The following is a 144,179-nucleotide window of genomic DNA, read 5'->3' as shown; positions in this document are numbered from 1 at the left end:
GACTTCTGCTCATCCTTAAGAGAAAAAACTCCTGACTGCAGATGGGAAAGTCACAGTTAGTTTAGTAGAAGGAAGATGTAGGTTTATAGAAGGCTTTTCTCAGACAGGGAGAGAGATGCATGAAGGACTGGCTAAAGCCCTGGATTTCTGGGGTCAAGGCTGAGCTGTGACACTCTGATGCAGGTGAGAAGATGAAGATGTATCCACTGAAAGAGCCTGGCCAGGCATTTGGAGGAACTGGGATCACTGGCTCAGCTGACAGACCAGGCAGTTTGTAATAAAAGGACCACACTGAGGGTTTGCTATACATCTCACTGAGAGTCATTTTGGAGCACTGCTGCTGGAGACAGCGGTGCTGCTGGGAGTGATAAGAGTTTTGCAAGGGGCTGCTTTCCGGGTGGAGACTGAGGTGCAGATGCTCAAACGAGCTCTGCTTGGATGTGGCTGGAGCAGGATTTTTATGTGCCAGTTACAGAACTGACATGACGAGATGCTGCTGTTGTTTACTTTTTAAGAAGAAAGAATGTTATAAGAAAAGACACCTGTAGAAAGTAAGCTTCTCTTGGATGCTTGTGGAGCAATCACCACTGGCTTCATTATAATTAAACAGAAAGGTAGGTAAAACAGGCTGGTAAGTGAGGGCTTCATCCTGAAGAGGAGAAACCACATGAAGGGATCTCCAGCCTCTTCCACATGAGTACTTTTGTCCCCTTTGGCTTATTCCCCACTTCCCCAAGGAGATGCCAGGATGCAGCACCCAGGGCACCAGAGCTATGGGCTCTACAACCCCAGAAGCCTTAGCCCACAGACCTGCTATTACCTGCCATGTCCCCTTCCCCTCACCCCACTGTCCTGGGGCTGGGGGCTCCCTGCAGGACACTGTGCCCTTGTCTCCCAGCTCCGCTGGAACACATAAGCACCGCTTCATCTCATACACGTGGCTTTCTAAAAACATACGTGGTGTTCCCTCCCAAGTGTCAGTATCGACCTTCACAGCTGCCATGGTGATGAGCACCACAGAGAAGCCTATAAATAACATCAGTGTGCCACACACTGGCCCTTTTATGAGCCCCACTCTTCTTGATTTACTTATATGCAAGATATTTTACAGGACAGCCCAATTAAGCATGACAGATGGCTGACGACGAATTCCCAGTGATGACTTGCAAACACTTTGTTTTAAACCAAATAAAAGGATGCAGGAGACCAGTAGAAGCTACTGGTGTGATTTTGTATTACCCTACAACCTCCCACTGGAGAATACCCCAGTGGAGGAAGGGGGCAGAGCTCACCAGGCTGCACCAGGCTGAAAGTTTAGGAGGGTTCTTTAACTCCCCTGCGGCGTGTGTAGGGCAAGCACTCAGGACAAGGGTCCCAGGGAGTTTCTAGGATGCTACAAGAACCCTGCCACCTGATCACACACATTTTGTCTACAACTCGATCTGAGCTGTCGATGGAATGCAAAAGTGTGGTCGGTCACCCTGTGCTGTACAGTGGCCATGAATTTTGTGGGGGGCCACTGTGGAACTGAAAGTCCTTGCTCAGGGGCGCTGTGGTGGCATCAGCACTCACTGTGCATCCAAACTCGGTCATTTTGCCTGCAGCCAGGCTGCTCATCCAGGCTTCCACCACTTCTTCCAAGGTACGCACTCCTCACCCAGCATCCACTGAAAGTAATGCTTTGCTTGGCAGCTTTCACCTGACACTCTGCCATCCCAGGCAGTAATTTCTATATTCCAGATAAGCAACCCAGATCTAAAACAGAAGGCCCAGGGCTTACATGGCACGTCTCTCTCAGCCTCTGACGAGTCATAGCTATCCTGGGAAAGCCTCTTTCGCTCTCTGGACCTGCTTCCATTTTCTCTCCCGAACAAATGAACAGCCATGATAGACGACCCTCATCCCACAGCTACTTGAGCCAGACAATTTTCCCAGCTTGATGGCATCTTTCTTATGCTCTCCCTGTGCACTCCTGTACCTCCAGGTCAGGGGAGAGCATTCCCAGCAGATACAGGTGAAAAAAAAAGGTTATTCACTGTAGAAATTGTTGAAGTTGCTTTCTATGTTGCCCTCTGGGCAAGGCATCCTGCCTGGATCCTGCCTGAGTTCTCTGTGAGGCAGGGGCAAGAAAGGCCCCATGGCACATGGGGAAAAATACAGGTTACTCACTTACAAATAAACACAACAGCATTTTTTCAGCTCTTTATGGCTGGAGCCCAGAACTTGATTCAGGCCCAAATATCCATTTTCTGATTTTTGATATTGAATGATTCAACAATATTGAGGAAAGCACAGATCTCATAAAATCACATTCAGTCACCTGAAAATGCAATTTCCCCACAATTTTTCAAGCAGAGGAAGTTTTGATCGGCTGTGGTTTGATGTTGAGTTGACACCTGAACCCAGGTGGCTGGAAGGTTAATGAAGAGCAATGAGTCCCAATAGTCGCCTATACTACCCAGGCTCTGTGATTACTTGGCTTCAGGTTTATAAATTCCCCCCAAGTCCACATTAAGGCTGTCAGTTCTCCAGTCCCATTCAGCATTTTATCCTTTTATGTCTGCAGCATTTTTCTCCACTCTTTACTCCCTTTTCCCTGCATGGTTTTATTTTTCTTGGCATTTTCCTTTGCCAAGGAAATGGAGCATAATGCAACTTCACAAAGTTCTTTTGCAACTATAAATTTCCTATACTCCCCCTGCTAGACTTGGTGTGAAGGAGTTCAAAGCAATGCTACTCTCGTGAAGTTCCCGTGAATTTGAGGCAAGATCCATGTAGGACTGCAAGGATTCATTGCCAAAGCCTGCTTATAAGGAGGACAGAATTAATTATGAGGTTATTAGCCCCACCACGACCTCCACTCTGAGCGAGAGAGGCACAAGCAATGCCCAGGGTCTAAGGGCACATGATGCTACCTGAGGTGAAAAACTGCTGGTCATTAGTTTGGATGAGTTGTGTAGCTGCAGAAAATGTGGGAAGATCAGAAAAGCCAAGAAATCAAAGGAGGAACCAAAGAAAACACGAGATTGATTTCTGTCACGGAAATAAGAACTGAACAAACCAGTGATTATATTGCTGTAACTAGCAGAGGGATGGGGAGGAGTGGAAGGAAGACATTCCCATTACCAGGGAGCCCAAGGTGGTTTGCTGCTGCACTGCACACTAAAAATCAGCAGTCATGCTCCCCAAAATTTAAGACATGTCAAGAGAACTCAAACGAGTAAATGAGAAGCTGGATATTTCACAAAGCAATTAAAAGAAAGCTTCAAAACAGGAGCCAGTAGCTCCACAGGTAAATTAATTATGTGGAAGCTACCCAGGAAAAGGATGTGTAGCAGCAGCATAAACTTTGGTAGCATCTCTGGTGAGCGGTACCAGCAGACTGAGGAGCCAAAGTGCACAGGGCAAGGGGAGGTGCTGCTCAGCAGAGCCACGACGCAAGCAGGTTCTCCTGGAAATGCAGAAAACCAAGGAAGCTGTTGCCAGCCAGGATCTTGCTTGCAAAGGCAAACTTCAGCAGGAGCTTAAAATCCAACTCCAGAAGAGAATCACGAGGTTACAGTCCACAGCAGGGAGCACTCACTTGGACATAGAACTTGACCAGCCTTAGCATGAGGTGCTGCTGGCACATCTACAGGAATTTCCTTTGCTTTTTAAATGCAGGCATGCAAGTCCACAAGGGCCAACCCAGGCTGTCCTACCTTTAATAACTCAAGAACTCAGGACCTTTAATAATAAAGTTGATTTCAGACTACAATTTAACCTTGCTGGGTAAATGATAGGCAAGGGCAAGGCGTGGCTATAAAAAAAGCAAACCTGCATCTCCTGGCTCTGCTGCTGTTGCAGAAATGAAATGTTCCACAGGGAACAGAAAAGTCATCCCAGGGCAGCAGCAGTGGCAGCTGGAGCTATTTGCTAATTGCTAAGGACAACCATAGACCTGCCATTTGCTTGCTGCCTTGCTGTGTCTGGTGTGTGGGAAGGGTGAGGGCACGCTCGCACTCCGCCTGGTTTGCAAACAGCACAGGGGGAAAAGTTCAGCTGGAATGCTTCAGCTGGAAAAAAGCAGCTACATATGAGGATTAGTAACACAGCTTTCTTCTTAACTGGAGCTACTAGCAAGACTCCAGAGATGTGCTTGCCTAAGCAAGTAATGCTATGAGCCATTTAATGGTGCTGGCCCAAAAGCACCTGGAGCCTGTAACATGCTGGGGAGTGAGCAAGGCCAGACTGCCCCCAGCACACACAGCCCCTGCTCCCAGCTATTCCAGCAGGGTATAAATACCAGGAATATGGCATGGTCTGAAAACACGCATGTCCCCATCTACTTGTGCAACAGCCAGTGCAGTGCTGGGACATGGAGAGGCTTCTTTCATTGGGGGGGCCATAGTGTTCCTCTGAACCTTCCAGCCCTGAGACCATAAGAAGTCTGCATGTTTCCAAGTTGCTCATCTGTTTGTTCACTCCAGCCTCACAACCTGAGCAACCCACTTTGTCCCAGGGAAGCTGAGGATTTGCTCCCTCCCGGGGTACAAGGACCTGGATCCGCATCCACATGCTTCCTATGGGAGAACGAAAAGGTGTGATGGGCTCATGCGAAGCAACAAAGATTTCCTTGTGTATCCCAAACATCAAATCCATGTTCAAAGCAGGTTCTCTGTGGATGCTCTGCGCAGCTGGACTCTCACATGGGTTTGTCTGCAGAGCTGTCACAGTCTGAGCCTCTGCTTTGCAGCCAGATTTTTGTATTCTGTGCTGATTTCCCAAGGGTCTTCATTTGGGCTTATCATCCCCACAGGGATCAATAGGACTGCAGCTGCTGTCCTAGCATCTGCAGCCAGCTTTGCTGAGAAGCAGTGTGGTCTGCTGGATAAAGCAGGGGCTGTGAGCCAGGAGCACTGAAAGCCAGCCCAGCTCTGCCAGGAGCCCCCACCGAGGGCTCAGTCAAGCCAGTCGGTATCCTCAGAGACATCCAAGGCATGTCCCAGCCGGGCATTGACACGGGTGACCTCGTGTCTGCCTGATCAGCAGGGAGAGCACTGAGGAGCCCCATGGGCCCAGCAGGCAGAGGAGAGCAGGCAGTGGTCCACTCCCTCCACATCCCACCCCAACTCTTCCCTTGGCTCTGACTTGTTGTGAATCTGAGTGCTGAAAGTCTGCAGTATCCGTGGCCAGGATCAAGTGAGAGGAATGTAATTAAAACAGCCAGTGTAGGCCTGCATTGTGGCAATGGGCAGGTGGCTGGAGATACCTCCTCTGCCCCAACTCCACAGCCAGTGACACGCTTGGGAAGGAGTCCTTCTGCAGAGAAGCCTGGTGGCTGCAGAGCCAAGTGCTGCTCGCTAACAGAGCCTTTCCAATCTCCCTGAGTGCCTCTGGCCTTTGCCAACCTCTTCCTCGAATTCCATGGAATTACAGGTCCAACAGCAGGCTGGAACAGCCATACCAGAGACCAGTAGCCATCTAAGATGATGCGGACCCATAACTCTGGGTTAAAATCTTGATTAGCATCAGCTGCATTCCTTTTTGTGGTGATCCTGTGATCCACAACTGGTGCACACTTCATGTTTTGAACACCACCTTCTAAATATCTGTGTTAATGCCTGCTTGTCCTCCTTCACACTCTGCTTTGTGGTCACTGTGCTCAGACATGCAATACAGGCATTGCCCAGCACAGGGATTCAAGCTTGATTAGCAGCAACAAAAGCTCTGTTAATACAACCAGATAATGATGCCATCCTAACCCCTTCGATCTGGAGGAGCCAGACCCACAGGAAAGTACCCTCGTCCTCCTGATCACTGCACAGAGCCACAAGCTCAACAACATCACCTGTGGTGCCACTGGAGCCAGACTGACCGGCACATTTCCCTGCTACCATGCTCCTTCAGCTGTAATAACACTCCAGTGGAAAAATTATGGATGCACTTTGCCAGGTGCCTGTGTTTGCAGCGATGGATTCTGCATCTGGTTATTAACCTCTTGCAAAAGCTCAGTGTTATCTTGCATGGAAGTAATATGAAGTTAAACAGCTGTTGATAACTTATCTCCCATTATCCACAACTTCATTCAAGGCCAATATTTACTCACATCCCAGAAGCATTGCTGTATTCCCAATGACACTGTTTGTGGAGTCAAATGAGAGCAATTTTTAATAGGTCTTAGGTATTTAGAGGGCCATGTTACCCAAGTGCCTCCTAATCCTGAATGTGAGACACAAGAAAACTCTGCAGGAGTACAAAGCCTGAACACAGTGCACAATCTGCAGAGGAAACCTAATCTGGAGGAAGAAACCTGACTGGGGGAGGAAACCCAGCTTGGGGAGCATCTCCTGCAGGTACATAGGTGCTGGCCCAAATTTCCCATCTCCTGCATTCTGCACCAACCACTTGCCATGCTGCTGTTTCTCATCCTTCCTCCCTCAGAAGGCAGATCAGCCATAGGCTAGCAGGTCCTAAAAGGTCCCAGCCATCAGTGTGACCCTTTCCCTTCCCTTTTTCATTCTCTAATTCAATCAAGGGATCAGAAGAGACATCCCCTGCCACTTCACTCCATCATTCAGACTACTGTAGGTAGGCTACTCTTAGCTGAAAAAAGTAATTCTCTGGGCTTTCACTGTGGACACTGCCAGGAGTGTGTCAGTGGTTTGCTTCGTGGTATTTTTCCAGGGAGTCCATTCTCTTCTTTATTACTTTTACTGATGCTATAACAGTATGGCAAAGCCTTAGGCAGACTGAGACCCTGCTGTGCTGGACATGGCAGAAGCAATGATCAGAGAGCAGAATTTGCATCTGAAAAAATAAGATCTCTGCAGTATAACTTTTCCCACCTCTATCAAAAGGACTGGAGTGGAGACTGTACATTCTGGGAGGAGTTCCCAAGCACTTCCCATCTGCACAGGAACTCCCATGCACACAGCTCCTGCTGTCCCGGCCTCAAGTTATCAGGTGTGAAGGCAGTTTCCCCATGAGTTACACAGCCTGGGCTCCATTCACGACCTCTCCTCTCCTCCACGCCACCACTGGTCCACACTGTAATGAGTAATTAGACCTTGGCGACCACCGGGCAGTTTTACGATGCCACTGGAGTTGGTGGAGTCAGCAGAGCTGAACCCCTGATCTGTAAACAAGTGGCAGCCCTTGGAATGGCCAAGGACTGGCAAGAGACCACAGTTAATGCTAAGTCTAAGCTGCAAGTGGCAGGTACATTTTAAGTGTGTCCCCTGACTCAGTACCCAGCTGTGGTGAGTTTATAGCCTTTGATATTGTTACATTAATCATAAGGAATCTCCCAGTTCCTTGGAAACACAGCGACAAGCTCTCCAGGGCTGGTTTCAGTGGTTTTATTCCTAGGTAATAGCCCTCTCCCTCATTTATAGCTATGTCTAGACACATAGTGAGGAAGGTGCTATAAACACTTGATGGAAAAACCCTGTCTACCTCCTAATTCCTGCATTTCACATCCCGACCGTGCACTGAGTACATGGTTGTAAAGTCTGTGCTCACACACCTTCCCATGCCACCAGCCCTGTGCGACAGCAGCTTGCTGTCCCTGCACGGGAACACACAGCTGGCCCAGCCCAGAGGGTTCCCAGGGGCAGGAGGCTGTTTGCTCAAGTCCTACAGTCTGCCTCAAGAAAACGGCCAGGTGGGAAGGCAAGAAGGAAGAGGTGCTGCAAATCCCCTTGGGAAGCTGCAGCAGGAGCAGCACTGCTCCTCGTGGCATTTCTCAGCACTGCCCTTCCAAGCATTCTCTGACCAGGCAGGACAGTGTGAAGAGGGAGAAATCAAACTCACACACAAACAAGAGGAAAGAGAGGACGTGTCTATTCCTTTGGGGAGGAACACTAATTCATTATCAATCAAAACCAAGAAAATTAACATAATGGGATGAAATCCTATCATGTTCAAGGCCTCTATGAAAGTAAAAAAAGCACTTACTAAGTTTAAAGACTGTGTTTAATGCACCCATAATTCCAGTGGTACCGTTCCAGTTATACTGGAACTCTGGGGACTCTGACTACCTATTTTACATCTCCCCGGGGCACTTGAAATAACTGAGGCCTCTGAGGAGGGTGAGACTGGCCAGGGTGAGTATATGCTGAAGCCTGGGGTTGACCCATTGTCACCTGGGACACATCACAGGGAAGGAGAATTCAATCACAGCCCCGTGGCTGTGATGTTGACCAGGACCAAGCACACAGGGAAAGGGGCTTGGGAAGGGACTGATAAGCAACATCACACCTCAGCCATGGAATCATAGAAGCATAGAATCATTTAGACTGGAAAAAGCTGCTAAGATTGTAGAGTCCAACCACTAACCTGACACTGCCAAATTCAGCACTATGAAGTCCCTAAGAGCCACATCTACACATCTTTTAAATCCCTCCAGGATGGTGACTCAACTACTTCCCTGGGCAGCTGTTCCTGTGTTTGACAATCCTTTCCATGAAGAAGTTCTCCCTAATATCCAACCCAAACCTCCCCTAGCAAACCTTGAGGCCATTTGCTCTTGCCCTGTCACTTATTACCTGGAAGAACTGGGCAACTCCCACCTTTTCACAGCCTCTTTTCAGGTGGTTGTAGAGAGCCATAAGGTCCCCCCTGAGCCTCCCTTTCTCCAGGCTGAGCCCCGAAACTCCCTCAGCTGGTCCTCATCAGACTTGTGCTCCAGACCCTTCATCAGCTTTGCTGCTCTTCTCTGGACTTGCTCCAGCACCTCAATGTCCTTCTTCAAGTCAGTGGCCCAAAAATGAATCCAGACAAAGCAGAGAGGCAGTGAGGGACCGATGGTGAGTGAGCCAGTGACCTGCCTGGGGTGACTCTTCTGCCGGCAAAGGTGGTGATGCCAGTTGTTGTTGATTATTTTTCAGCTCTTGTGTGCATGCACTGCAGAGCACTTGGAGCCTTCAAGATAAAAGGTACTTTCACCAGCACTTCAGTGGCTTGTTTCCTATTATAGGTCTGGTTTTGACACTCCCCCACCCTCTTATCTAACTTTCTCTACAAAGCTTTTCTCACTTTTTCATGTCTCTTCTGTGGTCCCTAGCCAGGGAAAAAGCATAACAACAAAAACAATACCAAAACCGTATTTATTTCCTTTTTGGAAAGCTTGAGTTTAGTCAGACAGTGATCTGGAGACAGGAGACTTTCATAAAGGTGATGCTATAACAAAGAAATATGCATACTTTGCTGTAAACTTCTCTCTTCAAAATGGCTTGGTACTTAAGGAAAAAAGGCCTTTGTTTTGTCTTTTTTTATTTTTAACGAGCAGAGTGAATGTTTTAATTAAGTTGGATAGAAATTTTCACAGTTTCTTGATGTGAAAATGTGAGCCTGTAAGAGTCGCCTTTGATGCTTGAGTTACGTTTTAAACACTTGATGAGTCCTGCAGAGCTGTTAATCCTTTTAGCATAGCTAATAGCTGTTGCTGGAGTGCTCCTGAAATCCTGTTTTGTTTGTGTCTTCTGGGCTGGAGGCTCCCTCCGGAATGGCAGCAGTCCACCCTGGAGCTGTTTGCAGGAGCTCCCCACACCACTGAGGACACTTGAGAACCCCAGGGCTCGTGGATCTTTGAGGGGAGCCACGGGAGTCTTCCCACATATGTAACAGGGTGATGCTGGACAGCTCCAGCATCCACTTGCAGGAATGCATAAAACCCAGTGTCATTCCGGAGTTGTGCCAGGGGGAGGTCAGAGGAATTTATGAGCCTCCCTTCTCCCCATCACCCTTCTGGATGGGTCACCTGCATGAAATGGTGCAGCAGGAGCTCAGGAATGGCGCCCCGACCCTGCACTCAATAGTGGAGCACAGACCGCAGTCTGTGTGTGCCATCCCCTGCTGTGTTCAGCGTTGCTACCTTAAAATAAGGCTTTTCATTATCAAATATTTTGAGTTCAGTTCTCTCCAGATTTGGCAAGCCACCCCACACCTTGTAAACAGGCTTTCCTCTGCTCTCTAGCTCTGGATTTGCTTGAAGGATAGGTAGCAAACAGACTTTGGGGAAATGCAAATGCCTTCCACAAAGGATGCTGCAGGGAGAGATGAAAGCCAACTCCATTTGCATTAGTTCTGTAACTGGATGTTTTCCCTCTCCCGTTTAGACTGTAGTTCACACACACACATTTTTGCCACTAAGCTATTTGTTGTCAGCTGCTCCTCCCAGGAGTTTTGAAGAAATCCCCATTTACACACAAAGTTACTTGTCAGGGCACCAGCAGTGAGCTGCACAGGTAAAAGGAGCACCCTGGGAGCTGGGATTCAGCAGAGCCCTGCCATGGCCTTTTGGGCCAGTGCCACCTTGCTCTGTACCCCTGTGCACAAAGGAGGACACCCCGAGCCTGCAGCAGGACCTGCAGGACCCTCCTGCCACCACCCCCAGGCAGCATTACTGTCAGGATAGCTACAACAAAACCAGCAGGTTGATGAGCTCCAACCCCATGCACAGGACGTACTTTTAGGTGTCCCACAGCAAAATAGCAATCCATTCGTTAAAACACAAAAGCAGACACGGGAAAGCACTCTCTCTCTGGGTCCATGTGCTAAAGAACAGAGTAAGCAGGGCTGTCTCCCAGGTGGGTGTGTGTACACAGCACTCCTGGGGATGGGTATTCATCCCACTGTTGCTGCTGCGCCTCCCCAGCAAGGGCCCAGAATCTCCACCGGGTTTCCTCTGAAGAGCTCCTTGGAGACCCTGCAGTGCACAGCAAGGCACCCAGAGCCGGATGAGGACACAGGGAAGCAGCACTGGGGACTCAGCGCCAGACTAGAGCTCCAGCTGAGACGCTGTGCCAAGCCATGCTCACTTCCTCAGCACATCACTCTGAGACCCTCCTCCACCATTTGCACGGATTTTTGTATATATATCCCTTATTATCCTTTAAAGGGAGCAGGGGAAACCTCTCTGGCAGCAACCAGAGGAGTTTAAGAGCAGTTATGCTCAGGCAGCCTTTGAAGCCACTGAGGTAAATGGGATGGGGCTGGAGATCCTAATACTGCTAGTGTCCTAACCAGAGGCATTTCTGGCTTAAACGGGCAGCCAAACATCTGTTTTCATTCTGACAGCAAGAGTCTTGCATTGGGAAACAGATAAAAACCCAGGGAAACCGATAAAAATCTGGTTTATATTCAGCCCCGTCTACTGTTGGTTGCGGCAAAACCCATAGAGAGCCCTAAAACTGCAGAACCTGTGCTTGTTTCACCTTATGTCAGTGATGCTTGGGAGAAGGGGATTTCTGGAGGAGGATTTTTGCACACAGCAATCAGACTCTTGTACTCACATCCATTGTTGCAGATAAACCCAGGGCACCCTTTGCCACACAACAGGCACCTGGGGGAAGCCCAGTGCCACCTGTGATCTGTAACCACAGGGTGGGCACCCCGCAGCCAGGATGCAGCCCGACTCAGCATCAGTGCTGGCACAGCAAGGAGCTGCGCAGGACCCGTGGGGCACAGCAAGCCTGGGAGATGTGGAGAAGATTGTACTGGGACTGTGGGCATTACTGCGGGCCTCTGTGAAGGGGGCTCACAACTAGAGGCATCCAAATTCCTGGCATAAATCACCACGGGACACCTAAAACCTCGTGCCAGCTGCCCGGCTGCCCAACGAGAAGTGTGACAACGGCATGGCCAGAGCGAGGACTCCAGATCTGACATCTCTCCAGAGCAGGAGCACAGGACCGGGCTCCCCAGGAGATGCGCTGGGCTGAGCACACCTTCCCTTTCGCAAGGCAGAGCCACAGATCGATGCCCCCACGCCCATGGGAAGTCACAGCTCAGCCGCACAGCCCGTCTGCGCGACCGATGGTGACAGTCTGCCACCGTGCAGGGAAAAGAGGGAAGAGGCTGCAAACAGGGATCTTCCACGCACAGGGAAGTACCCCGGTAAAATCCGCCCCCGACAGCAGCGGCAAGGCAGGACGCCCAGCAGTACCCACGTCCCCTGGTCCACATCAGGGCTGCAGGTGGGCAGCGCCCCTGCCACCGGGCTAGGAGAGGGAAAGTCTCGCTCAGAACATGTTCGGCACTCTCAGGGAAACCTGCCCCCTCCTCACGGCCCCGGCTGTGCCACCTCGCCCATGGGCTATGTCCCCTCTCCCACACTCACATTCTGAGGTCGACTGCAAAGGGGACGTGTTTCCAAGGTGGAAACGGGAGCATCCAGAGCCTCCCCAACACTTAGCCCTGCCAGGAGGCTGGAAGGACTCCCCGTTCCCTGCGGAGAACCGAGCTCCAGCACGATGCTCATCCTCCAGCCAAGGCCTAGCGGGGAGCATCCCCGGGAGCGGGACGGACCCCGTGGGGCGAGACACCCGCACCCTGAGCAGCGGCAGGCTCTGGGCATGCCCTTCGGGGCTCCCCCGTCCCACGGGTCCCTCTCGGAGCTCCCACCCCGAGGCCAGGTTCCCCGAAGCCAAGTTTGGTCCAAGAGCAACAGAAGCTTCTCCCGCACCAGCCCGAGCAGCCGGCTCCGCTCTCCCCCTACCACTGGCTGCGTACCCGGCTCCTCGCCACTGCGGCCGGTCCCGAGCGGGATCCCGGCCCTCGCCGTTGTCCCGCCGGAGGGCTCGGCGGGTGCGGGCGCAGCGGGGAGCAGAGGGGAGGACGAGCGGCCGGCGGAGGGGCGCAGCCCGGGGCAGCCCCATCCCTGCAGCATCCGCTGGCGGAGTGGCGAGGGGGCGAAAGCGGGAAGCCGGTGCCCGGTGGGACCGCAACGGGGGAAACTTGCGCCGCGTCCAGAGCCCCGCGAGGCGATACCGCGGCGGAGGAGGGGGGATGCTCGGCGCCGCGCTGCGGGGGCGGCGAGGCCCCCGGGTGCCGCCGGCGTGCCTTACCTGCCGGGCCGCTCCGGAGGCTGCAGTCCGCGCCGTAAATCCGTGCGCCGGGTGCGGAGCCGGGTGCGGCGCCGGGCGGGCGGGCGGGTGCCCCCACCGGGGCCGAGGAGCCCCGGCCGCCCGGCGCTCAGCCCCGCGGCGCCCGCCGCCCCCGCCGCGCTGCCCGCCGCCCCGCCTCGCCGCCCGCCGCCCCGCCTCGCCGCATCGCCGCCGCTGCCGTCGGGGGCTGCGGCCGCCCCGCCGCCGCTCGCCGCCCCGCGCCGGCCCCGCGGCCCCGCGCCGCGCTCCGCCGTCCGCGGGAGGCGCGCTGGGGGCGGGCGGGGGGCGGCGCGGCGAGGGGGCCGTGCCCACCGCCCCTCCGCCCCTCGTCGCCGCCGCTGCGGGCACCGGGAGCCGCCGGGAGGGGCCGGCGCCACCCCCGAGCCCGCCGCTCCGGCCGCAGCACCCGGGCGCAGCCCCGTCCCCCGGGACCCCCTATGCCGGGAACCGGGGGTTCCTCCACCGCCATCCTGCAGCCGGGGTCCCCCATCCCCGCTCTTGGCACCCGGGAGAAACCCGTCCTCCGGGATCCCGTCCTTTTGTCGCTGGGTCAGGGACTTGTCCAAGACCTCGGGACAGCCGAACCCATCGCTGGGACCGAAGAGCAGCATCAGAATCCAGAACCCTTGCCTTCTTCCTCCTGCCTCCATCCCTGGACGCTGCGGTCGGTCCCTGAACCCCGGAGTCCTCAGCGCCGACCTCTGGAGCTGATGCCGCTCCCAGAGCCCAGGACTCCCTGTCACTGCCCTGGGGAGCTGTCAGCCCCAGAGCCCTGGACGCTGGGTGTCTCCTGGCTGTGCCCCAGGTATGGCTCAGCAGCTCTAAGAGGAAATGGAAAGGGGGCTGCCCAGACTTTTCCCACACCACATAGCCTGCCCCAGATCCCCCATGGCAGAGTTCCCACAGCATCCCACGGGTAGCCCAAGTCAGGCTCAGGTATCCATTTTGGAGTGCCCCTCCTGCCACAGCTCTGAACTTCCTACCTCTCCCAGCCCTGCCCAGGCGCAGGTACGATGCTTCACCAGCAGCATTGCTGCAGCAGCTCCAACCTCAGAGGCACTGAAACCACCCTGTCATAGGTGGGCTTTGCGTGTGGGTGACGGGGATGGGAACTGATGCTGCAGGAAATCTCTTAACTCCACAGATTTGGGCTTTTGACAGCACTGGTTGAAGAGTGGAGAGCCCTGTCCTAAACATCCAGCTTCAGTTTGAGTGTTTCCCTGGGGTGCAAAACCAGTGATCCAGGAGAATTGACTCCTTGGTTAGCTGTCCTCATCACCAGGATGTGCAGCACTGGAAAGTGAGCAGAGGGACACCAGCCTGAGCCCTGCTCGCACCCTCTCTCCTGCAGGCTCACAGCGCTTCACTGAGAGGGAACCACTTCACCTTCACACCTTACAGAGGGAAGAACTGTCCCTTCATGGCAGCAGTGGGGGACCCTTCTGGAATGCAGAATTGTCTGGCCCAGAGGCTCCCACTCCTCCCAAGATGCAGCTGCCCCTGTCATAGCTGACTGCCCCAGCTCCCTGATGTGGCTGCAGTTCTGAGATGCCAACTACTGGGATGCACTGGGATGCTAACTATGGGAGAATTAGCAAACCCAGAGAAACCAAGCACTTCTGGAGGTAAGGCCGGGAGGCTGCTCTGCACCAGGTCACCACACAGAAGGAGAGTGTCTTCACAGCCTCTTTCCTGTAGCTGAAGCAGCTCCAAATGAACAAACCCTGTGGAGTTATGGATGGGACTTTGTGAGAAGGGAGCCCTCCCAGGCAGAGGGATGAAAGCAGATTAAGGCTGCAAGTGTACTTGGATGAATATGAGCTTAATCCACTAACCAGATCAATCAAAGCTGCAAGTGATGCTTTTCCCCTGGAGTGTCTTGCTGTTCCTGTGCCTGATCACTGCAGGAAAAGAAGCTCTGCCTGGCATGTACAGCAGCTGCCCTCATACATCTGGACTCTCTTTATCTGTGCAAGCCAGCCACAACCCGAATTTCCAACCATATTAACAAGCACTGCTGTAGATTGCCATGAGGGACCTGTGTCCATGCCAAATATGGCAGGCAGGCCTCACTTCTGAGTTGGAGCACCAGCATGGTTGGAATGGGAAGTGTTGCAAAGCAGGGCAATTTGGAGATATCTCTGCGGTTCTGGTCACTTATCACACTTATGCTGAATTATGCTTCACTTACATGAACTCTAATGATGTTACTCCAGCGAGGCAAAGCCAGCTCTTATGCTAATTTGACTATTTGTTAGTCTAATAACTCTTACTTACATTTACTGTGCAGCTTAATATTGTCAACACTTCTTAATTTTGGTGTGAGAGTGCTTTTATGGTGAATTATAACAGTAGAGGTTAAATTGCATAAATGCAACTTCCCAACAGGTCCATAACTGTGGAGTTTATAGCTGAAGAGATTTGTACATCATCACACCTCACCTTATGTACATCACTGGTTACTTCTGCATCAGGCCTTGTGTTTGACTTGGCCATGTCTACTAATTTATTCATCAAGGAGCATGTCTGTGTTTCCAGATCACTTGTGAGCCCTGCTGAACCCCCTGAGACTGTGTCTCTCCACGCCCTTTGCCCACAGGTCTACTCTGCCTCACCTCCCAAGTGCGCTGAGTGACAGGAGACTTTACAGAGCAGGCAGCACACAGGGCATGAGCTCAGAGAGTTTAACTGTGAGTCACAGCTCTGGGTCATTTGAGCCAGTCCAGAACAAGGTTTATGGATCTTAAGGGTCCCTGTTTGGAAACACACATTATTTGGTTGTCTGTGTCATAAATCTCCCCATTTATCCCGCTCGAGCTGGATGAATAATTGGAGAGAGGTTTGTGGCTAATTGATTTGCTGATCAGTGGAAAGGAGTCATGAATAATTTATTTGATGAATATTCCTCAGCCATCCGTAAAGCTGGTCAGTTACTGAAAATAATTAGTTGCAAACACTCAATTTTTCTGCCAATGACTTCGTTCATTTGCAAGAGCACCTCACAGTTCTTGTCCTCCAGAGTGGGTCCCCACGGATTTCTCCTGGGCTCTGTGCAGAGGCTGTTCTTCAAAACTATTTGAGGACTTCATCATGGCTGTTCTGTCCATCTACTACTTTGTAGCTCACATAACAAAGTTCCCTTTTCCTCCCCGTGTCCTTGCAGGTACCGGTCCTCCAGAGTGCACAGAACTTTCAAAGTGGGATTCTGCTAACACCCTCCACTTGGGATCAGGACATTGAGCAGTTTTGCCATGGAAGGGGAAGATGCAGATGCATGTGTCTGTGACACCACCAGATCCTGGCTCTTTCTGCATGGCACTTTCGCTGTGTTGGATTAGTCCCATACAAATCACCTGTGAAGCCAACCTTTGGAGCAGAGATGCTGCCTCTCACCCACACGGCTGGGCCAGCTAAGGGATGGAGCAAAGGGCTGGGACAAGCACAACAGAGGAGGAATATCCTACACCAGCCAAGCCCTAATTCCGTTCTTTAAGCGTAAACCCTTAAGCAGACCACCTGCTTACCCTTAAGTGTGTCATTTTTCCCGTATCTGCACGAGTCCTGGTCCTCCGTTTGCAGGCATCCTTGCAGCACCTGGCACAGTAATCAGTCAAGACCTGCACGGCTGCTTCTTCTGGGTTCTAAAAAACAAAGGAGGAAAAAAAGAGACTCTTTGGTTTCTCTAAAATCACTGTTTATTTTCCAGTTCTTGCATGTTAAGATTTCTGAGAAAACAAACAATCTCCAGGGGCTTCTTGATGTTATTTGCCTTCTAGCAGAAATCCTATCAGCTTCTCCTGTGGTTCTCAGATCTGGCAGGGGCAGCTCCCCTCCCTCCTCTTTTTTCACCCCTAAACAACACGCAGACACCCTCCCCATTGAATTAACATCATCTTTCCCCTGCAATATCATGTTGGAGTGACTTCCTTGGCTCACAGTTGCAAATTTGGTCTCTCCCGTGCTGGGGATTCCGAGCAGCAGGAGTCAGGAGCTGCCTGGAGTGTATGCAATCCTGTGCCAGGCTGCACTTGTTCGGGAACGAGAATCTCCTCTTCCCGTTGAACGGGGTTGATTCAGAAACCCCTACAGAAGTCCTGCTGTGTTTAAGTTTAATGGGAATAGGGCACTTGAGAGCACATGAGCTGTCCCTGATCGGGCGAGGAGAGCTCCCTCCCTGTCGGAAACCCATGAGTTTGTGCCAGCATCCGCAAGCCTTGTGTGGTTTTGGGGGGCGGTGATTTTTGTGGGAACTCAGCAGCTGCCCAGCCTCGAGCGGGGCTGGTGAATGTCCCGGAAGCCGAGCTGGCACTGCTGCGGGAGCCTCGGAGGGCTGCTGCTGCTGCTGCGGGCTGTGCCCGCCTGCTCGGCAGGAAGTCCACCGCCTGGGACCGAGGGGCTAATTTCATTATGCAATCTTTGTAGCCAGAGTCAGGACTTTAATTATGTCTTTCCTCTCCTTGCTGGCTCTCGGCAAAGTCACGTCGGCTCTGCTCTGTGCGATGCTCAGCCATGCCTGTGAGAAAGTGGGATTGTTACACAGCGGGGAGGTGGGGACGGAGGCTGCACATCCAAGGGCTTGAAGCTTGAGTCCCCGCTTCGGGTGCTTACCCCGGTCACTGGTCACTGACGCCGGGCTTGGAATTTGCATGTGCTCCTTATGACCCAGAGAGAGGGGATGTGCGCAGCCCTGTGCCTCTGGGACCGCAGCTCCCTCTCGGAGCATCCCCCGCGTTAGGCTGCAGCAGCTCTGTTGCTGTGTGCAGCACACAAGGGTCGGGATGCAGCCCGGGACGCATCCCCACTCACAGCAGGTGCCAGGGGACCAGCCAACACCCCTTCTCCTTCCTTCTCTCGGGGCTGTCCTCCCCCGGGACTCTTGTTGCTTCCAGGGATGGCCAAACCCTGGCTGCTGGGGAGGGGGGCTGCCGGGGCTGCTCCACCACCTGGATTTACCGGGCTTTAATGTATTCCTCCCTTCCCCTTGCAGCAGATGCTCCGTGTAAATCAGCGCCGCAGATGAGCCGCGTCGTTCTGCACCAGCTGGGACTTTCGGCCCTGGAAGACTTTGCTGTGGCCTCCAATAAATACACCAAGACATCAGTCCGGGCTGAGCAGGGAGGGCAGTAGCTTCCTGCCGGCACACCCCACACACCCAGAGAGGATCCTGCAGCCTGTGCCAGGGTTGGGCGAGCCAGGGTGGTTCCCAGAGCAACGGAGAGGAGCTGTCTCGTGTGTGTGCATCCTTCCTGGGGGGAAAAGGGCTCTGAGAGAGACGTCCTGGATGCCCACCCTGCCTTGTCGCGTTTATCTTTGCAGCACTTTGGACAGAGCTTGCCTGGAAGCAAAGCACTGATGCGTGGGTATTTTTCACCTTCAGATTTGCTGTTGAGCTTGTTTAGGTGGAGGATGGGCTTAATGGTCCAGGCTTAGCAGAAAGAAAGGGGAAAGTTTGCTCAAGACAACCTAATTGATCTTAATGAGACAGGAAGGGCTTTGTGCTGCAAACACCAGTGTTTGTTTTGTGAGTTTAATGCATTTTCTGTCTGGGTTTGATTACCCTGGGGAAGTCCTCTGGCCTAATAAACGGAGCCATAGGGAATTAGAACTGATAATTTCAGTTGCTGCTCTCAGCCCAAAACAGCGCAGCCTTCCAGGGGGGAAACAGAACTGGGGAAAAGGTAATTGGTATGGATTCAATTAGCTCCCAATTACCAGCCAGCTTTGGCTCTGGTGGGTGAGCAGCAGCCAGGGCTGGGTGCCCAGGGGCAGGGCACATCGAGTGGTGTCCTCCAGTGGGGTGACACCGAGCCCATTTGGGCACCCAATAGCGGAGCTGGTGCTCTCAAAGAGCCAGGAAACTTTGGATTTGCTGCTAATGATGAAAATAGTTGTTGTCAGAGAGAAAATTCTATTTCAAACCCTGGGCATTTGGATCGTGACTTTCCTAGAAAATGGTGTGATTTCTGCTTTCCTCTACACTGAAAAATGGAGCCACAATGTGGTTTTGTGCTTTTTATTGGTATCTCCTTAAATGGAAGGGGGAAAAATGACTTTGAATCTCACAGCTGCTGCTGAAAAGGTGGGTCTCTAGAGAGCAATGTTTCCACGGAGAGATTTCTTCATGCCTGTTAACATCTGCCTATCCTCATGGGTTTCCTGGGGGAAAACCATATCCAAATCTGTCCCAAGCAAGAACTGGGACAAGGAGGTGCTGAACTCATGCTAGTGATGCACCTTGCTGCTGCAGCCACAGCTGAGAAATGCCCCTGGAGATACCAAGACCTGGCATGTTCTTGGCAAGAACAGGGCCATGCCATTCCTGGTACCAGTCACTTCACTCTGGCTGAAGAACTCCACGCTCGTCCTGCTGGGCATGGCTGGCATGGGTCAGCAAGGACAGACCCTGCAAGTGAGGGACAGGCAAGGCAAGGGAGGGATTGGCAAGGCAAGACAGGGGAGCGGTAGGGGAGTCAAAGCACAGCAAGGAGAGGTAGGCAAGGCAAAGCAAGGCAAGGCAAGGTAGTGGAGGGGCAGGCAAGGAATGGTGCCAGAGGAAGGCAGACACAGCTCCCACAGCATCCCTCCAGCTACTGGAGTCAAGTGAGGCCTTCTTATGGCAAGGGAAGGAGTTGGTGGAAACACAGCAGCTTCTTAGTGCTTCCCTTCTACACAAGCAAAACATCACTGCAAGCTCTGCTCGCTTCCATCAGTAGGAGGGAAAAGAAAATGCTCATTTGTCTTCTTTTCTTCCCTTTCTTCCTTTCTTCTGTTTTTTACCTTTGCAAACAAAGCTCACTTTAAAGGGCCTCCCTCCCTGAAGCTCCTTCCCCTTGCTCCAAATCCATCCCTGTGGGATGCAGCATGCAGCCAATCCACAGCTCTGCACAGCTGTAGGGACAAGGCAAAGCCACCTCCCCATTGTCCCCAGCCTGTCCTCGCTGCTCAGCCACCTGGCAGAGACATGCCAGCACCCCAGGGATAGGGAGAGTCCCGGGGACAGGGGCTGAGCAGTGCCAAGGGGCTGAGTCACAGGGACGCCATGCCTCTGCATCCCAGGGAACGTCATGGCAAGAGCAGAGAGGGAGAGGAAGATTATTTATAGCCGCAAGAGCAATTATACGGAGCTGGTGTAGAGGAGCTGGCAGGCTGCTGGCTGTGCAGGCACAGTCAGAGCAGTGGGATGGGGGGCTGGGAGCTCATGGTGGGATGGAGGGAAGGGCTGTTCCTGACAGGTCATACTTGACCAACTGGCTGGCTGCACTCTGTAGAAAAACCAGGCATAGTCCCTGTCCATCTCTGCCTTTTTCACCTGAGCACAGCTCTGGGTTCCAGTCCCCAGCACCCCATCGCTCAACTTCCTTCAGAGCTTGGAAAATCCCCTTTGCTGCTTTCTTGCCCCCTTGGACCAGAGATTTGTTCTGCTCATCGCTTCTGCTTCCCAGATCAATTTGCCGCTTTTCGCATTGGTTGCTGTTTATTTTCCCCCTCTGCCTGTTGGTGGATTTGGGGTTTTTATTGCTAATTACTCTTCCTTCTCCTCTGATGGGGGAAATACTTCCCAGTCCATTTTTAACTGATGTTAAGGGCATTAAACAATATTTATTACAGATAAACATTTTTAAATCAGTCCATCTGGACAGGCTGCTTTAGTTTGCAGCCCTTGTCAGAGGCTAGTGATGCCCTGAAATACTCTCTTGTACCCAAACCTGTCAAGGCTGAGACAAGGCACAGTCTCACTGTGCAATTTATGGTTGGAGACCAAATGGCTGTATAGGGAATGCACGGCTGGAGACCGTGTGGGCGAGACAAAAGCTCCCTGCAGAAGCCCAGGCAGCTGCAAAGTTGGGCTATATTTAATTTCAAACGCCTGGAGGGTTCCCGTTTGATTTCTGGGAGGATTTCAGACTGAGAGCTAATAGGGATATAGTTGAGGTACATCTAAGGCTCCTTGCAAACAGCGTACAGGCACCCGCTGAGCTTTTCAGGAGAAGCTGGGATGGTGCTGACTTCTCTGCTCAGCAAGGAGAAGTCCCAGGCAGGAGGAATGCCAGGGGAAGGGAGGTTGCAGAGGCCATGGTGACTCCAGCACCACGTGATCCCCAGGCAGGGCAATGGGCACTTCAGCTCTGGCCGGACAACATGCCCAGAACAGCTTTGGAGGCAACTGGTGGCCTTTTGATGCACTTTACAAAAAGACAGATGATTCAGGCCCAGAGCTGTTTGGATGACAAGAACTCCTCTTTGGGGAGGGAGATCCATCAGCTGAGGTTTATTAATCCAAATTCCTGGCTGAAGCTGTGAGGTCAGCCGAGCCCTGGAGCTGCTGGCCTTGCTCCTTGGTCAGCTTGGCAAGGCACAGGCCCAGGAAGGCTCTGCACATCATCACTCCTGTCCCTTGGGCGTTTTACAGTCATTGGAAAACTTTAAAAAAAGAGGTTGGGAAATATCACCAAACTGTGTTAGAAGGTTGCAAGCCCAAGCATCAGAAATTAGGCAGGGCTAGTTTTATGCTAGTTGGTTTGACCTCTGTTCTGCCCCCATCTACATTACCATGAAGTGTTTAGTTAAATGATCACTTACTCCTTCCTCCTGGGGCTTTTCACTCGTTCCAGTGCACATGGGGCAAAATTAAAGTTGTGCAGCAACCACAAATCTGGCCTTTCCCAACATTTGAGTACTTCTCTCGCTGTCTGAGCAATGTTTTTTTAACAGAGCTTATTTGTCTGTAGGATCTTAAATAATTTGGTGTCAGTTCCATTCCCACTGAATTCACCGGATAATTAGCTCCTGGTTGTAAGTGAGGAGCACATGGCATCGTTACCTTGTCTCCCCAAATGCGAGGCATTGCGTGTCATGGGGTTTTTCTATTAAAGCAGCCTGGATGGTAAATGCCCCAAGAAGCTCTTGGTTCACATGCTGCAGACCAGGCTTCTACATTAAAAACCCATTTCAAGTTCCCCAGCAAAATGTGAGAGTCAGAAAAGTTAAATTGTGTTAATTCTGTCTCGAATGTCCCAAGGATAAGCAAGGCCAGGATGCTGCTCTCGGGTTCCATCCCCTGCTCTGTGCTAATGTGCACTAATTTTCCTGGGGAGCTGGAGATATCGCTGTCGAGCAGGGCTATTACAAATAGGTTACTGGAGCCTTGTGCAGGGGAAAATGGGTTTATTTTCTGCAGAGAGAATGGTGAATTTGCATCTCAATGAATGCTTTTTCCTTAAAGGAATTTTCCATTATAGGAGAAATAAATTCTTCTTGTGGGTAAACTGCTCCAACCACCTCACCTGTGGGATGTGTTTTCCCAGACCTTGCAGCCTCATCAAGGAGGTGCTGGCAGGGAAGCCCTGACCTGTCCAGAAGGTGCTGTGAAGAAGGAGGGAGTGAAGCCAGCCCTCCGTGCTCTGTGATCTGGCTGCACTGCACAAGTGGCTGGGCTGGAGATGACTTCTCTGATGGGCAAAGCTACCTGATGTCTACCTGAGGCTGAAAATATCACAGCAGCTGGAGCCATGGGGGGCCAGAGGGAAGGGGGGTGGGAATTTTAGCTATGGCTCTGGAAAGGAGCAGATAATTGTGGTGGTGATGAACTGCATGAATCATTTAGAAGGATGTAATCTCGCACCATATGTTATGTGTGAGTACGTGGAGAACGTGTCACATCCATTAGGACAATGATTGCACAGTTCATCTTTTCTGGAAAAAAAAATTTCAAAAATCATTCCTAGACTCAGCAGCACTTGCAGGGCAGAGCTAGTGTTCCTGCAGTGGAGAGACTGGGTACCGAGGGCAGGCACCTGAGGAAGCATTAGGCTGTGTCAAAGAAGAAGAGAAAGAAACATCTGGGTGGGAAGGAGGGAGAGGTGAGGAAATACTGCTTCAGTAGGCCAAGAGGGCTAAATAAAACATGAACCTTTCCCTGGGCATCTTCAAGGAGGTCAGGATGGATGCCGAGCCCTGGGTGTAGGAAAGCCAAAGGCTTTGGAAAACTCACATCTTCCCCATTTCCAGCCAGCAATGCTCCAGACTCTGAATTTTGTTAAGGCTTTTCTGTGAGATAAAAGCACCCCTGCTTCTAGAGATGCCCCCCTTGCTAGGTAGGGCTCTGCAGCCATGAGGTGTCCCTGCCCTTCTGCAGCTCCCTGGAGTGCTGTGCTGGAGAGCCCTGGGGAGCAGGATGGGTGACACAGGCACGGCTCTGTGCCCAGAGGACCTCACGTGCTGTGGGGCAGTGTGTGGCTGGCAGCTCCTGTGGGCAGCGTGTCCAGCAGGGATGGCCACGCTTGTGGCCGAATTGCCTTCCCAAGGCGTGCTGGGTGCCAAGGCTCCGGCCAGGAATTAGTTTTCATTAGCAGTTTTCCAGGCTTTTAGGCAGCCAAGCAGCCATGCCTGAAAGACTCTGGGGTGAGCTGTCATTACTGCACAAAGGTAGCTAAGCTCCCAAATCCTATTAGTGCAAAGGAAAGAGACACTGAGAATGACCTGAGGCAAGGCAGAATTCAGCTTCGATGCCCGGGAAGGGCAGCATCTCCTTCCCTCACATCTCTCACCCCACACCAGCAAGGCTGATGGTTCTTTCTGCCTCAGGCAGCTGACCTGGTGCAGCCTGCATCCTTCCAAAACTACCTGACCTCTGTGGTACCCACCATCCACACTGGGACTGCCCTTACCACCCACCTCCTGACACCATTCCCCAGGCTCCTCTGTCTGCTCCTCCCTCCACAAGTGCCTTTATACACAGAGGAGCTAAAATCCAGCCCCAGGCTCCCCCATCAAGCAAAGTCGTGGCTCTCCTGCTGACTAACATTGGCTTGGCATGTGAAGGTTACTGTGCAAATTACCTATTTTTAGCCCCCCAAGTTTTTGCAAGACACTTGATTCAAGCATTGCATGACATTTCTATTTTTAAAAAATAATGCTGCCTTATATCAATGAAGCTTAAGTCAAGAGGCAGAAAAATTGGCCAGGCTGGAAATTGCCATGAGCAGGGAGTTGTCACCTGTGGCTGCTGCCACCGAACCAGGGAGGCCTCTGGGATGTCCCAAACCATGGGCAGGGGGCAATGCCAGGTGATGAGCAGTGTCCAGGATGATCCTGTGGGCATGCACAGGCCCTCACACACACACACACACACACACACACAGAGATGCTCGATGGGTCATGGCCATATTTTCACTCTCCAGGAGGCAGAAGGAGGGCTCTGGTGCACAGCCTCTCCTGTCCTGTGCTGCCCATCCCACTGCAGCAGCTTCCTGCCCCTTGTGCAAGTCCTGCCAACAGCACTCACTGAGATACTTCAGATTTCACGGGTCTAATTCATACCCCCTGCTCCTCCTCCTGTCCAACAGCATAAGCCCATAAGGCTTTTTAAAGTGCTGCAGCATCAAGACACCTTCAAAGCAACACATTCCCTGCAGCGAGCAGGCACCAGCTCCTCTTCCCAAAAATCACAGCAGTGAGAGATGCTGAATCCCTCCCAAAATCCCTCCCTGTGGGACAGGGCTCTGCTGAGCTCCCACACTGTCACCTTCCACTCTCCAGCACTGACTTTTAGGTCCAAAGGGCTGAAAATAGCCACGAAAAGGAATGGTGGGCTGACTTTTGTCTTCAAGCAACTTTCATACTTCTCAGATTTCCTGCAGTGTCCCTTGGACCTTTAAGTGATAAACTGCCAAAAAAAAAAAAAAATGCTAGTGGGGTTTGCATTTTTGTTTCCCTCTTCATGGCAGAGCATTGCAAAGGGTTTAACAAGGCAGCCCACATGGCACAGTGGAGCAGTGTCTGCCCTGCATCTCAGCTCCTAAACTGGGGAGACTGGGAAACTTTTCATCCACCAGAAATTCCAGCAGAATTTTGAAGAAGAAAATGCCGTTACCCAGGAGGGACCGTGGCTGTGACTGGAGATGTAGAGCAAGGAAGGACCAGCTGGGAAGTTGCCATGGAATTGCTTGCTTGTCAGAGACATGCAGGGCTTCCTTTTGGGTCCAACACCAGACCAAGATTTTGGGGAGCAGATGCCGATGTCACACCACCCAGAGCCCTTTAACTTTGCATTTCCCACCTGACAGTGCAGTTGGGGCTGGAGAGGGGATGAAAAAAGCACAGCCACGTCAAGTGAGCTTTCTGACACTTTCTGCATGTTATACTCTCTGTCAAGTGATTTTCACCCCCAGCAAGCTCGAGGCAGTGTGGTGTGCAGTGAAGAATACAATAAAATTGAATTATTCTGGCGCAAGAAATTTTCCTCCTCCCATTTGTCAAGCTTTCTGCATCTCATTGCAGAGCAAAGAAAAATCACCCAGCGATCCATCAGGAAGGGGAAAAAACATAAAACCTCCCCAGTTGGATGGCACTGCATCTGAGCAGTCCCTGGGGTGCTCAGGCTCCCTGCCAGGTTCCTGGATTTCCCCCAGCCCATCTCCCTGGAGTTGTGCCCCTCTGTCCCCAGTGCCAGGTGATTTCTGACAAAGTACTCTTCAGCAGAACAGCAGCTGAGTGATGCAGGACAGTCCCAGGTGAGGCTATTTCTAGGGGCGGGTTTCCATTGCCCCCAGGGGGACTGGAAGTAGGGTGGTTTTGTAGAGGTTGTGCTCTCTGAGCTCCCCCTCTGCATGCAGCGTGCCAGGGAACTCAGCTGCAAAGATGAATTTCATATTGATTTCTATAGCTCTGCCAAAATTCTTTATTAGGGAGCTGAGCAGCACACAGTGATGGAAAACTGCAAGAATGGCTTGAACTGCTGAAGGATTTTCTGAAAATCCAGGAGAAACTGGAAAAGACACTGAGGAGGAGGAAAGTACTGTGCTCTAAAAGGGACAAATGGGGAGATAAAGAGTTTTGCAGGCTACGTGTTTCTTCTTTCTTCTGAAGGGAAATTATACCCAAGTTCACATCTCCAGAAGCTTTTGATGAAATAGCAATTTTTGATTGAATGACTGCATTAAAAGGTGTCCCGCCAACTCTATTCTGCTTTAGCACATCTGTTTTATCTCTGAACACAGACCAAGGACTTTCTTTCCACTCCCTTTTTATTTTTTGAGGACTAGAAAAGGTCAAACTCTTAGTCTGTTTGAACTTCATAGAAGAAGCTGTATTGAACTTAGCAGATGTCATCGGGGCGAAGGAAGCAGCAAGACGTGGCTCAGGGGCTGGATGGGTGAAGAGCTGGGGAACAGGATAATTCAGCCCTCAAGGCAGGGCCAGGAGTTGGACTTGATGATCCTTGTGGGTCCCTTCCAACTCAGGATATTCCACAATTCTGTGATTCTTTAAGTAGAATATCAGTGATGCCAGAAAACTTCATCCTTTCCTTGCAAAGGGCCAACTTTGCCTCCTAAGAGTTTTTTCCCTGCCCACCCTTCCAGCTCCCAGTGCCTCCTGCAGTGCAGTTCATCTCTCTTTGAGCCGAGGCTGCCTGCACTCTGCCAGCTGGCAGGAATTCCCTTTGACAGCCCAAATCTGTCAGCAGCCAAATACCTTGAACTCTGGAAGGTATCGATATAGACATTAAAGAAAAATAAAGGGGATGTCCTTCCAAAGAATTTATTTCCTTAAAAAAAAAAAAAAAAGTCACAAGCCTTTTTTCTGTTAAAAAAAAAAAAAAAAGAATTTAAAAGTCAGTGGTTTTTGGTTTGGTCTGTGTAATGCTGTTCTTAAAAATTGCCTTTCAGAGAGGTGCTTTGCCCTCACCCAGTGATGGTACCCAGGTCTCTGCCTCAGCACCTCTTTGGTTTCTCTGGGTGCAGAGCTGGACAAGTCAACAAATTTCTGCTCTTTTTCTCCTCTGATAATTTTGAAGAGTAGGAATGACCTGTCATGGTTATTTTGTGTCATCGTCAACAAAACAGAACACTCCTTCTGCGGCTTGCAAATAGCAAATAACTTAATAATGTCATACCATTATGCAGCAAACTATTTCCTTGACTCTTAAATGAAAGAGGCTTTCCAATATGACCAGTTTGTCACTATCCTGTATGGTTTTCTTTGAATGAATTCTACTGCTTCCAGTTAAAAAAGAAAAACAAAAGATTATTGGGGGCAGGCGGAGGGAGGGTGTCACTGAATGCTTCACCATTTTTTTCTCTTTTTTTGAGAAGCAGGAGGCAAATCCAACTTTCCAAATTGTCCTCCAAGACATTTGGCCAAAGCTTTCCCCTGCTCCCGGGCAGCATTGCTCAGGAACCCCTGGCTGGGAAAGCAATACCAGGAGCTTTGCTGCTGCCTTCCATCCCCTCCATCCTCTCCCTCCTCTCTCCCAGACAGCTGTGGAGAACTGCTGCTGCTTCTTGGCAGTCACAGGCATGCACAGCACAGGAACCTCTGTGCCCACCAAACCCGTTCTCAGATAAGCAAGAACTACACATTAATCTAATTATAAGTGTCCTGCAGGAGCAAATATTTAGCTAATGAAATCAAGGTAAGGAAAAAAAGAGCTTGTTCAAAATAGAGCTGACCAGGCTTTATAGAAATGACATCCTTCCCAAAAGCAATGTCATTGTCTGAGCTCATGGAGATGTCGTGTCCCCAGCCTGGCCCCTCTGGCTGGCCAGGTACCTCAGCCAGCTGGACACTGAGCATGAGGGACCTCAACACCCTTGTGCTCACAGAGCAGGACCACTTAGGCCCACATGACAGAGGTGACATCTGGGAAGCACAAACCTTTCCAAGGCTGCCACAGCCAGAGTGCCCCAGCCCCAAGACGCCATGACCAGAGTCAGAAGGGGGTCTGCCCTGGTGCTCAGCCCCCAAGCATCACCCAGAGGTGCCAGCACCTCCCCAGGGGTTATCCCTATTGGGCTGTGATTTCTCTGGGTATTTCATGTTTCTCTGCAGCCCCAAATCACACCTCAGTGAGGATTAAAGAACCATTTCTCTGCCACACTCCCTGCAGGTCCAGTTCTCTGCATTCCTCACAGACCTCAGGCAACAAATGAGAGGGACTGTCCATAGGGACAGCAAGAGCAAAGCCTTTCTTACAGAACTGGCCTTAACTGCACACTAAATTTGGGTTAATTATGAACACATGCTCCAAGATAAAACTTGAAGGAAGAGCTGAGCATCAAATACACAATGAATCTAATTAACGTGAACACAGCTAATTAGATTTGAATCTGTTCTCAATATTGCATGTGTGCTCGAAACTGCTGGCTTTATTGGAGTAATTAAAAAAGTTAAATAGGGTTGGATTCGCAAATTCAGCAGCCCCAACGATTTCTTTTTAGGCATGTGGTCTTTCCGTATATTGTTTTGTTTTATTTTATTTCTTGAAGAAACTATTATTTGTGGATCATTTGTTCCCCCAGAACTTGACAGATTTGAATTCCCGGAGCTGCTACTGCTGCTGCTCTTGCACAGAGAGACAGGGATCTGCAGGAAGAGCCATTTGGCACATCCATTTAGGTGAAAAAAATGTCTCCTGCCTGGGAAATTGCCTGCAGAGAAGCAAGGGAAGGAGCCCAGCAGCTGTTTGGCCAGACAGCTTGGGATGGTCAGATCCAAACTTGGCTCCCAGGGGCTTCCCAAGGTTAGGAATGATGGAGCTCAAGGCCAGACTATCCTCCCTGCCATGAGCCTGCCACACTCTGGAGGTTGGGCCATGTCTGCTGAGCACATATGGGCAGCACTGGGAGGCAGTGGAAGCATCCCAGGGCCAGCCCAAATTATGGGAATTGGCATGGGGCAGCATTGCTGGGGGATAAAAGGCAGCTCCAGGCTCACGGGGATATTTTAGTGATGGGAGTTGGGTTGGGAATGTAGCACAGGCTCTCAGGAAGAATCAGCAGCTGCTGTAAGGTCCTCACACCAGCTCTGGGAGGCTGGAGGGGGAGAAGCTGGTGAATTTATGGCTGAAAACATGATGCTCTGCTACTTCCAGTGATACCTGAAATGGTGAGCACCTGTGGGTTAAGCAGCCTGCTGGGATAGCCCCTCTCCCCGGGAGGGAGCAACCAAGGGATGAAGCCTCTTGGAGCCCCTCTAGGCTGAGCCCACAGATGAGGGTGCTCCTGAAGAAGGGCTGTGTGGGATAGTCAGCAAATTCTACTCGTCCAGCCCAAAGCCCAGTACAGCTCCTGAGGTCCCTTGTAGTCTGCTGCTAGTGACAGAGAGGGGCTCTGTACGCAGTGGAAGCACATATGTTAAATACGATGTATCACATATCTTAGAAAGGCTCAGCCCCCTGATGAAATTGGACTGAGTCCTTAAAGCTGTTTCTTTGACAATTTTTCTGTTTTTTCACATCAATTCTAAAGGTGAGACATTTTTAAAGGAATTGTGCTTTTGGTCTCTGTTTCATGCTTCTTACTCCTGCTGCTGTTTTTCACTGTCACATAAAGACTGGTCTGGTTAAGGCTCCTGACAGTCTCTTTATAGCTGGAAATCCACTGCAGTGGATGCTGTTGGTTAAAGGTCGCCCTTGTGATCTCATCCTCTGATCAGTGGATCCAGCCTGGACCAAAGCCCTGCACAGTGTGCACAGTCCCTGATCTGCAGTTCATGCCCCATTCCTGCTGCCTCAGGAGCCTCCTGTCTGCTTCTGAGATCTGGTTTTGTTGTGTTGTACCTGGAGGAAAAATCATATTTTTGTTCAAGCACAGTGTTTACAAAGCAGCGGAAATGAACAGGGTGGGGGAGATGCAATGGAAACTTGCCTGGGAATTTTGGACACTAGCACACCCAGCAGAGGCAGTTGGCTTTACTTAATTAAAATGATCATTGTGCTGAAATACCAAATTAGATTCAGGCACCTGTAGCCAGACAACCACAGTATTATGCATTGGCTCTCGTGGCAGCGATGTCGCTGCTGCACTCAGCGCTCCCGCCTGGCACCGTGTCAGACGGATGCTGTGGTTCACTGGGCTTCTGCACGTGGTGGGCCCTTCTCAGGGGCAGCCCTGCGGAGCAATTTTCCAGCGTGGAAAAAAGGAGCTTGGACCTTTTGCGTGTGCCTTTCAGCCAAAGCACTCGAGGGTTTAGCTGATCAAGAAAGATCTTCAGTCACCACCCTGGCAGCAAACGCTCAATGGCTGCTGAGACAGGCCCTAGCAGCAGCCATGGGTTTCAGGGAAGCTGGGGTTTTAAAACTCCCAGCCCCAAGGTCAGAGGCTGAAAAGGTTGGATTCACAGGATATGTGTCTTGTTGGGAATGCTCAGCTCATACAAACATCTCCAGGATGCAAGGAGCTGGGGCAGTGTGCTGGGCTAGTCACACATGGTCCTGGGGATGGAGAGTGGTCTGAAGCGGCCATGGCATGTGGCGACATGCAGACCCTTGGGTTTGTGTCGCTGCCTGCCACCACAGTGCAGAGCTTCCTTCTGCCTCTGGCAGCAGATCCCAGGGCCTGCAAGCTGCAGCAGTGGCAGCCTGTGCAACCCTGTCATTGCACACAGACCTTCACAGCACCCTGTGTTGCACCCTGCAGACCCTCCAGACCTCTCCCAAGCTGGGAGAGGGGTCTCCAGGGCCTGGTTTGAGTGGCTGAGCTCAGCCAGCTCTGTCAGGCCATGTGTATGGGAGCTGGCTGGACTCAAGACCAGGAGATTGCCAAGTGCTGACATGCAGCTTTATCTTACAATTGATCTGGAGGCAGAGGGAGCTGGGAGTTAATGAAGCTGGCTGTGGATTTAGAGGGGTGAGGATTGCTTGTGTTCCCTTAATGGGCATGAATCACCAGTGATGGCTTCCCATTCCTTACTGTTGGAATGCAAAGGGCTCCCCTGCAGCCCCCTGAAGCCCCTCATGAAGTGCCATAAGGTCATGATGCAGCTTTTGGGCCTGGCATGCTGCTGCAAGGAGGACATCCCCATCTCTGGGGATGCTGCAGCAACCAGGGCACAATTTTGTGTGACAGGAAGGAGAGTGACACCCCTGAGCTGCTGGAACAATTTCATGAGTCACCACGTCCTGAATTTCACTCCAGCCCACCCATCTGTCATGACTTGGCTGCAAGACAGAGCGGTGAATGAGTGATCTTCCCACACGGAGAAGAGCAGAAACAGACGGGAATCCGCCCTGTATTTTCAAAGTGGAGGTTTTGATTACCACGGAGCACAATAACTGACAAGCGCACTGTGGAGTAATTATTGTTGTGAAAGTAAAACCACCACCACTTGCCTTCGCACGTGCTGCGAGCACTGCTTCGGCAGCATGAGGAGCAGCCCCAAAGCGGGGATGTCTGCACACAGAGGGGCAATGAATGCCTTTGGGGAGGAGGAACGTGGGGGCTAACGGGGAGAGGGAAACGTGGCCATGGAGCATCGAAGCCTTTGTCTCCACAGGGCATGTGAGCTCCTCCGGGAACGCAGCCAGGATGTGGCAGGGCTCCAGCAAGAGATCCTGTAGATCATTGTAACGTGGCTGTGTCTTACAACCGCGCAGTGTGCGCAAGAAAGGGGTGTCCAGATCAGCTGAGCTTTGTCCTTTCCGAGGCTGGGAGTTGATTTATCTCCCTGCTGGAAGCCTTCTGACAGCGTGGTGATGCTCACAAGCCCTGATGCTGGCAGCAGTGCACGAGGAAGCTGTGGTTTGCCCCTCGTGCCCAGCCCTCTCCCTCCTGTCAGCTGTGCAAATTGGAGTTATTGCCACAGTATTTTCCAGTCTTCTTGGAGCCAAAAGCACATCAGTACTTATTTTGTTTAATTTACGCTTAGTTTCCTGCATGGAGTTTCTTGCAGTTCTATCCCCAAAAATACGTTCGGAGGAAAAGGTCAGCTCTTCAGGGCCCAGCACTCTATAAAGCCCATAGTAAGGGAACATAATATAGCAGATAGAGCAAAATTGGTTTCTCTGTTACTGAAAACCTCTCAGGTCACTGGCTTGTTTGCTAGGCTCTGAGTAAATAATTTCTCTCCATTTCAACTGTTTCCAAAGTACTTCCCACAGGGTGCCCAGCACCTCCACTGCCCAGCTCAGAGCTGCAGCGTGCAAAAGCCTTGCTCCCAAGTCTGGCAATAGGATATAACTGGGTTTGGAAATTGTATTTGACCCTCCTTGCTCACAAAGGCCTTGCTAGAGGCAAAGTGATATTTCTCTTCATTTCTTGGTGAACAGCTCACTCAGTCATTGTTACTGCTCGGGTAGTACCAGGCAATTTTGGAACCAGTCCTTGTCCAAAGTCCATTCCATTTCAGAGAAAATCAAACCCTGGCTGTTTTCTACCAATTGTGTTTCTGGCTTGTGAGGAGGCATTTCCAAACAGAGATCTTTCCCTTGAATGCTGATGAATACTGGGTTTTACAGAGCCATCAGAGACCTTCCCAGAAGGTTCAACGTACTGGGCTTTTTTAAAGGGGGTGGGGGAGAGATAATTTTTTTCCTCTCCTAGCTTAGGCATCCTTTTCAAACTAGCAGTGGGTAGGATGGCTCCCAACTCCCTTATGTTTCTGCACATCATGCTGAGACACCCAAGGGCACCTTGCCTTTCCCATGAAAAAGAAGCTGGTCCATCTTCCAGTGACTGCCAAGCTGGGGAGAGGTGTACAGGGAGGTTGACATGGACCTGTGTGGCTGGGGGAAAAACTGGTTGTCAGGCTGTCCTGTCTCCTGAGAGGCTGGGTAAAACCTTGAACTCATATTCAAGAAGCGTCCAAACACGAATATGTTATCAGCCAGCTTCCCTCCCTAAACTCATTTGCAGAAATTAATTTCAAGAAGCATTCTGGAAAAAAAGAAATTCTTACTGTTTCAGTGACCAGAGATGTAGTTAAAAAAAAAAAATTCTTATTTCACATTGAATGGAGCACTTGATTCAACTCATAAGCAAACACATTGGTAAGTACTGCAGAACAAACCCATTCTCATTTAAATTTAGCTTGATTTCTAAATGAAACATTTCTAACAGATCGCTGGAGTCTCTCAGGATTGTTTCTATTTAACATTATGACTTAGCAACGACCACATTTGGTGAAAGGAAAAACACTTTGCCAAATGTACAGTCATTTAGGCGAGCCTGAACTGGTGAACAGCCTCTAAACAGATGGCCGTGTTTTCTGAGCCTTGTTTGGGGCCCACTGACACTGAGGTTGAGCTGTTGTCCTGGATGTTTCTTCCAAGCATGGAGAGGTCCCCTGTCTTTCTCTCCATCCATGTGAGGTTGGGTGATGTTTGGGCAAGACATGGAGGCAGGGGACTAGTCATGATGGGGAGGGCTTTAAACCTCTTCCCCATTTCTCCCCCTGCCTCCCACACCATAAATTATTCACTTCATTGCAGAGATCTCATGAATTATTGATCTCAAATTTGGTGTCTCCTAGCAACATGTTTACTTATTCCACTGCCATCCTTGTCCAGTCTCTTGGACACAGGGGATGTCTCTGGCCCCTCTCCCACTGGCTCCCCTCGCTCCCCCTGCCCAGAGCCAGGTGTCACAGCCAGGCTGAGCCCTTCTCTCTGGCTCTGTGGGGGACATGGGAAGAGTTTGCCTGAAGCTCTGAAGTCAAACTCTCTTCTAAGGGTAAAACCTGTGGGCTCTGTGCCATTCCAGGAAGAGTCAGTGCTACACTCCACAGGGGATGCTCCTGTCTGTCTTGATCTGGATCAGCTGCTCCAAGGCTGCTCCCAGAGCCCAGATCACTCTGTTTGAATCTGGAAGTTGCCTCTAGGAGTTTCCTGCCTGTTGAAAAATAGGGAAAGAAGGATCAAGGAAAACAAACCAGCAGGGATGAACCTTTTCAAAGAGTGTAGCCGGAAGGGAAAAAAGACCCCAAAATCACCTCTGCCTTGTAGCAAACTCTTCTGTTTGGTCATTTCCCTGGGAAAGCAGATGAGAAGGAGCTTTGCAGCATCTCCCAGCCATATCTCCATCTCTGCAGCCTGCATGGCAATTGCTGAAAACCTTCCTGCAGCTGGGGGATGTGCAGGTGGGCAGCAGCTGGACCATCTCTGACAGCCCTGGGGAGCTGACCTCTCCATCCAGCTGTGTGGGGGTTCCAGAGGAGGCAGGGTGAGTGCTGGAGGATGGAGCCAGGCTTCCCTGCTCACTGCTGCTTCAAGCCATGCCTAGTTAGGCAGCTCCTTGGCACAGTTCTCTGCCTGGATGCGCCATGCTCAGATGAGTGGGATCCAAGATTTTTGGGACTATCCCTGTGCTGCATGGGGCTGGTGGCCACTGAGCAAGGGCAACCTTGCATCCCCATCCACTGATCCTTTATAGCTCCCCTCTGATCTTCCCTGTGCTTTAAGTTTGGGGCTGGTGTGGGTCTGGAGAGTGTACTTGCAGCAAGGCTTTCTTTTCAGCTCCTGCTGGAGCAGTCCCACACTCTGCAGTACCTGACTGAATCCCCAGTGCCCATGATAAGAAGGGGCTGATGCAGCCCCATGCTACAATCTCCTCTAAAATGCCACCTTCTCTCCCTATGTTTCATGCATAATTCAGAGGTTCCTCTAAAAATAAAGTTCCTCAGGTAGCCTCTGAAGACTGAGTAATTTGCCTCCCTGATCACGGGTGAGGTGAAGAGCTCTGCTCTCCCTTGGGGCCACTTGTTTGAGGTCTGGCTGAGGTCCCAGCCCTGCACTCGCTGCTGGAGCAGCTCAGGGAGCAGAAACCCACCCGGCATAGCGCAGGATCACAGCCACTGCTGTGTGAGGGCATTACTGGGCTCTGCCTTTCTGCAGGGACAGAAGCCCATGAAAAACATCCACTGATCTTTTTTATTTTTTCCCTCGTTGTGTTGCCTTACTGGTGACCTGCAGTGACAGTAGTGCCATGGGGGTTTCGGAGGACCATGTCATGCAGAGCAAGAACAGCAGAGGTTGTTTGTTAACAAGACAGTGGCAAAGAGATGACTGCATCAGGCTGTTACATGGCGACTTACATGTGTATACACAAATGCCTGCTACCAAATCGAGGGCTGTGCAAGGTAGAATGCAGGACATCTGCCATGGGAATGTGTTTTGAGTGTGCTACATCACCCCCAACACAGGGTTTAATAGCCCTAGATCCGTTAAAATAAAAAAGGGAAAATCTCGGCCTTCCTCCAAAGCCTCCAGCTCCTCTCAGATATTTTGATAGTGTTCTGCTTTACTGAATCCAGGTATGCACCTAGGTCCTAATATGCAGTTAGTGCTTCATCTTATTCATATTTAGTGGATCTCAGTAAAACATTTAAAAGACAGGAAACTCTGCTCCCTCTTGTTTGGTTTTTTTAAAGCAAGCTGGAAACCCACAGGTTACTGCTAGAAATTCTTTTCTGATCAATGGACTGATAACGACCTTCCTTATGCTGTCAGTTATGCCAATTATGTTTCCCTCTGCCTTAGAAAAGATCCCTGCCAGTTTGCCTGCAAATCTGCAGCAATGGCAGACATTCCCATGGGTGGGAGTGACAGGTGGGCAGCAGAGTGGATGCCTGTTCTTCCTTTGGTTAATGGCCTTGGTGGCAAATCCCAGGAAAAGCAGAGCATGACCAAAGCAGCCCAGCAGCTCTGCTCTCTGGCCCTGGCTGTTTCCAGGGCTCTCTAAGGCTCACTCGTGCTCAAAAGCACCCTGAGCAGCCAAGAATGGGTGGATTGCTCAGGAATAAGAAAATGATGGGCAGCAGACAAGTGCCCCTTTGCATTTTCTGCTGGTCTGTTAGTCACTTCCTGATTTCCCAAAATAGCAAGCAAAAGAAATAGTTCTTTAGCACTGATATGACAATAACAAATAGGTCTGGAGTGACTCTGTGCTCTGCTTGGGCAGGGTCGCAATCCTGAGATCCTCTGAATAAAACATTCTACTGCATGTGCCAGTATTCTACTCCATGTGCCAGGAGTCTGTGCTGCTGAGGGACGGAAGCCCAGGACAAATCCCTGAATTTTGGACCTTCTTACTCTTTTCCCCATGGCAGGCACTGAAGCAGTGGGCCTCAGCACCACAGAGTGCAGTGAGTGCTAAGCATCTGCATGGCTTTGAAAAGTTCCTAGGCAAGTAACTGAAAAGAACCCTGTCCCAGACACACACCGGCTATGGATTCCTCCATAGGAACATGGAAGTGCTCTGTGACAGGCAGGTGTGTGGTGATGTTTCCACTGCAGACTGACAGATCAGGGGACTGTAGATGTAGATGAGAAAGAAGCTGGGGACTGTGTGGACAATGACTCTTAATTTGAAGTATTGTTTTTGGACTGTGTCTGTTGGTGTGGGACTTCTCCTTCTGACACTTTTGAAGTTGACCTCATCTCATTTTTCCTGTTTTACTCTGACCTAACTCCCTGGGAGACACTGGGGTGAGCCAGGGTCTTGCTGGAGGTCAGGGGTCTCCTTGCTCAGCCTAAGTATGGGGCCACAGCCCCACAGTGTGGCTTCAGGGAGGCTGGGAAGTGGCTGAGATGTATCTCATTGGACAGGAAATCAATATCTAGTTTTAAGATACTTTTCTATTGCTGTTGATTGCTTTATATTATATTAAGAGCCCTTCAGGGCTCTGTCTTGGAAACAGTGCTCTTTAATATCTTTATCAATGACAGAGACAGTGAGATCGAGTGCACCTCAGTGAGTTTGCAGATGACACAAAGCCAAGCAGTACATGACTCAAGAAAAGGAAGGAATGCCATCCAGGGGGACATGGATGATCCTCTGGCCTCAAGTTGTGCCAGAGAAGGCTTAGACTGGATACTATGAAAAATTTCTTCACTGGTTGTCAAGCCTTGGAAACAGGCTGCCTAGAAAAGCAGGAATTCTTCCTCATCCCCTAACCTTCTCTGTTAGCCAAAATAATGCTTCTTGCTTTGCAGCTATTGGTATCAGCATGGAAAACATGTGTAATTGAATTGGAGGCAGCTGCTGGGATTTGCAGAGAGCCTGAAAGAGTTACTGCAAGATACCCACAGCTGCGTGCACTTGACTGTGCTGCTAATCACAGTGCAGGCAGCACCTTCATTACTTTCACTGGCATACTCACAGAAGAAAATATCAGATAGGAGAGCTGTAACACAGGAAAACGAAGGAGGTAGAAGGCGGAGATGTGCAAATCTGGTAGATGAAGATATTGAAGAAGTCTCCTTGGGTCCTTGGATGGTGCCAGGGTGGCCAGCGCTCCAAGTTTCTCCTTCCCTGCTGTCAGCACAAACCTTGTTGGGCTCTGGCATGGATTGAAGGGGCTGAAAACCAGAGAAGTTCCCAGTCTTTTGTATGCCAAATAAGAAGGCAAACCCCTTGGCTCTAGAGTAAAGAGCCAAAAGCTGCTGTCCTTGGAGTGCTGGGATATGAGGCGGCTGTTTTTTCCTTTTTAATCCAAGCAAAGCAGGCACCTGAAGGGGATGGCAGAGCACAAGTGCCTTGCTCAGATACCAGGGGGCTGTGCAAGCAGGAAGACTGTGGGACCCTTGAGGATTCTTTTATCTCAGAAACAGCAGGATTTGCCTATTGCTGTATCTTTCCATGTAATTACTGAGCACTGCTGTCTGAAGCACTCACCGTGGCACTGTCAGGATCCCTCTCACAGGCAGCAGGGAGGGCAGCAAGGGCTAAATGTGAGAGCACAGCTGAGCTGACGTGAGGGAGGAAACAGCCTGTGCAGGTTCAGATCTCCACAGGCTGTCAGCCCCCCACAGCCAGGAGGGGAAGGCAAATTGTGGCTCACGCAGGCTCTGGGTTGCATCTCTGTTCTCCTCCAGCAAGACACACCATGGGCCAGGACAGCACCTGACCCTGGTTCACATGTTTTACTTCCTGTGAAAGTGGCCAGCTCAGAATAATGCTGTGGAATAGGTGGAGAACGGGAAATTTTGGGGACACAGACAGCCCCTCCCCATGTCTGTGCTGGGTGGGAAGAAGGTAATTTGTGCAAGCCCAGCTCCCTGCAGAACGTTTCTGGCAGGTTTGGTAAGAAGCTCTCCCTTTTGCTCAGAGACTCCTTTGGGCCTTTTCCGAGATGCAGACAAAGCCATCCCCTGTCTCGAGAGCATCTCTCTGCTACAGTGGGAACGTGCAGCGCATCAGAAGAGCCTGCCCCCGCCACCACACCTCTGCTGTGCTGTCCCTGCAGGAGGAGCCCCAAAGCCAGCATGTTCTCCTCATCCCTGTGCCCCCTCAGCCGTGGACATGCTCACTGACCCAGTGCTGGGTGGATGGCACCTGCACTGCTGGAGGGGCTGTGTCAGACCCCAGCTGGCTGGCAACTAAACAGGCTTATCTGGCCACTGTTGAGAGCCTCTGGGAACATGACCTTCCTTGCCAGTGCACTTGTTGCCTTGCACAGGAATTTGTGCTGGCACTGGCACCTGATGCTGTGGCTGCCAGGGACAAAGAGGCTCCAGATGCTGCAGCATTCCCATATCTGTCCCTTTGCAGTACTTCATAAATGTAGGTTGGGGATATTTGTTTTAACAGCATGACCCATTTAGCACATTCGGATGTCTCCTGCTGAAGTGACAGGTTTAACATTTCCCTTTAACCAGTACAGATTGTGCCACCCCTGGGTAATGCGTGAACAAATCACATTGTTAGCGCTGTGCAATAAACTACTTTTATCTCACATTGGGAGAAGCCACCGAGGCCTCACTGACACCACACTGGCTTTGAAAGCTGGGGGGCAGACTTGAAACCAGCTGATATTGGCTGCCCAGCCCTGTACACACAGGCTGAGCCCCCCTGGAGGGAGGTGGTGCTGCCTGAAATGGGAGAGAGGGTGTCACAGCTCCCATGGGTGCTGTACAGTGCTACAGAAATGATCTTGGCATCACCTGAGAGTGGAACAACTGGCACAGGCCTAACTCCCCTTCTGCCTGGCAGCAGCAGTGAACACCAAATTTTTTGGTGGTGGAATTCCTGCCACCCCCGTGCTTCATCCCCACATGCTGAGTACATCCTAATCTGCAGTTCTCAGTCAGAGTAAAAGTCACCATTTGATGTTCCTTTCAAGTTCTGGTGGTGAGAAAATGGGACAAGGTACTCAGTATCTCACCAGAGAGTCTCTTGCAGGTCTTTGGGACAGAGGATCCCAAATGAAGCTTGGCATGATATATTTATTATTCCCATAAAAGTGAATCTTTCAGGGTTTTTTGCCAGATGTCTCCTTTGATACAGACCTGTTTATTCACTGAGGTGGTCAGATCTATGTAACACCATACACTGGGAAAAAGAATAAGCACTACAGCAGCACTTATGCCATACATATCAGTTTGCACTGACCCTAAAAGCCACAGGGTAAATCTGCTGTTTAAGAAGAGGTTTTTAAGGTACTTTGCATGCTTTAGCATCATTAACAGCTTAATGAACTAGGCTAATAATGACTTTTGAGTTGCATATAGGCTTCCATGCAGATGTTTAGCATCCTCCAAGGGACTGAAAAGATGATTTCACTTTCCTTTGAGGAAAGAAGGGAGGAAGAGGGGATGGGAAGAAGAGGAGATTCTGGGAAGGAGATGCACAGCTGCTGAAAGGAGCTGGAGATGTGATGCTGTGTCAGCAGCACTGGTGAGTACCTGGCTGTCTGACCAGGAGAGCTCTGCAGGTCATGGACCCAAGAAAAGTGGGCTGAGGCTGATCCAGGGAAACACAAAGGGAGGGTGTTACCTGCCTTTTGGGAGGGAGAGGGAGAAACAAATGAGTGTGGGGGTCCAGCAAGAGAATAAATGCAGGAGACAGTGCCTGGGACAGGGTGGCTGGGAAGAGGAGCTGTGGTGGCTTCAGTTCCTGCTGGAAAACCACTTGGATAAAGCTGCATGCTCTGCACCAAGGCTGTTTCTGGAGCATTTAACCATTAATATCCTTGCACAGCTGGCCACAGTCTGGTGACCCAGCAGCCACAGGTTGTGACCCAGATCCAGGCAGGTTGTTGAGCCAGCAGCCTGTCCTGTCCTGTCCCTACCAGCGTCCTCTGAGGGGACTTTGAACCCTGTCCCTGCAGAGCCTGGAGCTCCTTGGTTTGGCTCTGTGCCCGGGGATGCTCAGGGCTGTTCTCATCCTGGGAAGGACTTAGCTGGTGTTTCTGCCTAAAAGTACAGGACACTGCTTCCAGGTCTGCTGCCTGCATGATCTTTTCCTCATTAAGTAAAAGAGAGGAGGAACTGGTGCAGTGTAATGATTTTCCTCTCCTTACATTTGGCTGCTCATTGATACTGGCTCAAACACAAGGAAGCACATCAATGAGAAGTAGCAGTCACAGGCAGACTCTTAGGACAGCCTTTCATCTCCAAACTGGGCCTGGCTGCACGGCTGCAAGGCTCAGAGAGAAGCAATTCTGCCCTGGAAACACAAGGAGAAGGAGCAGAACGAGAAGGCTGTGGATATACTGGAGTCCAGCGGAGGCCAGCAAGACTTTGAGGTAGACTGAGCACAGGTGAGGAGAGGTTAAGACCACCAGAAGGTTTGGGGGATGTTACTGCTGGCTGCAACTACAAAATAGGAGGGTTATTGATGGAACAGAGGAACACAACACGAAGGAATTCAGAGTAAAACTTCCCAAGGAATAGACCCAAAGGAAATGCAGTGCTTTCCATCATCCCCACAGCTCTGTGCTCCCTGCCCCTCCTGTGCTGGCAGAGTATCTCAAAGGGGGTTTTTCTCCATTTCTTTTCTCCTGGTGCAATCTCCTCCTCTCTAAATAGCACTCCCAGCAGCCACCAGGTGGGAAGCTGAGTTATGTCTGGCTCGCGAAGCTGCCAGCTGGAGTTACGATGAACTTTACTTACTCCATAAATCGTGTGCCCGACCCCTCTCTCAACCATGGCTTGGCTACAACTTCTCTATTGCAAAAAGAACTCGAAGGGTTGAGACAGCACTTTGTCCTGGTCAGGAAAAAGAAGCTCACAGCTTCCAGCTGGTACTTGGGTGAGCATAGGTTAGCCCTGACCCCCTCTTAGAGGCTTATCCCTCTAAAAATAACCCGCTCATGATTCAGCGGGGCATTGATCCTGCAGGCTTTTATTAATGATCGAGGACTGTGCTGATCAGCCAGGTAGCAAGTACGGTGTAATTCTTCTAAAGTGCTGTGCAGTTGTGGATGAAGACACTGTCAGGACACAGAGGAATTATGAGTGCTCATGAGGAGTTTAATGCTGTGCACAAATGGACTGGTGAGATCCTTGGATGAATAAAAAGGAAAAAGCTAAGGAGAGATATTGCTGGTATTGGCATTTACTGATTTGCCTACACATCTAAAAGCACATGGAGGAAAACCTGGAGAGCTCAAAGAAGGGTCATCTCTAAAAGCCACTTCACAGAGAGAAACGTAATGGTTTCAACCCATTTAGTTCATCCTGAAGATTGAGATGGTTTGAACAGAGTTTTGTAAAAATCTGTGTGAGGCGATTAAACTTCCAAGTCTATTTATTTAAAGGCTTGTTTATATACAGGGCTTTTAAAGCAGGCAAAGCCATAAAAAAGATTAAGGACAGGAAGCCCTAATGTTTTTTATGCAGGGAGTGTAATTGACCCTCAGATGTTCCACCACAACTCCAATCAAGCTGTTTCATCATGTGGCATTTCAAAGACAGATTTTGATTACTCTTCAAAGAGCCAGGGTGTAGCTGGAACAAACTGTCTGGAACAAGTAAATGATGCCCTGGGATGGTCTGAGCAGTGTCCTGTGCTGGGTCTCTTGGAGCAGGTGCCTTTCCATGGAACAAGATGGATGGCTGGGGACTGTCCCCACACCCTGCCAAGGAGTGGGCTCACTGCACAACAGGAATGCTGGGGAGGAGGACAGGTGGTGGCTGATGGCCCAGGAGAGGCACCAGTTCAGGACAGCCACCCTTGCACCTGCACGCTGAGCCCACCAAGGACACTGGGGAGAACACAGGCTCTGCTCCTCTCCCCCCTCACCTCCTGTTCCCTTTATTCTTCCCTGCCTTGTCGCTGGGTAACTCTGTTTGCCCAGCATGGAAGGACTCTGTTTTCATAAGAATTTCAAAGCCAAAGCCTTTCTCCTTCAAACGTAAGAAATTATTAATCAGAAAGTTTGTTCAGTTTTTAGGTTTAGATTTTTTGTTCAACTACAGGCAGCAGGGAAAAAAAAAACCCAAAAAACCAAAAAACAAAACCAAAGAAGGAATAAGCTTAAAAACTTCTGAGTACAAACATGAACACATCTGTTTGCTCCTCTTGGCTAACCTCATCTTAAAATTAAATCCAACTTTGAGGCTTCAAGGCTATCATAGGTGTGGTAGCACTTGAGACAAGCAAAGAGTGAGCACTTGATGGGGCATACAAGGGGAGAGTCCTTGCCCTGACCAAGCAGGGGGCCTTGCCCTATTTTCAGACCACGGGCTGGTTTTTCCCTCAAGCACAACCCTCTTCTGCTGCTCCTCCTGCATCATTTGCAATCTCCCAGAGGTTTCTCTATGTTAAGCATCAAGTCCTCCACAAAGCTTCAATTTCTCTCTTCTTTCATGGCCTGCTCATGGGTCTTAGTGCAGACTTAAAATCATCTTCAAAACTGTCCATCAAGTCAGAACTCCCAGTGCTTTCTGAGAGAACAGGTCACCTCTCTGCAGGGATGGCTGTGGGAGCCAGCAGCGCCTGTGCCTCGCACACTGCCTTCAGGGACCTGGGCTTCCCCTGGCAGATCTTTCTTTCCCCAGTGCAGATCAGAATAAACTGTTATCTCCATCTGAAATGCAACGGATTTCTCTTCTGCCTGCCACAGCCCACATCAGAAGCAGATATTATATCACAACACAGCCTGTGAAACGCTAATCAGACACCTAACGGGAAATGTTTAGAATAATGAGCTGAAAAGAGCTGTGAAACTCATTCCCTGTGGCAGAAGGGAAGCTGGAGGGAAGACAGTTTGCTGTGGTCCAGGAAAGTGCCGTATTTCTCAAAAAGAGAGATGTGAAGCAGCCTTAAGCCTATCTTCTGAATATTACTTAGCATGCACTAAATGAAGTAAAATGAGCATGACAGGATTTTCATAGGGCAGTGGGTCCCTGCCCAGCTTTCATGGGGGTGTATAAATAAGAGTGTGGAGGGAAGAGTCCATAAATAACAGTGAAGAATGCAGAAGTTGCTGGGATAACTTGCCTTAACCCAGAGAAGCATCAAAATGTCCAGGTGACCTCCCTGAGCTTTGGGGTGCACCCTCCTCCTCATCTTCTGCCTCCTCTCCTTCTGCCTTGGAGCTGCTCCCTGTCCAACCCGCGCTCCCACCACCAGGCACGGCCATGCTGCCCAGGATTCAGCGCAGTGCTCATCAAAGAGCCACAAGTCAAGGGATGCAGCCTCCTTGATCTCATGCAAACTGGTGAGAAATACATAATGCATGGGTTTAGACATAGCTGCTTCTTCCCCAGGACATTTTAAAGCCTCTCTTTGGCTGTCTGGGACCTTGGGTCGGTTCAGGCCTGGCTGGATTTGCTGGCTCACACCAGCTGCGGGTAAGTGTTTTCCTTGATGTTCATAGGAGTCCTTGCTTTTTCCCACCCACATGCTGCTTGGGCTTCGTCTTCTGCCTCCAAGGCCAAGTAGAACAGGATTGCACTCAGAAAATGTGTGTGATTTATCGCACCTCCCTGCTGGGAGGGAAGCACCAAAGGGAAGCGTGATTGGCATCAGTGTACATAACTCACAAAATTGTTTCATCTTAGTGCTGATATTAGCAGCTCTCTGGTCCCAAATTCCTCTCAGAGGCTCTCCATGGGAAGACTTCTCCTATGTATGGCATGCCTGGACTGCAACCAGCTCCACCAAATAAATGGCTAACACCTGAGTAAAATGAGAGGCAACATTTTTCTCAATATCTAATGCTTCAAAGTGCTGGGTTTGATCCCCACCAGCGGGGGAAGGACAGGGGCCAGGTGAGCCAGCGTTCCCCCTCCATCCTCCCTGCTCTCCTGGCCAGACAGGGATTTAAATCCCTCCTTCCCTTGGGATTTGCTCCTTTGAGCAGCTGTCCTGGCTTTTTGCTGCTGCACAATCACGCTTGATTAGTTCCTGGAAATACAGAGCATTATTTCCATTGCAATTTATTACAGTCACTGAGACATAAACTCAGGAGGAAGGGAACAAGAGGATACTGCAGGTAAAGGTTTTCAGAAGGCAGGGGAAAAAAGGCAAGAAAATCAAACCCTTGCCATCTAATAGCTCAGAAAAGCTTATTGTAAGGCAGTGCTGTTGAGGAGCCATGCCAGCCTGAAGAGCCGTTTGCAAAGACACTGCTGGGAGGCAATCCTGAAGGAAAGAAATTGCATGGCAGAGCAGAAGAGGGGGGCAGGACAAGCAGGGCACAGCAGTGGGTGTCGTGAAAGGGCTGACAGGAGGAGAAGAGCTAATTGCACCTGGAGTGGGTTTAGCCACTGCCTTTGCTCTTGTGGGATGCACTGCCCTCTGCACCCCCTTGGAGAGAGGGAGAGAGGAAACACATTGCTGGCTATAGAAAATCGATGCTTCTGCTGGTATTTAGAGAATTACTGCCAGGCACCATGTGCCAGCACTGTGTGACAAACTGGAGTAAAATAAAGCAAGAGTTGAAGCTTGCTGTGGCAGCCCCAAAGTGCTCATCTGGGACCACGTGCCCATCCCAGAAGCAGCATCCCATCCTGGCACCATCGTTTTCATCATTGCATGGATGTCTGCTAGAGCAGTCCTTCAGTGGGAGGAGGAGGCACTTCACTGGCACTTGGTTAAATTCAAACTGAAACCAGCCTGTGGGTGGTTGCTTGAATCCTTGCCAGTGGGAAAGAAGGTGGAAAAAATAAAATTATTGCTTCACAAATGACCTTTTTCTCTTGGGTTTATGTAGATTCTCAATGCTATTCTTGGTCAGCCAAAAAAAGACAAAATGAAAGGAAAATTCATTTAATTAAAACATGTCCAAAAAAGAAAATGTAATGATAGTGCAAATGTCCAACACAATTAATTTTGCAAAGCCAGGAGGTGAATGTTCCCTCTGCTGTCCCTGTAAAAACTCCAGAAATGGAGAGACACCTGAATGAGGGAATCCCAGGAACAGACTGAGCCTATTTTGGCGTGCTTTGCGAGTGAGTCATGTCTGTGTGAGAGAGAAAGGCTGCTTGGGACATCATGGGAACCTTGTAGCTGTGCATTTCCAGCAGACATCGGCTGTGCCATGCTGGCCATCCCACTGGGGGCCAGGAGAGCATTTCCACGCTCCAAATTCATCTTCTCCACAGAGTTCAGCCAGGCAGGACAAGGGCTGAAGCGTGTTGATTGCTTTGTGCCAACAGATTTATGCAGCGAAAAACCATGGGGGTTTTGCTCAATAATGAGCACAGAGGGGAAAAAAAAAAAAAAAAAAAGCTATGAATTTAAAATTATTTGTGATTGAAGCACTGAGCTCCTTCTGTCAGGCTGGGTCTTCCGGCAGGTACAGCTGTGACAGGCAAGCTCCCTTGCTACTTCAGCAGCAGCAGCAGCAGAGGCCAGGGATGAGGAGTGTCCTGCAGGACGGGTGTGTTTGTCAGCAGCTCCCAACACCAGGGCAGAGTCAGCCCTCAGTACCTCGGGTTTAAGTACAGGGCTGTGTGCTGAAGACTCAGTCAGAGAATGCATGAAAGGGCAGAGGAATGCGAGGGTGAAAACAGCTCCAGCCACCAAGAACATCTCTGCAGAGCTGTGACCAGGTCCTGGAAGGGCTGGGTTATAGAATGGGGCTGGAGATGCTGAGGTTTTCATGGGCTGACTGAGAATGGGCCACGTGGCAACCAAGCAGCTTAAGGGAAATGCAAGTTGCACAAGGTCCTGGCACAACATCCTTCCCTTGCCACAGAGAGCCATGGGGAGAAATGACCATGGAAACAGAGCCAGGGAGGAGGGAGAGGGAAGGAGCCAGCAAGTGTTACCAATATTCCCCAAAAACTCCAGCTAGGCTCAGTAGGAAGGTGTGAGTCTCTAACCAGAAGTAAAGTAAGAAATGTGATGAGGATGGAGATGCCAATGGAGTAAGCTCCATGCTCAGGTGGCCACCAACACGTGTCAGTGGCGTATCCTCAGTGTCTCTGTGGCTTGAACCTCCCCTGAGTGCCAGGAGCCTGGTTGTGAGGCTCAGCCTGCACAGAAAGGCTGTGAGCTCAGTGCAAGTGGACAAATCAGGTGGGGCAAGGGCCGTGTGTCCGTACTGCTGGGCACAGTGCCCTCTGGCAAGGGAAGTCAGAGTCAGGGGTGTGAGGGAGGAATCGCCAGCGGCCTGCAGCACCCTGGGCCTCAGGGTTCTTGATGGAGGCAGAAATCTTTCGAGCCATCTCTCTGAAGGGTGAGGGGAGTGGATATGGGTAGCCAGAGCCTGCCATGGCAACAGGGCTGGTGTTGCAGAGTCGGCAAAGGGTGATGGATTTAACGCTGTGCTCCAGCCCCACGGGAGAAGCTGCTCTGCCTCACAGAAGATGAGCCTTGACACGGGGCTCTAACCAGGCCGGGCAAAACACCACAGCGAGAAATGCAATCAGAGATGGTCCTGCTCGTGTCAGCACCTCACCCAGGAGGCTGTGCCAAAGGCAACGGGGCTGAGAGGCTTGGAAAGCCCGCGGGACTGTGGTGCCCGGGCTCACAGGGCTGCAGGGGAAGGTGGGCAAGCCCAGGCTGTGGGCAGGGTGATGGCTGGCATCAGCAGGCAGCGCCCACAAGTCCCTAGGACGATGCTTCTCCGGGGATTGTGCTTGGCAGGACAGTTGGCTCTGCGGCTACATGCAAAACTCATTTATTCTGAAAGCTGAGCTCAGACCCTCTGTGGATAACCCAGCCTGCAGATAACATCTCGAGCCCTGTGAAGGGCCAAGGCTGATTTACATGCTTCCTTACAAATTTAGTAACTCAGAGTTAACAAGAGCAACGGGCTCTAACCATAAACATGGGCATGCGGATGACAGATCTCTCCTCCCTCCACAGAAGCAGAAGCCTCTTGTGGCTGAAATATTGCCTGAAATGAGATTTTCTGTGGTTGATGGGATATGCATTTGGGGCTGCACTTGGGGAACCAGCTCAGAGCTCCTCAGTGCTTCCCCTTTGGCCCTTGGGGAGCTGGCAGGGAGGGAGTTCCAACGTGAGCAGCAGCCAGAGGATGCCCCATGAGGGCCCAGAGGTGTTCTCTGCCAAATAAAAGGGCCCCAGAGTTAAGAACACACCAAATAATTCATAGGAAGAAATGAATTATTAAATAACTTCTCATTATTGCCATCCTAATTACAGACCATTAATTTCATACCTAAAAGGTGCTACAGTATTCTTGCTGAATCATATCTTGCTAGTCTCAGATTTGAGGATTTCAACATGTCTGCAGTGTTGGAAGGTAAAAGCAAAGCTGGGGGAGTCAGGGCAGGAACCTCAGGGGCAATTTCACCATTCACTCTGCAATAAAAGAAATAATTTAGAAAATGCCTTTTCCCCAAACCCCGGGCAATTTCCAACACCTCAAATCATCTTGCTGTATGCAACTACCTTATATTGTAACAGAAGGAGCAGTATGGAAGCCAGAGGGTTGGTCTGCAGGACAGGGATCTGTTTGTGGGAAGCCAAACTTTGTCCAAATGATCTTGTGGTACCAGGGTACCTGTGGGAGCAGCCAGGCTGCCTGTGATGCTTCCTCAGCCCTGGGGAGCTGCATGTGCCGGGTGAGCAGACACTCTGGGACCTTTCCCGTGGTGGGCTGTGTGCTTTGGCAGTTTCCCCAGCATCAGCCAGCATCTCCTAGGAATGCTGCTAATGGTCTCCACGTGGGTCAGAAAGAAGAAAGGATCATTCCGGGGAAATGGCAGTTTTGCCTGATTTGTGTGAGTTTCCTTGTGCTTTTATGGCAGCCCATAAAATGGATCATCTGTCTTAAAAGAGATGGGCAGGTAATCAGCAGCTCAGCTGAGCTCTGCCTTGCGTCCTGGTGCAGGCTGGGGAGCCTGGGAACGCCCGGGGGGGGCTCCACGCTTTCAGCTCCATCTGGGCCGTGTCACGGCTGCATTTTTCACCAGCAGGCTGAGCTGTCTGGGGACTTTTCGGGAAAAGCACCTGGGTGGGGGGAAATGCTCCTTTCTCCTTAGGAGAGCAGGAGACAGCCACAACTCTATTTTCAGCTGAGGTTTCCAAGGCACTTGTTTACCAGCACTGCCAACGGAAGCTGTTATCACATTGGCACTGCTGACAGCTCTGTCTGCAGCTGACTTTCCAGGGGAAGCACCTCAAAAGTGCTGGAGGCAGCGTCGAAGGGAGACAGCAGCTGCATGCACTTGAAACCCATTAATCAGTACCTGAGTCAAGGGACACTGCTCTCCTTAGCCTTGCTGGGACAAAACCTGCCCCTGCTGACCAGTGCTAAGGGGTCAGGGGGCCCCGCTGGGGTGCTGCCTGCTCTGGGAGGAGTGCCTGGCAGCTGGATCCTCACCAGCCATCAGCAGGGTTAGGTGTCAGGGGGTGGCAGTGCCATGACGATCCCTACTGAGCATCACACTCTGAGCCTGTCACACCAGCTAGATCCAAACGTGATCTTCTTGCCAAGCCTGTGATGTGCAAAGTCTCTGGAGCAGCCCTCCTGGAGACCTTGCTGTTCTCCCTGCTGTGTTTCTCTCAGCTAGTCATTAGGTAATTACCTGGGAAGTCAATTGGGCTTGCCTGGATCGATTTATTTACTGCACAGCCATGCTGCTGATTTCTCCCAGGCCCACAAGCTGAGAAGAGCTGCTTCCAGGCACTGATGCAAGTGGCCGGCATCCTCAGGATCTGCGTCAGGAGACACTGAGCCGTTCTGGTGGAGCAGAAAGCAGCACCCACCCTCCCTGTGCCCTTTTACAGGGTAGCATCTGTGCAGGGGACTTGTCCTGCTCCAGCTGCTGCTGTTTCTGCCAGGACCCCCATCCTGTGCATGCTGAGTGCCTGCTGCCACACCAAGGCACACTTGGGAGATGGCATGGGGCATCCAGCCATGGTCTGGCCAGGGTCTCCATCCCTGCAGAGTGGCCACACCCAGGGGAGCAAGGGGACACTTCTCCTGTAGACAGGGACATGCACTGCGGGGATGCAAGAGATCCCAATGCATATCTGGGGTGTGAAGTCCAATTCAGCCCCATTTCAACAGCCCTTGCAGCGTGGTGGGGGAAGCAGCCCGGGGAGCATCCAGTGAAGATTCCAGCCTTACGTCAATCTCCCATCAATTTCCTGGAGTAATGAAGAGGTAATTAAATTTTGCAGTGGAAGGGAAGCTTCTCCAATGGCAAGAGCATATTGTAGCTGCCGAGCTCATCAGGGGAAATGCTAGGCTCCAAATTAAATGCATTTGCTGTTTCATGTACCCTCACTTACGAACGTTGTAATGAATCTGGGAATTAATTGTTTGCCCATTTAAAACAAGTCCCCTCTTGCACTGTGCCGTGCTCCCCTCCTCCCAGCTCTCCATAATTTGATATTTCAGTTAGAAAACAAATTGACATTCATTGGAAAATCAATCTTTTCATTGTTTAACTCTCGTTTCTCTGGGGAATGTGTGGGAATGGAATTACATCCTCTGATATGAACCCTTCCTGAATGCCTAATTGAGGCTGGGGAGCAGGGTGGCTGCCTGTCCCCCAGGAGCCACCAGGACCCCGCACTGGCAGCATCCATGGTGCTGCCTAAGGAGGAGCAGTCCACACCAGAGAATAGGAGCCAGTTGCCTCGGTAATGAGCCCAATAATAGAGTCTGTCATTTATTAGCTGGGTTAAAATGGAAAGTGCTTGTCGTGGCGGGGAAGGCAGCAACAAAGAGTGTGAAGAACAGCCTGAAGACATACCGCCTTGTATTTATCTGGGCTGGGGAGGGGAAGAACAAACAAAATATGTCATTTTGTGTCAGTTTGAGAAGAGCTCGGCATGCAGATGTTCCTGCCACCAGCATCCCCAGGGACAGGGCTGGCGGGTCCCCAGGCTGCCCCACAGCCCATGCCAGCCATCCCCTTTGCAGGGGGACAGAGCAGTGCCCGCCCAGGGCTTCACTTTTGCCTTGTAAGTGGGCACTTTCTAAGCACCTCATGCAGCTGGCCTGGCAGTGATCCTTCTGCTTCCCACGGAGACACTTGCTGCTGGAATAAACTGCTATTTTTATGGGTAACATTGGTTGTCTTTTACACTTACTGCCGGAAAATGAATAGCCACTTTTATGCAAAAAGGTTTTACTGCGATATCAGAAAGTGCTAATGAATACACAGAACCAAACTATATGGTACCCCATGAGTCAAAACACCCGGACAGAGATTTACAGCAAAACGAGTGGCAGGCAAAGATAAAAGCCTGCAACCAAAGCGGGTCATATAATTAATATTGGGGACAATAAATTTCTGAAAAATTGAGCTGTCAGTCCTTTCCATCCGGACTCCCAGCTCCATTTCAAAGGTAAATAACTTGTAGTCCTGAGGAGTTAATGCAGCAGATAAAGCACCACAGCTAAAGCAGCTTCTGCATTTGCAAGGGACGAGGTTTCCTCTCCCAGAGCATCACCTCCTGCCAGGGCACAGGCAGCAAAGGGGCTCCCTGCCCACCTACCAGAGGTGCAGTATCTGAAGGGGGCCTCCAAGCAAGCCAAAGAGGGACTGCCCATCAGGATCTGTAGTCATAGGACAAGGAGTAATGGCTTCAAGCTGAACCACAGGAAATTTAAGTTAAATATACGGGGAAAATCTTGACTGTGGGGGTAGTGAGGCACTGGAAAAGGCAGCCCTGTGAAGTTCTGGCTGTCCCCTCCCTGGTAGTATTCAAGGCCAGCTTGGATGGGACTTGGAGCAACCTGGTCTAGTGGAAGGTGTCCCTGCTCATGGCAGGGGGTTGGAATGAGATGATCTTTTAAGGCCCTTTCCAACCCAAACTGTTCTACGATTCTATTTCAAGAGACTGCCTGGGAGCCACCCCACAGCCACCCAGGGCACCCACTGGTATCTCTGGGGGGAGCCAGTCCATATCCAGTTGCTCCTAATGGCCCTGGCAGGCCAAGAGGGAAGACTAAAGGTCCCCAAAGGCGGTTGTTTAAGGTGCAATCCTGCTGCTGGCGCCCATATCCAGCCTGCCCCTCTCCCAGTTCAGCCCTGCTATGCCTTTGGCACAGGGAGCAGTGGTGGTGGTGCTGTGAAAGACAGCGTGTCACTCTCTGCAGCCCCATAATCACATTCCCTCCCTTTTCTCATATTCTCACTTAGCAACGCCATAGGAGCATCTTTGTCAGCCGCATATTAGGAACCATTCGTCATAAAAAATTAAGGGCTATGAAAATAAAGTGACCTCTCTGAGGGCTTCAATTACACAGTAAGGTAATTGTGTCTTCCCCGGGCCTCCATCAGGGTGTTTGGGAGTCTTCAGGAACAATTTATGTATTTATTACAGTTTAAGTATCCTTAGCCCTCAGCTCTTTCCAGTAATGAAAATATATAGCGCAAAACCCAGCAAATACAGACTGAGCCATGTGTAAAATATGATGGCAATGGTCTCAGCCGTCACAGCATGGAAAGGAGTGGCTGTAACCTCCACCACCCCCACAGGCCTCACAGCTGCTCCCACAACACCTCCACAGGGCACAAAGAGGTAGCAGGACTAGAAGAATCACAGCAATGGGTCACGGGCTAAAACCATCCGGTCTGGGACTGGTACCAGGGTAAGGTAGAAAGCCTCTCCCAGGAAAAAAATACAGATTCATTATTGTTCTTGGCATTAAAGGTTGCTTGGAATTGGGACAGAAAGGCAAAGCAGGCTTTATTTTATTGTGGGTTGTTCGGGGGTTTTCTGCAAAGCCTTTTTTTATGTGCAAACTCCTTTGCAGGGAAGGAGCAGTGAACAGCTGTAGAGGCTCAAGGCAGGTTCAGCTCGTTGCACACCAGGAGCAGGGCTGGGGCTGAGGCTCTTTCTGCCTGGGGGTTTATCTGAAGCAGAGTCAGGACAGCAAAGCTTCACCTCACCTCTGAGGTGCCACAGGTGGGGTGCGGGTGACCCCCTGCAGCCATGCCCCAGTGCTGACGTGCTCCCACAGGAGCTGGTGGGTCTGGCCACCACTGCTCCCTCCCTGCCTGGGATAGACACCATGGAAGGAGAACAGATGCTGTGAAAAACAAGGTAATTTAGGTCCTCCCCCACTCATTCCCACCCTTGAAGGGAACTGAGCATGCTGGCAGGGAAAAGTCATCTGAAGGGCCCAGGCTTTCCTTCCCCCTCAGCTCTGAGCTGAAGATGCAACAGAAAAAAAAAGATCCCTCTAATATGCCACTGGAAAAAGAAAGACAAAAAGCAAATTTTTTTTCCTTGTCAGAAAGACACCAAGTCCTACACCTTGGGTGAGAAAGAGATGATTTAATGAGAAAAAGATGTCACTAAATCCCTGGGCTATAAATCATTCTTCTTACAGTCTTGCAGCAAAAACACTTAACAGCCGTTCTGTGCAGTATGAGCGCAGGAGCCCATGTGGGGGATTGCATCTGATCCAGGATAAGTGGGCAAACGGGCCCAGCCACTTGTTTTATAGTTGTAGGAAATTATACAGCACCTGGGAAATATTTCCTGCTCCTGCTGAGTTGCAGGCTAATGTCACAAAGATGATGCAGTTGGCAATAGATGTGCCTGGAAGATTCAAGGACTGTGTACTGGGGGCATCCTGGGAGGAGGGTGTTGCAATAAAAACCTTTTGATCACTCATGCAGGTGCCTTCATCAAGCAATTTACAATTTATTTAATTTATTGTCAAATAAAAAGAAGAAAAAAAAGTCTGCTGCATTAAAGCAGAGATTGGTGCCAGCAACCTCCCACACACAGGGTCAGGATTGTGATGCTGTGGGGAAACCTTCAGTGGGGATGTGTGTAACCACAGCAAGCATCAGCAGAATTTCCAAAGGGTTCAGATGGACATACCCTGATACAGAAACCATTAAGCCAGATGCAAGAGGATGCTCTATTGCTGCATTGATTTAATTGCTAAAGAAGAGGTAATTGCTTGGGGAGTAGTGCCCATGATCCGATTATAGTCAGTAGGAGCAGAGAGCGGCCCCAGCCAGCAATAGGGCCTCTCACTGCTTCAAAAATGCTGAAATAAATCAGGGGAAATTACCAGCAAAACTGACTGGGTGGAAAAAAACAATAACTAAATGGCTGTGAATGGAAAGTGAAAGAGCTCTTTAAGAAGTGTTGTAGAAACAGTGAGGGGAACAATTTACCCAGAAGTTAGCCTGACAGCTGTTAGAAATCAGAAAACAATAGCTGGGAAACAAGAAAAGGAAAGGTGTCTGAAGAAGATGCTATGAGAAGCACAGGAAATTGGGATGAGAAGCAAAGTAATAATAAAATTTTCAGTGTTGGTATAGATGCCACTGTTCCAAGGAGGAGAATTTAAACAGAGTGAGAAAAGAGACAGCGGATCCTCCTGTGGGCAGGAAAGGCTGGCAGTTTGGAAAACGCAGGCAGGTGTGATTGAAAGAAGGAGGGCATGCATTTATACCAACTGAAGGTGATGGATGCTCTCTCTTCTATTTTCACCAAAGAGGCATATTTAAAATTGGCTGACTCACCTAGCTGCCTCTCTGGAGCCTGCAGCACTGGCCAGGTCACTCCTGCCCCATGTTTAGTGGCTGAACCAGGCTGGAGCCACTTTCCCCTGCCTGGAGCACACGGAAACAGCTGGAAACTGAGGGGGACACCATTAGGAGGTGGAAGGCAGTGAGTATTATGCCCAAGCCATGATGATGCCACCCTCCTCCTGCCCCCTGCTCCCCACATCTTTTGCAGGGCTGATCTCCATGGTGGTGATGAGAGGCACTGGGTGCCCACCAGTGCCTGAAGACTGGGCAAAAGGGGGCCAAAAGCAGCAGAGAGCTGAGAAGATCACACCAGGCTCTCAGGTGCCAGCTATGGTCCTGATACGACTTGCTGGAACTGAGCTCTACTTCTGCTCCAAGGGCACGCAAAGGCAGCTTTCAGGTCCTGGCTGCAATAGGCAACATCTCCCTGGGGAAAGTCCAACTGGTTCAGGTGAGGAGCAAGCATCCCTGCCAGGAGAGGCAGCACCTGCTGTGGATGGTGGCTTCAGAAGTATCCCTGCTCACCCACTCTTCTCCCAGCAGTTTTGCTCATCCGAGGGAAACCACTGTTGTGGTGACTGCTCAGTGTCCCACTGCCCTTTCTGTCTGGCAGAAAGCACCACAGACACCCTCTGCCCTGATTTTCAGGTTCCTGTAACCACCAAAAAGCAGATCTGCTGCCTATCCCACGTGCATTTGGAGAGCTTCTGGCATGACTGAGGACATCCCCTCCCAGCTGCTCAGCAGAGTCACCTCTCAGTCAGCCTCCTCTGGTGTTGGACCAGAACAACTTCATCATGTTTTACTTTTGGTTCAGTTCTTTCCATAGTGATCCCAAGGAGAACAGCCATGAGTTAATGAGGGGTCTTTGTTTTCCTGAACTCTGAATGTGCCACAGCAGAGCAAGTGCAATTATTGACAGCTGGACATTAACCTCCATATGAGCCTGGTCTCGCTGCTTTTCATTCCTTCAGTTTTATTGATCCTCTTTTCTTAACTTGTTCTTGCTTCCTCTTTTTTAAAGACTTAGAAATTAATGGGCAGCTCAAAGGAAGCACTGTGCTGTAATGAAAAAATATAGCAGTTCAGTGCTGTAACTTTCTGGCGGTTCTCTTGGGCCCTTGTTACGTTTGTTTCCATCTTAACACCATTTCCGTACAACAGCTCCAAACAATATTGTATTAGCCTTAATTCTGACCTTGCTGCAATTGCTACCAGAAAATTGTTTCAGCTCGGAAATGGGCAGATTTGCTCTTCAGGCCAATGAAAACAAGTCTGCGAGGTTGAAAAGAGGATGTCAAAAGCAGGCACTAAAGATCACTTAAAATGATAACAGTTGTACTTGAAGCAAAAATAATATACAAAGCTTTCATCTAGCAATTTTCATCCTCAGACAGCAAAAGTGCTTTACAACAGAGTTCACTGTCAGCAGCCCTGTTTATAAAGGTGATCAGAAATATGGCTTTTGCTTTCTTTGCTGTGTTTCTCTACCCCAAACCACCTTGTTAACCAGGCTCAAAGGCTTTCCTTCTCCCCAGGACATGTCAGTGCCCACCTGGCTGAGCAGAGATATTCCCAGTGATTGCACCGCAGGGTCTGGCACCAGGGACAAAGAGAGGTTTGTTCTTGCCTGATTAGCTGAATCCTCGTTTTTTCCTTTTGTCTTCCCACTGAATAAAGAGAGTTGGCTTTAATCAGAGAGGGGTAACACAGCTGCTTGGTAACTGTGCCCTGTTGGCTCATCCTCATGCTGCAGAGGTAGCTAGAGCCACCAAAACATGTCCTGTATCCCCAGGTCCTCAGCTGTGTGGCTACCACGCACTTTCCCCTTGTTTCTGACTGAACCTTGTGCTCATTTTAATGGAGAGGTTTCCTCAGCTGCTGGAAGTGGGTGGATTTTGCCCAAGCTGAGCGCTGCCCGATGGCACCCTGACACCTACCCACTGGTTTTCCTCACACCTGCTTACTTCTGCAAAGTATCTGGTGTACCAGAAATGCTGCTGCAATGGCTGCAGAGGGGTTTTTATTTAACTCTGAGAGCTGGCCAAGGGGTAAGAGGTTGCACCTTTGGCTGGGCTCGTGCTGGGCTTCCCCTTTGCACCTCCTCTCTGCTGTAGAAATGCTGGCACCACAGAGTTTGCTGCCAAGTAAACCTCAGCAAGGAGATCATTCCTGCAGGAAGTTTAATTGCAGCCATTAAGCCTTTAATCTAACCGTGGTGTGCATCTCTAAATGGCGATGCCATCGCTGAAATACAGGCACACAGCCACATTCCTGCTTGCCGCTGCCTTAGCATTGTGTTTGCAGCTATTTTTAGTGACCCAGAAACAGGTAGCTCCATGCTTACTTGGCCAGAAAATTAATTTTTAAAAAAATAAATAAAACACACACACACACAAGCAAACCTATCTATCCTTGGAAAATATCCTCCCCCAGCTCTCAGTTCCAAGGACCGTGAGTGCTGTTTGCAGCTGCCTGTGGCTGGGGGTTTCTGCTGCTGAGCCCACCTGGGACACAGAGCCCCCCCACCCTGCTGGCTCAGCCCCCTCCCTGCTACTGCACAAGGCACGTGGGGAGAGGGAAGAGCCCATCAGGTCTCTGCCCTCCCTCATCACTGCAGCCCAGCCCAGCCTGACCCACCTGCTCCCCTTCTGTGCTTGTGACCCCAACCTCCCCTCGCTGTCCCATCACCCTCCCTGTGGTCCCACCAACATGCTCTTGGGAGCTCCCATTGATCCTAGAGCTCGGGATGAACACATGCTCCAGACCTTAACATTAAAGTGATGCATTGTGAGGTGTTAAAAGAGGAGGAGCAGTGTCACTCCCCTGCGAGGGCTGGGGAAGGCAATGCTGGTGACCACCACGGGCTTGTTCACCAGTGGAGGCTGATGCTATAACTGCACTGCAAGTCCCTTCCTCTGGCTCCTCGAGGTCTCCATCCACAAGGAAAAGCCCAGGAGATCCCAGCACAGCCCTTTGGAGATGCGTGACAGGAACGGAGCTTCCCCACGAAGAGGCGTGGCTGTCAGAGACACACGGGCTTCTCAGCCCACCTTACAACCAGGGCTCAGGACTCTCATCTGTGAGGCAGAAAGAGCTTTGATTTTTGTCCAGCCACATCTAAATGAGCTGTTCTGTGAGAAAACAGATGCTTAAAACTTTTAGACAAACACGGACAAAGTGGGATACCCCCCAAAAGGCTGCTTTAAATAGAGATTTCATTTCATCTGGATGTCTTATTGCAGTGAAATCTTATCTGCAAGTTTCAGGGCTGCCTGGGAAATCTTGCTGCCTCACCAGGGAAAAGGATATTTAAAAAGGATTAAATCTGACAGTCTTCTACTAAAAGTGGATTTTTAAGACATAAGCAAAGACTCGAGATGGAAAGGTTAGTGGGCTGTTGAAAATGCATCTGCATTTAAGCTAATAAAACTTAATTTCTAGCTGGTTATTAACAGACTGGATGTGATGGGCCGTGTGGCTGCTGGGCTCAGGTACTGATGAAGGCAGGCAGGTGCTGTGGCAGTGATGGGAAGAGAGGGGAGTCAGAACTCCCCTTTTCAGCACAGACTACCCCCCAGTCTCCCCAAATGCTGCGGAGGTCCTGGGAGGGCGGAAGCACATTATGGGGCAACAACAGGAGGCCTGTGAAAGCAGGCACTCAGAAGTATCGGTTGGTATATCAAGACCCCACCAGCAAGAAAAGTTATGACCCAAATTTAAAGCATATTAGACACCAAAGGGCCCACTTCTTCTTCCAGATGGGAGGTCTCACCACCCTTCCCCTCATCCCACAGGAGAACTCATGCATTGATTAGTGCTTGGCTCACCCTACAGCTATGAAGTAACTCAAATCAATCAAACATATCATCTCCTTGGCCATTAAGTCTTGCTCCAATTAGCTTCAGCTTTAAAACAGAGCAAGTAAGATATAAATTCTGTTTCACAAAGCTCCCACCTATATTTCTCCCCAAATGTTGAAATGACATTTCTGCCCACTGAAAATAGGACCTTGGAAAAGACTCTCTGGATAGTTCATTTGCTAGAAAATAGAATTGACAGCCCAATTAATCTCACAGCCTGTGACTTTTAAACCAGGGCTGTCAGTGTAGGCACTCTGGGATGAGAACAGGAGAGGCTGGATAAATATCACAAGATGCTGCTGTCCCAGAGATATCCAGCCTCTCCCTGGTGCCTGGCACCATGCCCGCTCTGCCCATGGTCTGTGTGGCTGCCCAGACACCCATGGGCTGCCCTGAGCTCAGACCTGGATCCTTTGTGCACAGCTGGCATGGACCTGGCTGGTGGGACAGGGACCATTGTCCCCAACCCAAATCAGCACCAAAGTTGCCTGGCACAGCGTGAAACCAGCAAGCTGAGCCAAGTTGTGCTGTGCCATAGAGGCACCACAGAGCCAACAATTCTGTCAGTCAAAGCTACTGTCCCACACACGGGACCCAGAGGCAGCACAGAAAGAGCCCCAAAAAGGAAATGCTTTGCTTCCCATTTTCCTTTCCAACTAATGATCCCACTGATCTCCGTACCACAGCCCTCTATCAGCTGCAAACACAAACACCCTTGGTAAATAACTGGGCACCTGCTTGTGGAAGGGCTTGCACTGCCAGTGGCTCAGCCTCACCAAACAAGTCCCCCAGGCTGCTGGCCATGGCAGCTCCACCTCTCCGGGGCCAGGGCTCCATCACACATCTATGTTCCAGTGTGGATTTAGGGGCACAGCTGACACCACTGTGCCTGGCACCACACCAGCCACACTCAAGGGATGTGGGCAGAGGAAGGCAGTGACGGCTTTGCAGGCAGCTGGATGTGGCTGTGACCTCACCCCGAACAAGCCATCCCTTCAGCTCCCACACAAATTATAGGATCAGCCTTGTAGTCCATTTAGAGCATTAAGTACCTAGGTCCTTGTGTTGCTTTTGTTATCCTTATTACTATTTATTATCATCATCTTCTTCTTCTTCTCTACAGGTATAGAAACACCTCAGGCTATCAGGTTCTGTTGTAGCAACAGCTCAAATCCTCTCTGACTCCTGCATGGAATCCTTGCCATAAAAAAGGCATCTAGCGGATGTCACTTTCCTCAGCTCCATCTCCGTGTGCCCGAGGAAACGGCAGCACTTTCCCACTGTTTTGTTCTTGCTGCTATCTCCTGATCTGCAGATTGAATACATCACACTGTCATCTCCCAGCCTTGATCCCGAGGCAGGATCAATGGGATTAAATTGCAGCTTTTCTTACAACCTTTCTTCCAAGAGCTGACTTGAATAACACACCGTGATGTCCCTCAGCATCCCATGCTGCACCCCAGCAGCCACAAGTGTGCCCTTGCATCCCTCCCTGGCAGCAGTTTCCAGGCTGAAAGTTGTCCCAGGAGAACAGGATGGTCCAAAACCCAATGGCACAAATGCTGCTGAGCTAGGACTGCTGACCCAAGCCCCAACAAGTGCCATTGAGAGCCTGGAAATTGCTGGGACGTGCCTGTTGTCCCCCATTCCTGCCTGTTTCTAAATTTGCCGGGAAAGCAAATTTGCCTGCCTGTTTCTAAATTTGCTGAGAAAGGGAGCAGCTCACTTCAATGCAGACTGAAAATTCCCAGTGTGGCCCACACCACAAACAAGTGAGCCCTCTGCACTGCCCCCAACATGCAGGAAAATTGCATTTCAACCCTGCACTAACAAAGAGCAGCCATGCACACCCACCAATATTGAGTTCCTTTATAAAAACACGGGTTTGCTCCGCTCTAATTGCTCCAAATGAAGCAATTGCATTATGCTCCCTCCCAGTCATTGCCCCTTGCCAGTGGACGCTCTCCACCAGCTCGCAAAGCTTGCCCTCAACACAGATTAGATCTGAGTGCTCAGGAGGTGGAACAGTGTCTGCCCTGCCTGTCATACCTTGCTGGGAAGGATGGGTACAAACAGGCTCTCACAGCTTTCCCAAACTCCTGATGTGGGCTGGAGTAGGGGGCCAAGAACCGACCAGGCTGGGCAGAGATCCTCTTCCAGCCACACCAAGGGGTTAATTTAGGGAAGAGAGAGACCAGCAGACCTTCTCTGTTAAGCAGGGGTGCAGCCACACTACTTTGCTCAATCTCAGCTCCTAACCAGGGCTTTGAGTGCTGTCTCTGTGTCCTGAGGCTCAGCCTGGCTCTGTTCCCATCCCAGCAAGTTGCCAGGTACACAGGGGAGACCTGGAGGCCTGCAAGCTCCAGGCAGCACGGTGTCACCTGAGTGCTGTGCTAGCACTTAGGGAAAAGAGCAGAATAGATGTTCTCACAGAGCTGGCATATTAACATATGACACAAGCTAGGCCATAACTCACCTGACCTTGCATTTCTCATCATTTCTAATGACATCTGTCATTAATAAAAAGCCTGTCACTTCCCTCTGCTCTCAGGCTGCTGCTGCAGAGCACAGGGTGTCCCTCCTCCAGCCATTTACCCCTGGGAGATGTTCCCTCCTGCCATCATTTTCCCATTCAGCAGCCAGCAAGGGACAAAGGACAAACAGGACTGGAACCCTTCTGCTTTGGGATGGCACTGCTGGTGTGATGGCTTGGAAAGGTCCAGGCTGTGGCCCAGGGCTGGTTATTCCCCTGCCCACCCCGTGCCCCAGCTCCCGTGCACACACACACTCCTGCCTGCCTCAGGAATTGCCCATTGCCATGGAAACGGTGGTGACATCAGGCACTGCTAACATTATTCCAGTGACTAATTGCTTTATGAACAGGGACCCAAATTACTGGAACAATTTCCAGGCCCCAGAGATCTGTATTCAGCACCCAGACGGATGCCAAAAAGTGTTCCTCACCTGCAGGGATGCCAGGCAGGACTGCACGAGGACAGCTGGGGACCCTTGCCCAGGCTTGGACGTGTGGCACAGAGGGGCTCTTTGGGCTGCAGCCCACTTTGATTGTAAATCCTGTTTTTCTGTGCTTCTTGAGAGCTGTTTTGTACCTGTTTAAGCTGCCTGGGTAGTGCCTAGACTCTAGTTCAGGTGTACTCCTGTTCTGCCTTCTCCCAAGGACCTGTGATACCTGCTGCTGCTGACAGCAGGCTGCCCGGCCTTTTTGCTCTCTTCTTTCTCCTTTTTTCCATGTCTTTTTCCTTCTCTGTGGCTCTTTTGAGCCGAGGGCCCATAGAATGAGGATCCTATCACCCCAGAAAGTGCAGCTTTCCAGCACACTGCTTTGTGCTGCCCCTATGGCCATTCCTGTCTCTGGCGACACAATTGGAAGCTGCACTCATGGCAAGAGCCTGCTTGTCCCTGTCCTTCACGGGAACTGCTTCTTATGCTCCTACTCTGAGAACCCTTCCCAGCTTTCACACCCACTGCTGTGCCCAGAACCCCTTCAGGCAGGGCAGCTGTGTCTGTGCAGCTCAGAAAGGGAGCAACAACAGTGCACACCAGGGCTTGCATCCACAATGGCTAACCCCGAAGATGAAGAAGAAACCGCTCAATTTCAATGGCAAGACTGAAAGCTGATGCACTGCTTGCCCTGCCCACTCCTAATGCTCAAGGATGGTGCAAGAACCACTTCTGTCTCTGGAAGAATCAGAGAATGGTGGCAGGGACACCTTCCACTAAACCAGGTTGCTCAAAGCCCCATCCAACCTGGAACACTCCAGGGATGGGACATTCGCAACTGCTATGGGCACCTGTGCCAGGGCCTCTCCACCCTCATAGTGAACAATTTCTTCCTGACATCTAATCTAAACCTGCTCCCTTTCAGCTGGAAGCCATTCCCTCATCAAATGTTCCTCTCCCTCTTTTTCATAAGCCCCTTTCAGGTACTGGAAAGATGCTATAAGTCTGAACAACCTACAGTGAGGTCAGACATCCTACAGCATGGTGAGTGTCCGGGCTGGGGGATGCTGGTTACCCTATCAGTACATCATTTCAGAGAATTCATCAGACTTCTGAACAAGGCAAAACTCTAGGAAGAACAGACTTTGCCACAAGACCTGATGTGAGAGGCACTCAGGGGGTTGGCTGTTCAACTATTTGGTTTTGAAATAACAAACACCATAAAAAGGCCCCAGTCAGAGACAACACCCAGGACAGGACAGTGAAGCTCCTGCCCTCAGCAGGAGACAGACAGCTGTGGGTGCAGGGCTCACACTTGTGGACTGCTTTTCTCTGAATCTGATGGATCCTGGAGCCATCTGATGGGAAAAAAAAAAAAAAAAAAAAAGAAAAAACCAAAAAAACACCACAAAAAAAAAAAACCAACCAAACAACAACAACAAAAAACCAAACCAAAACAAAACAAACCAAGCCAGCTCTGTATGTGTATTCATTTAAATATTTTAAATCCCTTCCTTAAGGATATGTGATAGCTTCTTGCATCAGCAATTTATGACCCCTGGCTCCCTACAGCATCCTAACTGCTTATGGCTCTGCGTTATTTACTGCCTGACTCCGAAATGAGAAACATGATGAAAATTTGTTGAGGAGTTATTCGGGCGCCCCAGATGCAGCGCAGAGGCGCTGGCACAGCTGTGGAGCATCCAACCCTCCGTGCCCAGCCTGCAGGCGGGCCAGCAGCGGTGCCTCCCTCCCTCCTCCGTCCCTGCAGCCCGCTCGCTGTGCCGCATCTGCCTCCAAGCGCTCCGGGATGCTGGAGCAGCCGGTGACTGAGCATCATCACCTTAATGAGTGGCAGACACTGATTTCACCCCGCGCTGCGCGAGGAAGCGCTAATTACAGCCGCAGGCAGCGCCGGGGCTGAGCCATTTGTCCCTGCGCCCGAGCCCCCGGTGCCACCGAGCCACGGGGGAGGGCAGGCGGTGCGGCAGTACCTGGAATTATCGCGGTGCCTTCTCACCGGACTCCGCGGCTGCATTTCGCACAGCAGCCCCACTCACAGATCCCCATCCATCACGAAATGTCAGGCCCTCCTACAGGGATAAGTTAAGAACAAACCGGCCTTTTTTTTTTCCACCGGCAGACAAAAATATTAGTATTTCTCCTTTTCTTTTTTTCTTTCCTTCTAGATACCAAGGTGCACCTTCCCGTGCTGGACAGACGCACGGCCTTCCCCGCGGGCTGCCAGGGCCTCTGGCTGCAGCCCGGGCGGCCACGGCATCAGCTCTTGCTCATTAATAGACTCATTTAGGCAGCCGTCCCCCGCAGCGCCCATTAACACACATGAGAGAGTGCCCGGAGGTGAGAGCTTCACTAATCAAATGTGCTATTAAGATCCTAATCCATTTCATTAGCCCATTTCATTTGACACTTAGTGAGGCTCAAAGATGCTCTGTGTAACGGGGCTGAAGGCACACGGCCTGTCCTGTGGAAAAATAATCTTTTTTATTAGCCCCATAATTCCCTTTTATCTTGTATTAGTTTGTTTCCCAAGCTGAAGGGCGCCAGGGATGTGCAGCTCCGGCAGAGATGCCGGGGATTTTCCCTTCATGTGTGAACGCGTCATCACACCGAGTGTGAGACTGGGAAGGATCAGGGCAGCAGCAATACCCAAAAATAAAAGAAAAAAAAACCAACTGGAAACCAGGCTACCTGATTCTTTGATTACATATTATCGGACGGTATTTTGGGGACATTATCTAGATGACCCTCCACTGAATATTTCAGAGACCGAAATGATTAAAAACTTCAAGTCCATCTGAAATAATTTCCAATTTCTCTCTTCCTTTGAATGTCAGCCACGTGAGGTCTCCAAGTTCAGCAGAGGGGCGGGATGAGGAGTGAAATACAGATTGTTCAGGAGGCTGATGAAGCAGTGAGCTGAAGCTGCAGGTGTGTGTCAGGCAGAGAGGCTGACACTGCCTCATTCTCTGCACAGATCCTGTGTCTCCTCTTCAAAACAATGAACATGACACTGTGTGACTCTGCCTGGGAGCTCCACGCAACCATGGGGATTTTGTGCGTGGGGAAAGGTCCTAAGTTATCAGATAAGCAGGTCTTCCTTATCAAATAAGCATTCCTAAATATACGTACTTCCCACACAAAAACACACTCGGAACTGCATTAAAACTTCATACTATTAAAGAAATATTTTACAAAACAATAACTTTGTGGGTATAATATTCATCTCGAGGAGCAGGTTGTGGCAGTCTTCAGGAACAGCTGAGGAAGATGCCTACGTATCACAAAATGTTCCCACTGAGTAAAGATGAAATGTTCCAACTGCAGGATAAGCAAGCTCCTACCTGAATGCAGCCTTCTGCCTGGAGTTCCAAAGGTTCTTTGGGAGCAACCCCATATGCCAGCAAGCCTTCCAGGCCATGCACTGGCACCAAAACCTCCCTGAGCTCACCCCAGATTGCTGCTGCTGCTCCCTGGCAGGAGAGAGGAAACACAGGTGGCATCCAGGCTGGGTGGCAGCTTCTTCCTGGCTGGCCCAGGCTGGTTGGGCATGAAGCAGGTTAATGCACCCCTGGAGCAGCCTGTGCCATCCTCCCCAGCAGCACACACCTCGGTTCCCATCCCCAAGCAACGTGGGAGAGGACAGGGGGTACAGCCTGGTGACATCCTTCTCGCTTTTTCTCACTTGGGTGGCTCCTTGAGATGGGTAAACAGGGACAGGCCACATCCCCAGAGCCAGAGGTGGCAGTGGAAGGGATGAGTGGCAGCCATACCATCTCTTACAGCAGGACGCTTAGGGGGACACGGGCCTTTTTGATAATTTATTAGCATACAGAGTCCCTGCAGCCAAAACAGCAAAATCCCTGTTCCTTGCTCTGTTCTAACCCACTTTTTCAAGACAATTTCTGAGCAATTGATGGAAAAAAAACTTTAAAAAGCATCTTTACTCTTAGAAATTCAGTGCCATCTGCTCCCTCAGCATTGCCCAGGGCATTTGCCTCCCCCTGAGCAGTCAGTGGATGGAAGCTGGTTTCCACCTGCGCCCACCCCTGGGCTGCCACAGGCACTGCTGTGCTCTGTAGGGTCCCTGGCAGAAAAACAGCTCAAAGCCTGGTGCCACATTCCTGTGCTTGGGAAAATGGTGTTGAGGGAGAGGGAAACGCACAGCACTGCTGGTGGGCAGGGAGCTGCCAGGGGCTGCAGTCCCACCAGTGCTGCCCTTGGCAGTAAAGCCAGGCACAAGTGCAGATCTAGTCAGGGCTCGTGTGTGAGAGCAGCAGCAACACAGGATGTAGGCAGCAATGCTGGGCTGCAGCTGGAACAGCGTGGAATGTCCCTAAAGGATCCTCAGGGCAGGTTCAGCCCGGCCCACATTAAATACTCACAGCTGTCTGTCTTCAGCCAGCCAGGCAGCACCGGGAGACTTCTGCCCCAGGTTCTCCCTTCAGGTGTATGGGGAGAGAGATGTTTTAATTGAAAAGCACCATCATCTCCAAACAAAATTAAGCAGAGGCACGCGAGAAATCCCTGCTGTGGGAGCATAAATCACTCCCATCCCTATCCCTGCCGGCTGTAGAGGCTGGAGCGCAGCCGTGGCTGGTGGGCAGCAGTGTGCTCTTGCAGAAAGTGTGTTCTCCAACCCCCTTGGGGCTGGCATCTTCTCCCTGGGAAGCTTCACAGCCTGGTGAGCCTGTCCCTGTCCCCACTGCAGGTCCCAGGGGAGCAGCAGGGCAGCGCATCCCCGGCTGGCTGTCCCCATAGGACCCTCACAGGGATGGCACCTTGGGGTGACACTGTCCCTCCCCACTGCAGTCCTGCCCTTCCCATCCTGCAGTCTCCCTTTCCCCACAGCACTTACAGTACAAATCATGGCATTTGCCTTTCCACCATGACACAAGTCTGTGTTCATCCCATGCCACCCCCATGCCCAGCCCGGGATGTGCAGACCCCAAGCATGTCAATGAAAAGCTCTTCTTGATTTAGCAATATAAATTACAGCGTGATGTAAAGGCCTATTAAAGGCTGATTTCTAGAACAAATGCTGCCCCCGTGGCTAATCAGCAGAATATTTCCTTCATTGAGAGACAAAATTAATATTGCTGTTTGGCAGATGCAATGATGCCAAGCAAATAACTTGCAATCGAGCTTTATTGTTATGACGCCTTTGGTTGCTGGCCTTGGCCTCGAGAGGGTAGCAACAAAAATGGGAGAATACAAATGGAAACCTCTACAAGCCTGAAATAAATGCATGCCCTGAAACTGCAGGGAACCAGCGATTAATAGGGGACATCAGTGTGCACAGCACAGGCTGGGCATGCTGCCCTGTCCCCTGTGGTGGCACCCAGCAGGCAAAAAGACAGACACACACAGACTTGGCCAGGACATCTGCCCCAGCCCCCAGGCAGCCTGGACTGCTGACTGGGGGCTTTAGAGTGTATTTTCATTCTTAAAAGGGGTTTGGGAAGTGAGAAGACACTGTGTCAACACCCTGAAAGCTGGCATTAATCAAGGGTGATAGTGTTGTCTCCTTGGCAGTAGTTAGCACTAAAAAATACATATTAGCATTTTTAATATTAATCAGTATAAGCAAGAAAGATACTTCTATAAAAATTACTTAGAAAGCTCCTTTACTTAGAGGACACTAATGAATTAATATCACATCTCAGGGCAGCGAAGCATCCGTACAAAGTGAACCTGTGCTCGCCCACACCTCACACAAGTCAAGGCTCATTGGCTGGGATCAGAGGCTAATCCCGCCCCCAGAGTCACAGAGCACCTTGTGCCAACCACAGGATGAACTGTGCTTCAGAGCTCGTGGTTAGTCTAAGGCTTCTTCCCACTCCCTGCTGAGCCTGTAGCAGGAGTGGACTTTTTATGGCATTAATGGTGCAACCTGGATAAGCCAAGTCATTCCAGGGCCTGACGCTGTCGAGGGATGGGGCTGAGCCAGTGCAAGAGGCAGTGATTCCCATGCTTACAGAAAACACACAGGCTTTTACCTGCCTTTCATCCCTCCCTGCCCAGGAGGCCACAACAGCAGGAGACTGAGGGCTGGGTGACCCACCAGCCCCCACCCCACACTCCACGGCCAATCTGGCTCAACAAATTCATGTAGTAGTACCCCAAGACAGCCTCTGCCCCCTGCCTTTCCGTAGCCAGACCCCCATGCTGTGTCCTCCTGGGACCTGGCTGTCCGCACAGCCCTGGCACCCTTTGACTCATGGCCCAGGAAAGCTGCAAGTCCCACGTGGAGGACAAGAGGCTGGTAGGATTAAGCAAAATTCTCTACTTGCCCCCGCCAAGTGCTGGAGATTTTGCCAGCTGAGCAGTCATACTGGCAGAAAATACCAGCTTTTTACCTGGGATTTTTATTTGTAACATAAAGGGTGTTTGGTGGCTCCTGTAAGACGAGCCCAAGGGCCAGCACAGTCCTGCTGTGCCAGCTCATCCCCCACATCCCGCTCCCTGACGGCACTCCAGTCATGCTCCACTGAGCCATGAGGTCTTTCCAGAGGATTCACAGCTCTGTTCCCTCCAGAGCAGCTGTGGGCTGCTGCAAGGCACAGGAGGTGCCTTGTGAAACAACCAGGCTGATTTAATAAGGTCAGATGGGAGAAGAAGAGCATTAGCAGGGGCTGCTTTGACTCTACCCCAGTAAATCCCTTGTTTGCTTCTCTCTGAGGCAGGCAGCCACACTCAAATATTTTTTAGCTGTACTTCATGCTAAATTAAAGCAGGAGCCACCAAGAGAACTCAGCTTCTTCCTGGCCCCACTGTACCCCAGCCCGGGCTGGTTGACAGGCCATGCCTGTCCCCCTCTTCCTGCTGACTCTCTCAGTGCCCAGGGAACCACAGGGGGTTGCTTTCCCCAGTTGCTTGCATTCCCTTTGTTCAGGTTCAGTGTCTAGGTGGATCTCCACAAGGAGCGTTTCTGGGTGAGTAGAGGGCTCTCCAGCCCTTCAGAAGGAAGCAAACCAGCAGGATTGGATGCAGACCCTAAGATTCACACTGGGAAATAAGGTGGCACCGTTGACAGTGAAGGTACCTGCCGGTGACAGCTCCTTGGCTTTGTGGGACACAGTCACCTCATCGCTGGGGGATGATGGTGTGGCTGGCAGAGCCATCTGTACGCACAAATCCCATCAGAGACAGAAGCTGGGGCTGCGACAGACATACCCAGCCCAGGCCAGGAGCTTTCACGGGAGACTGGATGCTCACATGAGGGTGCACACCTTTGTTTTCCCTGCCTCCCATTTCAGAGCAGCAGGGGAACAAAACACTTCAGGGATAGGAATAGGGATCTGGCCATGGCCTGATGGCTGGGACACAGGGTGGGCATGAAGGGGCTGGAAGGACAAGAATCCTCCCAGCTTAAAGGTGAGACACTGGCCACCAGGGCTTGGGCTGTGAGTTGAGGAGCAGAAGCACCGTCAGACTGCTCCATATGAGCTGCTGGCTCCAGGAGGCGAAGCGTGAGGGTGAAAGACCTGAGGCTCTCGCTGGAAGAGGCTGAGGGTCAGAGGAGAGGGAGCTGAACCATCAGGCATGTGTTAACTCCCACTGAGCTGCACCACGCTGCAACACACACGCTCACACCAACTGCTAGCAGCTCATCCTCCAGCAGGAGCTGGTGGAGGAATCCCACAGGGAACCCAAAACACTCTAGGCTGGAAATCACTACTCGCAGCAGTTCTTATTTTTAAACATAGGTTGCAGCCCTTATTTACCAGCAGGCGCAATGTTGTCGGGAGTGGTGACTGCGGATGCCGCGCTTGCCTTTCGCAAAGTGAACCTCCTGTTTTGACTGCAAGCTAAATGATGCTCAGTTATTTGGGGAGGAATATTTCCAGCTACACAGTGTGAGCCAGAGTTATCAGCCAATTAAGTATTTATGGTCAATTCCATTTTCCTGGCAAGATACTTGGAAAGCAAGCACCAGTCACATCAGCGCAATGGGTTAAACTGTGCACTTCTACAAACGCCTCCATGCTGACCTACCAGAGCCTGCACACACACAAGGCCTGTAAAAACTTCTCTTAAGGCTGTGCTTGAAAACAATCCATCACCAGACAGTGTGGTTTAAACACTGCAGCAGTAACTCAGCCTGTCTTCAGGGAAGCATCAGCAGAGCATGAAGCAAAAGGCCAGGTGCTCCCAGCCCCGCAAGGAGGGTTAGCTGTGATGGGGGCTTCATGTGGACAGGCTGTGCTGTCAGCTGTCACCAGGTGAACATCTGGGACAGCTCTTCACTGCCTGACCCTTGCCAGGTCGATCTGACTGACAACCACATGCAGCATCTCTGCCAGGTGCTGATTTAACCCTGGTTTCCTGCTTATCCAGCATGGGCCTCTAATATGCTCCTCTCTTTCCTTAGAGAAAGACTTAGCTCCAAACTGGATCCAAACCCAAATTACACCCTTCAGGATGCACCAACAAAAGCAGAAACAAAAAAAAGTAGAGACCAAACCAAACCCTGCTGCCTACCCCAGATGTTTGGACAGCATCACCACCAGCCTTCCCCCACCACTTGAGTTCAACAACCAGCTGCACACAGTGTGACACTCACTCAGCTTCCCCAGCTGACACCCACCCACTCTTCTCTGGTCAACTCCATCAACAATTTTAGGGCAGACTCCAGCTTTCACAAGGAAATGTCAAACCAGCACAGTGGTATGGCAAAGGACAAACCTCTTAACAGCTTCTGTCTTTGTTTTGAGCCTGTACTGGGTTATTTACAACACTCCCCAATTTCTGTGAAGTAATGCTTAACATTTAGGGAGCATGCAGGAGCCCATGGATGGCATGTACCGCTTGAGTCACCCTCCTCCTGTCACAGCATCTGCCACAGACCAGCCAGTCACCTGGATGCTGGTTGTCATACATCTCCCAGGGCAGCCATTCCCCCTTCTGGAGCATCCTCAGCTGCTGACACAGGGCCAGGCCCCAGTGACCAAGAGGGTCACTGCAGCCTTGAAAACTGCTGGGCTGTGATAGTGGGTGAGAGAAGTCAGCCTAAACAAGGAAAGGGAAATACTTCAAATGTCACGGTAACAGTGTGAGGTGAGAAACATCTATTTGTTCCTAGGTTATACCACATTAACTGTGGTCAGTCAGTTCACCTTCCTGCCCTCACAGCAGCTGGTGTTAATCCAGGGATATTTTCTTAGGCTTTTAAGTGGTGTTTATCATTTATCATCGTAGTGGAGAGACAGCTGATGGGTCACCAAGCTCACGAGGACGGGAAAGCTGTATTCCAGATGCATTGATATGCCTCAAACGTTGTGACCAGTCACCAAGGCATGACCACAGCTCAGCCCCTGTGTGTCCAGCTCCTCGGGAGGTGCTGTGATTTTTAAAAGGAATACAACCTTCCAAAAATTGGTGTGAGAGAGCACCAAGCCCTTACAGAATCTCCTGCTTTGTGCACACTGTACACAAAGAAGAGAGGCAAAGGAAAGAGAAGGCTGCAAGTATTGTCTTTAAAACCACTGCCAGCTCAGAACATGCTGCTGACCTTCAACAGGGACCGCAGAGTAGCTATTCTGGTTTAAGCTAATTGGTACCTGAAACAAAAGACAGTGCAAAACTGGTGCCAGGAAATAAAAATGGTTCTCTCCGATGCTCTTAGCGAGAGCCTGCAGCGCCTGACGCCAGCACAGCACCGCAGGTAGGAAAGGTGAACTTTTCAACTGCCTCAGCTGCAGCCTCTCTTGATGGACATTCCAGGACAAGAAGCTCCAGCTCCAGCCCACTGGCTCTCCTGGCAGCTCCCGTGTGGCCACTTCAGCACGGTGACTTGTGCCGTGCAGTTGTCTGCAAGCCACTGTGGGCACTTCTGTACATCACACACACATTGTACAGACACACTGAGCACTGCCATTCTTGACATTGAGAAAAAATTCTCTCTTGACCAGAGAAAAAAACACTTCTTCAGGGGCAAGGGGTTGCCAGTTGCAGTCTCTGCTGAAGGGGGCCCTCGGCTGAACACTGAAGCACAAGGCACTAAGTGTTCCTGATGACAAAGGGCTGATCCCAGGAAATGAGTCATCCCCTGAGTGACTCCTGTCAGTTTAAGTGCACAGCAGGACAATGCATCCTGGCATCCAATATTGAGCCAGCCCTGATAAGCCACATCGAGGCAAGAGCTAGACCCGCACTTGAATCCGAGGGCTCTTGCCATACTCAAGAATATTTGCCCACTCTTCTCTGCTGAGTATCCCAGGAGAAGAAAAGATCTTTTGAAGGAGATATTTTAAACCTAAATGTGATGCAGTATGAAAATTTCCTTGTATAAAAGCTAAAAGAGGATATAAAATGCTCAAAGAGAGAGAGACTGGTGCTGCCACTCTTGTTAGTTCTGGGATATTCTGCTTTGCTCCCATTCATGAATAATTTTCTGTGAAACCTGTGTCTGAATGAGTCCTCTTGTACATTAAACATCAGCAGTCCTGGAGCCAACACCTGCCCAGAGTTGTACCAGCCTAAAGCAGGTACCTTGCACCTACAGAGACAGTTTGGAAAGCAGAGGGGTGTGGTTAAAAAGCAGTGTGCTTTTTAAGGCCATGGAGATTCTTCCAGAAGAAGCAGTCTTGGGCCACCTGCCCCAGACATGGATCTTACCAGTCCCACTGGGTTCTTCTGCTCCAGGACCGTGTGTCACTCCCGTGCCAGCTGCCAGCAGGCACAGTGGTTGTGCCTGACAGCCTTGGACAACACACACAAACACCCTGCTCCCAGGGGCTGCTCTCCCAGATGGAGGAAATCCCACTGCTCACAGCAATTCACAAATGAAAAGCAGACTGGTTTCTTTAAATATTATTTATTCCTCAAAGTGTACAACTAGAATATAAAAATATTCCTCGGTGAAAGCAAACCAGGAAAGGATAGGAAATTAAGGCCAAAGGAAAAGCATTTCACTGTTCCAAGGGAAGAAGCCTTCAGAGACAGAGCTTGGAGACTCCTCAAGCTTGGAAGTTAAGGTCGTATTTCTGTATCACAGAAACTTCCTATAGCAGGTCCATAAGTCATTGACCTCATTGTGACTCATAACCTGATGGAATGGGTTTCTAGTTTGTTCTCTTTGAGAACCCAATTACTTCAAGTGCATCACACCAGTAAATGAAATCAGTGCAGTGCTTTATTTATTATTAGGCATTTGTTTTTCTTTATTGTGACTACATTACAGCTGCTACAAATACTCCAAGCAGCTGAATTAAAACAACACACTTTTTTGAATATTTCCAATCTCTCTAAGCCTTGGTATTTTTCATGTTCTCCAATACTTGGATTTTTCTGACTAATGAACTCTTCCAATTGCTGGAAAATGTTGAATGCAATTAGTACTTCAATGCATAGCCTCAATGTACGCCGTGCCTAGCAGCTGGGCACTGTAAAAGAGTCCAGTGCTTGGCAGAAGAACTAGAAATCCAGAAGATAAAAGGGAGATTTATGCACACTCCCACCAAGGCCAAATGCAGAATTTAATTGGCAAGGTGAGCAATAAAGGGGCTCCAGAGAGAGCACTGAGGTTATGGCCCCAGTACAACTCACAAAGCAGTAACGAGTTACGATTCCCAGGCTAAAGAATTAGAAATTACATTTGGTTCCTCAGCTTGCACTCCCCCATGCCAGCCTGCACAACGTGATCAAGCCACTCTATTCCTTTGCTCCTCTCAGTCCAGTTTTACCTCTTCAAGGGGAGATACAAATCACTGCCTCCAACCCTTCTGCAATTTCATCCAGCCTCTGCCGGCACTCCTCCCGCAGCTGCTCCAGCTCTCTCTGCAGGCTGGCCTCCCTCATCTGCAGTTCTCTGATCACCTCTGTAGCACTGACAGCTGAAACAGGCTCCTTGGATACCTGAGACTGACCAAAGCCCATTTTGCTGGCAGGATGTTTGTTTCTCAGCACCAGCCTGCACGATCCATGCATTTTATTTTTCTTTGGAGCATGAATGAATGCAAGACCTCTCAGCTTCACTTCAGCGCTTTCCTGTATCTTTCTAGCGGCGGCAGAGAACCCCTCCTTCTGTAGTTCTTCTCTTGCTGCCACCTGTAGAGGGAAGAAAAAGAACAGGAAGGGAAGAGTAGGGTACATTTCTGTGAAAAAAATCCTCCCGCCAGGAAACAACACAAAACATCATGCTCAGACTAGGACGTACCAGAAAGAAGAGCCAACTGTTAGTGTAAACTAAAGTGTGTGGCAATGAAAACTGAATTAAGCTAACATGTGCTTTCAGTCAGGCATCAGCCTCAGTAACCAGAAAGCTGCCTGTAGTCATTTGTTTGCCAGTCCAGCAGCCCCTCCAGTGATGACTTACTCACAAGGCCTCTGCATGCATCCTTTTTACTGGGGAGTGGGTGGTTTGGCTTCAGAGCAAAACACACGCAGCAAAAAGGGACACCCAGCAGAGTGACCTTCATCCCTGTCGTGCTTTAAGCCACCAAGCTGTCATAACAGATTAATTGCCTCGTGAATAACAGCATTATTTCAGTTTGTAAATGCTTTCTGCACTTGGCAGTGCTGAAAAGTAGGGGTGACAATCGTAAGCTAGCGATTCCTTAACTCTCAATTCTCATTATGGGGTAATAATTAGGAAAAGGAAAATAATGGAGCAGAGACAAAGAGGCAGAGGCCAAGACCAAAATGAGTACCAGGCAGCACACTTTCACTGAAGACAGGCCCCAATAAAATAAAGCTTTTTTCATGACAGCATCACACTCTGGATGATAAAAGCAATTGTATATACCGGGATTTTTCCAAAGCATTTGATTTAATGTTCTCTAACAATATGATCTGAAGAACTTGCAAGATGGTAATTGCCCTGCCAATTTTACTAGTGGATTAAATATGAATTCAGTGACTCATCTCAAAATGCACTTGTCAGTGGGGAAACATCTGTAAAAGAGGCACCCTGCTAAGGCCTTCAGGGAAATGGTTCTTGGCCCAATGGGATTTCCCATTTCTGCTATGGCAAAAAGCTGCCAACTCAACTCAGTCAAAAAGCAGCAAAGTTTCTCAAAAGCGATGCTGCCTCTGCAACCTGCACAGATCCCAAAGCTCTCCTGAGACTTGTGTGCAGTTCTGGACTTCACGCCTCAAAAAACCACAGGGAAACAGAGAGTAGAATTCACAGCAGGTCACCCAACGACCCACAGGCCAGAAAACTAACCTTGGAAAATGAAACTTAGAGTTCAAAATATTCCATTCATGAAGACAGATACATAATTTGTTTTAGTTCCTAAAAGGAACTGGAAAAGAAGGTGGTAAAGATGAGACTTTGCTGACAAAGCCATAAGAAGATCAAATGGATGAAAATTCCAGTTAAGATATTCAGCTTCAGAGTAAGACATTGTTTCCTACTGTGAGGATAATGAACCATGAAATACTTCACTGCAGCTCCAGGGATGAATCCTTTGGCCAAAGCTCAGCTCAGGTCAAGCTCAGTGCTAATGATAACCCTTCCAGCCTTGAAACTGCTCTGCAACCCCTCCCTTTCCTGCCTGTGGGTGAAGCTGAACAACTCCTTGGGGTTTTAAATCTGCAGATCTGCATTAAGATATCAGTACCTTACAGATCAGGGCTTTGACAAGTTCCCTGTAAAGTCAGGGATATTCTGGCAGCTCTCTGAAGCACCAGAGATCAGGCAGAGCTCAAAGCAGCACCAGCTGCAAGGATAAGAGTCCTAAGGTAGCAAAGCACCTGCAGCATTTCCCACTGTCAAGCTACAGCTGTTCAGGATCAGACCAGCTGCTGTCTGTGAGAAAAAAAGGATTTTTCTTCGCCAGATCAGTGGGGTACGGTTTATTACTGAAAAAAGTTCAGAAGGTTATGACATACAGAGGATCAGTCTTCATTCTCTTACAGTGGAACACTGCAGGTGCGATGGCTGCAGTCACAGTTAAATTTCCCCACTGACACCAACTTCATCAGGGCTTCACTCACTCATCCCACATCTTCCTTCAGAATATCTTCATGAGTTTTGCAGCCAAGTAATTAATCCTCTCCATAGTCTTCTGATGAGTTATTCTCACCCCTCAGCCTCCGCTTAAAGAAGATTAAGAAAATCAATCACACCAGAAAAGGAGTAAATTTCTCTAAGTTTTTACCAACACATTAAAGGCTTTATCGATGCAGAACCATCTGCTAAAGGAGACCTCTGTTGATTAAGGCATTTGAACAGAGAATTGAAGCTGAGAGAAGTCTGTCTTTGTCCTTGTCCAGGAACCAGGGGTCCCTCTTTATCATAATCCCCAAGGAAGCCCAGGGACATCTCTTGCTGTTGGCTGTAAAAATAACTGAGGTGCAATTCTCTAACACCACTTTAGAAGGAACAAAACTGAAAAAATAAATTCAATGTTATCTGGTCTTCCCACAGCCAATGAATAAATGGAAAATTATGTTTGCACAAAGTGGATTTAACAGTGGAATCCAGGATGGGAAAAATTTCCCGTTAGTTACAAACAACAACATCACTCAGCAAACAGAGCCCACAAAACTTTATTTATTTTTCACATTAAACTCAAGCAGAAGCATAGTAGGGCTGTAAAAAAGCATTCCTAATGAAACATAGGTTTTCATATCTCCACCAGTCAAAACTGGGGAATTTTATTATCCATTAAACAAGGCACATGATGGAGGAGCAGCATGCTCCTCTCAGCACTAAGTGCGTTGAGTTCTAACCCATAGCAGGGTCAGGAATTACTATAGGGAAGCAGGAGCAGTTGTAAGGACAAGGACAACAGCCTTACAGTCAGGAAAACAGAAGTGTAACAGAACCTACATCCAAGTATCAGAAGGGTGTTGCACATGCTATCTTCTATAAAGAGGACCAGCATTTCCTGGGATAACATTAGATAAACTTGAGAGGGGAAATTTTTTTAAATTATCCATGTTAAATAAGATAACAAGTTCAGCAAAGCACTATTTATTTCCTATCAGCACACTCTGGAATTGGAAAGCTAACTCCAATTCTGTTCTTCTTGGAAGGCTCTGCAAACATATGTATGGCCACAAATACTCTTGTTGCAGTTTATAGATTTCAATTGCTAAAAATCTCCAAGGGTTACTTTCAAGCAATATCCTCTACTCTTCACATCCTGAATGCTTCTGAAAATACTCAATAATCTCCCCCTGTATGGTTAATTGATGCACCTTAACAGCTTGCTGTCTCCCATTAGTCAGCACACAACGATTATTCTACTCTGCAAAACAATCTCAATAGACCACTTTGTATTAAACAAACATATTGTAAAAGATTAGGAGACTCAGCATTTTGTGCCTGCCCATTTCTATCCCACAGCTCTGCCTTTCAGTCTCAATCTACCAGCTGGAATTTGAATTCCCAATTGGGTGCGTAGTGCTGTCTGAAAACTGCTGCACATCCTCTCCAAATAAATACAACAACATGATAATCATCTCTTCCACTTGTACAGAACCATCCTCATCCCAAAGGAACCCAGTGCACTTTGAGAAAATCCACTCCAAACACAGAGGGAATCAGCATCTTCAAACTGGCACATCCCCTGCTCTGCAGCAGGTTGGGTTCTCCCTTCCAGCTCTTCATCTCACCATGTCACCGACTGCTCTTTGGGACAGGACAGGGGCCAAACTGCCCTGAGCATTCCCAAATGCTCTCCTTTAGATAACATCAGTCTTCAAAAGGTATTAGGAACTGAAAGCTAACAGGAAAACTGTAATGACTTTCATGTTCTAACAAGAAGCCAACAAACAAGTGGAGTTTCAGGGAGCAGTACTGCATCTTAGGTCAGACTGAAAAGGGACTTAAAGTGACAGCCAGCCTGTGCTGTCCTCCCCAAACCTGGCACAGTGCAAAGGGCTGCAGTGTGCACAGGCACAGATACTGCCAGCATACCCACAAGCAGGAATGTATAAAGGAATAAGCACTACAATAAAACAGATCTCTTCAACACTGGCTGGAGGGTGGGCAGAGAGAAGTGGCCTCTAGTCCCCAGCATGGTGGAACCAAGCCCGGCAGGACATCCGTCAAGCATGGAAGGGATTTGCCATCTCCCTGGGACATCCCTGGGATACTGCGTTTACAAAACCATTCCGGCTGGCATCTGACTGAGGAAAACGCCCAAGTCAAAACAGAAAAGGATGGGCCCAGTACAGAGCTGGACAGGGGAACATCCAAAGGGGAAGTACATCCAAAATCCAGGCTGAGCAGGCAGCTTGGTTAATCCACCATGGTGGATTAACTTTTGCACCAATGCACAGAAGAGGCTTCAAGCCTGCAAACACCATGATTAACTTCCCCAGCACTTCTTCAGCCTAGCCTTCTCTGAAATGGCTTCTAACCAAAGACAGTTGTCTGAATGAAAAGGATAGCCAGTACTATCCCAGCTATTTTCAGTCCTGGGGATCCTCTGGCTTCGAATAAATTTTGTAACAATGAGTTCAGTGGGTAAATCATGGCATAGGTAACATGTTGCATATTTTGAGTAAGCTGCCTTCCAGTTTCATTGCATCTTCCACAGTTTTGAGGCCAGAACAGCGTTACCCAGATTCACCTCCCCTGGACGAGTGACAATTTGCCATGTGGACAGCCCCAGTCTTTCTGCTGCCCATCTTGTGAAGCTCTGCTTCCATCAACTGCTTAGATGCCCTACACATTGAGCTCACTTGATCCCTCCTCAAAAGGAGACCTTCCAGCCCCTCAGCTCCCTCACATTTGCCTGCACCTTTCTGGTAATGAGCTTTCCAGAGCTCTCCATTTCACTCCACAGGGCTTGGAATCATGCCAGAGAAGCTGATCTCTCTCACATTTTTAATAACTCACTAATAAAAAGTGCAGTAAAAATTACGCACAAATTGGTTCTTTTTCTGCTAAAAAGCAAGCTGAACGTGAACTTCTTCAGAGAGAATGTTACCAACACGCAAGACATCCCAAAGAGATGCTAAGAGATCTAGATAACCACATCCTGTTACTTAAATCATTTCCAGTAATGGCCTAGCAAAAGTGACAATCTTCCAAATGCTGGTAGTCAACGTTTCAGCTTTTTGGAACTTCACACGGCAACCTGAAAGCCTCAGAAAGTGAATGAATGCTCTGCCTCTCAATTACATCCTTGAAGGAAGCCACTAACAAGAGATGGAGGTTTAAAAAGCAGCAGCAAGGAAAGGTCCAAACATCCACTTCCAGGAAGAGGACTCATACGAGCATTTCCATTTTATGATTGCATTGTTGCCAGCTTCAAAGAAGGAATAGCAAACCAAACAGTTGGAGTTTCTTTTGAAGTGGATTATAAAGACCAGAATCATGTCATTACTTTTAAACCCCAATCTCTTCATATTATTCTAGGAGTTTTGCAGGAACAGCTAGGACAGCATTGTTCAGATAAACACTCTGCAAAAGCCTAGAAATGGCACATTTTCTGTCTCCAGTCCTATCTGTCCACTCCTCCTATTTCTCTGATGAACAGGGAGAAGACCCCACATGCATACATGATGAAATACAAATAATCCTTGCCAAGCTGTACGGATACTACACACTGTGATGACTGCCTCTGCCAGAAAATACAATGAGCCTGGGAGCATCCTTTGTGCTCCTAGATGCAAGGAACAAACAGAAAAATCTCAGATCTTGTCTTTTGGGGTTGGGGAGTGAAAGGAAATTAGGAAATATAAACAGATACAATATCCAAGCCACCAAGTCATGCTCCTTTGCCATCAGGGCATAATAACCCAACACATTTGATAAACTCTGAAAACACCAAACAGCATTTGACTTGCAGAATTTTGTACTCCTAAAGGATGCTCATTTCCGAGTTTCATTTTAAACCTATCACGTCTCAGAAGGCCCCTGTGCCTGGGGAGTTGAAAGGATGAAGTGAAATACTACATGCTTGGCAATATAAGATTAATGAAGGGTGAGACTGCAGGAGTGGAAGAGACCTGCCAAACCAGTCGGTGCACTCACCACACCCTGGCCCCAAACAGCTCCCCAGCACATCACAACATCTCAAGCATGGCTTCACCAGCCTGGAAGAGCTACCCAGAGCTCTCAGTCTCCATGTAAACTGAGCAGACTCTAATTCAACAGACAAGCATCAATTTTAGATAAAGATCTATAAGTAAAAAATGAAAGCGGTATAAGCACAGAGATATTGCCATCTCCCCGAGGCTGCGGGGCAGAAATCCTGACAGCTGGGCACTAGAAACCAGGAATAGCAAATTAACACTGATTTACGAGCTTTCTGTTTCCAGAGTGGAATCCAAATCAGTCCAGGGGCTGAGCCTTACAAGCACTTGTCTTTAATCAGTACAAACACTTTATAAAGGATCATTATTTATACCTTGTATTGCCTTAGTGTTTTTTCCCCTACCACCCCCTAAGAAATGCCTTGCAGAGCTGCAATCCCAGCTGACAGTCTATCTGGGATTCAGAGAACAGGATACAGAAAACAGGATAAACAAGGATTTGCAGACTACTTTTAGAAAGTCCTCCTTGACAGCACTAAAAAAACAGCAGCAAGTAAAAAAGAAAAGAGCAAAAGGAAATAATAAGCAAGAGTACCAATAACATAGTGGGGGCAAGAGCAGAGTTCACTCTAAGCACAGCAGCAATATCTGTACGTATTAAATAAAAGTAGAATACAATCAAAATAGTCACAGGGATCCCACAATTCCCACCCACAACCCCTCTGTGTTCCTATACAAGGATTTCCTCACTGTACAACATGCATTCTGCACCTTGCTGCACATGGAGCAGCACTGAAAAGCAGCACCCAAGAAGATGCCCAAGCAGAGTTTGCCTCAAACATCATCAGGGATTGCAGGAACTGAACATGCCAGCACTGCTTCTCCTTGTACAGAACAGAAATCAGTAACTCAAGAGGTCTGTGTGACCCCCAAAGACATAAAACCAAAGCTTTTTTCACACATAAATAGGGTGAGGGCTTTAGCCTTCTTTAACAAGAAACAATAATTTGGCTGGGGCACCAGTTTCTTTTAACAAAAATGTTTGCCTTTTTTTTTTTTTTTTTTTTTTTGAACAATGATAGTTAAGGTTAAATGCTTTCCTTCCTTAGCTGTAGACAGTGACCCATTCAGCCTCAGAGGAGCAGAGAAAGGCACTGTTTCAAGGGATGCTGTGAATGCATAATTGACAGAAAATCAAGTCCTGCAGCTCCTACTGCTGGGAAAAATTATAGAGCAGGGGGGACAGGACCCTGCAGGCCCTATGAAGTTCAAACATTTGCTGAGAAGGAAAATCAGGCCTCCAACCTTCAGAAAACAATCTGCTGCTTATGTACAAAAGCCCACAAGTTAAAGCAAAAGCAATATCTGAAATCAGCTGTTCCGGAAACACCACAACACTGAGTAAGCAGGTGTTTTACTACAAAAAATACCTTACCCTAATTTCAAATTCTTGTCTTACAGCAACTTGCCCAAATGTAATTTCAAGCCTCTAAGAAAGTTACAGAGTTAGTACTGCAGCTCTATAAACCTTGTCTCACATTGAACCAAGCTTCTCTGCTGTCAGCTTTCAAGGGTTTTAATTTTCTGCTGCAATTTCTACACACTCAAGACTAACCAGTTTCAAAAAGCTAGAAACCATCACTTTCTATTTTAATAGCTGAAGACTTCCCACACTGTCCTGCCTAAATAAGGTTTCTTTCTTCTCGTGAGATCCTTGATTGTACACAAAAGAGACTTGAAATAGCCCATTTAATGCCAATGCTCATGAATTTGTGGATTAAAGTCATAATAAACTGTTTGAATAGTCTATCTATCACAAAGCACAGGCTACAGTCTCTCACCTGGTAATTTCTGCAATGTTCTGCTACATTTTGGTAAACTACGGGGTCTCTTCTAGAAACATAGTGTTGGGTTTCTAAACACAGACTCCAGCAGATCAAAATACTACCCTATCACTGCACTACCTCAGCAGTGAAATCCAATTATGATTAAAAACACGCCTTTCTCAGCAAGTTCCACCTCAGCCACTGGGTCTGCTTATACCATCTTTCATCTAAAGTCTAATACCCTCAAAATTCCACTTCTGCCTAGGAATTTGCAGAACACAGTCCAGCTATGAACTTTGCCTTGGTAATTACACTTTTCTCACTTCTCAAAAAGCCAGACCAAATGAATTCCTTTATTACCCTTCCTTTAATCCTTTCTAACCTTTCAACCATTTCCCACCTGTGATGGTGGTGTAAGTGGTGCCAACACATTTCATTAAACTCTGAATTGTGATCTGTATCTTACCTGCCATTCAATGGCCAGTGGCAGATCGCAACACTTAGTTGCCAATAACCCAGCAACTCTTCCATGACCCATTACCCACTATTTCCTAAGGCCATGAAATGGAAAGGTTTCCATATAACCAAAATCAAACCGGCTTGAGGTACAGGAATTGGTACTTCTTACTAAACCCACCCCCCAGCAACAGGAAGAAACTTAAATAATGTCTTTTGGCTTAACAATAATTACAGCAGCTAAAGCAAAATTGCACCTTAATAAAACCACTAATTTTTAATATTCGTTATTAGTTCAGTATGAGAAAAAAATCTCAGGCCTTTGGAACTGGTGGTGAATAAATGAAAGGGGTGATCCCAAAGTAATATCAGTGGGGACATTATTTGTCCCATAAACTATGAAGATATTTTAGAAGGGCTGTAAAGCTAAGCTATACAACTGACAGAAGATGTAATTATACAAGCAGCTGCACTCCAAATTTTGTCGGGATCTGCAATTTCCTGCAATTAGGGAGGAATGTATGCATCTCCAATCTTATGCATTTTAAAACAAGACATTCACCATCAGAATGCTCCTGGTGCACCTACTGTCATTCCAACACAAACTGACAGGGAAGCCATGGAGAAGCTGGTTACCTATCTTATCGAGGAATAGATGTTATAACTACAAATACAGTTTTAATGCCCAGAACGCACACAGCTGCATCTGAGGAGAAGAGCTGCCACAGCCTGGCAGGGCATGGCTGCTCCCTGCTTCAGTTAAACATCAGATACTGCAAAGTACTTCCTAAGCCTTCAGATCAGCATCCACACTGTTCTCTCCAATGGAAAGATGGTGAGGAAGCACAGTAATGAAAAGTTAGATGCTAATTAAAGCATTTGACTCAGATAATTTAATAACGAGGAGTGACCTGATCTTGTCAGAACGGATAACAGATTTTCTTAGGGTTTGCTTGGTTTGTTTTGGGAGCTTTTTACTTTGGTTTTTCTTTAAGGTAATCCAATGGGTCTGTACTTAAGACTCATGTCTCTAAATTCATTGATGGGAGTCAGAAAAGTCAATTTAGCTTAAGATAAAGGAAAAGGATACAGGATGAAGAAAAGAGGAGAGAACAACATTAATATTTTTCAGAGTCTTTACCAGAAAAATACAAATACCCCTCCAAATATCAGTACGAAAGCACACAACTGATAAAAGCATTGCCTGTGTGCTGAGCCTACAAATAACTACGACAGGGGCAAAGCCAAGGGGAAATGAATCCTGTTAGGCCTGAGAGCAGCTGAACTCTGAGAGAGCTGCACAGTGAGCTGCTCAGGGTCAGGGCTGCACCCAGCTCTCCTCCTGCCATGAAGCTTCACTCCCTGAAGAGATGCATCAAGGCAGCTCCTCCAAGGACAGCCCTTGGGATGGATCCCTAAAGGACATACCTGAGGCAAGCAGCTCAGAACTCAGGCAGCTATGCTGAAAGCCTCATGAGATCCATCCCTCTCCCACAGAGCTATAAAAAAGTATCCTTGCTCAGGGGACACCTTAGCACTCTAAAACTCCCCAAGAGGAGGTTGTAGCTGGGTGGGGATCGGCCTCTTCTCCCAGGTAACAAGCGATAGAACAAGAGGAAACAGCCTCAAGCCTGGGGGCGTCTGTGTTGGATATCAGGAAAAATTTCTTCACAGAAAGGGTTGTCAAACACTGGAACAGGCTGCCCAGGAAAGTGGCTGAGTCACCATCCCCAAAGAATTTAAAAGACATGTAGATGTGGCATTAAGTGACATAGTTTAGTGGTAGATTTGGCAATGCTGGATTTGACTCCGTGATCTTAGCAGGTTTTTTCAATCTAAATGAGTCTATGATTCCAAGATTCTGTTCCATAATATTTTCTGTACTCTCTGTTTCTGATTTTTTGGCATATGAAATTCGCTTCCCAGTGGTTAACTTCTGAGAAGAACAACTGAACTCAAAGAAAAAAACAAATAGGAGTCAAAAATGTAATTATACTACTGCAGCAACTCTGCAGATCCAGACAAGGACAGATCTTAAAATAATAAATGGTCTTGAAAGAAATTTCTGCACCACCTCTGCTCACCTGAAGAGGATGCCAGCACAAAAAGAGCAGACATGAAACTTCAGCAAGAATATCCAAGCTGACCAGAATCCCTGTGCTCTGGAGCCAGGAGCTCACCTGAACCTCTTCAGCTCCTTCCCAAGAAGATATGCAAGCCTGCCCCTTGGGACACTCCCTACTCTGAGGAAGTGGGACAGCTCCTAGCAGGACCATCAAACCTGCAGACTCTTTACCAGCAACTACACTGAGACACAACCCAGACTTGTGAAATTCTGAATGCACACCACAGGAAGTAAGAGGAAAAAAACCCCTATTTTCTTCTCCAAATTAGAAATCTTGAGCATTTACAGTAATTTAAAAAGTTCCATTCTACCATTCCAGCCTTTCATAACTCATTTCTTTTTAACTATAGTTTTATCTCTAGACTTTCCCAAATCCTTGAATTCAATTAGAAGATCACAGAAATTAAAGTAGGAATAGGCACATACTGAAAATATATGATATGAAAACCAGAATATGCCAGTGTAAGTAATTTAGACACTTGCAAAAAGGCTGCAGTGCTACTCTGAAAAAGACCCTGACAACTACAAATTACAAAGGAAGGCAACAGACAAGTATTGCTTTGGATAATAAATTGCTCACTTACTTTTCAATTTGTTCTACCAAACTTTTATCTTGGGCAGCGGAGACAAACACTGATGACAGATCATCTCAGATCTAAGTGGCCTGCAGAAGCTTGGAGGGTCCCACTCTGCTTTTAGAATACTTTTATCACTGTGCAACATGAAAGCAGCCACTTCAGAACGAGTGCTGCTTGTGCCTTGCACCTCTCTATATTATCCTGCTTCAAGAGAACAGGATGTGAAACTTGAAATTCAAGCAGTGGGGTCCTTGTATAGACAGCCAGCAAAAGGCATGTTGATACAAAACACTCCTAAAATATAGAGATGAGAGGAAGGTATTACCACCTAGTCATACAAATTTTCAGAAAAGGGTTTTTCTTATCCAAGAATTACAAATAAAAAGAAAACAAAAAAATCCCCCCATGACTTATAGGGAATTTTTTCACCTCCAAACTGGTTTCATTTCCAGTTAGAAAACACTCCCTTATCCCTTCCAGGGGCTTTGTATGACCACTGCAGAATCCCCCAGCACCCAGCCCTGTACTCTTCTCCCTGCTTTTAGGGAAGGCAGGAGTCATGCATCCAGAGCAGTAAAGGTCATTCCAGCAATACAGCCTATCCACAACTATGGCACGAGGAAAATAAACTTTAATTCCCAGGTGGAGATTTTCTACAGGAAACATTTTCAGAGTTTCAGTGCAGACATTTTCTAAAGCCACTACTCTTCAGATGCGTTCAGCAGTGTCTATTATCTCACAATCTGAGGGTGAGTAGCAGCTGTAGGTGGATGTGAGGCTGCTTGGGTGGCCCCTGTGACTCTTGCCGCAGTTAAAGGCCAGGCCCTGCAAAGGGAGACAATCAAACAGCTCTCAGGGCTTACAGAGAGCCAGTAAAATGAAGCAAAATGATGAGTTTGGAGCTCAGAAGCGTACTAAAGCTTTATTTAGATGCATTTCTGGCTGGAGAGAAGATATGTGACAACACTAAATTACAGGTTTACTTTTATGTCAGCTCTTCTACAAGCACAAGGGACAAAGACAGAAACAAGGTGGATACTTTTTTCTCTTATGATCAAGTAACCTTGATTTCAGGCAGACAACTGAGAGAACAAGGCCAAGGTTTCAAGAAAAAAGGAAACAAAGTTAAGCTTTGAATGCATGAATGCAAATAATCCTTCTAAAAGCACCTCTGTCAACTCACCAAAAAAAACCCCAAAAAACCCCAAGCAGTGCTGCAAAGCACTCAATGACCCCAGCTCCCGCTGGCAGAGGGGGAACCCATCCCCACAGTCTGCCTAGAGCTGCAAAGCAAGCCAAGCACCTCCTGGAAGTTACTGTCCCCAAAACCCACTCTGAAAGGTTCAGTAAAACACACTAATAGTGTTTCAGGGAGAGCTATCTAAAATACAGCCTCTGGCTGTGGTGTTTAACATGGCCTCTGTCAGCCAGAATTAGCTATGACCCCACGGTGCTGCCCTTGTGGAGGACAACATGTGTTGTAGTGGCTCACCACTGGCAAGACAAAATCCAGCAACCTTGTGGCTTCTGGTACCTCAAATCCCACCCTCAGCCTCCAAGCTTTTCAAAAGATAGTGGTGCTGGGACCTGTGCTTCCATATCTTGTGCATCTGAGCCCTGCAGACATTCCTAGTCTTCATCCTTGTTTTATTGGGTGCTTTAACTGTGAGAACCTAAGTGCTACACTTATTTCTTTAAAATGCACTAAAACATTTACAGTGGCTACAAAACACATTCTCTCGTTGCAATGGGGTTTTTTTACACTTTATCATTAAATAAAGCTCATCTAAAATTTATTGGAGTATAATTCTCCAGCTGCATTTATTACATGTTTCATTGCCTTGGTCAGTATCCAACATCTTCATAAATAATGCAAGTAAAATATTAACACTGGTTATTTATTATACTTTAACTGATCCTGTCGCCTAAGCAAACATTTTGGCAAAGGAAGGGAAAGCAGCACCTTCTGGGAAGCAAGAAAAACTTTCACCCACGCACACCTAAACCCCAAAGTTCTGCACACAGAACAGGAGACGGCACTCAAGTTTTTAATGTTCCACTCCTCCCTAAGGAGCTGGAGTCTTTTAGCATACATAAGCCCCATGAAAAATGTCAGGCTAGGTAATTTATTTTCAGTTACAGTTTTTGTGTGTGTTTGAAATCAGTTTGCTGATTTAGCCACTGGTACACGGAGTGCCTCTGTGTCTCACACAGCTCGGCACTCATTCAGCAATCTGCACAGTGAGTTGCATCTGCAAACGAAGAATAAATACTTATCTTTCCAACCCTTTCTTTGTATGCTGCAAGCTTAACATTGACTATTCAAGTCTGGCCAGCCTACACAGAGTTCTCAGAAGCAAGCAAGAGTCTTTCAGAAAATCTCCCAGCTCTGCTTATGTGCAGTAACTTTCCTCATGCACACCAGCCCTAAACCAGGGTAACTTGGGACTTCAGGTCTAAAGCAGATTTTAGATCCTGCTGTCAAAAGAAGAACTAGATGCACAGGCATGATTCCTTTCCTCCTTCCATCACAAGAGAGAGCACACTGCCTTCCATGAACAATCACTTGGATCTCTACAGGCACTTACCAGAAACAAGCAGCCTTGGATCTCCTGCTAGGAATATTGATGAGTGAGAAATAAACCAGTGCAAGAAAATACAAGAGCAAAGAGTGAATATAAAGATCAGGATTTACTTCCTACTGTTTACAGCAGATTCATGATTTCTAATAGCCTAAATCTGCCAGAGCCACGGCAATTCCATCAGCAGCAAATTAAATCCTACATTTAACTAAATAAGAACTGCACATAAGAGCCAGTAGACTTGTCCCTCCTTGCCGTCCTCCTGCCCATGTCCTCCACTGCTCCCTTTGATGGATGTTTTGGTTGATCTCTGTGGGTTTCCTCCCCCTTCCCAAACATCTGGGCCCAGCCAACCATGCACTTCCAAAAGCTGCTCTCGTGGTCTTGCTAGTTCTTCAATTTCTTTTTGCATGAGGAGCTCCACTGACAGCTGCTCAGTGCTCCAGATGGAGGTTTGCAAATACAAAGTGCAACACAGAAGCGTTCTGGGACCAGGAAAGGGAATATGCTGACTGAGGAAATACACCAGCACTGAACCATTCCCTACCACCCCTCCACTTCCTCCACCCCAGACAGCATGGATAATTAACTGCTCACTACACTAACATCTTCATATTAGCAAAAAGCCCAGGGAACTAGAATAAACAGCAGCAACAGCAAAGATGAAATGGGAACAGTGTGCTCACAAAAAAAAAAAAAGAAAAGAAAAAGAAAAGGTGGTTTTGACAAGCCTCAGAGAGTTCTTCAGCAAGAGCCCAGCTCTCTTCGCCACAAATCCCTGATTTAAGGCAACAGAAACACAACTCAGCCCTGCACCAGTGCAGGAAGGAACTGAGCCCACTGGGAGCCAGTCCAGCCCCACCAGCGCTCCTCACAATTCCCATGGTGCAGAAAGCAACAAGAATTTACCTTTTCCTAGCAGTGGCTACTAGGGACCCACAGCTCCTCACCCCCTCTCCAATCCTTATGAGGCATACAGAAAACCTTTGGAAGTGCATTTATCTAAGTAGGTACAATTCAAGTCAATTTTGGTAAGAAAAACAAAAAAACTCAACCAAAACCAGAAGGATATAGGACTATGTTCCAGCATCAGCTTCTGGAGCTGCTCCCCTGCTTCAGATTTTGAAGACTTAAATCAAAAGCAATCAAAACCCATTTAGTCTTTTATAAAAGTACGAACCTTAGAAGAAAGAGCTCTCTTTTTAGACTCTACAAGGTCTGCAGCAGTGTGCTGTGATGAGCTGGCAGTGGCAAAATGTTGAAGTGAAATCACAGAACTCTTGGGATGGAGTGAAAGTCTCTCTATGTTTCAGTCCCTACCACCTTCACCTGATTGGGTGCCCCAGGCCATTCCTGCAACCCCTGCACCCGCCCTGTCCCCAGAAAGAGAAAACAAAACATCCCTGTCTGGTACAGCCCCTCCCCAACACACCTGAATTCAAAGGGCATCTCTTCTGACACAGGGCAGCCCTGCATCCTCCCATCCCTACCCGGGAGACAGGTGCAAGGGTTTAGGAGGGTTAGGGATTATTGAATGGAGGGGAGAAGATGGATCAGGAGAAAAACACAAAGACAGAATGTAGGTTTCAGTGCTCTCCCACTGTGATTAAGGAGGTCTGGTACGGGCCAGGGATTCCAGTCTCGCCTGGGTACTCAGACACACCACTGGCCAAGCACACAAGCACAGCCACCAGTATTTCCGGGGAGAATTGGTGTGTGGAAAGAGCATGTTCCAGCTCAGATTAATGGCTCTAAGCCTTTCTGCTCTGTGCCTCAGAGATGTATGCATGAGCAAGCTCCATCCCATCACACCACCATCTCAAAGGAGTCTGGCTTGCTTTTAAATGCAAGAGAACACAGAGGGTCCCAGGATACAATATCCCAAGTTTCAACAAACGCTCAGAATGGTACAAGCATTTACATGATGAAAACTGAAACGATTACCATGTGGAGTCAAATACTCTGCATTCCAGCTTTGTGGATGCCAAATGTTTTAACACAGACTGAAATCAAATCCTCCCCTCTAATAGAGGAGCAGGTAACAAAATATTCAGAAAGGAAAAAGCAAACAAACAAGCTCTCTTCTGGGATTAGGAGATTTCATCTTTTACAGTTAAGTTTGTTTCTGAGAGGAGAAATGTTCTTAAAGCTTAACCATTTCCCTCCCCTTTTTGATCATTTCCAGATCCCCAAAATGTCACCAAAGAAATGATTATTTGCCCAGTACTGCAAAGAAAAGAGCAAAGCTAACAAAGAAAGCCCCATATTCAGATCACACCTCTGTCATATGCCTTTTCTCCTCCAAGATACTGAACACACTGCTGCCTAGAGATGGGTAGCAGTTAAAATGTCCTATTAATCAGGGTTTCACAAATCACCCAAATCCCACGGCAACATTCAAATGTCTTCTAGTGAATGTCCTTGAAAGGTGAAATGGTTTCACGGTCATTCCAAGCACACAACCAAAGAAACAGCTGAGGGTAAGTAGAAACAAACAAGAGAATAAGGAAATGAAAAATGAAACAAAAGAAAATAAGTAAAATAATTTTAAGAGACTTAAGATTGATATTTTAACTACCAGAATCACAGTGTGCAAATGATCAAACTTGCAACAAATAGATTCATTGCCCCTGAAACCACATCTTGAATCGTAAGTAGTTATGCTTAGTGGTGCAAACCAGGCATCGTGGCATAGCAATGACTTTAACACATCTGAAATACTTCTACACAGTCCAAAATAAATAAATGAATCAACTGCAGGCTTTCCGAAATGAAAGACACTTCAACAGGTTTTCAAGCCCAATCCACAGCCTTAGAGCAGGTCAAGTAATTTCCTTTAGGTTCACCCTTCATGAAAACCAAGGAGCATCAGAAGAACAGTAAAAAATGCTTCCTCCTGCTCCATTGTGATACCCCTCTTCAATCTCTCCTCTTCTTGTGCAAGGAGCCCAGTAAGTTTCCTCAGAGAAACCCTTTCACAGCTTGGGTCATCACTGCATCCCCTCCCTGTTCCTTTCCAGCTCAAACACTTTTTTTAAAATTTATGAATGGGACTAGCACCACACATCGCATTCCAGAAACAGACAGGAGTATTTTAAGTTTTGCTTTCTTCTGCTTCCCTAACAGTTTTAGAATCCAGTTTACTATTTCTGACCGCTGACCTTTCCACAGAGCTCATTCACATACCATGACAATCCAAAGAAACACATGTAAAATTACGATGCTCCCTTCAGACGTGTTAGCCTGGATTTATCTCCACGCAGTTGTATCTGACGTTTTACCACTCAGCACAAGGACCTTCAATAATCCTTTGCTGTTGTCCTTCATGTCCTTCCAGGGATTCAATCTCCTCCCTCCACGTGGGCACCTCGCCATGCAGCTCCTTTCCCAGAGCTGAGGGTGGCTCCCAGGCCTGGGAGGCTCCACCAGTGACCACCTCCACAAACCCATCCCAGCCGCCTCCTCCCGGCTTCCTGCTCTGCTGTTTGCTCAAGGCAGAGAGGGAAGACAATCACATGGGCAGTTTATTTTTGCTGAGAATCTTTTCAGGGCCTTCATCAAATACCATTTGCAAATGCGATTAAGCAGCATCAATCCAGCTGCCCCTGCCCACATGCTCACTGGTCCCTTCAGACAGCTCCAACAGATTTCAGAGTCATGATTCCTCTCTGCAGGAACTGTGCTGTCTCTTCCCCAGTATATCATGTTTCATCATGTGCTCTCAATTGTGCTGTTCAGAACAGTTTCTACCCAGTTGCCTGGCACAGATATCAGGCCTACTGGCAACAACAGACACAAACACTCTGCAGATTATCAGGTTCTTTGTGAAGTACAAGGTAGTGGACATAAGAGCTGTAATAAACTGTGCTGTCCCTCAGCTGGGCATGACTGTAAGAGCCAAGATAATTTCCAGATGTCTCAGTACTGCAAGATACAAAGTTAGTGATAATGACTTCAGCTACCCTGTATCTTCTCTTTGTTTGATTAAAGAAATAATATAGAAGGAAAGATTTGATAAGCTTATTTCTCCAGGGAAAAGAAGGGGTCAGAAACATACAATTGATAGAGGAGCCTGCATTCAGCAAGCATCCTGGCTGTGGGAAAAAAAGACAGACCACAGGAAGAAAGCATCACGCAAGCAGCAACACTATGCAAACCAAGGCTTGATATAAAGAGGATTGATGGAGAGTCATCTGACCCCAAGCATTCCAAAAAAAGCTGTCATGTAGCATTACAAAACAATTCTGTTTCAGGGCATATGTAGAAGAGAAGGCATTTGTAGTAAACCAGCCTTTTAACAACATACTTAAGATGCACTCCATTTATCATAGTCCCAAACTCATATGACATCCAGAGAATCTCAGAAACACTGGAACATGACCAACCGTCATTCAAATCCGATCAGTGCATCTACTTCGAAGAAGAATCATCAGTTAAATCTTTTTGGACTTAATCCCCAAATGTAAGCATTAAAGAAAAAAATCAGTGTGATATTATGTAATACCTAACATCATATTTAACAGCATATATATTGTTACATGCAAGAGAAGTCAGAGCATATCTTGCTTTAGAAATCATGCACTGGAAATTTTATTTTTAGAATTCAAGGTTTGAGCTGTCCCACAATAGTAGTGTCCATTTTGCCCCAGGAACAACAAAATCTGATGATTCTAGAGATCTGCCTAGTCCAGTACCCTGTCACTGACAGTGATCGACAGTAAGTGCCTAGAGAAGACTCTAAGACAAATGTAAATACATGGAGATACTTCCACAGACCTCAGCCTGCAAAGACTTGTTCTCCCACTAACTCATAAGGTTGCAATTTGTATCTGCATATTTTATGGTTTGATGGATTTCAACTTCCAAGAATGTGTACAACAGATTTCAAATCCATGTACCCTGCTTATATCCACAGTGCCCTGTGGGAAGAAGTTTTGTACTCTGTGTGAAGCTGCAGCTCCTTGTGCCTTCCCTATCCAACTGATCCTAATTAGTTCCTTATGCTTAAGGTAGAAGAGAGCAATTAGCTCTCCACACACTTTTTCCATGCCAGATGCCTTTTGAACTCTTGAGCAAATACTTTTTGATCTGACAACCTGCCATTTTCCATTTTGGCAGCTGATCTACAATCCTGCCTACCAACACTCCAATCTAAAACCACACACTCCTCTCTGTCCTGAAAGAAAAAAAATCAAACACCCTGGGCAAAAAAAACCCTCTCCTGAGTTAACACAAAGTGGTGATATAGCAGTTTTCTTACTGCTCTGTCTGTCCCAACTGTTTCTTTCACTCTTTCTCCATCCACAGGTAACCTATCTGGTATCCTTGTCTCCACCTGATGCTCGGAAAGAATCACTAGTTTTTTATGCCTGCCTCTTCATTGTTCTCCTTGTGCCAGTATGTTGATACTCAGATTCACCTTCTACATCTACATTAACATCTCCTTTATTTATGCCCCACCACCCGCTCTGGGTGCTTCCCAGTGTCTCCCCACCCTTACACAGCAAATACCACACACACTTCCTTCATATCACCTGCTTTCCTCCACAGCCAGCCTCCCACAGCCAGTCTGTTCTTCCATCAAATCTTGTGCTCAGTCTCTTCCCTCACTTCGAAGGTCTCAAATTCCTCTCATTCCTTCCCCCATCAGACATTTCAAAGACTCCTAATTCAATGAAAGATGACAAGCTCAGGCCTCTTTCCCTGTAAATACTTTTCTTTATTTTCTCACTATAACCATTACTGCTGCTTTCAGCCTGCTGCATCCATCCCCTCTGGGGCTGCCACGATTTCTTCCTCTTTCTCTTTTCTCCTCTCCTCTGCACCGCCTATCTTTTGAAGCCTTCCCTTCCAAAAGAACACTTGTTTTGTTTCAGTGCACTGCCTCTCCGGGACAGATGCCTACTTTGTGTTTGAAAGAGCACTTGCCATGCTGTGGGCATAAACAGATGAGGAACTGCAGATCTGACACTGTGACTGCAGCAAGGTTGACACAGAGCAGCAATAGGGAGGCTATGGCCCTAGGATGGGCCATAGAGAGTGAGATGAAAAATGCAGGATCCTAAAAATCTCCAGTGGACATGAACACCACCCAAAGCCTTACCTTCTCCCACCAGGCAGCCTTTCGCTGAGTTACGAGCTGGTGCAGTTGGTCTTGGAGAGCCATTAGATCTCTGGATAATCTGTCCATTTGCCCAGTCAGCTTGTCAGCCCAGGGGCAGCAGGAGGTCACCTCTGGCAGCCTTCTTTTCTCTCCATGAGCGTCCTGGGACTCCCATATATTTCCCTCTTCAGCCATATTATCCAACACAGTTTCCTAAACAAAAAACAATAAAAGTTACTTTTCAGCAGGAGCTAAAATGGCTCCCCCCATCCTCCTGGTAATTCATACCTAGGAGTTCACTGCTGCCATCTCAATATACGGTTGCTCCACAATTTCAGAGTTATTTTAAGAGAGAACCCCCTCAGTTCACTATAACATATTTCCAAGTTAACAGAAAACTTATGTTGCTAACCTAGTTAATTTTGGAAAGCACTGCACAGTCAGCTACTCTCCACTGTGCTAAAGTATAAAGTAACACTCATGAGATGGAGGTGATCAGCACTGCAGCAGCTCTAGGTATGCCCTTCCTCTCAAATTCTGAGGTTGGATGCACTTCTATGGTTTTTTGTAACAAAGTGATGACCAGGACGGAGGTACATGTTCACACGGTTTGGGAGAGCCCCACCTGCTCTAACACCCACAGGTGCCCACGGAAAACTCCACAAGTTGAGGAACATCCAGAGATCCCTGCTCCAGGCTGATCAGGAACTGGCAGTTCTGCTTGACCATGACCATAGAGCTGGTTTGATAATTAATTGTGCAATTGCCTTCCGAGATAGCAACTGCCATTTCAAATGCTCAAGGAAAAAAAAAAAAACCAGAAGCATTTAAACAAAACATTCAGAGTCCATCTATACAGTCTGGTGCACAGATTGTGCAGAAACACAATTTTCAAGCCAGAGTAGCACAGCATAACTAAAGGACCCAGGCCTCACTCACAGAGTATTAAATATTTATTTCCATACTGTTATCAAGACGACATTCAATAGGAGAGGTCATAATCTCTTTTAAGGACATAATTTGCATTCAAAATTGTCTTTAGCAATTGAAGAAGTAATTTAAGAACACTGGCAGGAAATTCAGCAGTTGAGCAGCGTGGTCTATACACGAGCAAGGAAAAACCAAGTGGATAATTACTGGCACAGCAGCAACACTGCTGGATGAGACGTCAGAGAGCCAGAAGTCACCGATGTCACACTGTTAAAGTCAAGCACCATGTCACAAAGTATAAACACAAGTCTCCGTGACAGAAGAGTGTTAACTGTAATGCTGACATACAGGTGAGGCACTTGAAGTTAAACACAGACAAATGGGAGGGAAAATCCCAGATGAGAGCAGCAACAAACATCAAAAGCTGGAATGAATGGCCTACAAGGACACATAAAGACATCAAAACTTTTGCTTAGCCTAGAAACAGGGACTGGGAAGGCAGTGACATGCTAACAGCCTTCACTTATATAAAAGACTGCTATAAAGAGCATAGGAATTTTTATTTTTTCCCTTCTTTCTCTCTTTTCTCAGAAGGTAGGTTAAAAACTCTGGCTTAATTCACAGCAAGAGATTCTTAGGCTCATGCAAGAAAAAGCTTCAGAAGACAGCTACAAATGGCATAAGGCACCCTGCAAAACCTCCTTTCTAGGCAAGCATTGGTACTGGGAATTGGCACAAAGCAGCACTAAGGGCAGCAGCTCCTGCTGACCCATGGCCCAGCTCATGAGAATGCAGACATGGTAGGGACATTGACAGGATAACAAACTGCATGGATATAAAGCAAAAGGGTGTGGTTTTTTGGGAGGTTGGGGGTTCTTCTGTTTATGCCTTATTTTGAAATTCATTAAATGACAGAATTGTAAAGTAACATTAACATTTGGACAATGTTCTCAGGCACATGGTGGGATTTTTGGGTTATCTTGTGCGGGCCAGGAGTTGGACTCAACGATCCTTGTGGATCCCTTCCAATTCAGGATATTCTGTGATTACTGCAGTCATTCCAGTTCCTGCAGTGATGTCATGCTCTGTTGTGTTCCTGCCCACCACCATCAGAAGAACTGGCAGCAGCTATGCAAGAACCATCCTATCCCTCAGGTCAGCAACGCAAAACACAAGTTTGGTAGAAAGAAAACTACAGTCTTTTCAAAGCACATCTCATTCCCATACTGTATCTCATTCTCATCCTACTGCATCCAGGAACAACCACCATCAGCAGTGACACAAAAGAAAAAGGCAAATACACTGAATAGTTTAAAAAGATGTGTTGGTCAAGTATTTATTTAGGACTTAGCTCCAGAAAGCAGGCTAACACTCTCCACACTCTTCAACATGTCAAAGGCAAATGTTTTTGTGGATACACAGAAATACTTGCAGTTGTATTTTATCTATCGGGAGCCAGGCCTGTGCTAATTTGATGCTTTCCAAAAAACCCTAAGATGGTAAACATGTAAAGCAAAAACCATTAGATAACTAACGAAAATTGGAAGTACCCTTCAAGACAGGTGAGGTAATTCCACACTGCTCTCTGCTTTGCTTTTAGTGTAGAAGGCGGCATATGAGTAATTAGCAGTCAGCTCACCAATTCTCAAAATTTTGTAAGCTCATACAGCTAATGTGGTGTGCTAAAGAATTATTTCAGCAACACTGAGTGGGCAAAAGTCGTAGCGAGAAGTGAGATGGATGGCATCGTTTGCACTCACTTGAGAAATCCTAAGATGCGCAGAGAAAGGGTTATTGATTTTCTTATGTTCATTCAACACAGTTCAAGGGGAAATCAGCAATGTCAACACACTATTTGGCTGGGAAAAAATGAAGTTGTTTTCAATATCAGCTGCCTGCAAATTCAGTTGTTCTCAAGACTGCAATCAAGCTTAGAGGCCCTCTTCTGAAAAGCCATTTAATTTTACCAACATGTGCGACTGCTATGTTTAAAAACTATTAAAAAGATGAAGATCAGACCTTTTAATTTGTGTTAACTATATGAAATTCTGCCATTCTGCCCTGCAATTTCTCAACTCTGCTGGGTGAGTCCTACTGAAGAAAACAGGAATGAAAAAGAACTATGAAAACATTCCTTACTTTACCAAGACTTTTTTTTCCCTTTTTCTCAAGTGCTGTTGAACAGCTGGTTGCAACATTTAATTTTGTGGGACTAAAGAGCCTTTGGAAGTAGTCAGCTATGCTGAAGTCAAGAAAGCTGCACCCTTCAAAATCAGTTTGATTCATTACCATCCACTGCCAGTAAACTGGTTCCAGTTGCTTCCACTCCAAAAAGGCTTCCAGCTGCATGGTTTCAGACTCCAGGAGATGTAATAGCTACAGGAAAGGAGACAAAGGAAAGGAAATCAGGTAATGCTGGTCACTTCACAACTACATGAAATGTGTGCTGGGCCTGAAGTACAAAAACAGTGTGAGTGGTACATGGGACAACTCTGGGTGACTTTACAAGAACATTGTAAAAGCAGATGGGGAAACATGAAGTGAAACACTTCTTTCAGCATCACTGATTGATATCCCTCACGCCAAATGTACCAACTTCTTCAGCTTTTCTACACATAAATGTGAGTTTCCATATTGTTTGGAGGTATCAAAGAGACATGCTTAGGTGAATGACCAGCTTCAAGTCTTCTATGCTTTTTGATTACCAAAATAAGCTGTTTCTCCAAAAGTATTTTTCCGCATCTATCCCTTCACTCTGAAACAGCATGGAAGAACTCACTCTAAAATGTTACGTATTTTATAAACTGTCTGATCTGCTGCATGAGGTATCCCTCCCTTTGCCTGAGAGCACTCAAAGGAGAGATGCTGCATTATAGCCACGCAAATTATAATTTTTTCACAAATATATACATGATACACATGTATGTACACACATATACGATGAAGGAGACATTCCAAGACTAAATATTTATATATCAGAAAAAAAAAAGTTCTTGTAAAGAATGATAACACAAACAAATTTACTATAAATCAGAGCTCACCAGCTTTAACAATTTTTGTTCTGACCATATATTTGAAATGAACAATTTTAACACCAATCTGACACCAAAGGCAACTTCTTAAGATGACCACAAAGAGTGTAGTGCCTTGAGGAGCATGGAAAGGACCAGACCAGTACCAGCTAAATCCATCTTGATGCCATGATGATTTTTTGCCTTTTCTTTTATACCCCTTTTATACCTTTTTATAACTTCTGTATTGGTAAGTTTTTTAGCCTACATTCTTAGACTTATTTGTCAAGCTAGGAGACTACACATTTTAGAAGCTTTGTAGTTAGGGATCAGTGTGCCCCAGACCCCAAGGTCCTCTCCAGAACACATTCTATAAACTAAGATAGAACCATCCAGGGGAAGGTTCCTCGGGGAGGGGGGGGCTCATTCAAGCCTCTCACTGGGGAATCTTTGATAGATATGCTAATTAGTAAGACCTATAATGTTAGACCAGATCTATCAGGTGTGTGCATTGTGGGGTGCATTTCAGCACATTCCACCTGGATGTGGTGCACCTAAGGTTTCTCAAAATAAATACCAAGGTAAAATCCCTTTTTCCCTTCTAACTGTGTTTGATTCTTGATTTTAAGACCAGGAAAAGGCATCAATCTAATACAGACAACTAACTATCTTCTGCTAGCTTTGTTTGCTTTAGTTACTTAGTACATAACATAATTTAAGTAACTGCAAAGATTGAGTTGACTTTGTAATTTTATTATGCAGGTATTACTTGAAGATAAAGGAACCAAAGAAAGGAAACCACTTTGCAAGAGTAACTGCTGGAAATTATAAGCAGTTTGCTCTAAAACACGGCTGGATCCAAAATACAATTATTACACATTTGCTCACACACCAGACACTTGGCATTACGCTTAATGACTCTGCTAGTTTCAAGCTCAGCTGGGATATAAAAGGTGGAAGAATGGGGTTCTGTCTCCTTTTTTCTTTTCTCCTTTTTTTCTTTTTCATAGGTACATCTACAGCACAAATGGCTTACATTATGGAATCTGAAGCTTGCAATAAAACCCAGCCAAAAAGTTGATTAAATATTCAGGGAACAGCGAAGTTACTTGACTTTAAAGTAGCTTTGTAATGTGGTCACGAGCTGCATGTGAATGCAGTATGAACATGTCTTATTACAGCTAGAGAGGGCTGAAAGTTGGAATGGGGAGTTTTTCGTTCTGAGCCTTCAAAAAAAGAATGATCTTAATAAAAACACAGTCATCATCTTTATTCTCACTAGAATGTTAGAAGCGCCATATGCCACTTGGTTTCACAGCACAACTGAAAGGGTATGGTTCTGAAACGTCACCAAACCTCTGAAGGATCTGCTGGAGTTAACTGACTTTAACAAGAATCAAAGCTTCCTGAGCAGTCTCCTAATCTCAAACCCTTTGGGATCTTTTGTATTTAGGGGCTTTTGTTGCTTTTTTTTTTTTTAACTGCTTCATTAGTTACACAAAACTTGAACAGCTTGTGTGAAAGCATTCATCTGACTCACCTACTTACAGCATCCTCACCTTTCACTAAGGTATCAACACCCTCAGAAATATCAGGCCAGCAACTGTGTGCTAGATTGCTTCAGCCATAAATCAGTAATGGGATGACTACAGCCATCCTAGGAGGACAGTTTCCAGCATAGCTGGAATACACTGTGGCAGCCTCAGGCAAGCCTGCAATAGCCAACATTTGAGTTTCTACCCTGAGGGACTTTAGGCACTGCTCCTGAATGCCAATATCCTCTGCCATCCTCTGTATGGGCCTTGCAAGGCTTTGATGTTATTGCGGCACAGAGAATAAAGCAGAACACAATAAAAAATAATGTACTACAAATATCCTTGAGACACCCTAGCAAAAATCATAAAAACAAATAAATGTTCAAGGTTGGGAAGGGACAATGGATTGTATGTCCATGTGCCTTGAATTTGGTCACAAGGACAGCCTCCACATGACCCAGGGGTGACAGGTTTTCACTCAGACATGCCTGCACTTGGGAATGAACATTTCTGTTAGGCAGCTTCCTTCCCCCAGCCTCATCCTCTGCACAAGCTTCTCACAAGCACTTCGTGTTCTTTAACAAACTCTGCTTTTTGTGACTTTGAGGTGTACATTTTCTTAGGTCACACATCCCAGTCATACCAGAGCTGGTATTTCAGAAACCAAAGCCCAAATTGTACCTCTGCATTTCCCCCCCACCACAGTACCTTTTCTTGTTCATTTACCACCAACAAGAGTTCACACATATGCCATGAGCAGTTCCACTTCTGCTGCTACATGAACCTCTCAAAATGTAAAACAAATTCCTGAGCTGTAACTAAAGCTACCTGCCCATTTTCAATGAACTAAGAACCCGATACTGTCATGCCTCCTAATGAAATTTAAAGACTGAAGTCTGTAGAAGAGCATCAATATTTTTTCATTAAGAAAGTGAAGCAGGAAGTCAAAAATGTGCCTCACGTGGGTATCTAAGTGATGCTTAAGGATAATGCCTGAAAATTGTGTTTCGCTCTACACAAAATTAAGACAACAAAATCCATTTCCTTCATTCTTCTGGAGGAAGTTATTGCTCTAAAATATTTACACTGACTGAAAAAGTAATGACAAATTCAAACTGCTAATCTCTGTGGCGAGGCAATTCCATAATGACTGCTGAGAGCAAACACTTTGCAGTAACAACTTCTTTAAGCCATCGTAAAGAAACCACCCCTGGTGCAATCAACAGCTTTGCTATAGAGGGTAAACTGTTCCTAACTGAGTTGCCCCAGAGCAGGCTGCCAGGAAACCTCAGTGTGATGCAGAAGAATTCTAGCTCTGTAAAGAGCATGCCTTGTTTCCTCCGGCACGTGGTTGTGACCTCCAAAGACAAATATCCAGCATCCAACCCAGATCACAGGCCTCAGGAAACTGTGGGAGCTTCAGCTGCAAAGTCTGAGATGACAAGGTGGTTTTGGATACTTCTCCAGAGATATTCAAAAGCCATCTGGACACAGCCCTGAGTAACGTGCTCCAAGGGACCCTCCTTGAGCAGGGAGGTCAGACCAGGTGGCCTCCAGTGGCCTTTTCCAACCCTACCCATTCTGTGATACACAGCAAGAGGCCAAAGTTGAATCTTCCTCAGGATCCACAAGTATAACTCATATGTTGTTTAAACATATTTGTAATTACTTTTTCTGTAGAGATATTAATCTCTTTCACATTATTTACCACCATATTACAAAAATCATTAGTGCCTGTAGACTGTTACGGAAATCAATATTTAATAAATTTGCAGCATAATGCTCCCTTTTCACGGGCTCAGTTCCAGAGAGCTCCCCACAATAAGTATTTAATCTCTGATGCCCACAGCTCATAATTCAACTACCACAGCACTGACGAAACTATTTTTAATCAAAAATTGCTCTGCCTAAATGTTCAGAAAATCATTTTATTGTTAGACAGACAAAAAATGGTCTTTCAGCAATAAATTCTGTTTCTTGGCTCAGAGACAAAACCCTGCTAATTCATCACCATTCACATACGTCTGTACACAGTAAACTTGCATTGGACTCCTGAGCCCTGCAAACCTCACTCCAGATGCCAACATCTCTGGAGAATTACTCAAGGCTTGAGACAGGGTTGGCTTAGTAGGAAAGCTTATATGGGGAAACTATCAAGACTGTTCAATGATTATATTTGTTTAATAGGAAATTGCTTTATTCACTGTGCACTTGGGTAATCTGAATTCTAGTTCTGAATATCTCACAGCCACAGGAGAGAAGCTAAGTGGAGAAGTTCATTCTAAAAAAAATGCAAAGAAAAGAGGTAAACAATCATGAAAGTGACACAATTTACACTAACAGAAGTAAATCATAACTGGGACTAAGGCTTTAGAGACCTAACTGAGCATCAAATGAAACAAAAAAAAATTCAACACATCTTCTCCTCTACCAATAGAAAACTCCCTTAACTGAAAAAACATGCAAACCTTGACAAATGAGCGTCTCTCAGCAGGCAGGCTGCTAGGTGGATGGCATTTGGTTTAAAATGGCACACACTGCCCAAACTGCCTTTGGCAGGGCTAAGTTTTGAGACCCCCTTCACCAAAAAACCCCAGAGAAAATCTCAGTATCACAACCATCTCAGGCTGGGACAAACAAACAACAGTGTAGGTGGACACACTCAGTGCTCCAAGTTTCAGTTCCACATTGTGATTCTTCCAGAAGCAAAGCTGGTTTAAGACATTGCCACACATCCTTTGGAGGCTAAAGCAAAAATAAACAGGCCTGAAAACTAGAAAGTCACACTGGAGTAGTGTGAAATACAAGCAGCTGAAGAGCAAAAACCTTCAGAACAATAAGCAACCTCTAGCCACAAGGCAAATAAAGACTGTCCCTAATTTGTCTGCCTGTGAAATATCACTGAGACCCAAGACCACAGCAGGAGAAGCACTGCAGCCCAACCATCATGAGGCAGTGGATCTGAAAGGCTCTTGGAGAACAGAAGTGGATGAGAATTTCTTCCAGCACCAGCTATGGATCCCATAAGGACCTTGACCAACATCCCAGCAGGGATAGAAAAAGACCTCTGGCTCCAGAAAATAGTATTTCTGTGTCTGCTGAGCACCACCTCTTTTGGAGTTGTAATTTTGGGGGGTGGTTTTGTGCTGCAAGGGAAAGCGGGACTTGAATCTTTTGCAGAAGACACAATACATAAAATACAAAACACAGCAGCTTTGGGTGTAGGAGTATAATTCCAGATGCTTTGATATGTGCAAGATCTCCAACACCTAAATCAAAATATGTAACTTTTCCACCCACCAACGCCAGTTTTATGCCACCACAGCTCAAAATTCAACTGAGCTATCTCGGTTTCACACTGCTGAGAGCAGGAAATCAAACCACTAGTTAAAAACTTAAATGACAAAGATCATCATTATAAAACATAATTGCTATTTGTGGAGGGATTCAGAAAACAGCTGTTTAAAATGCAACTGAAAGAAAATTAAATTTAAAACAAACAGAATGAGGCATTTGGCAGATAAAAATTGTATTACAGCTTTCACATTGGTAGGCAATGAAGTGGGATGCATTAATGGCATTCATTTGCAGAGGAACGGGTCAATGAATGGACTGCTTGGCATTTTCCCTATGGAAACAGCATGTATTAAAACATGGCAAAAATACCAGGAAAAAGAAGACTGGAGTTTTATACTTCAGCAGCCAGGATCAATACATGTAAGAATGATTTTCTTACCCTAAATGTACCAATGATTTTGGGTGCCCAACCTGGCATACCTGAAATGCCAAATTTTCAGGCAGTACCAAATACTTTTAGCTCAGTTAAAGCACATCCAGTAGATACCAAAACTCACAATTTACTTTAGAGAAATCTCAGCAAGAGGATTTCAAAGAAAAGCATCAAATTGTATCACAGTACTGCCTGACAGCTGTTATTATTGTACTGCCAACCAAAACCCCCATGCAGCTGATGTCAAAAAAACCCCATTATTCTTCTGCTTTTATTCAGACTTTCTGTACACAGAACAAAGCACTATCCATACTCATTTCTTTCCTTTCCTCCCCCCCATACACTCACCCATTTCCCTGTATTTTTAACAGGCCACAGAAACACGCATAGAAATCAACAAGAACAAGCAGTTTCTAACTTGTTTAACTGTTCTGAATTCAGAATTGATGCCATGCTTCTGAACAGCTCCAATATCCTGGGTTCCGTGCACTTCCACACAGGGTGTAACTACACCAAGAAGTGCTGGTTATAGGAGGAGCATCCCTGTGTGTGCATGTGCCTTGTTTTCCATGCACCTGTTCCATGGGTGTCCTGACCTTCCACAAGCACCTGCCAGCTCTCTGCCACGTTCTTTGCCTGCACACCTGTAAGGACCAGGTGGTCCTTACCCCAGGACTGGATGAGCAGCGACATCCAGACTTCCCCAGCTGTGCCTCAAGGGAGACAGGACAGAGCTTCACAGCTGCACCTGCACTCCCAGGACACCTTGAGATGGGTATCATGATGAGGACTGGCTTGTATAGCACCCACAGCAACAGAAACCCAAACTCTAAGCACCAACAAATATAAATGTTAAATAAAATTGAGGTCTTGCCCAAAGACAGAAAAAGAAACAAAGACGAATGGCTTCTGCCATCAGACACCCAACAGCACACAGAATTATCACAGATGTTCATCTTTGTTAAACAATTAATTTAAAAATTTATTCAATATGCGGATTAGTCTAAGCTTGCAGCTTGATATGAGTTACAGTTTCTCCCAGCCTAGCTCTTTGACAAGCCATCATAGACTATTTGTGCATGCAGGTATTTTCACACATTTTAAAATGTGTTACTGACTAGAGAAACTACCAATTTAAAGTCTGCTATAGTTTCTCATGTCAATTAATTTCTCTTGCTAGTCTCTTTCACACTTCTTTAAATTAAGCGACAAACATTTAAAAAGAATCACAAATCCAAAAGCTCTCTCAAACCATGAGTAACGGCTGATTTTAGAACTCTATTTCCTTGGCTATTTAAAAAAACAAAAATACCTGCCAGTAGAGCTGAGTTAACATTATGGGCCAATTGCACACAAAGTTTAATTTTACAAGGCTATAAAAACAGCTCTACCAGTCTCCTCACAATGTGAGCTGCAGTCTCACATCCAGAAAAACAGTTCAGCTTTCCAGTAACAGTTCAGTTGTGGCCAAAGTCATTGTAACATATGGATTTAACTGCAGTCTGCTTCTTTAATCAGCAGTGAGGCTGGAGAACACAGTGGTCCTGCCTTGCTTGACTTTCTGGATGGGTTAAGTGTATTTTTGATTCCGAGGTGGATGCAGGACAACACAAGGTCCCAGTTAGGCATCACAAAATGATCATAGTTCTGGGGCACTTCAGGATCAGCCTTCATCAATAGCTGTACTGTAAGAGAAGAGTGAGAAGCCTGGGGTCCCTTTTCTGTCAGAAGCTGGTAACTCATTTCTCTTTGGCATGAAAACAACAACAGTGAAGACTCCACAAGCAGCTCTGCACTATGTAGTGGCTACTGTTAGCTTCAAAGCACAATTCAAGAGATGAGTCAGGAGTCTTTAAGGTCCTCACCCCAATTTTTTTCCTGGTATTTTATTTGTTCCTTCAGGGAACAATCCAATACCCCAGTTAAGATCCACTAGGCTGCACCAGCAAGACCCTTTCTGACTCCATCACCAAAAACTATCAGCAAGTAAGCCACTCTCACTCTGAGGTCTCCTCTGACAGAAAGTTAAGAGGCAGCATAGCATGACCAGGGGATTTTGATGTGGATACAAGACACACCTCTCACCACACCAGCCTCAGCTAGTAAGTGGCAATTCCATCTTCAGCTTACAGGCATCAAATATGATGCTGGTACAACCTTTGCTGTAGCACTGTATGAGCCACAGTGGCTGCCTGTCCTCCCTGTGTTGACCCAAAGCATCACCTGAGCTGGACAGCCTGCTCCCCACACTGGGTTTGCTGGCCCTTCCACCAACGAAAAAAAAAAAAAATATCAAACACCAACTGATGATAAAATACCTCAGCCTTGTCTCTCCAGCTTATTAATTCCAGCTGCATTGTCTCAGGTGGAATTATATTATAGTATATCACTGTCATCGTCACTGTCACAGCATTCAAATTATGTGAAGTATGGCACGAAACAAGCAAAAGCACAAAAGCAGCAGTGATGCTCAGTATCATTCCATCAGTTCTGCTGCTGGCAATCACAACCAAGCGTTCATATCAGTGCAGTATGTATAGACTGTTTCAGAGACACCTTCCTTTCTTAGGGTGTAGGAGTCTAACATATTGCTGCTACATAGTCCAACAATTTATGGAGTCCATGATAAACCACTGCATCATTTTTCAAGGTCCAAGAACTCTATAAGCTTGGTCAGTAAAATGTACTAAGCAATAACTCATCCCCAAAAAAATGGTGATGGCAACTACAGAACTGCAGCTCTATTAACTCCTTTTTTTTTTGTATGGGTAAGTTTAGCTGAAAGCAATATTAGTGACAAATTGCAGCCTGGGGAAATTTTCAGATCAAGGTAATAATGCTATGAGGTAGAATGATTTGCTTTAGTGTTGCTATATAATGCTGCCAGCTCCCTCCAACTGGACACTAACTGCAGCCAGAGGCCACCTTGCTTAAAAAAATATCTAAAGAAATATTTTAGCACTAAACCTGTCTGGAGTAATAAAACAAAACAGAGCATCTTTCCCAAGAAGGGGCACTGGGAAAGTGAAATTGGGTAGAAAGTTCAACAACTAAATGATTCATGGCTGGTGACAAGCTAGTGCCTGTGAGCTGAAGGAGCTGGTCTCCTGCTAACACTGCTGAACCACATTGGTGGGAAGGAACCTCTGGAGGTCTCTAATCCAATCTCCTGCTCTAAGCAAGGTGCTCAGGACTCTGCCCAGCAAGACCTGAACAACAACAACACAGCAGTCATCCCTGCTCCAGGATCTGGTTCCAGAGTTTGATCAATTCATGGCAATTTTTTCCTGTTTTACCTGGCCAGAATTTCTTGTGTTCCAACTTGTGCCTGCTGCCCCTTCTCCTGTCCCAGTGCACCTCTGCGAAGGGCTTCATCCATGCTCCAGCTCTGACCACCTCAGTGGCAGTACTGGATTTGCTGCTGGTGTGCCACTGTCCTGGTGCTGGGACAAGGACACCAAGCACTCAGGCTCACGAGCACTGGGCAGAGGGGCAGGACCCCTCCCTTTGCCCTCACAGCATTCCAGCTAACAGTGCCTGGGATGCAGTCAGCCTTTGCTGCCTGGGCACACTGCTGACTTCTGGGCAGCTTACTGCCCACCTAAGCCCCCAGGTATTGTTAAAGAGTACTGGACCAAGAGCTGATCCCAGAGGGACATCACTAACAGCCAGTTTGAGCTCAGTGGCCCAAACAATTTTCCACTTGCACCAGCGCTCACTTGTCCAGCCCATCTCTAACCAACTTGGCTATAAGGATGTCAGGATTTTCCTCGAGTGATACACAAACACAGGCACATTCTCTGTGCCTACCTGCCTTTCTCCAAGCTCTTTAATTGCATGTCTTTGCCTCCTCCTGGGATGGGATACTCCATACTGCTTTGAAAGAGAACCAGCAGCAGGATCCGAGGGGACTGCAGAGATGGAAAGTGCCTGTCCCAGAGCAGGTGGAACTGAACCAACTGGGAACAGCAGGCATCAGAGGAGCAGAAACCATCTGATGCCACAGCCAGTTGCAGGGAAGGAGAATTCTTTTGATCATATTCACCTTTTGAGATTTAAAGCAGGTTAGCTCCTGTAGAGGTTTCTTTCTACAGCATCAGGAAGTGTCATTCATACATTCCTAGCCTCTCCAACCTCCCTAAATTTAGTCTCCCATAGGTATCCTTTCTCCTGTCATCAAGCCTGAACTTCCACTCTGACCTCCACCTACTTCGTGGCTCTGGATGGTGCTTGTCCATCTTCCAGACAGGATCTGGAAGCCAAGTCCCACTGCTTCTGGAGGGTGAGTAAAACCTCCAGCACCAGCACAAAAGGGATCAACAGGGAAGTTAGGAGAAGAGTTCCTCACCCAAAACAGCTGGTCCACTGCCTGCCCCAGAGGAAACCACACAGAGCATTCAAAGGCAAGTCATTTATATTAAACTTTTTTCAGCCTTCTCTTCTAAAATTGACTTGAATCTGCTTTAGAAACTCCCACTACACATTATCTCACACAATTTGACTCCTCTTGCTTCCACAGTGCATAGCAGGCCAAAGATTTCCACCTTCTTAAGAAGGATCAGGAACTTGGCTACAAGCAGACAGTGTCTAAAAGCAGCTTTGAAGCCATTCAACCTCCTGATTTTACACGGATGACAAGGGTTGAATCTGTTCTGCCTCATTTTTGCAAATGAGTACCTCGATCCACTGTTGTCAAGAGGTTTTAATAACTCCTACAGCAAGCTATGTTTTATGTGATAAATGTCAGGAAATGAACTGAAAACCATTTGCCTACAGCATTTCGGAAGGAAGATGACATGGCAGCCTACCCTCTCCTGCTGTAAAGTGAATCATTAAAAAAGGCAGGAATAACATTCTTTGTTCCTGCCATGTAGCACAGGGTGGGCAGCACATACTGTCACTGACAGCTCCTTTGCTTTCTTAGCACTTATTCTTGCCTTGTGAGGAAATGTGAGGAAGAAAAATTATATCTGAATTGCCCAGTTTTTTGGATTTCTGTTTTAAATTGTTTTCTCAGTAGCCACCCTCCTAGTCTACAGGAAATACATAACAACCACCAAATCACCCTTTTGTAAGACAGTACCCACTGCTGTTCCAGTAAGCATCAGCCAAAAGGAACAAAATACACCAGAGCTTTTTCCAATTCTAACAACCTTCAACATATCAAGCTTCAAACCAACAGAGCCTTCTCCCAGAAAAGAAATTAGTAGTAAGTATTCTGAATTTTAAAGGTGATCAAGGCAGTCCCACTAAAAAGACCACAACACTTAAATGGATTGTGTTGAGCATCCTCACACACATGTAAATGTGGATTTCCAACAGAGTTTGTCCTCCCTGGAGGCTCTGAAACTCTACCTATCCCAGCACAGCAATTTTGCCGTGCCCAGCACCACAGCACCACTCTGCTCCTGACATTACACCAGCAAAACACCAAACTAGAGACAGCTAGAGAGAAAGAATAAACCTTTCAACCAACACAACCCACAGAGGTTTAAAGCCAGTTTTTGCTCTGTAATTCAGCTTAGCAATGCCAGGGCACCAAGGAGAAAGCAGCAGCCCAGGAGTCTCCCACAGAGTCAGAAAGTCAGCTCAGGAGAGGGTTGCCAAAACAGTCCTGACCCTGCTCATCATAAAGCAGCATCAAGGGTATATTTCATTTTAGCCTGCAGGTTAAACCCATCCTTACAACCTCCACTCCTCCTTTCAACAACCATCATCACAATTTGAGTACTCTGGATCATTCAGCTCCCTCAAGCTTTCTTGTGTAAGCCTCCAGGCCTCGTGCATTTAGGTGCTGGAGCCCCATATATAATGCAATACATCATCAGATCTGCTCTCCTCTGCAATATTAATGCCAGCTCCCATGTTATTTCTCACCAACCTGACTACCATGCATGCAAAATGTCTAAAGTAACTGTGGTTGGAAGAGCAACACAAAACATTAAGTCATTTAACGGGGGGAAAAAAGCATTGCCTTTCACTGGCAGTGTTGCTCAGAGCACATGGCAGTAAGCATGCTTTACACCTCTAATGCACAACCCAGCAGGAAAAATGCTAAAGTTGGAAACTGTAGCACTCAAAGTTAAAAAGTGCCAGAATTCAAGCTGCCTGAACAACACTAGTTTGACCCTCCCACATGTATAAGGTCTAGAATTACGCAACCAAAATGTTTCCCTTCATCATCTGTCTCACCAAGGGCACAGACTGGCTGGTGTTCACTCCACATGCCATTCCTTTTCCTTTCAAATGGCGCATTATTCTTTTTGTTTTTCAGAGGGAAGCCATAGCCTTATTTGTCACACATCATTCAAAACCCATTCTAAAGGCAGAATTTTTATCTTGAAGATAAACAAGTTATCTTCCCTAATGACCCATGTGAGACGAGATAATAGCATTGCTGTCGTGCAGCAAATGGGAAATGAAAACAAGGAGGTGTAAGTAAAATGCTTCCATTGCTTTTGGATGCCTTAACTGAGACTTCCAAGACATGATTTTCAGGAAATTTAAATGTTACTGTAAAGCACTTCATGGATACATCTACCCAGCATAGCTCAACAACTTGCAGGGATGGTTCAGGTAGTTGTCACTGAGATCCTGAGCCAGCCTTGACCTTCCTGTCTACATTCAGCCCCTTGTGCCTCAGTGTGTTTCTTTTCACATGTACAATACGAATTCTTTCACATCAGAGCTACCTTGCTTCCACAATGCCCTCATTCAGGCTCCTTTTCCATGGGTCTCTCCCAGCTCCTGACCTCACTGAACAAGAGCCAGAGCAAAAAGGTTCTTCACTATCCATCCCATCCCCTTCGAGAGTCCTGCTTCAGCTCCCAGTCTGCAGCTCCTAACACAGTCCACATTCCCTGTGTTCTGCAATGAATATTGGAATAGTTCAGTAAAATCAAGTTAAAGACAGGAAGAGAGGAAAATACTTTAAAAGGGCAAAGCATTTGCTATTTTTATTCCAAGTACTGTGGCGAGCATAATTATGCAAATTCAAAAAACTTGTCATAATTGACCTTTTCAAAACATGTGTGTCCATAGGCCTAACATACAGTTCTTTGGTGAACCTTGAAATTTATTAAAGGTCAGCAGCTCTAGAACCTAATTTAATTTCATCATTAAAGAACTTATTCAACATGCAGCCATCACCAATCATCAAGGAAAAACAAATTTGCTTCAAAACAGGTAAAAATTTTGATGCATTGGACTAGCAAAACCTGGACCTGTAAAAAGTTGTACAAGAAAATAAAAAAAAAAGACATTCTTGCTACAGAACCTATCAGTTTAGTTGTTGTTCTGAAAATTTAACAATGCCAAAATCCAAAGATTCTGGTCATCTGAAGCCCTGGAAGCAGCTCTGGTAAACGGTCAGGAGCCACTACTGATTCAAACTAAGTTAATTCTGGCAGTGTATAGAGTAAGATTAAAATCTCATTGTGTTTAGATTCTCCAGGGCTTGGCTGTCTCTTCTGTGCTACTGCTCCAAGAACTGTCACAGACCTTCATGCTCCTTTGGGGAAGATTGCTCTCCACCTTTACCATCTCATTTGCAGCGACAAGATCTCTCTCCACTTCGAAAACTGGTTCTTTCTGTGAAGAGCTCACACAGACCCTGGCACAACTCCTGGTAAAATGAAACTCCATGAAGATTTCTGTGACATCAGGACTGGCCAAGGAAGGATTTTGGACAGTACAAGCACAAAAAGAAAACCAAAACAGGGAAACCCCATGTTTTCACAAACACTCACAAGCCCCAGTGCAGTTACTCTTATGCTGTATTATTTTTTATGCAGGATCCACTTGAGAAATTTCAAGTACTTTTTTTCTTCCAGGAAAGTAAAACACGATGACAAATAGGCAAAGCTGTCCTTAATTAGAACAGCAGTTACAACACATAATACTGATCCTGTTCCATGACAGAAATGACAGAACTATGGCTTTTACCAAGGGAATGAAACAATAAACATATAAAAACCTGAGGGCCAGATCAAACAGAATTAGTTGCCAGAGCACCACAGACATGAATCTATGACAATTCATACCAATGAAGGCAGTTTGTCCTTGAAGCTCAAGGTCAGTTTTTCACTAAATACCAAATCTTTTTTCTGGAATTTACATGCAGTACAAGCCTTCATTTCCTGGCTTAAATCTTCTACCCAGCAGCATCACGGACTATAGGATGCATGTAATTCTTTTCCATTGGTATCTACACTCCAAAAAATGTGTTGCTTCAACTGCTTCTTGTACAACAGATGGAAGGACATCATAAAATATCAGATGGCTCCCTAACAGGCTCTTTGAAATTCAAATAAGGTTACACATCCTTCACCTCACCATACAAGACCACAACAGGGTTGATTACAGAAATACTAGCACGGGTCTGTGTCAAATCAATAATGTGACACGGTGTCAAGCTTATCAGAGGGGTTTAACTATTTATTTTCATTTAGCACCTGCCTGCAGCGCCTGTCACCACCAGGAACATTCCAGGAAGTCCCAACCAACCAACACAAGGACACCAAATATAGCCTGGGACACAGCAACTGGGACTATCTTGCCATAGTTATTCCATTTTCATCCAAAAGGGTGAACAACCTGGGATCCACTTCTGCAGATTATGCAATAGCACAGTAATTATTCAGCAGCCAGACAAATAACCTGTATTAGCTGACAGACCTCACTTTTGCAGCTCTGCCCTCACACACATTCCAGGAGGTGGTGGTCCCTCGGACGCACTGAAATCACTGGTTTCTCTTTACAGATAAAAACTTCAGCAGATCAGGGGCACTTGTATGCAAGTGCACAAGCCCAGGACACCAACTGAAGACTCAACTTTCATGAAAAGTAACTGGTAAATGCACATTCAGCATTTCTGAAAATTCCAATTCTATCAGCTCTTAATGCTTCCAATCAGAATGCACTTGTTCTGGAAAGAACAGCAGCTCTTTAGTGCTTTGCATGAATTCAAGCCATGGGCTATTACTCACAGAGAATAAACCTGTTGTGTCACCCATCTGTAACAGCCATCTGGGACAGATGTTTTAAAAGGAAACTGCCACAAGATTTAGGGTTCACTATGAACTTACCTTACATCTTGATCAGTTACCCCCTGAAGGACACAGTAAGAAATTATGGACCCCACCTGACTGAAGGAAGCAATACAGATTCTTTACATTGGTGTCCTTCCCTGATATATCAGTAGTCCAGAAAGCAGATCAGTGCTATGCCTGTACCATCCTATCCCATCCTACTCAATCCCTGCTGCTTGGAGAGCTAAAGCTCACTTCAATTTTTTATGGGCATAGAATTGACCATATATTATGTATGCAAAGTCAGACAGCCCATTTGTTTGCTCTTATTTACTTGCTACAAAGAACCATAGTTTCTTAAGCCAAATAAATCACCTTTAAAACATGTTAATGATCAACAAACATAAACATTCTTCATAAATTTCTGAAACAAAATTATTAACTATTCACATCCAACTTCTATAAATTTCATTGCATGTCCACCTGGCAGACAGCTGCATTATTTATTTGCTGTCACACTCAGTAAATTGATTTACTGGCATTTAAAGGTGTCATCTTTACTCATTACAATTTCAATGATCACTCCAGCACTGCCAGCATTGCACCAATGACCTGAGTTTCAACTTTTAATCTCTACTACGATTGAATTCCACATACAAAACAGTATATGAAGAGACAGAGGAAACGGAAGGACTTGGGTGCTTTGATTTAAAGTTCACTGATCTCTGTACAGTAACAATTTGATGAGAAAGTTAATTTAATGACTCAAGTGCAACATACACTTTTTTGAGCCCAAGGTAAACTTCAGACCTGGCAACACTGCTGTGCAGAATTAAGATAAACGGACTTGATAGACAAGAGGAATGAGGCCGCATGCTTGGAAAGGATTACTGCCCTGGAAAGCTTGGGGCAAATGTTGCTTACCCTGAGCCACATCATCTGCATGCTCTCCCAAGTATGCTGCCCAGATATATCAGCTACAGTGCCAGAGACCAGAATTCCATTCCTGCTCTGGAGATATTTCAGGCAGGCAAATAGCAGCAGCCCCCCATCTCACCCCACCTGGCAAGGGGAACCATTTAAAAACAAGCAGTACCCATCAGCTTGGAAAATGCATCAAAACACAAGATATTCAAGATGCTCTAGACTGTGTTCTAGGACACTAAGTGATAAGTACAAGAGGTTTTCCAGAAAAGACACAATGACCCTCCCCAAAGCTCCCTGTGGCTGTCCCCAGTTTGTGTGCTCTAGCACGGCCTCAGGCAAACAGCTCCAGAACCATCCCCACTGACTGAGGCACTTCCAGTGCTTCCACTGGAAACTGAACTCCAGCTGAAATAACACCACCTCCCCTTCACTGACACCCCCAGGCAGCATAGGAACTAAACAGAGCAGTGACCTGCAACTCACAGCCACACACATAGATATAACCACAGCCAAACCGCAGGGAAAGTTGGAGTTTTGATCATGCCTCACTAGAGAAAAATATAATTAAAACCATTAGCTTTGGAAAACTTCCAGCCCTATGAATCTGACAAAGACATTTATGATGATAGAAGAATAATAATGTCCAGTAAAATCTCTGTACATAAAAGCACTAGAAGTGTTTTATAGTCAAAAATCCAAGGAAAGAACATTTAAAATAAGTTAATGTGCATCTCCTACAGAAAAGGAGCAGCGTGACTTTCACATTTCATAAAGTAAAGCTTGACTTCACAGCTATCTGTATCCTATCACACTTTTCCTGTCAGACTAAACATCTCTTGTTTTGATGCAAGTAGAGCAACTTATCTCACAGGGTATTTTTAATGAAAATGAACTCAAGGCTTAAACAAGAAGAATCCAAGTCCCTTCTGTGATAGCAAATTTCTGACGCTTCGATCCACTTTGCATTGCTATGCTTTGAAGGATGCCCAAGATGAGAAAGAATTCATAACACCATCCACCAAGAGGGGGGCATTACAGTAAAGCATATTGACATGCTTGCTCTTTTTATTGATCCATGCAGCAGGTTCTTACTGGAGGTAACATTAAGAGAAATGTCTCGTTTACTTGAAAAGAAAAAAATAATTTCACAGTTTTTGGATAAAACATTTGGCAGAGTGCTGCCATCTGCACCAATATTTGAAAACCGAGCTATTCAAATATGCATGATTTACTTAATCTTAGCAAGATATTTGAAAATTAGAGGCTTTTTATTACACTTTCCAAAGCTTTTTATTACACTTTGCATATTGAGTATTAGATCCATCTGGGAAAGTGACACTCAAAACAACAATGCCTTTTCAAGTTAATACCACCTTGTTGTATCAGGCTCTTCCTACATACTGAGCATATGAGTTCCAGAAGCTACTTTTGAGAAATAAGGGTAAGGGGAGACAAAATCTACAAAGAATGTTCAAATGGTGACCCTAAAAATTAGAAGGCTCTCAAAAATGTGTATATTCAAGTGTTGTGATGATTTCCTGCCAATTTCTCCTGTTTATTTTAGAATCAGGCACAAGAGAGCAGCTTAGAACTCCTTTCCTGAATAGGTTTGAGAGTTTTAAGAGGTTAAGAATTTCACAGCTGATTATACTGACAAACAATTCCAATTTTGGATCAGTGCAAGCAGTAAGCGACATAAGAAAGGAATTTCCAACACACATGCGCTGAAGCCTGTTTGGGATTGCACCTGTCAGAGCCCAGAAACTGGAGACAAACTGTGGCCATTCATACTTTATTTAAAGAAACATCTTCTGTCACCCTGCCTCTCAGTCATCACCCTGGTTTTGTTTCATGTATTTGCTGTTTAAGCCTGGGAAAGAGGGAATGAAGACTTCATTGATTTTAACTAAACAACACAGCTGCCCATTAAACCTTCTTGACTACAGCACTCTACTGAACCCCAATGCTTACAATACAGAAAAATTCCTTCCATTTTATCCTGAGCCTCCCCTGAACAGAACACCTGGAGCAGGCATACAGGAAAGGGAGCAGAATGCAAGAAAAAACTCCTGGACTGATTCATTAACAAAGTCATCAAAACCAGATACCAAGAGTATCATTAAGCTTTATTGTAACAGATCAGTGACATACTCAGGGTAAGGCTTTGGGATAAAGGTAGTTGCAAAGTCCTTCTGCACAGCCTAGAAGTTTCTAATAGCAGCCTGCCAGACCTTTACAGACATTTGCTAAGATCTGGAAGACTACAGACTTCAGAGCAATGTGTTGCTGTGTTCTGAGCTGTTGAGCAAACCACAGGAGGGGGATTGCAAAGCACAAGTGAAAAAGAAATCTCAAGCTGACTTAAAGCCATTTGCTCCAGAAAAACAGTAAGTTTTCCCAGAAAATGTTCTAAGATGACTCTTACCAAGAGGCTGGATGTGACCCGTTCATCCAAGAAATGCTCAGCAATGAAAGATTTACATGCACTTTACTTTAGGGGCTTTGAACATAAAACTTTCCTCCCACCTTCAAATCTACTTTCCTGAATTTCTTTGTGCGCAGTATTTACAATGCCCACTTTCATTCTTAAGCAAGCAGCAGGAAGAGTATCTTCTTTGAGCAAACAGGTCTGGACAGACTGGAGAAATTTGCCAAATATTGATTTTGTTAGGGATGAGCTTGAAATTTCCATCTCATTTCAGCTTCACACAAAATGAACTTTTAGAAACTGATTTTTTAAAACAAATGTATTATACTGTATTAAAAGAAGTGAATTAAACTACTTCAAATAATGAACTACCTATGATAATTGAGTAATTGAGAGGAGCAGGAATTTATACTTCAGGGTAAAACAGTACACTGGGAAAAATGATGTTGTCCTAAGAGGTTCTGTCTTGCTCGGGCAAGGCCACAGGCAGACATTGTGCCTGACTGGCCCAGATGTGGTTACTGGCAGGAGACAACAGCAAGTCAGCCAACTTATCTAGAGTGTTTTAGTCTACAAGCCTTTTCTCCAGTGGCACTTTCAGACAGGGTTCTTCCCACTCCTTGTCTGTCAGGTTTTATAAACTTAGCTTAATACCTTTGGGTTTATGTTCTATCAAACCAGACTTGGTGAATACAAATAAGTGAAGAAACTGAAAATTCAATATATAAGCCCTTATTTCTGCTGGAAACTAAGTTTAAAAAATGTTATAAGGAATGCAGTCTCCACAGTGTTTGTGTAAAGCATACTGAGCATCCAAGAATTACAGGAGAAGCATTACCTGCTTGTAGCTCTCTGGCTGTCTAATGAGATCTGTTTCTGTGACAGAAAAATGCCCCAGGATCTGGTCCATGTGGGAGCCACTTGTGAATAAATGGATCTGGAACAGATTAATTAAAAAGATATTTGTCAGTGCAAGGACCAGATCATTAACACCATTAACTATCATCCAACAGCTGCGTGGATTGGAATGTGATGTGACCAGTGGTTACAAACCATTGCCAATGGACATGTACAAGTGTAACTACTATCACGAATACAGCAGCTCTTTTTAAAGCAGCCAGAATGGGAAGGATGAACATGCACCACAATCATCTCACAAAATGGTCCATCTGGTAGTGTTGCCAGAACGACACGCAGCAATTGCAACCACTGCTGCCACAGTACTGTGCTGAAGGTTTCTCTTTTCATCCTGTCTTAAAAGCCTTTTTCCTTACAGTACACATGGTCTTGTGCATGGCATGAAAGGAGAAACCATTTACACCGACAGCAGCAGTCTTAAAAGAGCTAAAGTGTACTCTCAGAATAATTCCTATTTCTTTCTTTAAAGCAGAAAATGCTACCTAGTTACAGTAAGGTTCTCTTTTGCTGCTCTATACTGTTGGCTTTTGCTTACCAAGACCTTGTCCCAGCTGCACTGGTAATAGTATGATCAATTACTGGATGAAGAAGCCTCCCAAGTTAGTCAAGGGAACAATAAAAAGCAATTCCTCCTATTCAGAGCTGATCCCTTTGTTACTGTAATAACTGCAGCTGCCAAACAAGATAGCAGTGCACATTTGTCAGACAATCACTCATATTTCATTAATATTTCTGCCAGAAGACAGAGAATGTTTCCTGCTTTTCTTCCTTTATTCTAATACGAACTTTTTATCACACACTTGGGTATTGACAACTATTTTAAAGTTGACAGGCACTGGGTAATTATCAACCCTTCCGTGAAACTTCAGAATATTTTAGCGTTCCTTTCCCAAAACTCACTGCTGGTGACAACCATCTGTCACATGTGCAGAGCTATGCGAGTTTAAAAATAAAAGAGCACCTCCCCACACAATGTTCTTCCTTTCCACTTGCCACTCCTCTCCCTGCTGCATTCTTGCGTAACTCTGGCCACCAAACCTTTGGGCCCTCAGCATCAGCCCCTTTTCCAAAGCAGGTGGCAGCAGCATCCCTGACCAAAGCCCAGAACAAATACACTAAAGCTGTAACAACAGAGGAATGAGGTGTTCCCCCGAGACCAGACTAGATGGACACTGGAATAATCCAGTATTTGTATTTTTGCTATCTCTTACAGATAACCAGGACACACTGCAAATAAAACAAGGTTTAAAGAGGGAAAGAGCACCAAGTTAGAAGTAGCAGGTGAGAGGCAGAACATGCATAGCTGTTGCTACTTGGCACTGGAATACCCCCAGGTGGAGGCAGGTCTGATCTAACCTTACACTAAGTTTGCAAGAGAGCACAGGCACAGACCCCCACACTCAGCACCACTTCTGGGGAGTTCCCAGCACCAATTCCTAAATGCCCCTGAGCTCAGACAAGCTGCTCTCCCTGCACGGCACCTAATTCACCTATGAGAAGATGAAAAGGGGGCTTGCTCATTGGTCACACATATTTGCATGAGAGGGAAAAAATTCTACTGCACTAAAGAATGTGATTCTGAGATTTAATGGCAAATTCACCTTAGGAAAAAAGCAAAGATTTTCAAACCAAATAGACAAAAAATATATAAATAAACAAGGTAGCAATTTCCAGAGCAACATGGTAGATTTTTTTATGTCTAGATACAGATGCACCTAACAATTGCAGTTTAGCTCACTCATAAATTACTGACAATGAGGTAATTACCCAGCACCAGTCCCTGCCCTCTATTATTCAGAGATCAAGACTTTGTCCTTGTCCCTTTACTCATACTACATCAGATACATAGATACAACCCATCCAATCCACTGCACCCATCTTATTTTATATTGCTTATCCTAGAGGGGGCACAAGAAACCACTCCATTCATAAGTGGTAATTGCCAGTGCTGCTCTGCATTCTTACTGAAAATACAACTCTTGCTTTTAGTTTCCAACCATTAAAACCATTATTGTTGCTTTACCATGATCTGATAATTCCAATTATGTTAACTCTTCTTCAATCATCAAGAATTCCATTTAATATCATTTTTTTCTTACTAACCCACACACAGAGCCCATAATCAGATATTCACCTGCTTAAAAAAAAAGTCATCTCTGAACCTGATCTAACCCTCCACTACTTCAGGATGGAAGATAGCTGGAAATAGCCCCAGGAAATCCATCAGTTTTGCACAAACTCATCTGTTCCACTATTTTTCGTAACATGCTGATTGTGGCACAGTGCATTTAACAGAGCCCCCCAAAAATGAAGGTTTTAAACTACACAGGTTCCTACCTGTTTCGCTGAAACTATGCAAGGCTTCTCACTCATATTTTTAAGGCAAAGTGATAACTTGAAGAGTAAATAAAAACAACTGCTTTCTCCTATGAATTCAAGAGAGATCAAAACCAGGCAGACAGATATTCTTCTGGCATTTGAAAGAAATAGGAAGAAAGAGAAAAGAAAGAACCAAGAGACATGTCTTAACACAGTAGTATTCTCCATGTTCCCAGATATTTGAAGGCATATCAGGTAAATATGTACCACTGAGAATTTCAAGGGAATTATAATGGTATTACTACATTATACTTTCAAAGCGAGCCAACCTGTCCATGTTAAGAAGCCATTATAATGTTATTCAACAGCTCATAGCCTCAGGCTGCAAAATTCCTCAGAAACAAAGAGGTTAAGATTTCCCTCAAGAAGTCTTCCTCCTACAGCAGGACACGTGTGCTTCTCTAAGCTTCAACGTGCCTTCTGGGAGCTGAAGTCACTGAAAAGCAGCTCACCAGAACAGCTAGCAAAGAGGAGCAGCCAGGGAGGCCACCTAACGAGCGATTCCCAGCACAGAACCAGCTGTAGCTCCAGGGAGGCTTCCCTCTCTTGGGTACTGCAGAACTTCATCCCATCAGCCTTAGGTGGCTGCAGGCAGCAGAGAGTAGACGGAGGACTGACCCGGCAATATCCATACTGAAAAATACAGACTGGAAGAGCAGTCATCTTCTGAGTAAGAATGTATTTTCCAACTGTGTTGTGTTCTTCTCAGAAAGGCCCAAAGAGAGAAAATGGTATTTTAGAGCCCGTGTGAGTCACAGAATGAAATCTGTGGAAGTGTCGTCACTAGTTGACAAAAATTACTGATCAGCAGTAAATAAAATTGTTCCACAGTTGAGACACATAACCTGGTAAGTTATTATTTTACAGAGCAAGTAAAACCCCTAATTATCATTTTGAAGAGAAAGCCCTCTGTAAATCTGTCAGCATAATTAAAAAACTTAACACCCATTAGCCTTTTGCATACTGTGTTTGTGGTTTATTAGAGAAAAGCAGCAGCACATATAGAGGTCATACTGGGTCAGTTCAGTCTTCTAACACATAAAATAGTTTAAAAGTTTTAAAATTAATGCAGTAGTAAAAACAATTTCTCTAGAAAGAGTCAGGAAATATCAATTATTGTTTATACAGCTGTTAAATTGTGTTATATTTTGTGTTACCATAAATGCTAACATTAATGTGGCACTGTACTGAAGTCCTTCCAAAGTCACTTCTACCTTTCTAGTGTCCTGCTTTTAATTCAGACTAAAATATAAACCAGAGCACTGCACTTTATTACAGCTCTGAACAGAACTCCCACAGCTGCACATATAATACCAGTGTGGGTTCACATATGGAGTTGGAGTAGGGCTCGGTTCCATCCTCCTTTGTGTGCCCCCATAGAAGCAGCCCAGACTGTGAGAATCATCACCAGCATCACTGTTGCCTTCAGTTTAGCCCAGCAATGACTGCTGGAGAAGGCAGTAACGGCAGCTTTGGGAAACTGGATGAACAGGAACATTCTCCCTCCTGCTTATTCCTCCAGAGTCTGGAAATTGTGGTCCAGGGACCTGCAGCATAACTAACCTGTCTCTTGTAGTTGTCTGACTGTCCTAACTTCAGCGAACATTCTGCCTTAGATAGCCACAAAGGGGAAAAAAAAGTCCAAGTTTATTTCAAAGTACAACTTCCACAGGAGGGTCATCATCTTTCATGGCCCCTGTCAACAAGTTTAGCATGTTGCCCGATCAGCACATTTCTTCACTACTTCAGTGCCTCACCTGGACCATTGAGAATATCTCTGTCTGTACTTGAGCTCCCAGGTCTGACCTGCTCTCAAGTCTTCCTTGGACTCACTAACTGTAAGCTGAGGCACTGGAGCTGCCTAATGATTTGTTACTGTCAAGTCTCACATAACTCAGAGCACTGATGATGAGTTATGGAGGCATTTGCCTCACCTACTAGAAAAACCAGCATACCCTAAATAGAGGTAGTTTATCAGGAGGAGAAGATGCCAATCATTTCACTTGAGATTCACCTCTCCCAATCTCATCATGGTCTGTAATCACAGTCCAAAAAGCCAGGGACTGTATGGGCACTTAGAGGGAATTGCTACCTTTGTTCCCAGATCAGGGGAAGCACATCAGCAGTGATCAATGAGAAGCAAAAGGTTATTTTAGATGCTGCACACCCAGCACCTGATCCTTCCTCCCTACGGCTGTCAATCAGACATCCTCCCTAGCAATCAGTTCACAGAACGAACAAAAGGTAACCTCATTATAGTTTTTAGCACTGCTCTGTCAGACACAGGATTAAAACCAAGAAGGCATCTTCATTCAAAGGTGAAGATGATTCTGACAACTTTCTGATGTGTACTTTGAGAAGAAATTTCCCCAAACCACTTTTAGTCTCAAAAAAAGGTTTTCTGTGAAGATTTGGAGTATAGTAATAGCTGGCTCCATTTAAGTTATCCGAAGAGATATAAATGGAGAAAGGAGACCTAGGTAAAACCATACTTAATAACTCATAGGACTATCTTTAGAACTACATTTTCTAGGTTGTCTCTGGAGTCACCATCACTGTCAACTTTGGGACTGAAGGCTGGTTCCATCCTAAAAAGACAGAATGCTTCCATATGTAACTGTGATTAGACAGGCATCTAGACATTCATAAATGGGAAAAGAACTGGAATCTAAGCAGCATAGAGACCATAACTGATTCCTGATTTATAAGCAGGTAGATTTTGGGTTTTGCTAAGATGTCCCCTAGTACTTTGGAAAGAGATCTTGCATTTTATTTTGCTATTACTTTCAATATTTATGCTTAACATTTTGAATCCACGTTTCCAGTGAACTTATGGTTCTGCATCGCTACTTGTCTGGGCAACCAGAATGCTGTGTCTTGTTTCTACCAGGCATTTTCTGAGAAAAACAGCAGCAGCCTATGGTTGCAGAAGTGACTAATGTGCCAACCTGCAAAAGAGACTTTTATACAATTACAACCTTACGAACACTGTACATGCTACATTTTCTCAGGGTTCTGCCACACTGGGGAAAGATGGACGTGCTTATATTCAGAGTAATTCACTCTTATCTACAGAAAATGCAGAACTAGCAAACAACAATAATTTGTACATTTAGCTCTAGCTGACAAGGCTTTTAAATAATAAACTATGTCATAGTGAGTTAGAAGAATCATTTACCTTGTGCAAAAGTTTGCACTGCTCTTGGTGCTGAGCGTGCAAACTGTGCCACTGGAACCTCAGTCTCCCGTTTAACCACTGAAGGTATCGAACATCCACTACGCCTTCCAGCCCACCTTCACGTCCTGCTTCAGTTCTACCCTCCTGCCTATTAGGCAGATCATCTTCACACTGAAAGCAGAAAAGAATACCAAACTGGTTTTAATTAAAACTTCATTTAAATTTTTCAACATTTTCGAGTCATTCAGTAGCGAACATACAAGATATATATAGGCCAAAGAGGAAGAAAATCGCCCTAAAATGAAGTCAATTCCAGCAGTACAGAGAAATTAGAACACAGGACTGGGAATAGCCTAAACAAGTAGAGAAGTGTGGAATAAATATCAGCTTCTCAGCTGTGACGTGGTGAGCTGTCTCCTCTCCCATCTTTCATTTTCCGTACCCAGGAAGACACAGTGTTCCTGAGACAGCAAGCATGTTCTTTTCCCAGATGAGAAAAATCATATTTTGACTAGATGCTAATATGTCAAAGAACATAAAAAACAGATTTAGCTCCTGCAGTGTCTTCCTGAGACCCTATTTTGTAAATCAATAACTTATATAGGGACAAAATTGTGGGCCTGTGCTTACCCAGCTATTTTCTTTTCTCCATCCAGCATTTCCTGTCTGGCAGGATAGAGGAAAAGAAAAAAATCATGCAGCTGGCAATGGCCAGGAGTCCACAGAGGCACTTCCAGCTACAGTTGTAGCATCTGTCTTGCTTGTTTTGCCTTTTTCTAGAGCAATTTGGAAGGAAGAAGAGAGAAGCAAGGAGTTCCCATTTGTTCATCTTGTCCCACTTGCCTTCTGCTGCAAATAAAAAACCAACAACAACCAACACCTTCATCTTCTGCCCAGAATTTCTGCAGCACGTTTCTGTTGTATCTCTTTCCCGAGGAACACAGGGAATTCCACCTCCCCCAGCCCCTTGCACAAAGAGATCATTCACATGTACAAACAGATCTCTTCGTTTTCAGCTAAGACACCTGCAGGTTGTAAATTAAAAGGGGAAGAAGACATGGGTAGTTTTACTTCTGATGCCAGTAACACCATTTAAAGTAAAGCTTTCCATTTCATGCAGTCTATAGAAATTACATACAACAAACACAACCCATCATTCCAAACGTTTTTACTACAACATGTCGTAAGAAGTAGAAATAACACAGAACTGCAAAGACCTGGTTATTCAGAATGCCATTCTGAAAGGAAGTGTCTCCCAGTTCTTAGACTCTCAAGACATTTCTTTAAAGTGGAAATTTTAAAAGCCTACTTGAAACATGACTGTTTTCAAGAAAACACTTAGGCAGATATTTGGACCCATAGACCTTGACAGTATTTAAACATATGTGCTTCCCTGCTTCACAGATTTCCATGTTCAATGACATCTTAAAAAGATCCAGTTGGCAGGCAAAGCTTGAATGTAGTTCCAATTTGGATCCTAAACTAACAATGCAAACTGTAAAATGAAGAGACTTAATCTTGCCTTAAATGCAGATTTCAACAGAAGTGTGTCTACAACCATGATCAAATAACCCCCTAACACTTGTTTTAACCTAAATATCTCCAGCTGACAAGGGCCTCTATTACAATGAGTGCTCTTATTATTTATAAGCACAAAAATGCTGTTCTGGTCACATACCAGAATGTATCAATATTACAGGTTTGTTCCCTTTGCTCTGTGGCTCAGATAAACACATGCTATAAATCACAGAGGTGCAGGGCTGGTAAAGGGCTTCTCCTTTCAAAGGCACAGATTCATCTTTAACAACAACAAAAAAAAAAAAAAGGAAAAAAGAGTTTGTGCTAACTCCAACGTCCCTCTTTTTCCTCTGCTTTTCATCCCCAGGCTCCTAAACCAAGGCACTGTGTCCTAGGACACTGCAGTCCTAGATAAGCATCTCCACAGTTCAGACTGTTTTGCCCCAAACAGGATGGTTTCTGGACCAGGAAACCATACAATGTGATTACCAAGCTGTCCATTAGCATGATTAGCCAAGCAGCTGGATATTAGTCACTACAGCAGAGAAAACCCATGTGTAAAGAACATTAAAACACCTCACATCAGCAGCCAGAAAGCCACATGGCCAAAGACAGACTTGGGAATCCCAGATTAAAATCTGCATTGTCCATAATTTACAGTTCTACTCCAACTTCCCTGGTTAGAGGTTTCAGAACGCCACAAATACTGCTCTCCTGGGGATTTATTTCAGGAAGGAATGGCATTAGACTCGATTGCTTTGGCAGTACAGTGACAAACACCATGCAGAGCTAATTTTATTGTAGCAACCTGCCTTATTAATATTAAAATAAGGAACTCAGCCAATGCATTTTTAAGAGGATCCCTCCATTATTTATTTCACAAACTGCACAAAAAAATTACTTTTGCTATGAAATACTTAGCCTGGCATAAAGTAAACAAGGTAAAAAAAAAAAGGTCTTGCATATTATACTGTGACCTCAATTTCCAGTCCCATCTTTACAATCTAAGACTATTTACTGCTCTCCCAGTGGGTGAAAAATCACTATAATACCAGCCCAAGCTACAGGCTTTGCTTCAAATATCACTGTGAATTTATCTAATCTATGCAGCAATCCAGGTACACACCTACATTCACTCTGAAGAGAGCGTATTTTTTAGCCCAGTTCATAAAGAGAGCAGCCAAGGCAACTACCCAGAGACCTCAACGGCCTTCCCACACTTGGAATGCTCCATGCCAGTTTTGGAAGAGATCATTCCATAGCCACTTACCAGAGGAGCATTTTGCTTGTGAGCTGTTTGCTGCAATTACTGTTTCTCTTTGATTCCATTTCAGAGGAGGGATGTGCTTGGATCAGCTACAGGAATAGTGCCCCAGCCTTGCAGCACAAAAGCCACACGAACAAGTATCAATGCCCTCATCACCATGTTGAGTTTCTTCCCATTACTGGTGATGATGCTTTTTCTTGGTCTTAAAATCAAGTGTCAAACACGGTTAGAAGGGAAAAAGGGATTTTACCTTGGTATTTATTTTAAGGAGCCTTAGGTGCACATGTCCAGGTCGAATGCACCTCCATGCACACCCACAAAAGATCTGGTCTAACATTATAGGTCTTAGTAATTAGCATATCCATCAAAAATCCCCCAATGAGAGGCTTGAATGAGCCCCCCCTCCCCAAGGAGCCTTCCCCTGGATGATTCTATCTTGGTTTACAAAATGTGTTCTGGAGAGGACCTTGGGGTCTGGGGCACACTGATTCCTAACTATGAAGCTTCTAAGATGTTTAGTCTCTTAGCTTAACAAACAAGTCCAAGAATGTAGGGAAAAAGCACTAAGAATACAGAAGTTGCAAAAAGGTATAACAGGGGTATAAAAGAAAAGGCAAAAAAAATCATCACGGCATCAGTGATACCTGAGACGGTCTTGTCAAACTGGGTGATGTGGATCTGCCAGAGCACTCCTGATCGGTGTAACTTAAGAAGACTGATTAAGTAGAAGATAGAATGAAGCCCCTCAATGCCACCATAACTCACCCCAAAGGAGCTTTCTATCATAAAAGCTGCTGCTAGAACATTTCAGTATCCACTTATTGGCAAGACTAAGAAAAGAAAGCACAAACCTGATCAAAGTGACAAGCATATATTTACACGCGCTCTCTCCAAGCCAATTTCTGAACTATCATCCTGCCCACACTTCAGCAGAACCAGCTCTCCTGGGGTAAAAGATCCTGGAAAAATAAACAGCTCAGCCCCGTAACAACTACACATTCCAGGACACCACCCATCACAGTCCCACCTAAGGTAGCTCACAAACTGCAAAACCTACCCCAGGCTCATAAACACATCTCAGGCCTCATAAACACACCTTAGTCAGACCTAAATACAATTAGTCCCAAAAGCATGTATTTAACAATTTTTGCAAGGCAGCCTAGAATTCAGTCTTTAACACACAAGTTTTGCCCTAAACATTCCATCCCATGCTATTTCAAGTCAAATTATAAAAACAGGTGCCAGATCATTCCCAAAAGTGTGAATGGACTTGTGGTTAGACAATGCAGCAAGTGCATTAAAAAAACCCAACACTGCCAATGTCCTCCTGTCAGAATTGTTCTGAGCAGACAAGTCAGAGTCACGAAATACAGTGAACTGAAAAAAGCCATCAGATATGGAAGTAGTCAGAGGAAAAGAATAAGGGGTGGGAGAAAGGAGGGTGTGAAAAAAGACATGGTGCTATATCAATTTTCTGTCACATTCCATACATCTGAGGAAACAACTTGTATGCGACATGCTCAGAGAGAAATTAAAGATTAAGAAGTTTCAACTTCAACAGCAGAAATGAAGCTGTTCTTTTTGGTTTGAAATACAAAGCAATCCCGTATGATCAGAAATCAGAGAGCAGGTGTACCAACAGTGGATGGAGATAAATTAAAGAAATACTTCATCATATAAATACTTTATCAAAGAACAACACGGGCATCAGTGTGTTTGCAGACATGAGAAGGAAGCATTTTTTTCTATGACTTGCTCTATTTGAGGATTTTAGTGACTTGGTATGGAGTTAATCTTGCTCTGTTCATACACCTTGAATTACACAAACTCCAAAAACTGATTTAATGCAAAACTCCTTGCAGATCTGGCGATACGCCATAAGCAGGACTGCAGAGGAAACCCTCTGCTGTGCAACTTCATCTAGATTTTCTATACTATTCCAACTGATACAGGAATCTTTAAGGCTTATAAATTCTTACCTTAATAAATTTGCTGTGCCCTATACAGGCAATGGGAAAAAAAAAGGCTGTGCTGCCTGCACTTCTGGAAAACAAGGCGATGGCAGGGCTGGCTCCCCCAGAGATGCTCTTTTCTGACTATGAGCTGCCACCTGTCGGTCCAGGACAGACCCCAGCCACCTCCAATGCATCCCCAGCAAGCTGTGGCTTTTCCCAGGCATCTTCCAAATCCCCCAAGCACCAGCTCTCTGCTTCCACACCTGGAGAGCCAGCAAACAATTTGCTGTTCACACTACCCATGGAGAAACAAGTCTGCTGGAAAATGGATAAGACGTTTAACCCATGGATAGATGCACTAGGTCAGCTCCCTGACACTAATCCTTGAGCAGAGCAATACAAAGCAACTGCCAGCTGAAACCTCCAATGGCCACTCCCAGCCCACTCCTCACCTGCACTGGAGTTACTCTGGGTCTAGACAGAGAATATTTACTCCATTACCACTCAGATCTTAACTACACTAAGCACACAGCCTGATATCACAAAGGTGGGTAGGAGCATATTTAGATCCTCACTGCAGGGCTCAGGAAAGGCAAGGCAATCACAAAAATCAAGCCAATGAAGTGCTTCTGCAGCTTTTACTGAGTGCTCGTTCCGAACTGCTCATAATTCAGACAATGGTTTTGATGTGACATAACATATGTTAACTTCTGTAATTACACATCTTTAAACAGAAAGTAGTTGGTTTTTTTTTTAATTAAACACCATAGCCAGAAATAACAGCATCAGACATGCTTTCTTAATTAATACAGCCATATATCTATCTGCAGGAGGGGAAAATGTGAAAAGGAACAATCTGAACAGATGAATGAGAAAGGGACAACACTATTTTCATTAATAGCACCATAAACAACACTAATTGGATTTCCTCCTAGACAAGGCTGGATCCAGATTAGATTTATGCAGGGAAAGATAGATGGTGTAAAAACCCACTCCCACATGGTGCACATACCAATTAAATCTCCAGATATTTGCATGGAAGAGCAAGTTTTCCACAAACATAGGTGCTCACAACATCAAAGTTACGCTCACGTCGCATTCAGCCATTAAAATAAAAAAAAACAAAGTCCTGTGTTTCCGCAAGGCCTTTTAGCTTTTAAGTTTCAATGCCTTTTGTAAAAATTACTACTCACAACAGCACTCCCAAGAGCTTACTCTTGGCAAAGAGTGAAAAAGAGAAGGTGCTGAGGGAAGACAGAAAATGTGAACACAGCTCTTACCCATGCCTGCCTTGTTCAAACAAGCCTATCTGGCAGCAGCCACAGGCCTGAGGCACTAGAGCAAGTGAGTTCTTTATCCCATCCCTCCTCACTCATTTGGGAGGTTCTTTAAGAGCTCTGCAATACAGCAAAAGCACTATGCCTTTAAAAGAGCGTGGCAGCGCTGCCTAATCTTTGGAGCTGCAAGGCTTTAAAAGAACATTAAAATCCCAACACTCACTGCATTACATATTCAGACAAAACATGGAAACTAAATATACTAAGACCAACACATGACAGGGTAGACCTTAACTGGGAGAGCACAGCGTTCTGCAGGGCTCATGAAATGCAATACACAGATAAAGCCTTGCAGGGCTTCTCCTCTGCCTGCAGCTGCAGCTCCCCTTGCTCACGGCCATTTGCTCCACTGTGGCAAGAGAGGCAGCCCTGGATAAAGATGTAGCTCCCTACAGCAACAGCACACTGGAGCTAGAGGAAAACAGGGGAAACAGCACCTGCCCTCCAGGAGAGAGGAGGCAGAGCTCTGCCATGGGTAGGAGCCTGCCAGGCCCCTCTTCATACACGAGAAGTCCTCCTGAGAGAAAAGTGCTTTATTTCAAAGGATCCTCCCATGTGAGTTAAACCCAGGTCGCTTACAGTGGGACACCAAAGCAGAGGTTGACCACATTTAAATCAAAAGGCTGCAAAGATAATCAGGACATACCAAAGGTACTGGCTGCTCCCTGTCACTGGAGGGCAGGAGAGGCCCTGAAACATCTTAAAATCCCTCTGTTTCACCAACTGCCAAGGAAGGAGCTCCCTATGCAGCATTTCAGCAGAGTACCAGGTAAACCTTCCTACTAGCATGCCAGTCCTCATCATCTTCTCCTCACACAGCTCAAGTGACTCCAGTGCCTGTTGCTGAACCCCATCCAGAACACATCAGCTGTAATGTCAGGTTCAAGAAATTTTGCAATTCGGACATTACCAGAGACACAGCAGACTCAATAAATTATAAGCCTTTCTGATCAGTTCAGACTTGTCTTTTAGAGTGTTTTACTTTGACATGCTGTCTGAAAAAAAACCCAAACACTTCTTAATTGTGCATTCACTGTGTCAAGCAAAGACAAATGTTGGTAACTACACATCCTCCAGTGCAGCACAGGAAAAAGGTACCATGACAAGTTCAAAGTATGCTACAACAGACTTGTCAGCCACACTGAGGTGAGGAAAATTCTGCAGGAGAAACTTCAGGGATCCTGCACCCTCTGTTCAGGTTTCACAGATGGCTTTTAAAAAAAGAGTGTTCCTTAGCAGCTACTGAATCCAGCAACAGTAATTGCAGGAAAAGGGCAAAAACATAAACGGTGAGAGTTACTAGGAAGACAGCACGACAAAGAGAATAGAAGTGTAAGCTCAGGGAGTAAGGGAGGAAAATCAAAAAATGAAAGCTGACAGACTAATATAGCCCATAAAGATCTGGAAAGTAATTATGCTTCTGAGTCAGAATCAATAAGGTTAATAAAATTCCCTCCTCTATCCTCACTGGAATAGATGAAGACATGGAAAAAAATGCAGAAAACTTATTTTCACTGAAACTAGTGCCAAAGGTTTGCTGGTTTTCTGCTGGGGGGAACATCGAGCTTGGCTGCTACTTTAACACTTTCTTCTAATAACATGGTTTATGGAACAGCAGTGACTGTCAAGTTTTCTGTAAAAGAAAGGCAATTCAACAAGATTAGACCAAGCATAAGCCTTACACTACACTGGAAATAGCCAGTGAGCCAAACTAGACTGTGACAAACAAGAGATTAATCAAATTGCAAACCTAAGAGTCAGAAGGCATGTTTATCTTCATTTTTGCCCACCAGAAGTAATTAAACTGAGTTCACTTTGGCATGCTAGAGACACATGCATGAATTCCAAGTACAAGAGACATAATAGCTCTATTTGTTGATTACTGTAAATTCACAAAAGGGGAGGGGCATCCAATTTCACTCAGAGGGCCAGAAGCAGACAGAGGGAATTAGTGGAAACAAGAACCAGTGTTTGTATGACATCTCCTGATGATCATGAGGGATATAACATCACTACACCCATTTAAAAAGCTCAACAGCCTCCACGCATAATTAGATCACAGGGCACACAGATTAATTTCAGCTGTAGAAATAAAGGCAGTACAGGCAGTATTCCTCCCTGGAAACAGAAAGAATATGTGCTCACAGAGTACTGCTATTACCTGCCCAAACCATCACAGATTTGGAGAAAGCTGGGATGGTATCACTAAAATTTAAAAAGCAAGGTAAATATAAATTAGTCAAATACTGAATGTGCTAAAAAGGGAAGTTTATATCAATTACCTGCTTCTCAGAGACAATGAGAACTCCCCAGGTGTGCCTTGCAAGTTCAGTGAAGGAGAGGGCTTCACCTACAGGTTTTCAGCTGTGTCTTGTACACCAGGATTTGTTATGTGTGAATAGGAATCAATGAACGGCATTTGAGAATAATGTGCCTGTACACGAGCACCAAAGGAACAGAAGACATTGAGACAGACACAACAACAGTGCCTATCTGAGATGGAAATCCACGAGGGCTGTCACAAACCTTTGAAAACCAAGTCCATCAATTACTGGCCCAGTGCTTTAAAGCAATTAACAGGTGAGAATTCCCAAGCAGACACTTCGGTAAATCAATGTGAGCCTCCAATTCAGATTGTACTTAAGTCTTTATAGATCCAACAGAGTTAGTGATTACTTCCTCTAAAGAGTTGGCCCATGCAAGGTTTGAACTTTCACTTACTGCTTCTGGAGTCACCAACCTGCTGACAGATGAGGACAATAAATTCAGAGAACAAACTTGAACTACTGGAGCCCAGCTCTAGACTTTACCATGGATCCCCTCCTCCTTCTCCTGCTCCTCCTGCCTGCACAGCAACACAGTTTGCTCCTTTAACTGCTTCCCCCTCCAGTTTACAAACTTCACATGCTAGAAGGATCCTCCACTCCTGCTCACCAGGGCAACCTGCCACAGGCACCAGGATCCTGCTCAAGAGACTGCACCACTGCCAAAGAGTAGGAGCTGGAGGCCACGAGAAGAGGTGCCCTGAAGGAATCACATACCTAACACACAAAAGCAGTCACAGAACCCATAGAAGCACCCCAGGCTACTAACCACGCCTGTCCTGACCTACACACACCTCACAGTGAGTATTGATTACATTGGCCACACTAAGCACCACCTCTTACCACCTTTCATCATCTTTGAGTTTGTAATTTCAGGAATCACTTAACTTTTGATTCTGAAGATCTAAGGGCATGTAGAAGTAAGCTTGTGGAAGCTTCTCCCAGCTCAGGATCTAAAGATTAAGAATTCCATGCAGAGCTTGAGCTCTTTGTCCATCATGTGTCATGAATACCCTTGCACCTCTAAAAATCTTTTAGAGCTGATGGAAGTGTTCAATTTGCAGGGAAGAAAACTGTGTTGCTAAGGAACTGCAAAGGAAAAAAAGGTCAGAGTGTGGTATCTGAAATGAAATTAATTAATTTAATTGGCCCTTAATATGTTGAGTATTTGGCATAATAACAGCAATTTAGCAGGCTTTAGGCTTTGTTTCAAACTTAGGCTGAAAGAATAGTCTGAATTTAGATCTATAAATGATTGCACACTTAATTTAGGGATTAGCTCCATTCTCTTTTCTCACACAACAAACGCTGTTCATTTTTGTGGATTTCACACAAAATTTTAAAAGCAAACCACACGAATATCAGTTTGAACTACAGCTATGCCTACTGTTATTGAGACTCCTTTTCTTTTAAATGAAGACAAAGGGTCAGGATTCTCTCCAAGTTTCTTCTCACTAGCAGACCAACAGATGTACTTTTCCAGCAAGTACTGGCTTTCATGCTTTGCTCATTTTGGCAGAGATCTCAGCCATGCACAGAACCAAATACTATCTCATGGATTTTTGTTTTGCAACATTTCACTTCAGGAAAATATTTTCAATTGTTTGTAATCATTGAAGATTCCGTACCGTGGAAGATTTTTCAAGTTCTCAACCGAGAATTTCATTTCAGTTGTTTTAAAGAGCATTTCCTTTTCTCTCTTCTATTTTTTGAGACAGATCTTTCCTGAGTGAAGGTTTTTTCCTCTTCTTTTACCTTTTTCCTTCACTTTACTTAAACAGAAGAGTTAAGACTGCAGAGACTACATCTCTGGTGTGTTAGCTTACAAGATGTCAGGTAGCAAAGTAACAACCTCACCTTCCCCCTCTCTAAGATTTTGGGGCTCTGTTGCTGAACACTGTCTGGCTGATAAGCAGGCTTTGCCACATGGTTATCTCACAAAATAACAGCCAGCAAATAACAGTATCTAACAACAAAAAAACTGTGACAGTTTTACGAAACAAACAACAGGCTTTCATGAGTGGTTTACAAGGAGCTGATCTACTGACCAAAATGAGGTGTGTTACCCACCTATCTCCTCCTCATCCACCATTGCCACCGTGCATCCTTGCCAGTGCATTCCTAGATCTTCATTTGGTTGGTTCTTAAAGGTTGAATTTATTGGTTTTGCAATGCCTAGTTGATCAAATAAAAGATAAGACCTCTCCCTCAAAATTCCATTTGTTTTAACTTTCTTGTGATGGAGAATCACAAAACCCACTATTTATGCTGTAACTCCATTCTTTTTTCTTTTTTTTTGCCTTGCAAATATCTATTTATTGGAGCATGAAAACTGCTGGATCAACACCATACAAGAAATGTTTCCATTAATACAATGAGCTTTATGTACACAAGCTAACTCCAACTTCCAGTCTATACAATTTTTGCCTGGTCTATTGAAAAAAGAAATTTCAGACTCAAACCTTTCCCAACACCGTTTTGGACAATTATTGGGTAAAAACATTTAACATGCATTCCATGCTTTTTGAGAAACACAAGTACAGGAGGTGAGAATTGCAATGAAAGACACACCAATATGTGTGGCCGTAAGAGATAACATTGTATTACCATAGTTCTTTCATCCCTTTTTGGGAAATGCAAAACTTAAAGCCTTCAGAGAAAATAATACAGGTGCTGCCCCATTCCCTGAATTCATGTCACATTTTTGTAATAGAAATTAATGACACAAAAAAACCTGCCACCACAGATGAAAAACAAGTGAAAGGTAAAACAGAGGTCTGAAGTAAAAAGTTCTCCAGCACTATGTTTTTTTCTGAAATCTCAAGGCACCCTTCACATAAGTGCATGGCACTGCCACTCACAGCTCAGCCTCTTGTGCTCCCTCTTGTGTGCAGCAAATAATTGTAGTGCAGCAAGAGTGGTCCCTTTCCTCAAAATACTGCTTATAATGTTGTTACAAAGAGGATTCTTTCCTTTGAACTGTCTTCCATTTGTACAAGTGTCTTCCTTCTGGTTTTATATTGCAGCTTTCCAAACTTTTGTTTTCCTGCTTTGCTGTCCCCTAAAAAGGCTCTAGAAAACCAGGCAGCCTACAGCCTAAGGAAAAAATATATATGGGGTCATGAAAGACCACAGGCCTTAGACATCACAAGATTATCAGCAGGTAGGGTTTCTGACCTACAGTGCCCTTTACAAAAAAACTAAAAAATTCTGTGAGCCTGTCATTTTGAACCAGGCTGATAAGTAATGAGTGTCTGACTAGAAGACAGTTACTTAGAAAAGACTTTCTATGTACTAAGAGCTTTTTACTGATGGAAAAAACATACTCCACTGTGCTATCAAAGAGGTTAAAATGTCATTAGTAACCTCAAGAGCAGTAGCTGCCACCTGAGATCCTGTTGTTTGTAACAAGTATTATTTGCCTTACCCTTACTTGCTCTACCCAGTGCCAGCACAGCCAGCATTCACTGCTAACCTGTTTGCCTGCCCTGCAGAACCATTCATGGTTCAGTCTGGGAGCTCAGAACTCAGAAACAAGAGAGATTAAAGACATTCACTTACTTGCACTCCTCCACAGCGGTCTCACCTAGACTGGAAATAGAAATCAGGGAATTCAGGCAGGGGTGGGAGTTTGATAAAGAGAAAGAACCCAGATGACCTGCACATAGAAAGCTTAGAGAAGGGAAAGAAAACAGATGCTGGCTCCTGTAAGACTTTTTTAAAGCTGAAGTCATTTACCTGTCAAGGTACCACGCATCACACACTGGTGATAACACAGCTGCTGTCACAGAACATGACTCATGGACAGGGTAAGGTGGAAGGACACAACCATGCTCACCGTGCACACAGAGGTTTCATCCCCAGTCTTTACTCTGTTCCGAGCCAGAAGCTGCTCCAAGAGGCCCAGTCTGTGCAGCAGCCAGGAAAATGCCAACAGCAGTTCCCGACTTCCCACGGAGCCATCAGGGGGGAGCTGATGGAGCTGTGGCCTGTCATAGCCATGGTACCACAGCGCTGACTTCACAAACCTGATCTGGGTATCTGAAAAGAAAACAATTGAGAATAACACACTGCACACAATGCATTTATCCACTCAGTTCCAGAAACTGCTGCCTCCTCTGAGGGTAATATTTTTAATCCAGCCTCAGGCAGACAGTGGGGACTCAGTCTACATCAACAACTGGTGAAGGGCAGGAGCTAAAGGGTAAAAGCCTTCTTTATGCTGCCCCATTCTGATTACAGGAACTACTGCTCAGGGAAAAGAAGAAATTCAAAGTTGGGATTAAGACCAGTAATGGCCTCTTGGAAATTAACAAAGGCAACAAAGGTAACTAGCCAACCCCACTACAACAGGACTCCAATTCACCTATTCATTTTTTATGAGTCACCAAGCATACTATGAATTAGTAAACACTCTGAATCACTTTATTCCTGAACTAAACAGGAATTTAGAGATAGGAGTTTCACAGCCTGCTGCAAATCTCTGAGCACCAGAGAGCAGAGATAATGCAGCACAGCACATGGGCTATTAAATTCTCAGGAATGCCCTGATCCATATTCCTTCACACCAGCAAATGTTACCTGACAGCTACAAGACAGGCACTGCAGGACTGTAAAATACTGAGGAAACACAGAGAAAGTTGTTATTTAAAAAGGTTCTGCACAGTAAGCCGTGGCTCTGTCCTAAGTCAAAAATAGAATAAAGAACATAATTAGGAGGACAATGAAAACAACACATACTGGCTAAGAACCAACAGTTGTAAAAGGAAGACCTGCTCAGAAAGTTTCTGGAATTCTCCAAAGGCAACAAGAAGCAAGTGATTAAGGAAGATTCAACCAGTGCAAGACATTTAGACTTCCCACTGGGATTCAGCTTGCACAAAGAAACCAAGGCACTGCAGTGGAGGGAGAGGAAAAGCCCTTGAATCAATGACAAGTGCCCAGCAGACAAGAACCAGAGGGCAGGAACAAATAGTGGTTTCACATGAGGGCTCTGTGCTAAACAGCTGCTGTTCAAACAACTCAAAATGACACTTAGACAATGTGACACTGACAGAAAACTTGCTGCTGATGTGATATTAGTAGTAAAGAATGCAGGCAGATCACGAAGGACTGCAGAACCTTGAGCCCAAGCTTTAAAATGACAGATAAAAGTATTTTTAGAAAAAATGAAAAATTACGTACTCAAAGAAAGAAACGTTCCTAACTTTACTGACATAAGAATGAGCCTGGAACTGATCAGTGGACTCAGGAACACAATCTCACATGATAAGGTTTTTAATGACAGTGTCACAATTGGTTCTGACATGCATCCAAAGGCAAACTCGATGTGAGAAACCTAGAAAGGACACTAAACAGAACACAAATACCCACCGTGACCCTTATTTCTTCACTCCCACAAAGGCTACAGAAGATTTAGAAAGAAATAAAGAGAAAGGACAATTACAGAACAGCTGCATTGTAAGAAGCAATGAAGTAGGACAAGAAGATGAGCAAGAATGGGTATGACAAAACTCTTCAAAATCACGAGTGCTGTGCAATGGGTCAAGAGTGGATAATTTATTTGCACAACATTCAATACAAGAACTGTGAGCCACCAAAGCAAGTGAGTCAAACCACAATATGAGATGCTCTTCACACACGCAGCAAAATTCTGAAATTGCTCACTGTGGGACACTGTGGACTCTTAAGAGTCACCCAGGCTCAAGGAGGAACTGGATTTACAGAACAGGACTTCATGGAAAGTTATGAAACACAAATGTATTCTCTCTGGATTGGAAAGTCTGAGATGTAAACTACTAGAGGCTGAAGGAATATTCCCCCACCGCGTGAAAGCATCCATCTAGATTTGCTCTTTTCTTTCCCTTGGGCATTCACTTTCACACCTGTCACAGCTGGGTGGAGCTAGAGGAATCTACAGTTTGATGCAGTTTAGGCATTTTTACAAAGCAAAAGACCTAAATCACTCCATTTGCTCTTTCCACAGAACCTGTGAATGAAACAAGCAGCTTCCCTTCCCCACGTTATGGTGGCAGAAATGCCTATGGCTTGCTAAAAATCCTGCCATAGATGCGCACTCCAATCCCTCAAGCACAAGAGGAGCATGGAGATATTACAGATTTTATTTTGATCACTCTTGAACATTCTGATATGAGCAGGGTTTTTTTGAGGTTGTCCTGTCCCTTTTTTGTGTGCACTTGTCAAGAAAGGAACTGCCATAACAGGTAAAGGCAGAAACACTCCAAAAGGAAGGATGATCAGTTCATGCTTTCCTCCTTTTTCAAAGCAAACAAGCATCCCATGCTGCCATCTGCAGTTCAAGGAGCTCCTCTAAAAATCACATATCAAAGTGGTGGAAAGGAGAGCATGTCAGGTGGTTTTTTTTCTTTTATCACCATTTCCCTGCTCTGATATATCACTCAGGCAAGATCCACCAAGGCAATCCACCACCTGAATTTCTGTGTTCTGTGTTTCTGTTCTGGTCCTTTATCTCCCCCTCTTTCATGTATCCCTCTGCAACACACTGCCCTCACAGGAGAAGGCATAACTGGTGTATCAGTCAGGAACTGGGAGTGAGCAGCCAAAGCATGGATCTGGAACTGGGGCTCAAAGAGCCTTCCCATGACCTTAGAGAAGTCACTTTATTTTCCTCACATCTGGAGTGCTCTACTTAAAAGGCAACAGTGATAAATGGCAATAAAGGTTATGTAAGCACCCAGGACCAAGATGGATTCCTCCAGAACATGAAACCAAGAGACAGGAAAAAACATCACTCAGATAGAAGATAACACCAGTCACTCAGACACCTCTTTGACATCTTCTTATGGCATTAGGATTAGGTAATTTATAGACAACGACCTACACAGGCCTTCCAACTAATCTCTGTCTTCACATTTATTATTTACAAAAGTATATTCAGCAAGTGAGACCAAGCTGGGGAGGAACCTCAGGGTTCAGCTCACTTAGAACTATACTCAAGGCTGTGCTCTTCCACTGTGAGTCCTGACAAGTATTTTGAGTGATTTCCAAGATGATATTCAAATAAGGTATATGGACTATCCTAGCAGGCTAAAATGGAAAGAAACTATAAACCAAGTACAAGAACAGACACATACATTACTTCATGCACTCAGACAAGAAACACCTGCATAGGTAGTGGTATTATGGGAAACTACTGCTTCAGAACATTTTCTGCTACCTTTGTCAAACAAACAAAAATATATTGCAGCTCCAGACCCCTTTCCCATGCTATAAAATCTGAGCAGCAGTTCCAGAAAAGAAATGTTTCCTCCAACTATCAAAATGCATACTGCACTGCTACCTGGTGTGGCTGTCAGGTTGTTAACCAAATTCATCAGCCTCCATGAAGAATGAACAAGCAGCATGAAACCATTAATCATGATTTCATCTGCAAGATTATGCCTGGAGTACTATCACACAGCTTACTCTGACTCTCCACTGTCCAGAGACACACTGCTGTGACATGTTTAAGGGGCTGGAGTTTGCAAACAGTTTACACCTAAGTTTACAGTAAGTGCTTTTCACTGTGTGAAGAAAAAATTCTCCCAGAACAAGAAACCAGGAGCCAGTTGCAGAATTTTCTAACCACTGACTGGCAGGCTTCAATAGGATTCCTGAACCGGCCAAAGATCAGTGTTTCCTTTGGAAAAATAAAGGATACAAGGCCACTGGAGAATGGCTTCTCTTTTCCAGAAAGCCGTATCTATGCACACAGTAACCCTTACACCAAACGAGTCCTCACAGCTCTCCTCTGGGATCTGGCAACTGCTGCTCTCCGTGCTCTAACCAAGGTAATTAAGAGGTTGTACAAAAAGAGCAAAGAAGAGAAATGCTTGATCTGTGGACTAAGGCACTAGACTTGGATTAGAGGAATCTGTTTCAATTCTCTACTGTACAGCAGGATTCTATACAAACCTGAGAAAGTTATTTAGTGCCTATGCCCAAGGCTTATTTCATTTGCATTAAATACACAAGAGACCAGAGCTGGCGCAGAGAAGAAAAGCAGTAATATATTGATTGTGTTCACAGCAGACAACTCATCCACTTGCCAAGCAAAAGTAATTAGTGTCATTTGAAAAACAGTACAGCTCTCCAACCTGAATTTCAGCTTTAATCACCAAGTTGTGACTAAAAAGGTTTCTAAAAATCAGCTGAGCAGTTCTGAGCAGAACCACACATTGCTACCTCACAATACAGCAGTGGAGGCTGTGTTTGCTCTCTCTAGAGCCAGCAACCTGCCACATGCACTTGGAAATTCCGTCCCCAAATGCTACAGGCAATTAGTATGGGAGCAGCCAGGATCCAGTAAGGTTGCACATGTGCAGGACCACATCCACGATGCTGTGGGAGACAGTCAATAAACAGACTTGCCATATACGGCAGATTGTGGATGACTGGAAAAATAAAAACAGCCAAATGAAAAACAGAAGTCCTCTGAGTAACAGGACTTCCTGCTGAACTACCAGCAAAACTATGCTGGTTTTGATCTGCATTCCACAATTTGTAACCTTTTTTAATTCCATTTACAGAGCCAGCAAACTCTCAGCTACTCAGGAGCTTATACAGTGCTGTTTAGGGTGTTTTGCTTTCAAGGGCAAAAGTCAATTTTAAGTGGTTTTGGTATGAGGAGACCTTGATTAATCACAATACAATTCTTATATAATGCAAAGGCCCTAGATAGACATGTTTTATTGAATTCTCAATGAAAAGGCCCTAGATAGGCATATTTCAAGAGACAAGATGAGGACTGGTGGTGTACTTGGAATAACATACATTTAAGACGTAAACAGTCTTCTGCTATTGTGAGAAGCCAACCTACATTCAGCTCCTCTCTGGAGTAGTGGCCCTGTCCATAAAGACATTACTCACAGTCCCCCTAGAATAATCACACACACTCTATTTCTTGTTCTGTCTAGAACTTCAATCCAAAACACTGCCTTTATGGGTCCTCATGTTGCAATTCATGGCTCTGACACAGGACTGGATAGAAAAGTACCAACAGAATCATGCATGGAATAGGAAAAGAAGGAATCAAAGGAAAACCAAATCTATTTCTCTAACTGTCTTTGCAGATACTGAGAATGCATAACATCATTGCAGAGATTTACCTGCAATAAAATGTCAAAGAGATGCAAGAGCCTGGGGAAACATCCAAGTTTCCAGGATAAAGCACATCAAAGAGGAGCAAACCCACCTCACAGTACATTTACTCATCAGTAAACCTGGTGCCCAGTACGTTGGTGGCACAGGTATTCAAAATGGAGCACTCACGACAGGGAGCAAGGAGCCACGTAAAAGGTGCTACAAAACTAGTCCCAGTCCTTCCCTCGACAGATGGAAATTGCAGGCAGCCAGACTGACCACGTTACCTATGGCGTCAGACTCTGTCCACCTGCTCCCGTGGATCTGTTTCAGAAGCACATAGAGCAGCCTCCAGAAATCCAGGCTCTGCAAAAGACAGGGGTGGAACGGGAGATCAGCAGGCAAAGTATCTGCCACATTACTTACTCTTAATTAGGCAATTAAGCCCATATCTGAACATCATACATGGAACAGCACACCTGCATCCAGCCAGCACCATCTGATCACGTAGGTTTAGGTATTACCTGTTGCATGAACACAGAATCTACAGAAAGGTGCACCCAGGAAGAAAAGGGCTAATGCTGGCTGTACAGCAAGACCCAGCACTTCTACGGTGAGACACATGTGTAGAGGAGCATGGATTCCAAAATCTGCTCTGACACAACCACATACGGCACAACTCACCAGTAGCCAAACAAGCATTCGAACACTGGTAATATCTGACCATGACAGTGCCAAAAACTCACAAACAAGAGGCAGCACAGAATGAGCTGGAACTAGGAATCATTTCTTGGCCATGCAAGGACAGCATGGTGACAAACTCAGTGATTCTTGCAGCTGGAATTTCAGTCAACACTCGTAAAATCCTTAAAATAGCTGAGGAAGGGAGGTACCCTGTGTGCGAGCTGGAGGCCTCGGAGGCAAAGCAGCAACACCCAAGCTGGGGTACAGTAAAGGGCAGCAAACCTCAGGTGACACTGAAAGGTGTTACAGACCACGGTGAAATACCAAGCCTTAAGTTAAAACCACAGCAAGACAAAACCTTTCCCAGAGCAGCGAGTTTGCTGAGAGCTCCCTAACACGTGTCAGCTGGGCCCACACCGAAGCGGGACCACACCGAAGCCCCGCACGCAGGTGCCTGTCCCAAGGCTCAGCGCCCCTCGCGCTGCCATCCAGACCCCGTCCCCGGGCCCAGCCCCACTCGGGGCTCGCTCCCCGCTGCCCTGTGCCTGTGCCCCGCAGGAGGCGGCGCGGGGCGGGCGGGGGTCTCCGGGCGGAGCGGCCGGCGCTCACCGCCTGCGGCCGGTCGAACCTGGCGCGGCGCAGGGTGTCGGGGGCGGGCCGGGCGCGGGGCGGCAGGACCCGGCACAGCGCCCCGACGGCAGCGGGCAGCGCCCGGCCCCGCTCCCGGCCGCGCTGCTCCCGGTGCTGCTCCCGCTGCCGGCCCCGCATCCAGCCGCTTCCCGCCGCTCCCCGGCCTCGGCGGGAGCGCCCTTCCGCCCCGCCCGCCCGCGGCGGCGCCCCCTGGCCGCGGGGAGGGGGCACTGTCCCTGCCGGCGGCTGCCGGCGGCTCCCGGACCGCCGATGGTCCCGGTGCTTATTCCGCCTGCGCGCGTGGCTGGGGCCGAGAACGCTCCGGGCCTCCTCAGGCAGTGCCCCCACACATGTCGCCTCCCACTGCTTACACGTGCCCTGAGCCATGGACGCGCCTCCTGCCCCGCCAAAAAACACGCGGGGAAGCCCTGCGAGCTTCCCCCACCCTTCTTGGTGGACAGAGCTGGTGTAAAACCCGGCTTCGGCTCTTCCAAAAACAGCTCTGCTGCAGTCAAAACAGCTTCTCGGACGATGGGAGAGCACAGGGTTTGGCAGCAGCAGGTCTGCAGATATCCCTGCCTGCCTCTTGCTCAGCGGGCTGTGATGCGGCCTGCTCGGGTCCCCAGCATATAACCCCTTAAATGAAGCAATCCCGGGGATTAATCCTTGGGGGCCCGTGGGGGAGAAGCGGATCTGCTATTTGGGAGAAGCCGGAGTTCCTGAGAGAAGTCCACCCATGGCTAGAATTTCCAAAACCAAAACCTGGCATAGAGATGGATTCCTGCTGCGGATTTACAGAGGGAGCACAACTGGTCTGTGCCAGGGACACCAGTCTGCTCCGCCAGCACTGCGGGGATCCTGCCTGTGCCTGGACATGAGACCTGCTGGAAGCCCCCACTGATGGTTTCTTGGCCAGTTCCCCAGTTCATAGTCCATTTAATGTGCTCACTGTGGATCTAGCGTGATGCCTGTACTTTTTTTTCACCAGTATCTGAACAACATGAAACAACATGTGAAATTCCTTCCCGCTACAAAACAGGCTCTTGCAGCCAAATGGCTGCTTGCAATGAGGAGAGAAATCACAGTGGTCCGAAGAGACCTCCAGCCAACATGAACTGTGTGTGCACTCTTTCCCTCTGGTTGCTCCTCTCCTGCCTCCCACCCCTGTGCTTCAGAGCACAGCCCCTTCCAGTGCTGAGTGCTGCTTTAGAGCTCTCCCAGTCCTGTGGATCCTGGCTCCTGCTCCCGCCAGCCCTGAAAGGACCCCTGGGTGTGAGTTATCCAGGCTTAAGGATTTTTAAAATATCTTCTCTAGCAGCTGTTGTCTCACATCCTCCTTTCCTAATGGTCTGGAAAGCATTTTCCTTATCCCTTGTCCAGTTCTAGCTCAGCAATCTGTATCCACTTCTTTGCTCTCCTTCCTCACAGGCTTGGCATTTCCACATGGTTCCTTGCCTTTGGTTTCCAACAGCCCATAAAATCCTTTTTTATTGCCCAGAGCCTTATCGAACCTGGACAATCCTCTGCTGTCTTTGGCATCCTTCTTGGCTTTCCACCTTGCTGCTATCGGGCGCTGTCTAGCCCCTCCATGACACATCACTTGTCTGTTTTCCTGTCCCTGCTGCAGTCTCCAGGCAGGAGGACCTTCAGCTGGAGCCAATTTCCTGTGTTTTCCTGACCACTCCATAAACCCTGCTCAAAGCTATCCCTGTCCCCACACACATTCCTCTGTCTAGGCCTTTCCCCCCCTGGGGCAGCTGCTGAGACAAGGGCTCTCCTGCATCACCCAGTGCACACACAGTGCGTGGTTCTGTCCATCACCCCTCGTCTGGGCTCCTGTCCCCCAGCCAGCACACCAACCCCCAGGGCCAGTGAACATCACCAATCAGCATGGGAGCAGCAGCTGAGATTCACACCATCCCAGCACACCGAGAGCCCCGTGCCACCTCTCCATCCCGCTGGCCAAGCCAACCCCGTGGTACCCCAGCTCGGGCTGGCTGCCCTCCTGGCCAGCGTCCCCTGGTCCCTTGCCCTGTGACTCTCCCGGCACGCAGCCCCATGGGCACAGCTGACACAGGACGCCTGGCGCTGCAGAGGGCTGGCACTCGGCCACGGGCAAGTTGGACGCCAGGCAGATCACTCCAGCCTCTCTGGCGCGGCACAGCACAGCGGGTTCTCAGTCCCGGCATGCGAGGCCCCACTTATCTGCTCTACCGGCTGCCTGGGCAGTTTTCCCAGGGTGGGAGAAGCCGATGGGAAGGCGATGGTTTCCTGCTGCAGAGATGGACCATGTGCGAGGGACAGACTAAGGAGGTGACGGTGTGACAGCCCCCAGTGTGCTGTCCCAGCAGGGATGGTGATGGCACCCCACTGGCAGCAGAGCCCCTGCCCTGCTGCATCCAGGCCACCCTCACGTCCCCTCTCCCAAGCACCAGTCCCGTAAGGACTGGCAGATGGAAACAAGCAACGGCTGGCTGACTTCAGCACACAACCCTGATGTCATCGTGGAGATTGGAAGCCTCCAGGACCCTCTCTGTGGAAAGAGGAAGCAGGACAGAGCTAGCTTATTGGTTAGTCCCCTGGGTCCCAGGCACTGAGGCAGATTCGGGGCCAGCGTGGCAGCGGAGACCACAGTGGGAAGGGAAAATCCGAGCACATACTGAGGGGCCAGGGATGCTTTACCTGGGAGAGGCCACTGGACTTTGCCCTCTCTGGGTTCCCAGGCTCGTGTGGTGCCACACAGCCGCCCATTTTTGGCGTGATGCGTCAGCTGTGGTCATTTCTGTGCCGGGTGACTCAGTGGGGCCAAGGGCGCCTGTTTGCACCCGTGCCATGGCAACTCGCCACCACACATGGCCCTGCTGTGTGTGCAGGGTAGCCAGAGATGATGACGGCAGCGCTGTCCCATTGCCTCATGCTGATTGTATGTGATAGCGGCCATCCCTGCCCGCTCCGGCAGCAGCACAGCTTCCTGATGTTACCTCAGCCCCACTCTGCCAAGGGGAAGGTATGAGCTCTCCTCCTGGAAAAACAACTCCTTTGGTCTTTTGGGTTTTGTTTTTTTCCTTAATGCTTTTATCCCCGTGAAGGCGTGGGAGGGAGCCAGCCTGTCTCCTGGCCAGGCATCAGTGCTTCCCACGCTCCACCGACAGCTCGGGTGGCCGGAGTTCCTCACTTCTCTCCTTCCCCTCTCCTTTCCCTCTTGTTCTGTAGTGTGGTGTCTGCTGAGCAGCCATCAGAGCAGAGCACAGCTTCCCTCTCTACCCACTCAAGGGAGGCCTTGGGTGGCTGGAGCATTTCACACCCTGAGCAGGTCAGGCAGCCTGCACCACTTTCTACTGCAAACATTTCCAGCTCCTTTCCCGCTCCCAACCCAGCTCTGTTTTACACACTCACTCTTCCCTCACTGGGACATCAGGCAAACCAGAGTGAAAAAAGGCATGACCTGGCAGCATGGCCAAGATGCTGGCAGAAAGGAGCCAAGCAAGCACGGGGGCTGTGAACACAGATTGCCTGCATAGATGGGCCGCAGCAAAGCTGTAATGACTGTAATGCTCTAGTGCAGGTTTTCCTGGACACAAGCAGTTAGTCAGCAATAGGCCTGTGTGTGGGCTGTAGCACCAAAATTCAAGGTCAGCTCCCAGCAGTTGGATGTTTAAGAAAGGCAGTGGTGTTTCAGGCCTTCTGGTGCAGGGCTTTCAGTATAAGTGAATTGGGAAGGATTAGAAAAGAGATCTGAGGTCTCAGCAGCTCTCTTCTCAGGAGTTTCACCCTTTTTACTTTAATAGCCAAGTTCCTCTGCACAGAGGGAAACTCCCTCTGACCTCTTCCCCCAGGGCCTTTAACATAATGCTCACCAAAAGAAGACAGAGGCTTCACTGGGAAGTTCTTGCACCATTCCCTCTTGGAAACTCTCCCTGTTTCGTTGAAAATAACATGCGAGGTGTGAAAGTAAAAGTCAGCTCTAGGTGCCTGATGTCAACTTTTCTGCTTCCGCTCCTTGCTTAGGCAAGCCACCCAGGACCTGGCAAACATCCCCAGGGCTTTCTGCACCCAGCTCCTCTCCAGCACTGGATCACCAGCAACAGGAATGGGGTGAGGATAGAACAGCCTGTGCCCTCCTCTCCCTGCTCCCTAGCTAGACCTCAGTTTCCAGTACCTCAGTTTATGGTCCCATTCACTTCTCATTACGCCCCTGGTTGTCATACCCAGAGTCCCTCTGCCTTCAGTATTTTCAATGTTTGCTGGAGATGTTGTTCCCCATCTGGAACAAGGTTTGACCCTCCTTTTCTCACCTCTGCAGAGCTGTTTCCGTTGGTGAGATGGGGTTCCCCAAACCACTGCTTTGCAGCACTTGACAGGAAGTCCCATCTCACCACACAATCTTGCAGAGCTCCTGCTGCCTGACATCAGCTGCATGCTCCCTCTTACCACATGATCTGGATAAGAAGGCAGATTTCTGAGGTGTTAGGAGATGGGCAGACACTTTTCTGACCTAAAAGATATCAGAGCTCTTTGAGCTTAACACAAATCAGCCTTAAAAATACCCGAAGCAGCGGTGCACTGGATACCACTCAGCTACAGACTGGTTTCATCCCCATGAACCATGCACAGCAAAGAGCAGGAAGCCACAGCCCCTGTGCCACTCTCTCCCAGCCAGGGGCTGCACAGATGAGACACAAAACCACCTCAAGGGAAGTGCTAGCAGTGTCACATCCATGTCCCCATCAGCGCTGGTAGGAAAGGGTGAGTGGCCCTGTTGGTGTCCCAGCGAGGTAGCATTGAGCCAGGCACCCGGCACGTGTTAGTCCAGATGTGACCCAAAGCCTGCAGCCACGCTGCCAGAGCACAGCCCCATCCAGGGGCCGAGCCTGCTGCCTTCCCTAAGGATGACCCTAAGGAGAACCCTGCTGTAAGGCTTCCAGCCCAAGCTATCTCCCTTGCCAGCTGCAGGCACAGGGAAACATCTGTCCCCTGCTTCAGACTGAGGTCTGTCAACCTGTGCTCAGAGAAGGACACAGGGTCAGATGACCCAAACTGGCCATTCCTGCCTGCACTGTGCCCCCATGGCTGAAGGGCCCCCCAGCCCCCTTTCTGCTCCCCTCTCCTTTTCTCTTCTGTACAGAAAGTCACAAAGCCAGGATGAAGAGCAGCAGCAGTTAAGTTTTTAAACCCATCCTGTTTTCCGTCTTTGACAAAACCTCTTCTGCTTCCCTACCCAGGGCGTTGGGGCTCGCCCACACCCAGCTGCCAGAGGAACTGTGATGTTGTTTGTTTTTTTGTCACAGTGATGAAGTGTTTATAGCAACTATCACTCCACAACCCACAGACTGATCTCAGCCCAAACTCAGGAAATAATGGCAGAGAAAGCACAGCCCCTTTCTTCAGGGTCACCAACAGTGGTGTTTCAGGTCACCAGAGCAGGGAAGCTTTGTGCTGGGCATCACCATGCTGTCAATCACCCAACAACTTTTGCTGTCCCAGACGGGCAGAAAGCTGGGATTTGCCCTGAGTTCTTGCTCTCCCTGCTGCAGGAGCAGCACAGCCAGGGCATCACCACACTGGGAGGGAAGGACCATCCCTGCCTGTCCCAAG

General features: G+C 46.9%; 1 protein-coding gene across 3 annotated transcripts; it reads right to left on the bottom strand.

Annotated features, from left to right (window-relative positions):
- Window positions 1–70,928: 70,928 nt before the first annotated feature.
- On the bottom strand, window positions 70,929–138,736 carry TEDC1 (tubulin epsilon and delta complex 1). 3 transcript variants are annotated; one of them, XM_082287667.1, is made up of 8 exons: window positions 138,564–138,736; window positions 137,558–137,636; window positions 132,007–132,209; window positions 119,768–119,938; window positions 114,131–114,229; window positions 94,922–95,008; window positions 91,703–91,915; window positions 70,929–72,140 (listed from the first exon to the last, which is right to left on the bottom strand). In XM_082287667.1, the coding sequence occupies exons 1-8, from the start codon at window positions 138,720–138,722 to the stop codon at window positions 71,781–71,783; spliced, it is 1,371 nt and encodes a 456-aa protein (XP_082143793.1). In that variant the 5' UTR covers window positions 138,723–138,736; the 3' UTR covers window positions 70,929–71,780. The 3 variants fall into 3 exon arrangements, with proteins under 3 accessions (XP_082143793.1, XP_082143794.1, XP_082143795.1); XM_082287668.1 differs by lacking the exon at window positions 114,131–114,229; XM_082287669.1 differs by lacking the exons at window positions 114,131–114,229; window positions 119,768–119,938.
- Between the last annotated feature and the right edge of the window lie 5,443 nt (window positions 138,737–144,179).

This window comes from Coloeus monedula, assembly GCF_965178545.1.
Source record: "Coloeus monedula genome assembly, chromosome: 9".
NCBI lineage: Eukaryota > Metazoa > Chordata > Aves > Passeriformes > Corvidae > Coloeus > Coloeus monedula.
This window is presented reverse-complemented; position numbering and strand designations above follow the sequence as displayed.

Bases quoted from the DNA above. Each gene is read 5' to 3' on its own strand.
- TEDC1 (XM_082287667.1), bottom strand. From the start codon at position 138,722: ATGCGGGGCCGGCAGCGGGAGCAGCACCGGGAGCAGCGCGGCCGGGAG. The intron at 137,637-138,563 runs GTGAGCGCCGGC...TGTCTTTTGCAG, and splicing joins GGTTCGACCGGCCGCAGGCG to AGCCTGGATTTCTGGAGGCT. The intron at 72,141-91,702 runs GTAAGGCTTTGG...TTCCCTCTACAG, and splicing joins AGGCTGCCTGGTGGGAGAAG to GTGGCAGCAAGAGAAGAACT.